This window comes from Tinamus guttatus, unplaced genomic scaffold (genome assembly GCF_059628265.1).
Source record: "Tinamus guttatus ecotype Peru unplaced genomic scaffold, ASM5962826v1 Tinamus_guttatus_pri_ptg000600l, whole genome shotgun sequence".
Lineage (NCBI taxonomy): Eukaryota > Metazoa > Chordata > Aves > Tinamiformes > Tinamidae > Tinamus > Tinamus guttatus.
Window position 1 is genome coordinate 174,095 of NW_028289134.1, and position 132,390 is coordinate 306,484.

General features: G+C 40.2%; 1 protein-coding gene across 3 annotated transcripts; it reads left to right on the plus strand.

Annotated features, from left to right (window-relative positions):
• Positions 1–70,217: 70,217 nt before the first annotated feature.
• On the plus strand, positions 70,218–121,179 carry LOC104575770 (phosphatidylinositol 3-kinase regulatory subunit alpha). 3 transcript variants are annotated; one of them, XM_088534815.1, is made up of 16 exons: positions 70,218–70,296; positions 73,989–74,731; positions 99,056–99,148; positions 100,520–100,594; positions 103,333–103,464; positions 104,372–104,573; positions 104,779–104,858; positions 113,908–114,010; positions 114,691–114,789; positions 114,915–115,095; positions 115,568–115,693; positions 116,716–116,858; positions 117,129–117,305; positions 117,405–117,473; positions 119,218–119,388; positions 119,825–121,179. In XM_088534815.1, exons 2-16 carry the CDS (start codon positions 74,398–74,400, stop codon positions 120,012–120,014), a joined length of 2,175 nt encoding a protein of 724 aa, XP_088390941.1. In that variant the 5' UTR covers positions 70,218–70,296; positions 73,989–74,397; the 3' UTR covers positions 120,015–121,179. The 3 variants fall into 3 exon arrangements, with proteins under 3 accessions (XP_088390941.1, XP_010221417.1, XP_010221416.1); XM_010223115.2 differs by lacking the exons at positions 70,218–70,296; positions 73,989–74,731; positions 99,056–99,148; ... (2 more) ...; positions 104,372–104,573; positions 104,779–104,858 and adding an exon at positions 110,323–110,504; XM_010223114.2 differs by lacking the exons at positions 70,218–70,296; positions 73,989–74,731; positions 99,056–99,148; ... (2 more) ...; positions 104,372–104,573; positions 104,779–104,858 and adding an exon at positions 112,429–112,601.
• The last annotated feature ends 11,211 nt before the right edge of the window (positions 121,180–132,390 follow it).

Below are 132,390 nucleotides of genomic sequence, written 5' to 3' on the forward strand. Positions count from 1 at the left end.
TGAATTGCAGGCTTTTTTTTCCTTTTCATTTTTTTTTTAGGAAGAAACATGATCCTGATGCAAGCAAATGCTTAGAGACTTTTTTTATGTTAATCTTTTTATTATCAGATACCCAGGAGGATCTTTAAGAATATTTTTTCTCTTCCAAAATCTCTCCTGCCAGCACATTTTGTGAGAAGAAAAATTTCCTTACCAAAAGACCAATGCTTAGACCTCCCCTCCTAATCCAGAGGACCTCTAACATAAGGACATTTCCTTGTTTAATACATAACTGGTGTGTGCTGTTGACAGATACTCTGCCAGTACTGATTTCCCCTGGGAAAATGAAGTAGTATAGACTTCCTTCCTCATTTTAGAAAAAAAAAAAAAAACACTGAAATGTGTTTTTCCAGGCAGCTGGTCAGGGAAGCAGGTGTCAGGCTTACAAGAAAGTCTGCAAGTCTTGCATCACAGCCCCCTTCTTCCACTTGCTCAGCTGATGTCAATACCCCAGGCTTGTACTGAGACCATTCCTTGTGTGAGTAAGAAAATACTTCCTTGTTACTCTAAGGCACAGTTAGACTATGCTATATATAATTTGACAGTCATTTCTTCTGCAAGTTATAAAAACAACTCTTTCCTGCCACAGCTATCTCTCATATAAGCTAATGCCTCTCTGCAAATCGCCTGGCTGCTCATTTTGGATAGATTTCAGGCTTGGCTTTTTTTTTTTTTTTTTTTTCCCCTCCCTCCTGATTTTGCAGCTCTCCTTCCCTGCTTTCCCCTTCTCCTTTCCCCAGCTGCAGCAGTGGCAATAGAGCATTTACACTTATCCCACTGATCACTGCACTGGTTTCCCCCTCTCGTTTCCAGACCAGAACCCACATGCCCGCCCGCCTGGTTGAAGCCTCCCTGGACCCACATCCCTCAGACACTGTGCCTCTGTGCTGGCCCTCGCTGCCCTGCCAGCCTCCGTGCTCCACCGTGGCACAATCTCCCCTTGTTGGAGTGAGAGCTGCCTGCTCCGCCGCTCCGACCATCTGGAGCAGCCTCCCCATGGCCCCGTGCTCCGCTGGCTCCTGCAGTGCTGCTGCCTATAAACCACCCCCCGCTCTGCAACACAACTGATCTCCTTTCTCCTGCTGCTCTTTTTGGGGTGGAAATGCGATGTTATTAGCATGCCCCGTACAGTGCTTTAGCAAGCAGCCCGAACTGGGCGCTGGGCAGGCTGAAATGAGATCACGTTGCTTTTTGTTGTCCTAGGGACTGCTTGGCAGGCAGGTACGGATGGCGCTGTACAGCACAGAAACAGCCCGTGGGGAAGAAGATGTTATATATACATGCGCTACACAGAAGTCACTTAAGAACATCATCGTTTGCAAGGGTTACTTCATGGTATTATCATTTACTTCCTTTTATTATTTCCTTCTTTCATATACTTCGCATTTCCAAAGAGGAATTAAAAATGTTAGCTTCTCAAATTCGGGGTAATACTTGACAAAAGTCAGATTTATAATGATGATTATTGTATGCGGGTGGTTTCCTTCAGCAAGGGCTCTAAGCACCTTTTGTTTTTCACTGTGAAATAAATCCCTAAGAATACAACAAAAGGAAATAAAAATGAAGGAAGGGGATAAAAGTAAGTGACAAACTCAAAGAAACAGATTTACCATCACAAAGAAAACAAAATCCCACTAGGGTTCATGGGATGCAACAACAGTAAAACTTGTCATTTTGCCTTATTTGATAGTTTTTTTTAAAAATGTAGTTGCTTAGAGATCTAATTCGGACTGGACTCTGAAGTCTGCAGGCCTGTGTTTGTCCCCCAGACCTCTACCTGCTTTCAAACTAAAGCAGCTCCCTTGTACCCATAGGCATCACCACAGCTAAAAGGGAGCACGTTCAGTGCTTGGCCGCACATGGAGCCAACACATATGCCAGCCAGAGCGGCAGGACAGGCCTGCTGATCAGTTAACGGGCCATTGCCAAATGCTTAAGGCCAATTTCTTATATTTTCAGTCTGAGTTGGATCATTAATTTTGATTTCTCTTCTGCCTGACTACTCACTTGCACAACACTCAGAATCATTTATTCATCTTTAAAACTTCTACCCCTCTTTCAAATATGGCTGCTACTGGCCAATGGGCTTAAAACTTAGCAGAGGTAAAGCAGCAGAAAAATGGACAAAGATAGTTAACAAGATCCCCTAAGCCTTGTTCTGTGAGGAAGCCGTGCTGAAAACATAACTACTGCACAGATGGCACTACCATTTTACATTTATTTCAGAGTTCCTCACTGAGCAATTTTGACACCTCAGCATGTGGGCCCCAGCAGTTATATCTTCAAGGTATAATAAGAATATGTGTGAAGAAAGGAAGGCAGGATATCGTCTGTTCATGCAGTGAAGTGAGATACTGGAAACTGGGTCTGGATCTTGGGGTTAGGGCTAAAAATGAAAAATGAATTGTATTTTTAAAAAGATAGAGGTGGGCTTTGAGTGGACTGCAGCCCAAAACCTACCTGGCCAGTTTAATCTTGCAATCTCTTAGCTGGACAGCAATTTGCACTGATGCCCACAGATCTACATACAGGGTATGTCTCAATCTGACTCATCTGAATACTGATCGCTACTTTGATATTAGGAGAACTTCCCAAATCCCAGGTGCTGATGGATGATTGAGACTTGGCCCTTTGCCACAACAGGGTGAGACATGGGCAGAGAGCAGCCACCGGGGTAAACTCAGATGTGCATCGTACCCTGATGTTGTTTGGGACTTTTGCATGCTACTTTTGTACGTAAAAAGCACAGTAGTATTACACATTGCTAGTGACAGAGAGGCATCCATATATATGGTAGTTCCAGCTTTGAAATCAAAAGCCATCTGTATAGCTGTGCCGTATACAATTTCTAATCAACAACACTTACATGATGAGTGGTAAGAAGAAAAGAAGGGTGCTTGCCAAAGTCAGATGGCAAAGTGGGATAAACTCTCACTAATATTTCTGAGAGCCTGGGTAGACTCCCTGCTGCTCTCTTTCAATTACAGTCAAGACAACTCTGCTGAGCTAAGTAAATTACAAACAAGAACATTTGTTCTTCCTTGAGAACCAGTGCATACATGTGACAAAACACCAGCAAGCAGACAACGATATTCTTCTACTGAATGGCTGTCAGTACAACATATGTCCAGCCTGCTTGTCACTCATTTGCAGCTTGGGTACACATAGCAATCATAGGTTATGTGCGCTTGATCTTCATCCATGAACCTCTAGAGGATAAGAGAATTAGGACTGCAGCAAACTAAAAACACCAGCTTCAGCCAATGTTTTGTAGAATTGTTGGCCTGCTGCCATTTATGTGCAAATCAAATCCTGTACCTAACCCTGACCTAAGTTTAACGTCACATAAGTGGCTTGCATCATGTTTGCACAAAGCCAGGTATGGGTTTCTCATGTATTTGGAGGGAAAGCTCATGATATGCTCCATTTCCTATCAGTGCTGTATTTTACAAGTGATTTTCAATGACTGTCTCAATCTCCCTGTTACGCTGATGACTAGTGAGTAAGTAACAAGCTCTTTAAAAGATTAGAGAATTCATTTGAAGCATAGCAGTAAGTGTAAGTGAGCTAGCAGTCTGATAGAGAGAAGATCTCTCACAGCTCCTTATGCTATTTTCCCTGTAATTATAATAGAGAGTCATCCTTGTTAATAAGCTTTGACTCAGACTTCCCCTCAGCCATGATGAAAGAACCCTCCCATTAATTAGCTACACATGTAAGTGCCAGTGGAGCCCTCGAAACTGAAGCTGAAATAAAGAGTGGCCCAATTTAGTGCTACTGTCTTTTGCTCTCCTGCAATGCAGATGAATTTTTATAAATATGTTCCTGCCTAATGTAAGTTTTACTTATTACTTTTGAGGTAATCAAACTTATACTCAAAGCATATTCAAAACATTCCCAGTACACAAGCTGACAAAATAGGAGAAAGATTAAATCAGAAGAGCATATGCATAATCTAAAATGATCTAAAGAAACAAAATGCTATAAGAGAAAACTAAGGAGCAGAACCAAGAAAGACTGGTTTTCCTAAGAATTTGTATGTGCCACCCGGTGACAGTCCCATCAAGTACTTTCTTGGCCCTTGAAATAACCCCAGCTCCCTTGGCCACCCATCCCCTTGTCCCCACCCCATGAAGGGGCAGGTGAAGCAGCCAAGTTGGAGGTACTTGTGAGCTAACCAGGGAGCTGGTGTGTATCTGCCAACTGGCCAGCACCTGCTGCCAAAGGCATTACGTGACAGCTGGGTCCTGCCTACCTTTCCCTCCATCTGGTACTCTTTTGGCTCCTTCTCTTCTACCCAGGCACTGAGTTTCAAAAAGACCTGTAGGACTGTCCTAGCTCACCTTTCAGATGTCTTTGTGTATTGCATTTGCTTGAAAGCTGCAAAGACTTATTGGGAGAAAGTGGGGGAAAAGCACCAGCCAAAATAGACAGAAAGGCATATGGTCAGTGAGACTAAAGAACTCTTCTTCCATGGAAGATGTTAGCTCAAATGAGCAAAAGTCATTTTTGAGTTAACACTGTGGCTTCCATCATAAAGCCTCAGAGACATTCTTGAGCTAAGTAGAGCACAAGATTGGTATTGCTGCTTAGCTCATTACCCTAAATGTCTTTTACTTCACTATAAGCTGACTCCTCTTGCTTTCCTTTCCCTGACTTGTTGCTTGGACCTTGAGCCGCAAACTTAGGATGTCAATTATTTTAACACTGGCACAAGGATCATTTAAGAATTTTCAACGTAATGAAGCTTTTGAGGTTAGGGAAAGAAGAGCTATTTCCACATCTATCACAGATACAACAGTCTAATAACTTGCTGCTTATAATAAACCTTAGTTTGTAAGCTTAAAATACTGTTTCTGATCTGTATTTACACTCCTTATGTCATACTACAGCTGCTGCAGCCTGAAGTTAAAGGTAGGCCAGAAATATTGCCTTCCTGAGAAATAAGCCCTGTGATATTTTGCAGTGAGGGGATCTCTGCTGTGAGGCATGCTTCACAGAGAAGTGATATGCGTATAACAAGCTGGTTGTCTAGCTGCTACATACCACAGATTAGTTGTCATGCCTTGGTCAAAACAACCAAGTGTGAAATACTTTTCCCTTCCCTGATAAATACAACATGTCATAATAAAAACATAGGCTCCTTTCTGGCATTCTGAAGGTGGCTTCGATTATACATTTTTTTCTTAGTAGCTAGTCAGATAAAAATGAAGAATATTTGCGGTATCCTGTGACTAAAATTTGTACCAAGTTACATGAATTAAGAATACTACTCTCATTTCATCTGTCATAAGATAAAAAATGACCACAGATGAATACAAACCATTCATTTTTTATGGACTTTGTTCCATAGAGTTTCGTCTGTGTCGCCACATGCTGTAATTTGCATCTGGATATTTTTCAGCTGAAATAAAGTTAACATCACAAGTAACTAGGCAACTCCCCCTCATATTATGGGGGTTTGTGCTATTCTAGTACATATATAGAAAGTGCTGGGCTTGTGAATGATGATCGTAGGAGTACAATGGTAGCAGAAAGAGAGCTACCAGTTCTTTGGATTTCGCGAACGCGGCATTTCCTAATCCACCTTCAGAAACACTTGAAACTCTGCACATTTTACCCGGATTTTTAGAAATGTTAATAAAGCGCGTAACGGATCTGGGGGAGAACTCTCAAAGGTCACTTAAAGGACAAGCTTTGATGGGAACAAAAAATGTATAGTGCTAAAGAGACTGTTCACATGAGCTTAAAGAAAAAGTCCAAAACTTTATCTCATAGAAACACTGACATTTTGCCTCTCTTGGTACACTCTATGTGAAGCTGTAAGATTAGAACAAAACTCTGCCAGATATGAATCTGCAACAAGGAAGAAGTTAAACAAATTTTTCATAAGCAAGCAAAAAGAAAGGAAGAATCCAGAGGCTTATTTACAGTTCACTAATCAATTCTATATGTAACTTCTGACCCATTTTTATACTGAGTCTGGTATAACAGTCTCTAAAATGCCAAATATAGCTCAGGGTTTTTTTTCTTCTTTTTTCCTTTTTTTTTTGATCATTTTTTTGCTACAGTTCCCACACATACTCTGCTGTTCAATTACTGTCTAAATGTACATAAACTCCATAGCATCTACACAACGCAATAGGATAATGGTAACTTGGTTTGGGCAGCTTAAGAGTAATTGTCATTTCTTATCTACACAGTCATTTTCCAGGTTATTAAAAGGTGACAGTCACCAAGGAGTGCCCTGTAAAAACCTGCTTTGTCTATCACTGGTTGGAAGCCCTTTCAAATTAATGTCTGAGTGGTAATTGCAGTGGAGGACATAGATGAAGAAAGGTCTGTGGGAAGAGAGAGATATCTTTTAACAGACCAACCAGTATAGCTGGAAAAAGGAGATCAAGCTTTCAGGACACATGCCTTTTTCCTCAGGTCAGAAATAGTAGCAGAAAAATTAACTGCTAAATAAAAATCAAAGGAAGTTGATACTTATGGAGTAGCAAGAAATAAGATTCTCATTATTTCCTTCCCGCCCCGCTATACTTAATGGAGGTAAAAATAAGCAGCTCCAACACTAGCAACATCTTCCTGACTTCCCATCCTCTTTCTCCTATGTCTGTCATTAAACTCCAACTTAATTTTATGCAGCTTTTTTTTTTTTGGGGGGGGGGGCGAGGGGGACGGGGCTTCTTGCTATCTTGCAAGTAACTTCTGATACCTGTGGAGCAGAAGTATGCACCACAAGGGATCGCTTGAAAATCAACAGCAATGCTGAATTACCCATTTTAAGGGTAATGCATGCACGGAGATTGTATCAGCTGACTTCAAAAGGGAACAGAAAGGACAAAAGGACACTAAGTATGAAACAGCAAAGAGTTCTCAATGTGAAGGAAGGCTGACAGTATGGGTCAGGAGAAAGACTTCTCTACTTCCCTTTCATTCTGCTTCTCCATAGGCTTTGCTGCTTTGCCTTTTATACATACGTCAGTGTCTGTTGCTTGTTTCAATAGGCTGGTGAGGAACCATAGGCTGGGGAAGCTGAGGAGTTACCCACGTGCCAGGGTGGGGGCAGCCCGGGGGCAGAGCCGTCACAGTTGTTGGGCCTCATGAAACTGACTTTTGCATAAAGGATGATGAATGTGGAACTAACTATTTTCAGAACAAACTACAAAGCTCATCTTCAGCTTTTCACAAGCTCAAAGCTAAGCAACATGGTTGCTCTCTAACAGACTGTATTGCAACTCAAATTGTATTAACAGCTCTTCAAACAGCTAATCAAACTATTTCTCAAGAAGTTACGAAGGTGACCAGGAGGAAAGACAAGGAGTCAATATTAACTGATTAGTTCAGATGCAGCACTTGACCAACTAGCTAGACAGAATAGGCCCTACACACACTTATGAAGCAATCCCATGTGTACACTGCCTATAGAAATGCTCAGGATAAGTATCTCCATGCTCCATGGCAGAGTAGTAGGTTCAATTGCTTTTTGGGTGGTCCTGGCATTCTCTTTCCCCTCAGTTTTCTGTGCCAGCTCCCCTACTGGTTGGGGCCTCTACCAATGGGGACAAAGTGGCTCACTTGGCACCATTTGCTCATCATGTTTGTTATTTTCAGGAATACAGAAAAAGCCAAAGATCCTTTCTGAAAACCCTCACAACTTTCCTCAGAGTCATTTCAGTCAATTATGAGAATTCCTCAACCCAAGGACAAGAGTGTTTGCTCAGACACATGAGATGTACCAGTGGCCCTGAATGAAGGTGGCCAGTGCTGGAGTATTCTTTAGAAAATGAAGATCTAATAAAAAGATGTGTTTACTCCCAGCATATGTCTACCAAGTCCTTCGTTACTATTTCTGCTGGTGATATGAAGATGGTTAGCACATAAAAAGCAAGTCCCATTGCCTTTTCAAATTCTCATGTTGTGAGGGCATAAAATCCTTCCTGGACTGTAAAACTAATCTGGAAACCACTGTTGATGGTAAGAGAAAAGGTGGCATGAGAACCAATTAACATATGGAGGAGTCCATGAAATATGTAGCTTTAAAATAAAGACTTTTGGATTCAAAGAGAGACTTGTTAATGGAATGACATAGTTTAGTTGTTAAAAGAAATGAAACCTGACCTCTCACGAATGATGCTCAAGCCTGTCATTAGCCCCCAGATGTAATATATATGCTATAAGGTTGCAGCAAAAGCCTTGGAACAATATTTACTGCAAGTGAAATCTCATTGAGATGACAGGCATACCTGCCAGTGAGTCCTGTGAACAGAGCTACAGACTTGTTTCATTTCAAGGGATTTGTGGAGACTCCCAATGCTTTGCTGAGACATTCTGAAGGACTTCAGGCCAGGTTTTGAACAAATGCAGAGTGCTGTAACTTTCTGCCAGTATGAAAGGTACTTGCAGCACAACTGGAAACAGCATCTCCAAAATAAATGCTTTCCATTTCACTAAAAACAGCAGAGAGAGAAAAAATGTGCTACTTTGTATTAGTAGCAAGCACTGGGAAGTTGAGCATTTTAGGAGCATAATTTGACTATGTGAAATCATACAATTTGCAGAGATCTAATTTAAAGGAGATCATCCACTGAAATGAAACAATATCAATTTGACGTTTACCAGTTGCACACTAAAATTGACTATTACTTGGGAAAGTTCATTTTAACAAAATTAACCATCAACAGATTCCTATATTTAAAAGTTGTAGTGTGCAGATAACAATGTACACCTGTGAATTAAAGAGATGCAAGAACCATGTGTTTTGAATGAAAGTTACAGCAGCAGGCCAAAACAGATGACTTTTTTAAATAAAAAATATTCTATAGCTAAATATGTTTGTTAATTGAATTACGTTACTTTCTCCTTTTAAAATACATCTGGCTAAAATTAAACATGAAGTTATGATAATCTGTATGAAAGCTGAAATACATTGTGACTTGGTAAAATGCTTTATGCTCTGAAAAAGAGATAGGATTTAAGCATATTTGCTGCCAGTACTTTGAAGAAAGTTAGAGATTTAAAATAAAAGTCATTAGACTTTGAGCAGAGTTTGGTAAAGTGATAATCCAACTTTGGACAGCCTCAGCCTGCTCAGCAAGTAGAGAAACACCATTTTCTTCACTTCATCTTATTCAATTCAGGTCAATGAGATATTCTCAAAGTTGAGAAACTTGGGAATTCACAAGGAAACTCTGCTTTCCCTGACACCAAACAGGGGAGCTGGGAATCTAATAGTTTTGCCACCTGAACAAACATAGGCCTTTAAGTCAACAAATATTTACATCAAGACATTGGCTGCACATCTGTGCAGAATACCACCACCTCACCAGCTACTCGGCTAACCTTAGAGACAACCTTTCTGGTTCAGAATGCAGAATGCAGCTGAGGGATAACAAGTTTCTCTTTGCTTTCTCCCTAGACCAGGTTTCATATTACATTGCAGTAAAAAGCTTTGTGATAGTGCACTGTAATTTTCATGAAGAAATATAAATGAAGCAAAGAATACCCATAAGATATGTTACTAATCAAAATCTTTGAGGCTGTCAGTGATGATCTAGACTGTCCTCCATCATTTTCTCTTAGCCTTGGACTTCAGTCTTCCATCTCTCAGATGATACCAGAATGATTTGCCTCATGTATTTTGTTTATGGCTTTACTTATCTTTCAGGGTTATCAGAAATCTCCAGTTTGAGTGAAGAGCTGATGCCTAAAATCAGAGCCAAGTAGATTGCCACACATGTGCTTAGAACTAGTTAACACTTCTTCTGGATGCCATGAGGTCTTTGTAAGGCACCAAGACAAGGTGCCTTTTCCCTTGCACTCATTTGCTTGTGGTACTGGATTTCACTTGTGTGTTTTTATGCGGAGCTGCCACAGCTTGAATGAAAGCGCAAAGTCCATTAGTCCAAGCAGGTCTTCCAGTCTGAGGTTCATTCCACTCATGAGTACATATACATGATGTTTTACAACAGATATCAAATTGCATCTTCCATGACCCAGGCTGTGAGCCTGAGTATATTAAGCCCATCATCCTTAACTAGCTAATTAATAAATCACCTGCCCCATCAGAGAAGAAAAGATGGATGGAATGAACTTAAGTGCCCATTGCCAGTATTTATTTTTAATGGCTAAAATATTCAGATAACATGATGATGAATATAGATAAATGGCTAATGAATATTCCATATTTTATGACTTTAAAGAATACATACAGTGTAATACTACTTCTAGATATAAAAATAACCATTAACACTATTACTAGGACTACGTGTTACTGAAAGCATGTAATTTCATGAAGGCATGAAGCTTTCATTTGAATCTCGATATTTTTAAAGGTGTGCTTGGATTTTGTGGATTATTTAAAACACAGGTTTGTTTAGTATTGTAAGGAGATAGCAACATCTGAATTTCAAAGCTGAAAATCTAAAATGTATGAATGCTTCCCAAGCCTGCCATAAAAAAGCAAAGCTGAGAGCAAATGCAAGTATAGCTTGTACAAGGAAATTCCAGATTTGCTTTCTATTAATTATAAAGCAAATAAAATCTAATCAAACAGATTTTTAAAGACTGAAACAGATCACAGATATGTACAATTTATGTTCCTTGTGAAGCTGAATATATTTTCGTAGCTACATTCAAATGACAAGTAGCTTTGATTTTTCACCGAGAAGCAAATGACCATCTCTTGGAGAAAAAAAAACTCATATAATAATGAATAAGGAATAATAATATATATTGATATATATATATATATATATATATATATATATATATATTTTCCCCTGAGGTGAATAGCTCATGTGCATATCCTATCTGTTTGAATTGAATTGATTCAGTGTGGTTTCCTCAGAGCAGATTTAAAGCTGAGGAAATGTTAAGCTGACCCAGTTGTACAAGCCAGAAGTAATTAATTTTGATCAGCATAGCTTCAGCAAAGGAAGAGCTGTTAAATGAAATACTTTCAGCTCCTTCAGCTTATTCTGAGAAACCAAACGGAGTCACCCTGATAGAAGCAGCGTATTTTCAGCACTATTGAAACAGCATTGGTTGGGCATTCTGTTATGAATGTGAGTGAAACTGTCCTCAATATATATCAGACTTTAATGCATTAAGATCATCTCTCATTCATAATCATCAGCAAAAACAACATAGCTATCAATCAGAAATCCCCAGCAGAAGAGGGAGAAAGCTAAATAAAACCTCTTATTTATTCCCTTACAACTAGGAAAGGAACAATGGTTCTCAGACACTCAGAATGTCTCTGGAAAGATGACGCAGACAACAAAAATTCAAATTTTATTCCAAATAAACAATATGCCTTGTGAATGCTAAATTATATTAAGCAGTGACTTAATACAAATAAGAGTGCTCTGTGGAGAGTTATGTAAGCATCATACTACAGTTAGCCAACATTATTTTCCATTGAAAGTGTTCATAGGAATGAACACAATGGCTTACCACAATGGCTAGAGGCCAGGTACCAAAGTTATACTAATGTATCCAAGACAAGGAAATCCTAAATTTTCACTTCTCAGTACTGCCCATCACCACGTAACTTACTGACACCAGGTCTTTGGTTCCACAGCAGTGAGGTCACATCCACAATGATCGCTACCACACTTCACTTCCTTAGAAAAGGCTGTGATGGCCAGCAGAGATGTACGAAGCACAGGGCAAGCATACCAGGGCACTTTGGATTTTGCAAACTTTCTATAATCCAAAATAGCCTCTGTCTGTGGAGGCACATTAGCTAGACACTGATCAGAAACGAACTTGTGCTTCCCAGACAACTTCCTCACACATCCTCCATCCCTTCTCTGCTTCATCAGGCTGCAGAAAAGCATTTGGTGTTCTTTCTGAGATAGGGCATGCATAACATGCAGCCCTCTGACCAGCCCTTGTCTACAAGGATGTCCAGACACCATCAGCTCTGCAATCTGGTCTATATCTAAGTCCAGGAAGTGATTTCCTGTGGCAGTGCTGGATCTGAACCAGACCCAGGCAGCATATACTTGCCCATCACTGACAGGCTCTCCTCAGTGCTGGCAACTACTGCTGCTGCTGATTCCTTCCCAAATTATGAGCTACCCTGCATTTTCCTCTCCTTTTCTATATCTGCTGCCAAGATAAAACTCCTTTGTTTCTAGTCTGCCCTCTCTTGCTCTTCACTCCTTCAGCTTGTCTCAGTGTTGCTGCCTTTCAATTTCCCACGCCACTGAATACTTCCTTCGCTTTCTGCCATGGCTCTCCACTTTTCCTTTTCTGTATGTCTGAAGCATCCTCTCCACCTGCAAAGTTTTCTCTGTCTTCATGTCCTATTTCCTTTCACGGCTAATAGAATGTTTTATCTGTGGCAAAGCAGCACAAACACTCAAGCTGCCATATAAATTACATGGCCTGCCAACAAAAATAAAAGAAAAGAAAATACTGTGGCCCAAATAGTCACTGCTGAGGCTGCCAGAGCTTTCCTTCTTCTTTTATAGCTGCCTCAGATGCTGATTCTCATTTATACCCACTTGATTGACCTGTTGGCACTGCCAAAATGGTGTAATGTGTGTTTAGACATAAATCTGAGCCAGGCCGTAATTCTGCAGCACAATGCTGTACTCTAAACAGAGCTCTATTCACTTGAGGGCATTTGGGATAAGGAAGAGGGATACGCACAGGGAGGGATATGGCTGTGTGGCACCAGGCCCTTGCTATCACAGCTGCCCTTACACTCATCAAATGGTTGGGCCTGTTCTGGGCCAGCAGTCTCGCTCCGCACCCAGGACAGCCATAATCTCCCCTCCCCTTTTTGTTAATGGCACATTTGTATTTCAGCTACAGCAAAGGGCAGTAACAAGCAGCCGCTCTGTGGACATGTGCGTCTTGTTTTCTCCCTTTGAGCTTGCTACCACAGTCACTGCTGTCCCTGCCTCTCTATCTCTACCCTGAACATTTCCTCAGGCAAAAGCAGACATGCTTCCCGCATCCTGCAGCACCACGTTCTGGCACCATAGCAACACCGGTAACTTACATAACCAAATGAAATACTCCAGGCGACAGGCTTAATAAAACCCCCACACCCAGCAAACAGACCCCGAGCAAACAGCCCAGGCTTCTGATCAATACAAATGTGCTTGTAATTTATATTTCCATTGAAATGCAACACAGGAGAACGCGCAAAAGCAAAAATGCTATGCAAAAATGCTAAAATAAACTTTTAGTTTATTGCTATTAAAAATCATTCTAGACCCATCAACAACCCATCTCACAGGGTACAGGGCAAAGATCTTTGCCCCCGGATTGCCTCTGAGGCCAGTTCTGTAAGTTGCAGGAAAGAATCATATATTTGCATGAGGCCCTTGTATGAGGACCTCCACAGCTGAGATACCAAGGAATTCAGATTAATATTTCCCTAGATCTAAAAATCCCACAGGGTCTAGGAATGAAAGATTTCTCTAAGATCCAGTTTGGCATACCCTTTTGATGTGGATTACAATGCCATTCCTTATCTTTTCCGAATTCAAACTCCTCTTCCAGACCTCTTTCCTATGCAGCCGCTTATTTACCTGACATGGAGAGTCATTTAATTGGTTCCATAATAGAACAAATTAACCGTTACCTAAATGGTGTGTCACATTGTGTGTTGCATTTTAACACACAGGGAGAACTGCCACAGTTTCGCTACCGCGTGTAAAATTCTTATTTTACAAGTACTGCTTTTTGCCTCCCTCTCTCCCTCCCCCCACCCCTTGTACTCTCCACAGGTACCTTGCTATTCCTTTCCATGGCCATTTGGATATCTAGGTTTACAGGACATGCATCATGTATTTTTATCTTTGAGAGACATCTAGAAAGCTTCTGTATCCCCATGATTACTAATAACTAAAGGTCAAATAGCCCATCTTCCTGCAAATGAATCTTTCACACCTACTGTTGTCTTGTCCATTTCAGAACACAGTGTGAATCCTAAAAATAACCAGAAGTAAATGTCACCAGAGCAGAGACTTTTCCTACATAGGAAATCTATCAATGCAATAAACCTTGCTGTTAGTTTTTTACTGCAACTTTACCCTGCATTTTATCATCTTGTTCCCTCCATTTCTTTTCTAAATTGCTAAAAAAGCTTTCCTTCCATTTTTTTTTTTTTCTAAATTGCTAAATAATTCTTATGGCAGTTCTTCATATGGGCACATACTGAAGATGGGCCATTTGTATGAAGCTGTAATTACTGAGATTTTTCTCTGCAGAGGTTGCTCCTTCTGTGCTGGGGCAAAGACCGTGGTTGCAGCTCTACCAGAATGGGTTGGATCTGGGCTATGCCTTGAACTCCCAGCTGGCAATTACCACCTCCCAGCTGACACCCTTATCACAAGGGCTCCATTCCAGTCCAAAGTCAAAGAGATTAGTTTACCCATAGCTGGGAGGCAGTGTGAGTTAACCTGGCTGCCTCTGCACCAGAGGGATTAGGCTCTCCCACAAGATCAGAGGTAGAGGCGAGGCCGCTTTAGAGGATGGTCTCTCCCCTCCTGCTCCCTGCCTCTGAGCTGTTCCCTGCCACGTCTCGGCTCCAGTCTTGGTGCGATTTGCATAGGCTCCATCTGCTGTCTAGACAGCACCCAGGAGCTCACACTTGCCCAGCAGGGTGGTCTCTCTCCTAGGCCGTGGCTCCAAGAAATGCCCAGCACTCTGAAAGGGTGAGCAGCAGAGGAGCTTCGAAGCTGCACACGGCTGGTAAGTCAGAAATCCAGGGTGGATGCAAGTTGTGCTTAACTAACAAGGTTAATAAATGTGATGGGGAATAGTGTCACCTGTGCATATTGTGCCCTTTTTGTGTTGCTAAAGCTCTGCAAAATGGGAGGTTACTATAATAGTCACTGAAGTCTGTAATTTCAGCACTTAGCAAACAGCAAGCTAAGACTGCCAGAGGGCTTGTGATGGCTCACCAGTACCTGAGTAGGAATATCTCAGTGCTGAAGCTAAAGAGCACCTCAGCACTTCGTTGCATGCAAACAGCACTGCTGTGAGAGTACCATCACATCTACCTATCGCTTAGTCCAGGGTCAAACCTGGCCTCTGCAGGCCTGTCTGCATTTCACGGTGCTTCATGAGGCAGAAATTCCACAGAATCACAGAATGGTTAACGTTGGAAGGGACCTCTAGAGATCATCTAGTCCAACCCCCCTGCTCCAGCAGGGACACCTAGAGCACATGGCACAGGGTGGCATCCAGGTGGGTTTTGAAGAGAGACTCCACAACCCAACTGCCTAGAGAAAGAGACTCCACAGCCTCTCTGGGCAGCCTGTTCCAGGCCTCTGTCACCCTCACAGGAAAGAAGTTCTTCCTCATATGAAGATGGAACTTCCTATGTTTCAACTTACATCCGCTACCCCTCGTCCTGTTACGGGCCACCATGGAGAAGAGCCTAGCCCCATCCTCCCTACAATCACTCCTCAGATACTTGAACATGTTAATCAAATCTCCTCTCAACCTTCTCTTCTCCAGACTAAGCAGACCCAGCTTGCTTAGTCTTTCCTCATAAGATAGATGCTCCAGTCCCTTAATCATCTTCATGGCTCTCTGCTGGACCCTCTCCAGAAGCTCCATGTCCTTCTTCTACCGAGGAGCCCAGACCTGCATTCAATACTGCAGGTGCAGCCTCACCAGAGCTGAGTAGAGGAGGAGAATCACCTCCCTTGACCTGCTGGCAACGCTCCTGCTGATGCAGGCCAGGATCCCATTGGCCTGGTTGGCCACGAGGGCACACTGCTGACTCAATGTAACTTGTTGTCAACCAGGACTCCCAAATCGCTCTCTGCAGAGCTGCTTTCCAGGAAGTCAACCCCTAATCTGTCCTGGTGCCTGGGCTTATTCCTCCCCAGGTGCAGGACCCTGAACTTGTCCTTGTTGAACCTCATGAGGGTCCTCTCTGCCCAACTCTCCATCCTGTCTAGGTCTCTCTGAATGGCAGCACAGCCCTTGGGAGTGTCGGCTACTCCTCCCAGTTTGGTGTCATCTGCAAACCTGCTGAGGGTGCACGCTGTGCCCTCATCCAAGTCATTGATGAACAAGTGGAAGAGCACCAGGCCCAGTACTCACCCACTGGCCACAGGCCTCCAACTAAACTCGGCCCCATTTATCACCACCCTCTGGGCTCTGCCATTCTGCCAGTCCTCAATCCGCTTCACTGTCTACTCGTCCAGTCCACACTTCCTGAGCTTCTCAATGAGGATGTTATGGGAGACTGCTCCGAAAACCTTGCTGAAGTCAAGGTAGACAACATCCACAGCTCTCCCCATGTCCATCCAACCAGTCACCTCCTCGTAGAAGGCTATCAGGTTCGTCAGACACCACTTCCCCTAGTGAATCCATGCTGACTACTCCCGATCACCTTCTTTTCCTTGACATACCTAGGATGAGCTGCTCCATCACCTTTACAGGGAGATTCCCAAACTAACATCAAACAAAACAACAAGAAGTGAGAGCAGTAGAATCATTTCATCATTTTAAGCCAGGTACAAAAAGTAGTGCTATTTCCAGTCTTCCTTTTGGAAACTTAACCAAGTTAACTTAACCAAGATCTTATCCCTGGCCTGAACTGCCACGTACATGGAGCAGCTCAGTGAGGGCTCACTGCATAATTGCTTGAGCAGCTTCCACCGCACCGAGCAGACCTGCCTCAAATACTGTTGGTAGTAACAGCCAGTAAACGTTGCCACCTTAGTGAAGGCCCATGTACCTCTTGCATCCGAGGGAAGGAGAGGTTACCTCAGTAGTAGATGCATGAAGAAGAACAACATCAAACAGCACATCAGATCCTATGAGACTGTTGATGCAGTGATACCAATCACTGTCATAACTCTGTTACCTGTAACATCACACATTTAACTTAATGCTGTTCCTACTGGCTAAATGGCAAAACCTTCCTTTCAATCAATGGGAATAAATAAATAAATAAATGCTAAAAACAAACCCAAACCCACAAGCCCCTAAATTCTACTCGCAACTGGGATAAATATGGAGGACCCTGGTGAGTGGAGCAGGAGAAAGGACCTCGCACATAATTGCTTAAGAGAGTTCAGCTGTGCTGCAGGGAGGTTAATTCTGCCTGTGAGATAACAGGTTTAACTAAGTCCTGAAAGATCCTCCACTGATGCCAGTGCTACTAAGTCCAGTCTAGTGAGAAAGCAGCAATCATTGTGGTAGTCGGCTAAACGTGAATAATACACGGTTTTAGTTTTAGTTGCAACAACCATATCCTTAACTTCCTGAGCTAAAGTATAACTATTTTTTTTTTAAGCAATGCTTTATTCTCTGTTTTCTGTAGTGACATTAGTTCATGCTAAGGGTTTCTGGACCTTACTAGAGAGACTCAGGGCTGGGTGCCCACTGCTGACAGAATGAGTCATGTATGAAGGACAAACCTTTATGCTTGCTTCTGTTTTGGTGCTTCAGGAAGCAGACTGCACCATCAGCTTATCACTGCGGGGCATTTAGCAGGATGGTAGGTTTAAGGCCCTTCAGATGGAATAGCCTAGCAACATCAGGTACTAAGGAAAGGATTATTTCTCCTTCACCTCAAAGAAAAATCCATGCCTGATTCCTTGAGCAATGTGCCCTTTCCCCCTGCAATGCCAGCTGCATGCTGTGTCAAGTACGGTAACATGCAACGTTCCCTTCTGACAGTAAGAGCACCAACATCCCTAAAAAGTTTGCAATGGACTTTTAAACTCCACACCAGACTGATAAACTATACCACAGATTAAAAACATGCTCAGCCTTCACCGTGTGTCAACAGGTGGAAGATTTTATTGTTTCCAGACCTTCCTCACGATGGTGAGCAGTGATAATGATTCCATGGCAGAGATACAGCCGCACAGAGAGACGCTACATTTGTGAGTCATTCACAGCAGCGGAGTTAGCTGAGGCACAGCCTGGATAAAGGGATTAGCAAGCCAAGACAGACACATACATGCCTTAGGAGTACACACACGTGTGTGAGCTCATTAGGTGTCAAAATAGATAATTAGGATTACACTGTATTAAGAAGATCAAGCAGGACTCCGGGCACATTCACATGGCAGCTGCATTGGTAAACTCACCGCAGCACCTACAGAAGACTTTTGTCTCTATCCTTGTCTCCACCTCGTACTCCATTTAGCACTGAAAAGTCACAACAAGAGAAATAGAAAAAAACAGAAACTTGATCAAAATAATTTGCTTAAATACATTTCTAAATATTATAGAAATATTTCGAGACTATTACAGTATATTAATGCAGAACTAGATAAGATAATTTTATGCATTTCCCCTTCTCCACTTTCGAAAAGCCAGCATGATAAAACTTTCTTTCCTTCTTTTCTTCCATCCCAGAACAGATTTTTCTAAAAATAATTTTATGTTTGAAGGGGGTGGGAACAAATGTGACCGAGGGGTCACATATCCCTTATAACAACTGCAGACTGGAATCACTAACCATGCAAAGCAAATTCTCAAGCAGGGAAAAGCAATATGCATCAGAACACTCTCTTTTTTGACACAAACACCAAATGGCATCCACTGGGGGACATCACTCAAAAATCTGTGTTTCGTTTTCACTATTCTTTGTGTATGCCTGCCCATTGCTTTAATTGCACTTTGGACTGGAATAAGACTTTCCCTCCATTTTTTCTACAGTTCTCTTGTATAAAAATCCCCTTTATGATAAACTACGCTGTTGTATCACCCTTGGTGTATTTTCATCTGATAATTAGGAGTAGGGCAATGGAGCTGAGGCTCTATATCTCTGTAAGGATATTAACATCATACAACAAAATAATTGTTGTAAATTGGTCAATCAAAAATGTTTGAAAAGTAACACTGATCTCAGCTGAGTTGAAATATAACCTTTCCAGAGTGTTTTGGCTAAACGGAAGATAAAGAAAATTTAATCCTGTACATTTTTATTTGGTCAACCCAAAATATTCTACCCAGCTTGAAGACAAAAAAATCTGTTTTATTTGGGGTAATTTTTTTAACTTGTTTTTGATAATCGATACAACTTTGTGAACAGAAATGGCATTCTGAAGAGTTGAAAGCTTTGTCAAAAATGTTATGGAAAAACACTAGCATCTAAAAATAAATATTTTACTTAAAAGCCCTTAATCTATTACTTTTTTAAATGATTTGTAAATAGTTTGTCTCTAAAATTTCAGGGGATTTCTCATTACTGTGTTCAGCTGTATTTCAGTGATGCTGTGATAGAAGCAGCAACCGCCATAGATGCTGCCTGTGTGGAGGAAGAACTGAGAATCTGAATAAAATCAAACGAGATCTGAATTCAGTAATGCTCTGTAGTGAATCGCAGAACATGAGAATACGTGCTTTCTTCTACCAATTTTAAGAAGGCATGATGGTGTTATTTCATGTATATATTGTGTGCTCTTAAATAAATACTCATAAAGCTTTCACAATCCCCCTATCATGCATTCCTTCTGCGTGCTGCCTGTGCCGGAGAGGCGTGCAATGTCAGTACCAGTTGGGAGTGTATGGCTGTTGGTGCCTCTAGCACAAAACAATCTCATTAACTTTTCATGCTCGTAGAAAGCTGCTCTGCACCCGCATATTTTCCTTAACATGAACAAATCTAGCATTTCTGATTCTAATCAGAAACAACAAGAAGAGACAAGTTTTCTTCCTTCTGAAGCAGGAGGCATGCAAATACAGCCTCTCGAGACACTCTGGGGATGTGCAACAAAGCTCCTATCCTTCCATCATTCCATCTGATGCCTGATATAGGTTGTAGCCCACAGACTTGAGCCTGTGAGATTGTTTGTATTTTCTTCCATTTATATGGATAAAAACTGGGAAGGACTCCACTGAGCAAATGTAGTTACAATGGTGTAACTGAGAGAACTATGCCCTTGACCCTCATGCTGACCCATATCCCCAGTGGGGAGAAAAATGGTGGACTGTACTATTGTGACACACTTTTTATCACCATTTCTAATTTACTCCTATTATTCTCCACCAAATAACTGAAAAAAAAGGCAAAGTTGGTCAACTGAAAGCTTTCCCAATAGCAGCGCAAGACTGCATCCACATATACAAATGTTACGTACTCCCCTTTCCTTGCAGAAAATGTAGAGGTATATCCCAGCAAAGGCAAAACTGAATGCAAACCTGCCCAACAACAGGAAGCTTCAGTGTTTGCCCATGATAGAGATTGCATGGTGATGGTCTGCAGTATGGGAGAGGAACACATCCCATCACAACAGCTTAATGTGGTCGTGGCAGGTGAGGGAGGGAGGCAGGGCCCGTGAAAGCAGCCTTTTTAAAATGTCACTGAGTAGGTTTCAGCTGAAGTGCATAAAAATAATTTAATTCCACTCCTACTCTAAGAGGATGGCATATATTGTTCTTTCTCTTCATCTATTTCCCCTGAAAGCTTTCTGCACCCAATTGTATTAATGACTGTAGAACTGATGATGACGCATATTAGATCAATATGGATGCATGCAGAATTAGGTCATGCTAATGGAGAGCAGCCCCAGCCATTCAAAAAGCACTCTGCCAAATGAGAGGCACTGAGCCCAGCACTTGTCCCCTGCTTTCATTTTTCTTATACGATATGCATGAGGATGGAATACGACAGGCTAACAATGCATTTCGTAAAGCCAGAAATTTGCTGGGAGTGTGAGTTTAAAACATGGGTACCAAGCTACAAATACTTGGTGCCTCTAATGGCTACATAGGAGCTATTCTTCCCAGGTAAGAGGGAGGCAATTTGGGAAGATGAACCAAATGATATGGTCAGACCTTTTCAGTGAGAAAAAAAGAAGGCAGAAGGGAAAGACTGAAGCCAAAGGAGTCTGTCCAGCCAAAGGATTTACTGTCACATCCAGTCCACTGCTCACCGGAGAGCTGGATAGGACAAACAGAGTAGTTCCATGGCATCCCCTAGACCCTCAGAGAAAACTCTTCCGGGTCTTTCTGCCATAAGATTGTTCCCAGGTGCTGCCAGCTGTCCAGGGATTTACTGCATCATGAATCCAGGACAGGATACCAGCAGGGGACTTGCGTAAGTGTCAACATATCCTTTCGGGATAATCAGTTTTGTAAGCAGTATGCATGGGAGAGCAATAGGGAACAAGTACAAAAAATGGATCTCAAAGCTGAATATTCTTGCACACTTACACAGCCCATGCTTTTCTCTAGATGAAGTACAGAGGATTAGACATTGAAGAAAGAGATACTCCAGACAGCCATCTCAGAGCAGAGCAATGAGGAACAGACATGGGTTGGACACTAGGTCTGAGGTGAACCTAATTACCTCACGATACTTCTATGCCAGTAAACCAGCATGCCAGGCAGCGGGCCAACTATTTCTGAGTGAGCTGGAAAAGGCATGTTCCTGGACTTTGCTTCCAAGAGTGACACCATAAACCCCAGGAGGAGAGGAAGAAATCTTGTGCTGAAGTTATGGTAAAACCAACACCACCACAAATACAGCCAGTATTACGGCATGCCAAGCCACTTCGCATTGCCACGGCCACCTCCTTGTATCCCACAGTAACGTTACTGGAGAAGAGTAGGTAAATTAGAGCATTGCTGATACCCATGAGCGAAAGGATCTTAATGGGGCAGCAGAAATTATGCATTTCTAGTGCCCTGACTATGATGTCATAAGAAACTGCATAGATGATGAGTGAAGAATGTCCGAGTGTTTGGGACCTCCACTGTGTCTAAGCTGTCAGCAACACAGAACAAATCTGAAGTTGATAAGAACCACAAGGCCACCAGGAGTTCATCACCTGTTCAGGCCCTGAAGTATGGTCTTGTGGAACTAAATAACCAAATTTCAAAGTCTTTATTACTCTGCTAAAATACTAATTGCTAGGATAATATTTAGACTACTGTATTATCTATTATTTAAAGCGAGACAGTTTTCCTGATGCTAAGAATTAGAACATAAACTGGATTTTGGTGTATGATGAGTAGATGGTTTCAGCAGAGGCATGCAAGCCATCAGGACAAACAACAAAACATTCCTGCCTGTCTGGACTGAGAAACAGAGCCCATGGCCATATTAAGTGGTTAGTAACTGCAATTTGGTTCTAAAAAAGCGTGTACTAAGAAAGAATGAGGGGGCTGGGATTTTTCATTTAAAAATAGATCTTTTCCCCATTTGCAGGTCGGTCTCATTTTGCAGTAGCTATATTCTGCACCAACATGTGGTCGACCAAAGATTAAATCTCAAATTCCCAGACACTGGGTTAGAAGAGGCCAAGAATGTCACAGGAGTGACAAGCTTAGTGTCAGGGGATGAGGATTTGGTTGCCATACTTTTCAGCACCTCTTGTTACTTGAGCCTTCCAACAACCTTGACACTCATAACTGAAGTGGCCAATTCCCACCTCTCTCTTTCCTAGTAATCAACTCCTGGTAGGCAGCATAGCTAAAAAGAGCCAAGGAGTTTTTACAAATGGCTGTGGCTCACACCCTCCCACTGGCAATGTTAATGTCACCCTTTGCTTTTTATAAAGTGGTCAGGACTTCATCAGAGTGGATGCAGACACAGACTTGGACACAGCAAAGTATCAGAATAAACACTACAATTATCAGCCAGAATTCAAATATGTGCCAGGTAGTCATTCAACTGCTTCATGAAATGAACACTTTGTTTTAAATTCCTTCCCAGCATATTTGTCTGAACTCCTTTTGACTGCAGAGAAAATGATATGTATGTTTTTGAGGCCAGGATTTTGCCTGAGGCTAGCAAATACAACCTAGGTGCATAGAAATGTAAGAAAGATGAAAGAGGTACAGCTACACAGTGGTGTGAAGGGCATTTCTATGACATCCTGTAGTCCATGTACGCTCTCTAGACATCTGATTTGAACCCCAGCCCAGAGTATGACAACAGGCTGCTCTCAAAAGGATGTGGCACAGGTGAGACCTGAGCTCTCCTAGAGACCCTGAACACTGTAATTACATTGGTGGGAGCTTACGCAAAGTTCCTGATGCTTCCATGATGTCAAAGTGTACTGAATACATGTGGACATAGGAATTCTGTTGTTCTCCTAGATGTTTCCAGTAGAACTCCACACCAACAGGGAAGACACAACCCTCTAAATTGTTTCAGGCATCTGCTCCACTTTTTGAAATACCATTAAAGAATCTATTTCTTGAGTCGTGTTATATCCACATGCTTCATCCTTGCATAGAATTTAAACTTAATGTTTTTCGTTGTTCCTTATGGAGCCAGAAAATTCCAAACTCACCTATTTTTATCTGCCACTCCAGCAAAATGGAATGTTATCTGGGTTCAGTTCTGGGGTTTCTGATTTGTTCTTTATGTTCAGAAGCAAAGGGCTGAGATATGCACTGGCTAAGAGCCTACTTCAAACCACTTCAGCTGAAAACCAATTTCAATTCTGGAAAAGGAATGCAGGATATTTTTCAAGTATTTTTTTTTACTGGATTGACATACTCTAGAACGTCTGGAGAAAAGAAAGCCAGCTTCAAATCTCATGGAAATTGGTAAAGGCATGTGCCCAGGGCATTTCAGCTTTGCCAGACTTTCATACCTTTTACTTTTACCATCCAAATGCAAGAGCAGAAAATAATAGTTAATTTCACTAACATCTCTGAGTGGGAATGCCATTTTTTTTAAAAAAAAAAAAAAAAAAACTTGTCTATCACCTCAGTAAGTGATCAACAATGTCTTGGAAAGTCACACCTCCAGAGGCTGCAGTAATATTCTCCTCTCCTCATCCTCAGAGGCTGAACCTCACCTTTGAGACCAGTGGTTTTTCCCAGACCCTTGTACAGACATAAGCACTAGTGCATCAAGGTTTTTCTGTTGATACTCTCCTGTCTTCTACCACCACTCCAACATGCACTGCTCATGCTAGTGCTGAGCTCCGGATCTCACCTCTGTGCTCAGCAGTGCCCAGGGCTGTTGGTTTCCAACAAGGCTCTGTGTATTGTAGCTAAGAATTCAGATTATTGCCAGCATTGGGTTTGCACGGGTATCATATGCCAGCACTTGGGATGCTCTGACTTCTACTGAAGACTGCAAAGTGCATTAAAACACCTCTGATACTTCCCTGTAGCAAGTCATAGCATTGCACTGGCTAGATTTGAACCTCCATTTGCAAGCAGCATTGCCAACAGAAGTTAAATTTCCCAGGTGTTACAGTTGCTACCATAAGGCCTGAACTAAAGATGGTAGTAGAAAACTTCTCATTAAATTTGGCATTAATTACCTCAAAATTTAAGGAATCACTTTCTTTAACTGCCACATAGTCTGTCACTGTTCTTGTATTGACAATGCACTGATTGCTACAGAAGTGACCAGTACACCTCCACGCATCTCCACTCTGTGCTTTTATTCATCCATGAATTGTCTGTAAACAAACCTCGATTTCTGCACACTCATGCTTTGGTTCGGAATTCTTCACTGTTTGTTCCCATGGCTGTTGTCTTTTATGTATTGACATTTATTTGTTGTGTACACCTTTGTGTGATAGATAGCTGCCATTAAAATCACAGGCTGCTTTGGTTTCACAGGTAGGTCATGTTCATTGATAATAATGAATAATAATAACAATAATGCATCATAATTTCAATACAAATTCTCTTGATTAGGAACCTGAATAAATTTCCCTGATAGAACATTAATGGAAAGTGAGTAGAAAAGGTATATAAACTAAGTTGAACTATCCATTAACAATTTTAAATACTATCTATGAGCATATTTTTATCTATTTTTGACCTATGAGCATATTCAAATGTGTATTTGGTCTGAACTTCCATCTAAAATATTCAGGAAATAATAAAGTAGTCTTTTACATTTTTAATGAATATAATAATAACTAGTATAAGTCTCTAGTTCTGAATATCAAGGAAATATAAAAATGACAATCCATTTATGTCACCTGTGACTTTCTGTTCTAATGGCATTTATTTTTTTCTATTCCTAGGTCATGGCTGACTTCTGATCATATGGAGAAGAAGACGTGTCAGGAGTATTTCAGGGTATACTAAAAGTAAGGGGAAAAAATATGCAGTCCTGCATAGTTTAATAAGGTTGATGTGCACGTGAATATCCACTGGCTTAATAGCTTTAACTAAAAGCTGAGCATCATAGTTCCTTTTGTCTCGTGTGCTGACTTGCCCTTTTGCATAGTTTTACTGAAGTTGCATTAAGTTTTGTATTTCAGCACATTCCCACTGAGTATTAAAAAAATGGAGAGGTGCCATGTGAAGATATCCAATATACAGATAGAGCTGGGCAAAACTTTTTTCTGGACAAAATGTTTCAGGTAAATAACACTGATTAAATGACACCCATTCTTCTGAGCTGTTTAAGAAAAAAAAAAGAAAGAAAAAAGAAAAAAAAAACAGTTCTGGTATATTTTGATTTTTAAATCAAAGCAATATTTCATTTGGACTCATTTTCAAAATTATGAAAGAATTAACTGGTAAACAAGCAATCCCTCCCCAAACCTCAAACTTGTTTCAAAAATTATTATTTTTCCAAATTTTTATTTGGGTGAACATTTCACTTCAGGTTGATAAAAATGAACTCTTCTTTTTTTCTCCTATAGATCCCCCAGTAAAGCCTCCAAATCAATTATTTGCCCTGCTCTAGGTACAACAGTCTAGTGAGGTGCATTTCTCTGGCAAAAACACCACCACTTGTGTTTGTGTGCAAGTGTCAAACTCCTGGGTTATTTTCAGAGGGGTGAATAGCACGCTTTCAAGTGACTGGTCTTCCAAGAACTCTCTGCTTTCTTGTACTTATCAAGCATCAGTAGTTTTGCTTTCACATTGAAAATTTGCAAAGATAAAACTCATGGAATTGTGCAAGAGTGATGCTCATATGAGGCCAGAAAGAATTTGGATAGCAGGTTTTGTACCTACAGCAATGAAAATATGAAGGCCTTGGTGGCTTTATGGGGATAAGGAATCTTTCTCTTTTATTCTACTGTTTTTAGTTCTGGATGCAGCTTTGCACAACATAAAAGGTAAATGCAAGAATTTGCAAATAAAATTTGTGGGAATTATAATAGCAGTTGAAATAAATATCATGGACATTTGAGTGCCTGAAGCAAGAGATGTACCAACATTTCACTTACACAAAATCCTTGTTCCCTGTCAGATGGTAAGGAGAGATATGAATGCTTTCCTCCTCTAAGAACCAAGACAAATCCCTGCACAATTATACCTATCCGTCATGTCATGGGCCTACACAAGGCCCTTCCATTTCGCTGGGGCATTGCAGGGAGTTCACGAAGAGTCAAGGGGGAAATACTACCTATATGTGCCAGCCACAAAGTCAGCATTTGTAAGAGGTGAGTCACTTCTTTGTGAGAGGTGAGAAGAGGTGAACATTCATAAGATGTGAGAAAGGTCTGGACATTTTCCAAAGTCATCTTTTCTTGAAAGAGCATTGCTTATAATGCTTTGAGTATTACCCTCTTCGTGGCAGAGCAATCCTGAATGTACTGTACTTTGTCTAACGAGAGAACATTGCAGAACTGAGTGGGATATTAAAGGCAGAAGGAAAAAGAGAAGTCCGGATGGATGTTCTGCTATTCAGTGCAAATGATGGCAAAAGTCCAGTCCTGCTGGATTCAAAGCCAAATGATTTTCCCAGTGCAATAGAAAAGAAAGGGCTGCACACAACTACGGACTGTAACACAATATTCTGGACAAAACTGTCTTCATGTTCCCAAAGTACAGTTCTCTTTTGCCAAGCACAGGACAATCACTTAATCATTGCTAATGAAAGCTGTAGAAAATCATTCTCACTGCATACTAAGTGTTTTGCACCCGTACTGAGTAAATAATATGCAGCCAACAAAATAAAACGTCTGTCACGTCTCCCTAGGACCTCCCTGAATCCTCTCTCAAATGTCTAACAAAGTTAGAGCTGCTTAAAGAATAATTCTTTTCTATCTTAAGCTCCAGAGAAGAAAGATTAGATTTATTGTTTCTGGCAATGACTTCATCTACAAAGCTATAAAAAGATGGTAGTTTTACCCATGGATTGTGTTTGACCTATCGCTTGAAGCTACTTTACAACATGGTCTTGATTCCCGTAAGCCCAGGCAACATCTGCAAGGCACTGCCAAAGAAATAACAGTGCCCCCTCCTCCTGACCTTTCTTTTTTTTTTTTTTTTTCCTTCTTCAAAGATAGGTGAATTCAAGCCGTTTTTTTTTTTTTTTTTTTTTTTTTTTTAAGTATTCATGAGAGTTAATGGAAAAAGGTGTACAAGCAACCTAAATCCCGCTTTTTGGGGTTCTGTAGTTACGGAACCTGAGAAAGGTAGGTCAAAGTTACACCTGGCTCCTGCTCGTTGGGGAAGCAATACTCTCTTCAGCACAGTGGATAATCCACTACAGGGTCTGAGCTCTGCCACCTTGTATCCAACTGACACACGTGGTGGCATGGCTCTACCACCAGGATATTTCACCTAAAGGGCACCTTCGTGTTTGCATCTTTCTGTGCGCTCAGGGCGACACGCAATGTTTCACACAAGAATCTTACAATTCTCGTGGTTCATTAAAAAAAATTCTCATGGTTCTCATTAAAAAAAGCAAAAAATAATAAAGCAGCTCTATAGCTTCAGCTTCATAATTCCATATATTTGGTGTGCATAAAACAAAATGAAGAGGACACCAAGTCCCACATGAAATGTTAACAACCTAGGCCTGAAATGGCAAACACCATTTAAGTGGTGGACATGTTTGGTCGGCTCTCTCACACTGGGAAAGATTCACTGCTCTGTGCTAGCAAAGCAGCACCATAATGGAAATAATTCAAAGAGAAGTAGTTAGAGTAATTGTTAGCGGGTTAAAAATGATGATGTTTGAGGTGAACTGCGAATAACTGGATGTGGGTATGCCAGACAAATGATAGTTAAGTGCCTCAGGGACCGTAGGCCGCAGCAGCCCTTGCTTCACTGTGGGAAAGGGTGAAGCATGTGCTTCCCCAAGCCAGCCCAGCTCTGCTGCACAGCCACTTGGGCTCTTGCCCACGTTCTTCTCCCAGGAGCTTAAACTGGGAACTGCCCTGAAAAAACACCATGGAAGTAGGATGATACCAACAGTGTCTGCAAAGAATGACCGAGGAAAGGACCCTCGCTCTTCTGGCTCTCATGCCCAGGCTTGTGCAGAGGAGTCAGTGTCCAACACTAGTCTTCACTACTGGCCACAGAGACCTCACACAGAAATATATAATTACTGTCCTTTTTTTGATCAAGGGCCTTCAGTAGTTGAATGATGTTTCTTCTTTTCCCCCTCTTCCTACTTTTTTTGTTTGCTTTTCTTTTTGTGAATTAATGCTAGATTTATTGCCTTAGGTGAGACTTTCAAAGCACTCATGGCTGGCCTATTCCTGCTCCTGTTGAACCACTGGGAGTTTTGCCAGTGCTTTTAATGAGAAGAGAATTAGACCAGTGCTGTGAGCTTTGAAGCCCCCGCTTTGTGTGTGCGCATGTGAAGGTGGAGAACAGGGTGCAGATAAAATGAGAACCAGTCTAAACTTGGATGCAGCAAGGGAAAATAATGCAAACAAAACCTTTCTTGTGGTTCCAAGGAATCTCTTCAGCCATTTTTGTTCCATTCCCCAAAAGCACCAGCCTGCTCCTATAATCAGCACCCTGTTTTGTGGGCTTCGTTCTGTGGGGCTACTTTGTGCTTTAATGCTGATTTCATTTACCTTTTGAGGATAGCTGCTTTTCATTTAGAAAAAAGGCACAAAGACTTTTTTTTTTCCCAAGTGCACTAATGAATATTTTGCTAGTAATCCACCGCCGCTCAAGAATTTTAAGACCAGAAGGGACCCTCATAGTTAGCTAGTTGTATGACTTCAGCACAATGTACTTTGTAGCCTGCAAGACAGTATTTTATATATTCACCCACAACTTCATTTTGAGTTGTAACAACATACAGAATATCAGTTTGTATTGTGCGTGCCTGTTCAAGGCTATGCCTATGTATTAGGGGAATGCACATATAATCTACATGGGCTGAGCGTGCCATGCCACAGCAGGAAAGCATTGCCCAGAATAAAGCAGGCAGGCAGTTCAGAGGATGAGATAAACTGAAACAGTTTTTGTGGTTGTCATTATTCTGAGTTTCAGTAATATTTTCTTTTTGCCCTTAGATGTACAAAATGTATTGATTTCAACTGACATTACCTATCAAAATTGCTAGATTAAACAAAAATTATCATCATTGGCAAAAAAAATCTTTCTTAAAATCATTTTCCTCATCTATATCCAAGAGCAATACTAAGAACAGCATTTATTCAGAATAGGTTGCTACATTGCTCTGATTTAGGCATTGGCAAGAAAGATGATAAACAGGTTTCAACTTGCTTAAAACACTTTTGCCAGTGTTAGCAATTCATGCAAGAAAGCAATGACAGATTTTACAGATCGTGGAGTTTTTCATAAGATATCAAAGGGAGATGATTCTAAGATCTTAGTGTTTTAAAAGCCCTAGAGAATCTTTGCTAAAAAAACAGCAAAAGACCTAAATGTTGGGATAAGAAACCTCTGAACTCTGATCCTGGTTCTATTGTCAGATGGTCTGTGGCCTTCTTAGAATGGCCAAGTCTTATGATATCTCAGTTAATTTCCTAAAGCCTTTGCTGTTAGAGTCAAGTGATCTGGTAAGAAATACAGCTTTTAGGCTACCAGAATAAAAAGCATGGCCTTACAGTTGTGGAGAATATCTTCCAAACAAACTCTCTAGGCTCAATATTATATAAGGAGTTAAAAAACTTTCTATTTTTTTCAACTCACAGTGAGGGTGTGCAGTAGAGCTGGAGTATCATTTGCACATATTTAGGCAAATCACAGCTCATACTCAGTTTCCTGTACTTACAGACAAGTATTCACCTTTTAAAAGACATTAAACAATGAAAACCAATCGCTGCCTCAGAAAATATTTGAGGGTAAAGCATTACCGTGTTAGTAGGTATGTATCACTCTGTTTGATGAGTTTGTATATTCTTATACTCCTACTCATTTTTTTTCTGGGTCAAAGGAGTCGTGAAGAATATGTTATGCTGGAGTGGCTTTTTCTAGACTGAAATTCTAAGTAAGCATATCATGCCCTGGAATGTAAAAATGCAGTGTGAAGAGACATCAGAGGGTGCAAAGTCTGAAGGGACAGCACTGGAGGATGGTGTACTGTAGGGCAATGTCTCTATTGCCTCTTTTGGGAATGGTCCCAAAGTGACTTGTTGCAAGAAGCAAGAGTAGCTTTGCCTTGGAGCCTGTCTCAAACAGAGCAAAGTAGCCAATTAATAATCAATCTGTGTGAGCAACCAAAAGTCTTGTTTGCTCTTGTTTGCTTCCTGAACCCCTTTAGCAGTGTCCATATAGTCAATGTGGCTATTGTTACAAGTTTTGGGAAAAATATTTAATTAAAAATTACATCGTGCTCTGGTACTGTATAGAATTATGCTAGTGTTATATAAAATAAGAAAAATAATAGTTTCTAAAAATTGTTCTTAGAATTATTCTTAAAGATATTTGATTATCAGGACCATTCTCAGCTCTAATTTGAAGATAACTTCTCTGGCTTCTAACTTCATTCAAGAGGCTGAAGGCTATTTCTTCTCATTTGAAAGTGTTTCCTACTCTATTTTAAAATCATGTTTTCATTTCTGCTTTAAATGTAATATTTGGCTGTATTCCTTTAAAGATTTTTTTTAATGTGCTGTTACTGCAAGGGCTTTGAATGAGCCTCTGAAAACCACTGAACAACAAAGTTGTTGTTGCTATTGCTGCTTGATCTTTCTGGGAGGCCAGTCCCACACAAACCTCCTTCTCTCTCCAGAATACTGCATATTGTAAATACAACAACAACTTTCAGTTTAGTCAGAGGAGAAAAATGCAGTAGCTTTCTCTTCTTTCGGATTGTGAATCCATTTTTTGTTTCATGAATACCAATTTCAATAGCTGCACAGCCATTTACATTAACCAAAAGGCTTCAGATATAACAAAAAGCATGAGTGACAGGGATTATATTTCAAATTTGCCATTCTGGGATTGAACAGAGCATGATATTTGTACATGTTCCTAGATTTTCATTTCTTTGTATGCTTTTAGAGCTCTTCGTGTGCTCTAATCACAGGTATTTACTTGATAAATTATGTGCTAAGGTGATTCTTATCACGTAGCAAGAAGATGCATGCTTTCAATCCGAGTCAGTGAACTCTGACATTGATCTGATATTGTGATAGCCCTAAACCTATTCATCTGACTGAACAGAAAGAAAGAGAAAGGAAAATTAAAAGAAAAGGAAAGAACAATATTATTCATGTTTTATCTGCTAACCAGATCTATACAGAAAATTATTCTCCCATTCCATATGAGTTTTTGAGACTTCACAACTTTCTCCCATGCAGAACTGGGAGGAGGAGTTGAAAGGTAGAAAAAGTTCATAAACTCATATATTGAAGGAAAAACAAAATCGGAGCAGATGAACTGAAACTTTTATTTAATCATGTAAGAAACCCTTCATCTTGATCGTGGCTTTTTTAATTTGATTTTTTATTATTATAAATTAGTTAAATTTTAACTACAAAGGGGTACAAGTACAAGTTTTACTACAAGTAAAATCAAGACACAAGTCAAAACTTGTATGTCTTAGAAATGGCCAAGACTGCTGTTAGTAACTTGCAAATTTTTTTTTCATCAGGATAGTTTTTGAATGACAAGACTTGCTGAAACAGCTGCTTTCTCAATGACAGTTTCAGTTGGACTGGCTGACATGAAAAATATTCATTAGAAAGTTCTTAGGCATCTCTACCAATATCATCTCCGTTCCACTTTTTTTGACATTTGCCAATTCTGGTCATCTTGGCTGAAGAAAAGGTGTTTAATTTTGGAATTGTTCTAAGCCTTAGAGTTGTGCTGCTCCTTTGCATATTATTCTGAGTGGCACTGTTGCATGGCTATTCCTCTGCCTTATGCACAGGCAACACTTTAGGGGCAGAAACCATGCGGGAGCACATACTGAAACAAGGCTTGCAGGAGGGACCCAGCAAGGAGAGGCAGCAAGGAACAGCTCTTTGATTGCACTGCTGGTCATTTTGACATTGCAGCCATGCTGTAGCTGAGGAATGGAAAACATGGGATCAGGGAAGGTTGGCAAGGAGTCTGAGGGAATGAAGATGCAGGAAGCTAGATCAGAGGTTTCAAACAGTTTGCAGAAGAGAGTCAGGACTATGCCCAGATCTGATATCAGAGAAAGGCAAAAAATATGAATTTTATCTCCTCTGCCAATCTATTCTTACCACACAATTCTGCTCAGCTAACTGCCGCTGTCTTTCCTAAGATGTTTCAGGACAGACGATGGCAACAGAGATATTGGTGCTATTATTTCAGTTTGTCTTGCTCCAGCTCAATCAGACAATCAACAATGTTTTCGATACATTTAACTTATCTGTACAAACCAGAAGGGCTGCAAACCTCAGACCAGAACCAGCCCATCACTGTCACTGAGGTACATCAGTGAAAGTATGTTATTCTTGCATCAACATAAAAGCTTGGATTCTGAAGAAGGCAGAAAAATGTCTATCCAGGTCCTATGTCCAGCAGGGGGAATAATGGAAGAAGGAAGAAAGGAAAAAAGGCAATTGGAAAGAGGTAAAGAAAACTACAGAATTCTCTTCTTCACATAATGTATTCTTGCTTCAAGATATAAGGGCTTCCTGATGCCCTTCCATTCATCAGTTCTTCAGGAGATCCACCTGATGAAAAATGCTGTCATCAGGACTAAATAAATAAATAAATAAATGAGATTCACAGAAAAAAAAAAAAGAAAAAAGTTTTTTAAAGAATTTCCTTCCAGCTTAATCAGTTGGCTTCTGAAGACGCAGGCCTGTGTGGACAGCAGCATCGTGCCCATTCTGCCAGGTGTGAGCCAGGTGCCGTGCCCATTGCCCAGCACGTGCCCAGGAGCTGAAGCTCCGGAGCCCTCGGGCAGCCCTGGCACAGAGCTACTGGGATCAGAAAATGCAGGATCTGAGTCACAGCTCAGAATTTGGAAACGGAGGCTTCCCAACTGTTTGGACTATGCCCATGTCTAGCACCTCTCAAGGCTGGATAATACCCATCATGAAGGGTATCCCATTCACCACTATTGGAAAATTTCTTTGATCTTTCCAAAGAAATTGGATTCAAATGTATCTTAAAACAAGCAAGAAAAAGGAATCAGAACACTTGATTTAAAATGCATTTTTCACCTTCCCCAAAAAGACCATTAGATATAACATTATAAGAGTATTATTTCCTTCTAATATAATAACAGTATTATTTCCTTCTTGAATGCCTGACAGACTTTCCTAATGTATGAAAGCTTCTACTCTGAGGCTGCTGCCTTTCTTACACTGGAATTTTCAGGTGGATTTTTAAACTGGTTAAGTCTCTCTATAACTGTGGTTCTAGGTTTAGTTATTTTTTGAAGGCTGAGTATTGAATATCACCACAGATCAAATCCCTGTGACATAAAGATGCTGGTGTCATCTGATTTTTCCACATGTTTTGATCTAGTGTCAGAGGTATACTTACCATTACAGAGGATATGCAAAACTTTGTTCTACTTCCTGGGAAGAAGAATGAAGATCTTGTTGAACAAAAAGAACCACGGTTTTAGTTAGTACATCTCCATATAGTTAGGCAAAGTATAAGCAAGGATGCTAACAAACCCTAGCAGGAAACAGTTCTCCTTTCTCACAAGAAAATATCTATCCCAACTGGGGAAAGAATGAAAACTTGCTGCGCAATGAAATGAATGGAAGATTTCAAGGCACAAAGAAACTTCAATCCAGACAGGGAATTTTGTTGGTGTTGTTGTTTACTAAATTGGAATTTCCCAAAAGAAATTGATATCACTGGAAAGGGAAGAAAAAATATCTATACTGACTGATTTACAGTTTCTTTAGTCCTACTCTGGCTTTGCCATGCACAGAAAATGCCTAACACTTCTGCCCATAAAATCTCTATTATATATCACATTATTGGTATTAGTAGTTACATATCATTCATTCGTATTTTTTTTTTCACATCTGAGTCAGCACCAAAAATAGGGATGAAGTTCTGAAAAACATCCATTTTATAGTAACAATGAATTTAAGGAAATTAAGAAGATCATTTGAAAGTTCAGCTCAGTAAAACTTTTTAAAAATACTAAAAATAATATTAATTGCCATTTTTTCCCTTATTCTAGATCTTTCATCCTGTCCCATCATTTCTGCTGATTGACATGAGACAAGATAAAAACTGCCTGGAACTGCCTTTGCCATAAGAGTTTTGCAATCCCTTACTCCAGTGCATATAAAATATGGTGCATTACTTCTTCAACTTCAAGGAGCATCCTCTTAGAAAAATCTACATTTGTATTTTTCATACACAGAGACGTTTCATGCACTGAGAGGTCTCTTGGTCAAAGGAGAGTGATTAAAAGATTTGCCTAGTTTTCACAATTGCCCATAGAAAAAGTCTTACTCTAAATTAATAACCCCATGTCAGTGAAAATGGTAGTATCTCAAGCTATGTATATAGGAACATTTAAACAGATCTATTTTTGTAAATATAAATAGAAGTTTTTATACTGAACTTTTGCACTCAGCTTGAAAATGAAAATTGTTCTTATTTTAAGTATATATTTGATATCTTCTGTTGCAGGAATATGTATCGCTGTATATTTGCTTCCCAAAATCTAGCCATACTCATCAGCATCTGTCTCTCCATCAATTATAAACCAAAGACGATAAATGATTCTTAAGTAGTAAAATGCTACCAGTTCTAAAAAGATGCTTGCATGCAAGTTATGTGGGCATCTAAATCTTACTACTGGATGACATTTTTTCAGTGATAAAGCTAGAGAGTTGGAATGTTTTCAGAATTGCTGTCCAAGGGATGGCATGCTGTTTTTGCCAGCCTTAAGTGTTCAAAAAAAAATCCAGTTCACAAAAAACTCACAAGATTGGTTTAAAAGTAATGAGATTACAAATAAAAATACATGCTGAGGCTTGCTTATTTATCTAAAGATGTCTGAACCTGCAGTGTTCTTTTTTCATGTGTTGCTCAAGAGGAAAATTTTGTGGAGCGTTATTTCCCTTAAGTATTTTTTTTTATGAAAGCCAAGATTCTGATGTATTCCTTAACTCCTTAACAGAGACTTTAAACTGTGACAGCTGTCAGAATGGTGTGTAATTCTCACTGGCTTAAGAATACTTACCAGTTTTGATGGAATTTTGAATTTTGAAAATACAGTAACAACTCTCTTTGATTTCTTAGGTGCCAGAATTGGGACAAGTACACAAAAGTACCTATTAAGTAGTACACTGACACTTTTGTGGGAGGTAAGGCTGCTATATACTTACACATATATACATATGTGTACATATATACATATATATATTTATATATGTGTATATATGTGTATATATATGTGTGTGTGTGTATGTGTATGTAGTGACTTATGCTGCTGGTCTTTACTTCTTAATAACAGTAGAGTTATTGTGTATATGGGTAACTAGCTCGGCAGTAATACAGATTACCTCAGCTGCTGACAGAGAGGAATTACTCAGGAAGATGAAAAAGCAAACACTACAAGGAAGGGGAGCAATTAAGTCTCAGACAAATGGAGTGCTCCAACGTTATCCAAAGTTATAAGTCTTGCTGATAGACAAGCTAATCAACACAACCATTACCAAGAAAAGTATAAGAAGGCAAAAGAAGTATATTGGTTTGGGTGTTCCAACGGAAAAGAAATATATTGGTTTGGGTGTTCCAACACATTCAGGAGTAAGGTCGCTGTTTGTAAAGAAAATAACCTTTTTATTTGTAGCAGGCCATCAGTTTTGCTGGGAAGCAGCCTTCTTCATACCTGGATGTGTCTTTGTCATGGGGAGAAGGATTCTCAGTTCTGGAACACAGGCTTGTGAGAGGCTTCCATGCAGCAGGACAAAGTGAAGGGATGTGCCAGGACATCACACTTGGCCTTGGAAGCTTATGCCAGCCTGTTTGCAACAGTAAAGTATGAGCCATAGCTCATGAAATTTAAGCTGTTATTTGAAGTATTAATTGGTGTTTGGTCTTTAAATGGTTTGTGTCCTTGCTATCCGAGAAACTCCTCCTAGCTCAGCTGAATCTGTGTTGATTAGTGTCTGCTTGTCTGAAGCCAGACAAGCAGACACTTCTGTTTCGTTTCAGTCTTCCTTCTCTCCCTCTCTTTGCATTTTAATTTTAAACAATTTTGAAATGAAAAGCAATTTAAAACCAAAACCCATTTTCTTTAACTTCCTTCTGACAACCTTGAATGTTTTGACCAATTTTTGAATTGTGAGATTTCTTTAAAAAACAGTTCCTCTACAGTGACTTTTGGTTTGAATGAATGGGTGTTTTGACCTTAGGGAATCAGAAATTTCCCAAGCAGCAACTTTCTGTGAAATTGACATTTTTATATCTAAAGCTACTGGACTGCAACATTACTGTAAACATAGATAAACTGTAATAAGTAATTAGAACCATTTATGACTAACCAGTACTAACCACGCCCCTTGTTAGACTCAAAAAAGAGAATGTTTTGTGCTTTGTTATACAGGACAGTGATGCCACAAGATGCACACAATTTCTGGGCCTTTTTTATCAGTACAGGACAATAAAGAGAGTGCATGGTTTGGTAATTCCAAGATGTGTTTCAAGTAATTCAGAGGCACACAGAGAAATGAAAGCAACTGTCATCCTGATATTTATCACTCATTCTGAAAACATTATATAAACTTCATTGAACTAGATCTACTCTGCAGCTTAGAACAGAGGCATATAATTTAAAAACTTAATATTGTGAAAAGAACTACTTTGGGATATCTAGAAAAGCTGGTCTGCTACAAGACAAGCTCCTGCATATTACTGATAGTCTGGGATATTCATATCACACTGGGCAGTGGCACTGTGCCACGGTAATAATCGTGCCAGTTGCATACACAAGCACACGTATATTTTGAGTGTCTACATAGCCACTTGGGTGGCTGGTTATATTAGTCTCTTATGCAAAAAAATTTAAACCAGAAAAGATCCACTGCGCATGTTTCTCTGCCTAAGGGGCAAAGCAAGGAGTGGCGCATAGGCAAGCCATTTTCAACCCTTTCCCACAAGTTCATGACACTAATTGAGGAAGGGCACCAAGTAAAGAGATGATGAAAGCTGTTCCCAGGCTCTTCCAAGCTGATTCTGTTCAGAAACCGCTTCAAAGCTTGTGGTCTGGTGCACACCTCTTGCTTTTAAATGTATGGAGCGCTATCTGTGAGGACTCTCGTCCTCACCTTCTCAAAACCATATCTGTGGCTGGGACAGGCTGGCATCCCCTAACCTGGCTGCATGGCTTTTCACGTACGAATCTTTCATAGAAAGAATTCAATTATACCTTAACTTCTTCTGAGTACCAACTTTAGAATATTATAAGCGTCATTATGAGTCATCTAAAACTCTAAGTACTCCTCTTCCAAAAGGGAATTCCCACCAGACCTATTGAAAGGTAAACTGTGTTCTATTCCATACATTTCCTGTTGTCTAAAAGCTTCTCCCTATTCATATCAATCTTCTCCATCTAGAACAAAAAACAAGTATCAATCTGAACATGTTAGACAGGCTTCAGTATATGGGACAGTCTAAATCACCTGTTGCAGCCTCCTCTGTATTCTACACACTATGGATTTCCATAGTGTCTGAAAGTCCTAGAGGCTGGAGGGTGACTGCTCTTTCAAATTTAGCTGGGGCCTGATATAGCTCTGCAGTTAAAATTTAATCCTTTTTTTCAGGCTATGAGAGAGATGAAAAGGATAAATTGTGGTTCATTTACAGACTTCTGTACAAATGAAAAGAATCCCATATTTCACCTGTTCATATTAATTCTTTGCTAGAGCATGGAGAGTAAAAAGTAAAGCTTGGGCCAGAGAACATGGGATCAAACTCCGCTTTCAGTCATTGGGAGTTTTGCCTGAGCCAGAACAGCAATCCGCGAGGCTTGATCAGATTTCTGCACATATAGACTTTAAATAGGAGGTACACACACATACACACAATGTTAACCGTGGCTTTGCTGCATGGTGACAGTTGATACAGCTCAGCTTTTCACCTCTGTAGCACTCTTTTCTTGGATTTTTTTTTCTTTCAGTGTTTGGTATCCATTGCAATTGCCAAATATGGTTTAACTGTATTTAACTCTGGTGTTTGTGGGTGACAATAATATTTGGGATATAAATAACCTAATTCTGGCTTAACCTTATGCCACCAGACAGCATGACAAATATGTAGAGCACAAAATATGTGCTTGGGGATCTAAATTTTATGGCTGAACAGTTGACGGGCATTCCTGTTCAGATGCTCCTCTAGGTTCCCACATAGTTAATCACTTGACCCCTGTAATCTGGCTCGCAGGGACCAGGCAATTTTAGGACGACTGATTTTTCTCAGGACAGTTTTGCCTCCATTTTTCTCATCAGTAATTGCCCTTTTTGTTGTGCAGTACTTACAAGTGTCACTATTAATAACCCTTTAAAATTCAATTATGATTTGTAACAGAACAGAGGAGCTTTGCACAGGGTTAATGAATTGATAATTGATAATCAAACTCATTAATAATGATCTCAAAAGAAACCCATTTGTCAAAGTTTGCTTTCAGAAAAAAAGAGAAATGATAGCTTGCTTCTTAGTTAGGAAGAAATAGTTAGAACAGTTCGCTAGCTAGTTAGGAAACAACTCAATAAATATGCAGATTATCATCTCGGCAGTAATATCAAAAGCACCTAATTATCTATGAAGGAATCTAAAGTATCAGAACAGGATTTCAGAAAATCTTCTTCCACTTCACGCATTTCAGGCCTGCTAATAACTAACTAAACTCTCACTACATCTGCAGCTCATAAAATGTATCAAGGAGGAATACCCTGTGATTTCTGGAGAGCACTAATTTTTAGCAGTAGGAAAAGCACCAGCTGAAACGCACTGAAGCAGTATGCCTAACATATGCAAACCAAACATTATAAATCAGACTAAATATAAATGGTGCTTGAGAAATGACACACACAGAGACTCCTCTCAAGTACTCTTCCATCACTGGAACCCCCTCACAGACTTGCACAAAACACACACACTAAATGATTAATAAGAAAAACTCATCTGTCAATGGATTTATTTGCAAACATCATGCTTCATTGTCTCTGTCTTACAAATATACACATTACTTAATCCCACTAATGTCATTACAAGTTTGCATGGTGATGACCAAGGTTTTTTTTCTTTTATATCAATCTGTAAACTGAAGCCAATCAACAAGCCTTGATATCACTACTCAAAATTCTCCGTAGGATTGAATAATAGAGAAGAGGTAAATCAAAGCTAACTACTTTAGCTCCAGCCAGACTGTCTCCACTCAAAGTATCCATTCAGCTGGGAAGCACATCGAAATTTATAGCATAGGCATTTACTGTGAAAGGCTTTAACACTATGAGGAATCCTACACTTGTGCTATGAAAGCCAATAATATGACTCAGGGTCTATATTTGCAATGTCCTACAGGAGCGCTCAGTGGCTGAGAGCAACAGCAAACAAAAGCATTTATAAGTCTGTGAATCTTATTTCATCTGTAGACACCAACACTAGATTTGTTGACCTTGAAACTAAAAGCAACAAAATATTAGAAGTGATTACAACTTCTTAACTACTGAGAGCCCAGAACCTGGAAGAATGGTGTGATTCCCTGTCAAAAGACTGAGAAACATCTGTTTCGCCTATAATCTTCTTGACAAAACCTGACTATTAGTAAGATTCCTTTTTCCTTCATGAATATGTCAAGGTACCGCTTAGCAAAGAAGACCTGTGACCTTCAGTCACAGTACTGCTTAGCAAAGAAGACCTGTGACCTTCAGTCTGTGGTTCTAATGTTCTTTACAGACAGAGAAGATGAAAAGTCATCACAGCTGGGATCTACGTTTTATATCACAGCAAAACGGATGGCTTTCTGCAAAACATTAATTGCTTAATATTGCAACCTGTTACCCAAGAAAGATCTGGGATGTACACCCTCATACCCATTGAGTAAAGCTTATATCAGATGTTTCAAGTCAGAAGTGTGATTTACCAGAGGGATATTCAAATGATAGTTATTTTCCTAGATCCCCAGTGGACAAACAAACAGGAAAACAATCTTGTGATAATGTAGCAGGAACCTTCATTCATTCAAGACTAATCACTTCACTGTGTTCATCACAGCATGTTTTGATATGCATTGAATGGCTTTAACACAGAGAAGTAAGATAGTTCTCAAAGGTTTCCACTGTCCTAGAAATAATAGGCTAGTGTGATTGACTGACTTGCTATTTAAGGAGGGGCTACCAGTTACAGCAATATTTACTTAATATTTCACTTGCTTTGTTTTCTCATTTAAAGATTTGCTATTGACATTTGTAAAATATTCTGGGTTTTTTACTGATTTGACAATGGTATTTTCCAACTTGCCACTTCCACACTTCCCTTTTCCTCCAGAAAAGTTCTGGGATTCAACAGCTCTAGTAGCATAAAGCCAGACATTATTGAGATTTATTTTTGTTACTCCACATACCTGGCTTTTCTTTTCGGTGATTACATTTTCCTTTTATACAACCTATTAGATGCTATTACCTTTAGCTAGCAGCTTCTATTGATCTTGAGTTCTGAATCAGGTCCTTCAAGTATCTTCCCTCTGCTTGGGCTTTATTGGCCAATGCTTTTTGCGTCTCCAATCTTTCAAACTAATTCAGCTCTTTCTTAAAAATAGATTCCCTTAATGCTGTCAAGTTTTTGACATTCTCTGGGAAAGAAGCATGTACCTCACAGTGGTATTTTAGAGCAATTAGTTTTGTAATCATCTTGTTCAAGCAATGCTAAAAATATTCAGAAACTGAACTGGGAAAAATGTAGCTAGCTACTGTGCACTGTGTTATAATGGGACCAGGCTCTGAAATGACTGTATTACTAAGGCTAAGATCTCCTTGGAGTCCTTTTAAGCCATTTCTAGTTATCAACAGGCTGTCAGTGACTGATGATGGTGCATATGGGCTTTCTACGCTAATACTGCTTTTCTCACCTTACATTAGAAATCTCACCACAGTTGTGTCAAATTTTCTGTCATGCCTTCCAAAGCACCTCAGACTGAATGTATGTGAAACACCAGCCACATTTTGCTGTCAGATAGGCAGTTTTTCATATGATGAATATTGTGAGCTGAAATTTTTACTTCAAGTTTGTTGAAACTCTTTCCTACTCTGAAATGTATTTAATTCCAGATGTGTGTACCTCCCATCATTTGTCACTGGTGACCTCTGAGAGGCTATAGGATTTGGTCAAACACATGCTTCCACAGAAGGTGCATCTCTTATCCGATTTCTGATTTCAAAAACACATTAATTGGAAATACTTACACAATTAGATACTTTTTGCAGGTAGTTCTTTCATTCAAGGAATATGTCAACCTTCACTGTCTATGTAGGAACTTGACTGGCTATATGTATTCATAGTATATATGCATCACAGATCAAACATTTGCAACTCAGATACTTGTGGATTTTGTATAATCTCTTAATGAATTTGATTCCATAGAGTAAATCTGAGCTACATGTAGTCTAACTTCCACATGTCTGTCTGACAATATCACTCTTCTCACATGTCTCAAATCAACATTTGAGAAGCAGCTCCACGGGAAATCAGATCAGAAGAATAATTTGGTGTCATCTTCAGAGCTGTCAAGCAGAAAGGATAACCAAAATAGATATAGCTCTCTTCCAGCACATTATGGTTACCATATGTGTTATACGAAGCATGTTATAATATTCTAAGACAATGCCTAGCGCAGCCCAAACAACAGGAACCTTTCCCACCCATATATTATTACAACTCATGAACTAATTTCTCCGCTCTGTTTGCAACCCTTCACGTTCTCACTCTATCAGTAATCAAACTCTTGAATTTTAGGGGCACAGATACTAATTAAAAGTGAATCTATGGATCATCTGCTGAAAGTATTTGGTGGTGTCAAATATGGTGTAGAATCCATGAGTTAACTGCATGTGACAAGGTCTATTGCCAGGGCATGACTAGGGTAAAAGGTCTTAGGGTCACTGGCCAAAGAGCCAAAGGTTGATTGGGAAGGGTCACAGTCAGCTGGGGTTCATTAGCCTCCTAGGAAGCAGCCTAGAGCAGCAATATAGCAGGGAAAGCTGCTTCTGATAAGAAAAGATCCAGTAATCCATTTTTTTGGAATATAATGTAATTCAAAGAATAGAGTTTGATCTTATGCTATAATAAGCACTTCTATATTTTTTGTTGTTGTTCTTTTTCTAGAACCAAAGTATCCTTAAGATTATTTTCATCTTAACGGGACTTCCCAAGAACTTGGTGGTGAGGAATACAGATAACAGATTTTCTGTATAGATGGGAAAATACAAATGCTGTTAAAGTTTTTGGATTGTCACTCTGGAATGTTATTGCTTTTTCAAAACCTGACGGAAGAGAATATGATGATATTCACAATTAGAGAGATAGAAGAGGTACCATATAGTATTCATATGGTCAAGTATATTTTGTTATAGGCAGGATTCTAAGGGTCATGCAAGAAAGAGGTAGTTTTTATTTTCTCCAGAGACTGACGTCTGCTAGTGGACTGTAACTGGATTTGGTGCATAGGATGACTTCTAGGGGTGATTACCTAAGGGGACTGTGGAAAGAGACATTTCCTAAAATTAGGAGAAAAATGAATCTGCATTCTGTCTGAGCCATGGATAAAACAAGCAAAGATCGGAGATCCTAACTTCCTGGAGGAATTTGACTAATTAGCTGTAACTTGCTCTTAGCTAGCATGTAGCACTGGTCTGTGGCAAGTCGTGTCACGTTGTCATTGCCAGCAGTAACCTGCTTGCATAACTCCCTAGCATGATGGTCCCGTTATATCCAGACGCTTGGCAGCCTGCTTGAGCTAGCTTTGTAGCAGCCTGGAGAAGGAGAGGCAGGCCATGCTTATCATCCAACTGCACCATGCCACAAAGGAAGCTACAAGGGAATGCTAGCTTGGATAAATGCCCCAGGCTGGCACCTACCTGCAGCATGCCATAGCTCCTGCTCGAGTGTATTGTATAAACTGGAGGAAGGAGTTATGCCTATGAAAGTCTGGCTCTTGCCTTGATATGGGGCTAAAACAGCACTGAGAGGTATGGCCTGAACAAGAAATTGTTCCAAGGTATGTGAGTATAGATGCAGTTATTCATAAATACCTATAACTATTCCTGTAAATTGTATTATAACATTGCCAGGGCTATGATTATTGCAGTTCTGTCCAGAATGATTACAGCAGAACTAGTGTGCAACCTCCTCGCAAAAGATAAAAAGCCTAATATCTAGGTGGCTTCTATCTACCTCCATAAACACACGTCCTTCTCGCTCACTCCCTGCCTAGGCTGAATTTCAGGCTTTAAGGTTACTGCTGCTAAGCAAAGACTCCAGCAAAACTTCAGCAGCCTCCTGGAGTTCTCAGCAACGCTTCTGCAGATACAGGAAACAAAATCAGAGCCTATTCCACGGAGTAAACTGGGGAAGGCAGGCAAAAGTTGAACAAAAAGAGCCAAAGCATTGGATTGTCTTGCTGAACGATTAGGAAGGAGCAGGAATTGTTTGATGCTGCCAGGCCTCAGTCAGTGGCTCAGACCAGACAGATGTGGGCCTGTGCACTGCAATCCTGCATAGAAGGGAGGCTCTGTTATTTATCTGAAACCACAGGTACAGAGAAAATCCAACCCAAGTGAGAAATCTCATCTCTGCATCTGACTTTAGAGACATTTGGTGTTCCGTATTTGAAGACTGGATTGTTTGGGGAACTACTTACTACCTTTACAGGAGACACTAAGAGAAATACTCGGTCCTAGAGAAAGCCTTCAAAGAGCAAGGACAGCTAAGGAAGAAGGGTCAGGAAATAACTCTTACGCATGTGGAATAAGAACAACTATAGGCAGAGGAAGAAGGATGATTTGGAGAGCAGATGCCAGGCTCCAGTGTGAATGCAAGGAACAAGGAAAGATGGATGGAATCATGGGCTGGGGCTTGCTGCATTCACTTGCCCTTTGAACAGTGGCAGCACCTGCAGTGTCTGTCAGCCATTAACTGCCATATATGTGATTATATGACCTGATCAACGACCCATTTGATTGCAGCTGGATTGGGAAACCAGCTGCCGTTGCTGCTGCTGGAGATAAGCAGCAGTGTTGGACTGGAGACGTGTGGCTGGCTGCTAGTGAGGTGTGTGCTGAGGTCAGTGGCAACTGCTGGCAGTTGATTAGGAAAGCCACAAAAGGAGAAATGCCACCGCTCAGATACCATCTCGCCTGGCACTCGAGGAGAACCCTGCAGTGCCAGGCTGCCAAGCAGAGTAATCCCTGAGTACAGCAAAGTCAGCGGCCAGGGAGGGGAGCACTGCTTCAGACCCTGTGTCATGGGCTGTCCAACAGCACATGGAAGCTTAGCAGAAGTGGCTAAATCCAGAGCTACATTGACTTGGGGGATATCTTGAGGCCCTGTACTAGTTGGGAGATCTCTGTTGAATTTTTTGTCCTATGTGTCAAAGCATCTGATGAAGGACCTTTAGTGTAAATCATACGTAGGGAGTAACTGCCTGGAATCATTTAGTGAAGGCTGGCTCCTAGCTCCATAGGTCCCAGTTCAAATTGTTTAGTGAACTACACTGTCTCCCTGAGAAGCGGCACAGTTTAACCCCTTGCAGTTCACTGTGATGAGCGTTAATGGCTCAATAGCACGGACAGAACTTCCCAAGAAAGGGAAGTACCGAACTGAACATAATCACTGACCTGAGCATAGCAGAGTTACTGATCAACATGTTCAGGACAAGAGCCCTCACTCTGTCAATGTCAAAAGAGTTTTGACTCTAGATGAGCCTTGCAGGGGAGGTTCTGCCACTCTGCTTTGTAAGTACTGCTGGACACGCAGCCAGATTTAAATGTACGAGCAGGCTTCTGATCAACCGCATGGATTTGTCACTCAGGTTACTGTCATAACTAATGGCCATACGGGGTTGCCACGTATGGGATGGGAAGGAGTAACAATGTGCCAGTGTTTTTCACAAGTGCTACTGACAGTAAAGAAACAGCAGTAAACCTTTTCCCTCAGGGTTTTTGCTTAGGAAGGGAAGGTTAGTTTATAACTTACTTGGAAATTCAGGATTAGAGTATGTTTTTTACTTTCCATATACTGAGTTGTGTACCAGACTCAACATTATGCAGTACGAAATAGATTTGGAAACTTGAATCATTCTCTAAAGCAAGAAACTTTCTTGTACTTGCAATTAACTGCTGGCATGATCCCTTCCTTTTGACAGCTAAGATCATTACTGGGGACTGCATAAAAGGAAGGCATTGGAAAAAAAACAGTCTTCTTGCATTAACACAGGATGATTGAGGGAGAGAGAAATGTTTAGGAATGTTAATAATTTATGTATGACACGAGGTGAGGAAGAACACTTTATATTCTATCCATTTCTGTGTCAACAATTCTCACGTTGTCATCCTGTTCCCTACTAAAACAAATGCTAAGCATTTCTAATGACCAACGAACCTCATCTAGTTGTTCACAGCATTTCCAAAATCCAGTTTTCACTTACATCAAGTAGTCTGATATTGTATTTCTTTCCCGAGAAAAATCCCAATGAGGTTTACTGAAAGAACACCCAAATCCTGCTTAGCTATTGCTATTACAATTAAGACAAAAGCAAGGAATATGTGTTGAGTCGGAATTACATTAATACATCACCCAGGCATCATATGGATGTGACTGGCTGATTGGATACATCATTCATGCTTCCTTTGCAATTCTGCATTAAGAACTATATTGAGCAGACAATGAATGGTGAGAAGCTGGCAGTACTGGGTTACTAAAGATCTAATAACTCTTTCAACATAAATAAAAATGACTGAAAGCCTTGGAAGTATGACTAGAAAGTGCTATATATTGGCTTAGAAACATAACCAACATTTTATTTTGATGCTGGTCTGATTTTATAACAGAAGATCAGTTTGAAATGTCATAGATAGTGAAAAACAGCATTTTATATAATGGTTTTAAGTATATTTCAGTTAACAGCTTTGGGAAATTACTTGAGTGAATGGGTTATCTGGCAAAAACTGTCATTGAAGTGGGAGATGGCAAGCCGTGCATGTGAAAGCCACATGAAAAAGAAACTTCAAATTAGGTCTTCTTGTGGTCATTCTCTTTGGAAATTGAAAATTTAAGACCCTCATATAGGCAATGTGCAGCTTGAGCTGTCAGTTCAAATGGAAGATTTGAAAGCGTTTCAAAGTACTTTAGAGCAACACTAATACGTATGTATTTCCCATTGATACAAATGGCAGGAATTTCTGTGGAAATCTGCAGTTCAGGGTTTCTGTCATGATGGATAGCTAGAATCATTCACTTAGCTAGGTAAGTCATGCAGATTCAATCTCCAAACGGTTGTTCATTGAAACTGAATTTCATGTAGCTGTTATTTAATTCTCTACAGACAGGCATGAGGAACAGGCTGATTTTGCACATTACCTCAGAACTGACTAACCCAGGGACTTGAGCCATTCATTGTTACTCATTCGATTGGGCAAGTTAAATAAGATACAAAGTGTGCTGGATGGTGTCTCTCTGCACTCTCTCCAACATCAGGGGGACTTTTGCCAATGACATCAGCGGGTGGGGACTGGACCCTCAATCTCCACTCTCCAGTGCTGGTTGGGTTATTTGCATTTGTAAACTCTGCCTACAACCAAACAGATTATGTTCTTCAGGACTACATATTTTTTCCAAGCAACAGTGCTTACCTATACTTTCTCTGTACCTTTCCAGTAATTTCAGTAAGCTAAAGCTAGCTAAACAGGCTATAAGCATCATGCCTTGCAAATAATGGGTGTTCTCTCACCTTTATAACAAGACTTTCACCCATTTATACCTTTATAAACAGGTTTTACTGGGATGACCCAGAACTGGAGAGGGATAGACACATATTAGTTATAGAACAGCTACACCATTCTAGAAGCAATTGCTTTGAATAGCTAGTGCTACACAGGACAATTGAGTATTAGAAAAATTATGATATGGAGAAAGCCCAGTGCCTCATATTGTTGTGGCAACTCCTCTTCCTCTGTATTAGTTTGCTACTGTGTTAGTTATGAGTAGTGGTTTTGTGATGGATGACCTTGTAAAAACTTGGACAGGTTGACTTACAATAGTTACTCCAGGAAGTAGAAATCAATTGATAAGATGACGTGAAAGAAGAACAAGCATTTGGAGCTTGCTTATAATTTACTGATGCAAAGATCAGGCCACTCCCAGGGTTTTTGGTTTTCTTTTTTTTTTCAGAAAAAAAATAAAAAAGGAGATGTTAATTAGGAAGCTATATTGTGCCTTCTGACTTTTACAGTATGGAAGAGAAAATGATTACTGGTACGGTGAATATTAGAGAAGATGGGGAATTTTTTAACTGAACATTTCTTTGTAAAAACATGGTAAATCAATGAAAGCAGAATGTGTCAATGTTTCTGCAGTTCTTTGCTGTAACGACTGTATTTCTCATTAAACATCTTATTTTCTCCTAAAAAAACAAAGAAATCAATTTGTAATGAGGCATTTTGATAACATTGAAATTCACACACTGATAGAAAAACAAAACCCTTTGGGGACTAAGAATTCACTCTACAAGAAATTTCACATCACATCTTTTTTTGTCCTACTTCGTTCCACAGTCTGATTCCCACCCTCTTGATTAGCTGGGCTTCTGGCCTCTGGCCATCATATTTGCATCGGGAATTTTTCCAAACTCAATTGAAGAGTCAAGTTGTAAAAAGCCATCTTCTAGTTGGTTGGCTAGTGTATCTTGTTTTGTCATCTGTTTCTTTAGTGGAGAAAACTCCACAAACTTACAGTTACTCTGAGGTAAAAAAAAAAAATGGGCATTTGTCCACTTTGCATTGAAATTCTAACTCTAGATTAATTCTGCTTTTAAGTGCCAGAAAAACATAGGCATTTTTCAAATCAACTTTTAAAATATGAACAGGCTTTTTGTAAGTAGTATTTATAGCATCTATTTAAACCTATTGAATCCCTATTCTCCCACCTGACAAGCTTGATGGATTCACACATGCTACGTGTCCTGAAAGCTGAACATCTTTTGTGGCAGTCTTCTGCTACAGACAGAAAATGGTACTCCTGGTGATGGGATCAAAGCCAAAGAAAAAAAAATGAACAGAGAAGTATCTACTTAAGAAACAGTAGCAACTCTGGAAGAAATATTGGCAGCAATAGATTATGTTGTCCAATACCCCTATGGTGGGAGCAGAGATCCAGCTAAACTCCATCTCCACTGGAACAATGCAGGCCCTACCTGTACTTTGAACAACCCAGACTATACCAAATGCCTGTTTCTAACAAAAATATCTCTGTGTGCACAAAGCCTGGGTAAGGAGGCATGGAATTTACATCTCCCTGTACCCTATAACCCGTCTGCCACTGTAACCTATACACAGCTGTCCAGATTGCCACACTCAGATACGCAGTGGTTTCATTCTGCCTTTCCCATGCCCTGCAGTGGTATCATCAAGACCTAACATAGCAGGATCTATAACCATCATTAGGAAAACCAAACAGATTGAAGAGATAGGTCATTCAGTGTTTCTGACTTAAAACAATGTATTTTAAAAAATATATATCTTTTGTCATAAACTTAGGATAAATATCTATCATGAAGAAAGAGCCTTTCTATTTATTCCACCTATAATACATGGAAAATCAGCTTAGCATTCAGCTGATTACCGTATCTTCAGTTTGAACTTTTTTTTTCAAAGTACATGTGGGCTATATCCAGAAAATAAGCAATAGTTGTCCTGTTCCACAAAGACAAGATGTGCACAGAGCTAACTCTATGCTTGATATGCGTGAGGATGTTTGATAGGAATAGGATTAGTTCCTTTTTATTAAAATACTTTAAAAGGACATAAGACCAGTTTTAGCCACATTTCTTCTCCACCAGAAAAGCATGTAAAACTTGGGAAAAGCTGAGGTCTGTTGTATGCATTTTCTCACCCGTGTGGCTTTACTAAGCATCTGAAAATGGGATTCAAGATTGTGTTTACTAAAAGGTAGAACAACGCACACCGTGAATAGAGAAAGCTTCATCCTAGTGGTTTTTGCATGTATTCTAGGAAATGATAGACTATTTAAAGAAGTCACAATGCCATAAAGAGATGATGAGTGGTATATGTGCATGCCTCTGGTTTGTGTAGGCAAATATCAAATCCTTGTATGTACTTTGGATGAGAGTATTTTAATTTATTTATAAACTTCACATACTCCAGAATTTTATGAGTCTGCATTCCACTCCCAAGAACAAGTTCCAAATTGCTGCAGGAGTACAGAAAAACATGAAGGGGATTGCTGTTTTGGGACTACATGCAAGACCTATAAAGTCAGGCCACCGAATGTGGGGTGATAGTGTCTTCCAGACGGCCCAGCACCAGGTACTGGAGAGCGCTACTTGCTCTGTAGCTAGAGGCACGATGCAGTTACAGCCATACGGCTGAGAGAAAGGCGAAGGACTAGACAATCTGCAGTTGCTCTAAGTAGAAGGTAAGGCCAATATTAGAAACCTGAAGATTTTGGCGCTGTTTCCTCTCTCATCTCAGACAGGAAATCCCTCTAACACTTCAAGAACAAAACGTGATGTTTTTGTACTTTCAAGTCAAAGTGGAAATATAACAAAAGAAAATGATGTACAGTCTAAATTTCAGCTCCACATTTCCAAGTCTCGATTTCTGTCATAGTCAACTGAAAATTCATATATCTGCATCTGCCTCTCAGTTTATAGTCCAAAGATTAGAATGGTAGAAATCCTAATCCAGCAAAATAGAAATATCCAGAAATATCCAGAAATAACCTTTTTAAAACTGCTCATTTAGCTCAGCTCAAGCTTTCAGGTGAGAGTATTACTTTCCTTCTCTTATCTTCCTATGGTTCATTCACATATATTCTGTGATTCTGTGATATGTGAAGAATTGTGACAGGAATAATATATCTGCTGTTTGAAAGAATAGTCCTATAGATCCATATATTCTGTAGATTCTGTGTAGGCTTTTCTTTTTTTCCCTCAGCGGGTATGTCATGTTTATCTCAGAATGTCATTCTTCTGTACCTTGCTACAAGTGCTTCACTATGAAACTGTCCTGAAGCCATTTATAGCCGCCTGTGAGTCAAAGACCTTGAATTCAAGCAGTCTGGATGGTAACAATTTCTGTAGGACACCTGTCATTTCAAGATCTGTCCATAAGCAACCAGACACCCAGCAGGACACGGGACGGCCGCGCGCGCTGAAATGCTGCCGCAACCCCAGGATTCCTGTGGTGGCCGGACTGGAGCGCCATGGGAGAGAAGAGCGGTAACCTTTGCTCTCTAAGAACCCGTCTGTCTGCACAAATCTGCCTGACTTGTGCCCTCCTTGTATCTTAAGCATCCAGGAAATCTGATCTGAGTTCAGTGTTTGACATTTTGGCACCTGATTCTGGCATTTGGTGACTTCACAATCAATTCATGTTAGTCTGTTGTCCCTTCTACATAGCTGTCAGTTCTTGGATACAGTTACACCTTTTGTAAATACTTTGCAAAAAGATGCTCATATTATTCTTATTTTATCTGAAGTGAGTTTTATCTTGGAAACTATATGGTCATCATAGAATTCAGACCTGCTGCATTACATACATTACAATATGAACAGGTCTTGAACTTATTTATCTCAATGCCATATCACTTTACTAGCAGAAAACTTGCTGTTTTTTTTTCAGAAACACAGTACTTTCCATGAAGTTTATTTCACTTCATGGTATCATTCTTGGTATCAAACTGCCAGCAAATGAACTGCTACAACAAATACGCATAAAGACTAAAAATGAGATGTTTTGTGCCTTTCTCGAGAAACCGAATCAAATCCAGGAAGGAGGTGTGGAAAGCAATGTGGTTGGGCAAAGGAAAGGTTTGTGACTTTTTACACTGAAACATAAATACTAAGTAAAATTAGGCAAAAGCATCAGCGACGCTATTTGAAGAACTGCTGTTACGCCTAATGAGAGTGAAACCTCACTATTTTTCTCCTGTCCAGTGAAGCAGTAATAAAACTTTCAACTGTGATATCTGATGCATGTCCAGTTTACACATTTGTAGTTGCATGACTATATATAGTAGCCTGTTAGCAGTTTAACACTAAACCAAATCACTAGGAGTCTTAATGAAGCTGTTTATTTTCAGTCTGACTGAATGCTCCGTATAGAAGTCAATGAAGCCAGTTTAGACTTGCTGAGAATCTGGCCTGAAATTCTCAGTCTTTGCTATTCTGGTGTGAAATCTATTTTCAGCAATATGTAGACTGAAAAAAAAGCCTTGCGTCACATAAGAACTATATTTAACCAGAAACACAAATAAGGTAACTTCCCAGCCAAACAAAGATGCATCATTAATGACAGATACAAAGATAAAGATACCACAGAATGTTTCTAAATAAACTAGTCTAATACAGGCTCAGCACATTTTCCCCGCAAAGCCTTTTGCAGAGGTAAGTCACTGCTTATTGACAGCCAATTCTGATTGATACTAATTTAAAAAGCTTGGTTTCCGCAATGCAAAGGTTTTGCAAAGAGCACCAAATCTTTGGAAAAGAGGGTAAGAACAAATCCTGAGGATGAAAAAACTCTTTACAGAAAAGAGTAGCAGTAACTTTGTTTACCTCCGCAGCTCTGTGTAGCTGCAGGTGGGTACTCAAACACAGAGACCACCCTTTTAAAGGGGTCTATAGCTGTAGTTCCCTTAAACATAAGACATTTGCACCACACTTGTCCATCTGTAGGATAATGCCCAAAGTTAACCTGCTGCTGATGCTAGGTTTAGCATTTTTATGCACAAGTCATAAGCAGGGACCCATTTGCACTTACATATGTAGAAGATGACATTTTGAAAAACTGGCTCCTAGATTCATTCCTTCTGTGAATGTTATGCAGCCATCTGTACAAAAGTAGCAACCAAATACTTTGCCATCGGCAGTGTGCTAGCCTTTCAGATGTGACTGGTAGGAAGTTCCACCCCCCACACTTTGTCCAAGCTTCATCTTAATAGAAAGTTGGGTTTTTGACTAATGTATATATTTTTAACATAGAAATGCTAGTTCTAAGTAAAACCCTTCTTTTTCTCACCTCTGCCAAATATGATTGATCTGATAGCTGCTATGCATGTTCATGCCCTGTGACTTAGTTTTCTCTGCAGTGCTGTGATCAGAGATTCTTGTGACACATCCTAGCAGCTCAGCAAGACAAGTGTGATCTCATGAGGGACTGTGGCTTGCAAAAAGAAGCATTACCTCGGATAGCACAACAGAATTTGGAAAAGAAAGAAAGAAAGAAAGAAAGTCATCATTCTCTTTCCCGTTTTCAAAAAAGGACAGAATTTTCTTTCAAATTCATTTTCAGTGAATCTGAAAATCCAAACTTGCCACATGAAGGTGTATCACTCTTCCAGGTGGGAACTGCTCCAGAATAAAGAAGGTCTTTTTCAGAGAAAATTATTGTGACAGATTCAGGCATTCCTCTGCACTCAGATCTCTGTAAAGTCAGCTCCTAAACCAGGTACAAACTGGTCAGTGCTCCACACTCAATAAAATATGCTGTGACTCGATCCATGGTGCGGATGGACAAAGTATGCAATGAGAGAGGCATGAAGGGCAGGACCTTGGATGATGAGAACCGCATGTGGAATCCACAGGTCACGCTCTGTGCAAAATGCACAATATGTTAAACCTCTCAGGGGCTACGCAGTAAGTTCAAGCCCTGCAGAAATCCTAGCTACAAATGTATTAAACATGCATGGTGCATGTTAGATGACATCTGACTCAAAGAACACAAACCTGGGTAATGGCCAATGAGAGAAGCCATCACAGAGGCCTGGAAACAAGAGGCTGGCATTTTTTTTCAAAATATGCTGAAACAGCACACATGCCAGGACAGGCGTTCTCTACCTCCACAAACTGTGGCAGAGAAGGTAATTAGAAAAATGGAACAGTGACTTCGACTTCTCATATTAATCTTCATAAATTTTCATGCCATGTTATCCTTCCTCAGTATTTTACAAGAGCGAGGTCATGTGTTTGCACATGCACACATACCAGAGCAAAAGATGGGATTTTTCAATGAAGCAGAATCACTTTTACATTCTTTTAATCTTCTGCTGGCTATATTCTAGGACTGTGCACCAAAACAATGAAAATGTTATATAAAGAGAGTTTGAGATACTGAGAACAATAACAGGAATGAAAAGGCCCTCCATACCTAGGTATGTATTTGGGATAGATTTTGCTCTCAGTTGTGTAGTTACTTGTAGCTGTTGATTGAAAGGTTTTGCCCTAGAAACTGGGAAAAAATAAAAAAATTAAAATTCTCCAAAAGACCAAAGAAAACGTGGCTGCAAACACCTTTATAGGGGAGAAATATTTGCTAGACATGCCAAGATGCCTGACAAAGTTCCCTTTAAAAGGAGATTCATAACATTTCACATTTTCTCCTCCCCCTTTCCTTCACATCTTGCCTTTACAAGAATACTGAAGGCGAGAGAAAAGCAATCATATCCCACAACGGTAATACTTCCTTCTCCCATCCCACTTCTAATGCTCACTTTTTGATGGGCTGAATTGTTGCATATCATAGAAAACATGAGCTGGAAGACAGTGGAGTTGGAATTTTTTTTGTATATGTTTGAAAAGTGCATTTTAGCTCCCAGTCCTCAACTAACAGCTGAAACCCATTAATTGTGCTTTGTTGTTGCTATCAGAAACCTTTTTGAGTCATTTTTGAGGGAAAGATGACATCAGGCAGGTGACGGCTTTTATGAAGTATGTATTTAAAATCATTTCCCCTGCTTTAGGCTGACATCCATTTCCATAGAAACAGAGAGGGAAACGAACCATTAGCATCCACAAGTCAATTTAAGCTACAGTCAGTCAATTTCTATCACTGAAAAAAAAAAGACTTCAAATTAGTTAAAAGGCCAGGTTTAAAATGACCCTTAAAAATCTTTTAATGTATTTTTCTGTTCTAGCTAGTCTTGGTAGAAGAGAGGCACTAAGGCAACTTAGAGCCACCAGGGAAGCAGAAGGTGAGGGTATGAATCCAAGGCCATACGCAACAGCTGGAAGCAAAATACAAAACAAAAGGCAGAGAAAATTCAGGGATCTAAGGCCCCAACATTTAAATGTCAGTTTAAAATTGCATCGGGTGGCTTTAATACAGTGACGTTTTAGTATCTTAATTGGAAAACCAAATTCTGAAATACCTTTAACAACAGCAAACACACTCTTCAAGAACTAGCTTTCCTTGGACAGGGACACTTGCAGGAGAGCATCAGGGACCAAGCTCACTGCAATATGTGAAAAATAATCATATATGTTGTGATATGTTGTTGCATCAAGGCAGTGCCCCCACCAAGGCATAAAAGATGCAATTCCAAGGCACCCTTTGCTATTTTGTAATTGCAGAATGACGAGTTACCAGAATGCTAGACTCAGAGTCTCCTGAGATTATGGCTTAGCAGTATGGTACAGATATGAACCTCACACTCCTTTTATTGTGGTGTAGCTCCGCTGCCATTAATGATATTAGCCCTGCTTTCTAAGCATGAGAAGCTTCCTTTGTGGGAAATCAAGGCAATCAAAACCAGTTTTGCAGTGGCTTCTCTCAAGCCTAAGTGTGCATGTGTGGTGCCCTATTTGCACATTACATCAACCACAATCTTCTATTGCCGTTTTTGCCCTGTCTTTTGTACACCATTTATAGTTTACATATTCGTTGTGCACCCTCTGTGCTAGGCTTTAAAATCACCAACTAGAAATCTGTACTGCAAAATCGTACTTTTACTCGGAGATAGAACCATAACATTTCTGCATAGCATTTTGGATGCCTAGGGCTCAGTAGCTTCTCCGTTCTTCGGATGAGTTTGACTCTCTCCACAGATGGTTAAAGGATGAAAATTACATACTTGGTGGCTTTATTTTTTAGGAATTCTGCCTGATTTCTACAGTGCATTGATATAAAGGTCAAATTCCATCAGCTTCTGCCAGAGAATTCTCTGAATTTTGTTCTTTTTTTTTTCCCAAGACACACAGCAAAGCAGAACACTTGTCTTAAAAATGTTTCAGCTTTGCAGAAATTTCCTGATTTATTTTCACCCAAATCAAGCATTACCTTTGTATAATATTTGTTGATTTCTGTATTTAGCTCCTTTATTTCACATTTAGTCTTCAGCATTGGGTTGAGTCCTTTTTTTTTCCATCCTCCAAAGCGCTCCAAAGTGAGAAAGAACATCATGTTCCTGCACACTGCCCAGGACACATGCTCCACAGCTGTGCCAAGTTTGCAGCTGACCAATTGGCCTACATCGCAAGAAGACTCATTTTCAAAATTTACAATCTTTTTTTTAATGTGTGCCAGATAGGCCAATTCACTGTGAGACTTCTTTGATTTTATTGGCGTTTAGAGCCTCATCTAGTTCCCTGTGAAGTCAATGGGTGCCTTTCCAATCCATGTAGCAGCACTTGGATGAATCCGTAAGGGGAGCAAACCTTTTCCTGTCACCTATTTTACTCACTGAGACATCCAAAATATCACCGGTCCCTCATTTTGCAATGTTGGATTAACCGTGGAACTTACTGGATGTGCATTTACCAAACTAGAAGATGCAACCGACTTACTTAAACTAACAAATTCCACATATTATGCCTCTCCTAGAAATGGCAATGCTGATGTTAATGGCATTATTTTGTTTGATTTGATCCAGAAATAACGTGTTCCTTTTAAGATCCTTAAGTGCTGCTCCCTGAATGTGGTTGGCTTATCCAGATGAAAGGAATACATGAATGAGCAAACTTTTGGGATCTAGTCTAAAATACAGAGATGTGATTTCATTAGTAGAATTTTTATAACAGTGGAAGCAGACATAATTCAACCATAAAATGTTTTGATTAGAGTTTAATGCCTGAAACTATTTCAAACTGAACATTTCAGTTTACAGAGCATATAAACAGACTTCTGAAACTCAGCATTTGCAAAGATGAAATCATAAGCTGGAAGACTGCAAACCCAGATGACATTTGAATCTGCAGCCAACAACAGCATCAACAACAGGGGAGCAGCATAGTTAGTTCACGTACTTTAAGCACAAGAAGCCTGTATAGCGTAGGTGCCCTCCTGAAGTCCCTGTCGGGTAAATGCAAAAAAAAAAAAAAAAATGCAGAAGAAAAGAACTGAGAAGTACGAGACTTTATATTCCAATCAATCACCCAAATAAAAGTGGAAGATGAAAAGAAAGGAAATGCAATAATGGCTCTCCCCAGTTGCTATGGAAATTGTTTTAGCAGGCTGAAAACACTCTATTGGTATAGCATACATAAATGGGAAGGATGTGGCAAGACATTCACAGAAAGAACTGGACTTTTTGGTGCCATATATTCCTCTTCCCATCTGGGTCTCATCTTCCTTGATCTCTGTCCCTTGCAAGGAAACATGGAGAAGAGACGGAAATTACAAAGATCAATTCTTAGCAGAAAAGGGAGTCTCCAAGCCATAGAAGTCGGCACACACCACTCCTGTGCTTCTGGTGAAAGATCACAAACTTCTAATGATTTAATGGAATCAGGAATATCTGATGTCTGAATTCAGGGTTGCATAGGACCCTAGGTTCCTTAGGTCGGTAGATCCTCATGTAATTTTTCATAGGACTGTTCACTCCAGAAAGTTAGACCAGGACTCCTGCCAACAAAAATGTCCAAAAAGGGACAACAAAAGTTGTCTACTGTGTATCACAAAGGGATGTGACTTGTCTGAAAAGAAGATAAATGACATATCATGAAAAGATTTTAGTAGTGATGTCTATTGGAACATGAAATGCTACCCTAAATATTTCAGTGAGAAAACCACTTACATTGCCACTGTTGAGGACACTTGACAACAGGCTAGATAGGCTTTATTTTGGAATGAAGGGCAAGAACTAGAAGTATAGCAAAACCTTTCCAACTCTACTTTTTTTCCACAATTTAATATAATTGGAGCTATATCATTAAAAAATTGCCAAAAGATACAGACATGTTTTTCAATATTTCTGTAAAGAGTAGGAAAATCCTATGAAAACCTAACATTATAGTTAAGAGGAGGAATGGGTCTAAAATCAAGCAAGTATGGAAGAAGTGATGTTAGACTGCAGAAAGAAAAGTAGAACAGATCTCCTCCCCCTTCCAAAAAAAAGCAAGGTGAGGATAAAAATCTAAGACATTGCTAATACTTACATTTGACAGTTTTCTTTCTAAAAATGTGTTTCATTTTCAGCTGTTAGTATTGTTTTGCAAAGGGGGAAAGAAAAGAAGACAAGATTTTCCTTTCTCAAATAAAATAAGAAAAATTTAGAAAAGTAATAGACCAAAATGTCTGGGTACATTTTTCCCACGAGAGATTACACTGTTTCATCTACCAGCTACATCTCTGAGAAGGGAGGCTACATAAAACACCATCAGAACAGAGCACTGGCAAGGCCATCACGCTGATTTGCCCGTACAGTCACCAGGACTGCAGTTACTGCCACGCTGCTGATCTTCCAATGGAAGCATGAACTGAACTGCAGAGCAAATGGAAATCACCCTAGAACATGACAGCACAGCTGGCTCCTCTGAAATCCTAACTGAGGTCACAGCCACTTTTGTTTTGATCATAAAACCTCTTCTTTGGGAATATTTATGAAAAAAAATGAGCCAAATTCTCCTTTTAGCCTACTTGTAGCAATGGAGTTTTAAATCTTGCAGATAAATGCTCAATTGATAACTTAATGATTATGTTTTCTGAAATAAGATCAGGGGCTAATATGGGCTAATAATCTTTTGGGAAAGTTTTTGATAAAAGTCCTAGATGCAAAAGAGGAACTTGTAACTTGTTGAGGAACTTGAGTTCTTTGTTCAATTATTTTTGTTTTCAACACTGCCTCTGATAATATTCCTATATTGCCCACTGAAAAATTCCAGCTCTCTCTGAAGAGATAAGCATACCCACTGCCAAGATGTTCTCATAAAAGATTAAAGTTCCTTTCCATATCAACAACAAATTACTCATTCATTTTCAACTGTTGCACTCTGGAATCAGAAAAATATAAATTATTAAATATTCTTACAAAATTGCTTTGCTTACAAAAGCAACTATTTTAGTTAATTGCTAATTTGAGTGTAGCTTAAAAACAAATGAGGAAATGTACTGCAAATGTTAGCACTCAAATACATAAAGTGGATTCTACCAGGAACAATATTAGTATTTAGTATTTGAGGAATAATTCATGATAGGAGTAAGTCTTAATACAAAAAGAGCTTGCTGCTAGCTTCATTTTCTTACATAGTAGTATAAAAATGGATCAAGGATCAAGATATTTAAGATACTGTATCTGCATTACAGATGGCTTATAACTAAGACTGTATTTTCTTTCCTCTGTAGTGGAAGGTATTTTTACTGGCAGACACAAGACTATGGATATGTGCACTTGTGACTATTAAGAAACTGTGTGGTAACCCAATGACAAAATTCAGTGAAATCTTATCTATTGACAAGATGAATAATTATGACATAAATACTTAACACTTTAACTTCGTAACATTCCAGAAAGGGAATCCTTTAAACAGATCTGTCTGCATGACACCCTTTTACCAGTATTGAATTGATGCACGTAAATAACCCAGTAGCATAAATAAATGCATGCTGGTTCACTTCAGGTGAGGACTGAGGAGCTGGCTTCAGCAGGGATCCGCATAAGCACATGGGACCATGTGATTTGGTTCTTTTGTGGGATGGGATATTACAATAGCTTTCTATGGAATAAAATGTCCTTTCGTACAGGAAAGGTAGGCTCAGAGATTAAAAGGAATGTTTAATGGAATGTATTCTACCTGAAGCTATGATCCAAAGCATCAGACACACTTAAAAAAACATCAGTCAGCAACTTTGTAGCATGACGCAGAGGACTGTGCCTGCCTCTTAAAGCAGTCAGTTTTCTGAATTAAAAATTACATTCAAACATTAAAACCATTAAAGAGAATGTAGATTTCTTTTTTTTCTTCTTATTCATGAATAAAATTCTGGCTGGACTGAGTCAGTCATCCATCAAAGTGCCACATCAGGATCTTGCCCTGTCTTCTATAGATGAGAAGGCTCCAGCACACAGGCCATGGCCAGACAAGGTGGGAAGCCCAATCCTTTACACTTTCCACTCAGACCAACAACATAAACAAAGGCTGGTGCGAAGCCAGGATTGTTGAAATGGCAAAGATGTAGACTCATCACACCAGACCTAGGTTCCATGGGAAGAAAGAAGTTGAAAGTTATTTCTGCTCTTATCATGGATCCGGTGCAGGATGGAGTTCACATGCAAAGTACCTGCCCCAGACTGGCCATGCAGGCTCCTAGCGAGTCTGAGCTTTGCTCCGCTCTCCCTTAGCAGACCTGTGTGTGCTGCTTGATGCATCCTGAAAGAGAAGTCACTGCTACTAGCCACAGACTAACTGCAGGGCACGCACCAAGACTCATGCTTCTCATTCTGGAAGCCATCAGTTTGATCTTAAGCCTAACTCTTGGTAACCACCCTTTACTGACAACCCTGCAGATGATAGCTGGCACTTGCCTACTCTACCAAAATGCCCCAGTGAGTCAAAGTGAAGTTGAGAGAATTCCCAGTAACGCCTACCGGAGAGCACCAGGCGTTCAGCAGAAATAGCCCCGTGATGGTTTCCAGGACTGCATGTGAGCAGAGCAGAACCTGTAACAGGGCACAGAAGGAGAGGAAGCATGCACTGCGATTCAAGCATGAAAACCAACCGAGTCACTCCAGCAAAGCAGGATCTTGTCCAGGCCCTCACACCGTCCACCACATGGCTCCGCAGAGCTGGCCTATGTTCGCAGTGCTGCTCCCTGCTCCCAGGGCTGCTGCTTGGATCCCGGCGTCGCCTCTCTCCACAAGGCAGATGCCAAGGAAAAATGAGAGCAGTGGATCATGTCTATTGCTCCAGCATTGAGAGGAAGCTGCAACCAAATTCCTGAAGGGAATGGTTTTTCTCCTGGAAATGGTTAGAGATTTTCTTTCCTCCCTTCTCTACAACCACGCTGGCCTCGTCACCCAGCACAGGCATGCTGCCATACATCGGCAGGCTCAAGGAGGTCTCATTTCACTGCGATAGCCAGGGAAACAGACTTAAATCCCTGCTGTCCTCATAGAGGGAGGGAGCAAGGGGAGGAGGACTGAAGGAAGGCTCTTTTAAGAAACACTGAGGCTTCAGGATGAATGGGAAATAAAATCTTTATTTCAGAATACTTCCAAAAACTAAATCCCTACTGCTTTTACTTGCCAAGGCTGAGTAAGATTCCTTAAAGTGCTGATATTATATGAAATATAGCACTGTGCAAGACACAAACTCAACAGGCATGTTGGAATTATTTAATTCCCATTTTAGCTGTTACATTGCTATATGAGGCCCAGATACACAGATCAGGCATCTATCCAGCTTGTTCCTGTTCCCACTATAAGTGCTGGAAGAAAACCAAGTTTTAACAGCCTGTGTTATATGACCACAATCCTGACAGAGAAATGTCAAGCTTTATTAAAAGACTCAGAATATATTATAGTCTCCAACAGACAATAAGGTAAGATTTTCAGCCCACAATCTATAGATCATAGGCTCCTTGACTTTTCTTTTCAAGCAGTGCTTTTTTTTTTAATTCATTATTCCATAACCCAAGAACTGAAATGATGTTCTAAATATCCTCTGCATTATTTTGTAGATGAAAAGCAATCAAAAAACCCCATAGTTAAAGACAGAGGGGAAACTCCCCGTGACGCAAAGATTATCTGGGTTAAAGACTGAACAGGCCCTGTGTTCTCCCAGTTCTCCTGAGCGCAGCACCATGATGCAGCATGTGCAGCCCAACACGTGCTGCTCACCCAGACCTCCCTCCGCCTGCTTCCTCTGAAAGCAGAACCACTCAAGACAGCTGCTTACAGCTTCTTTCAAAGGCAAATGTACCAAACATACTCCTAGAACTTAACTTCCATGTGGTTTTTATTAGCCACGTTTTTATTCTCCAGCTTCTTCAATTTTGCTGTTATTACAAGTGACTGAGAGCCATCTGTAACTAGACTGTCACACAACACAGTTAAGGCGTATCACAGGCTCCTCCAAATCAGAGCTTCTCTGCGTGACCCCGAAGTCCTGTATACCTAAATTACTGTGGCACCTAAATGCCTCTGCACTGAGCAACGTACAAACACTGAAGAGAAGAGCCACTCTGCAAGGATCACCTCTCCCTAAACCACCATTTTCTGCTTTCTGGCCTTCCAGAGAAAAATGCTGCATGGCACTCTGAGGATGGGGGATTTGCTTCTCATGGTCCAGCCCTTTGGCAGCTGTGAGATCAGGAGCATACAAGAGCAGAAGCAGTTTCAGAACATGTCAAAACTGCATTATATCTCTTCCTCTCATGAGCTCCTAAGAAAAGTTTGCTGTACCAGCAATATCCATACTGCTTTTAACTGTGAAGGCCATTACGGAGCACTTTGCCATATTGGTCTGTTCTCATGCTCCCTATATATTTTTAAAAGAGTTGCTGCAGAAGGGGTTCACTTTTCCAATGGTCTTCTCAGACCATTTTTCCTGTGTCACACTTAAGACTTTTTCTTTTAATATGTCCACTGTTGTCTCAGTCCATTTCTGTAGCGAGTTCAGCCCATTTCTTATGTCTTCAAAGCTCTCATGTGACACTTGGCGTGATCTGACTTACAATATTACACAGCTGATGAACTGTAACTTCCCCAAACTCCTTTGGCAAGTGATGCTTTAGGAAGCAAGCCTGAGGGCAATGCTGTCTCTTAAGGAACTGGTGAGCCTACCATAAACCACAGTTGCGTCACATCAAGGGATCTCTTTTCAGCATCCATTTGCACCTCCAACACAGCTTGTCACGCCTGCACCATCTAACATGGGCAATGACGAAGCAAACCCTGTTCTGGACAACATAACTCACTTGGATCGGGACCTAAGGGAATCACGGTTTCTTTGCACCAGCCCCTGGTTTTTGCTTGTCATCCAAACCCATGTTGATCCAGAAAAAAAAAAAAAAAATCCCACCCCACTAAACAAGTACCAAATACTACCTCAGACTATGCGGCTCCGTACTAGGATCCTTTCTCTCTCTCGTAAAAGTTGTTAGGAAAATACTCATTCCAAAGTGCATTTCACAGCAGAAGCTATATAGAAGTGAAGTATTTATTCTCATATTAAAATGTGCAACAGCAATGTACAAATTGGTGGATACAGGGCAGAGACTATCAGCCTTATCTTTGAATTTCCATGCTTTTCCTCAGACCTCAAAACCTTACTTTAAAACAGTGGTTTTCTTTTTTCCCACCCTTTCTTTGTGGTTTAACAGATAAAGTCATAATGGGAGGAGGTTTTACCGCTTCTGCTGCATGTAAAAACATTAAATTATTCTGTTACTCTGAGGCTCACTGATAGGATGAAGGCAGCAACTGAACGCTATGGATAGCATTTTCTTGTTCTGCTAGTAACAGAGGACTTCTTTGTTTTGAATTTTCAGTTTAGCAAATTCCTGATGCAATTGTCTTGATATGAGTTCTTCACATTTTCAACCCATTTCCCCCCCCAAATAACACTTCTCTCTCCTATTCTTTTATTTCTGCAAATTAAGTAATTTTTAAACCACTATTCACTTTATTCTAAAATATGCTAACTGAAGCACATTTCTCCAACTCTAATCTTGTTACAAAAAAAGGTGTGCTAATATCATCTATCAAATAAATAATCTTATGGAAATATCACATATAGAATATTGAATTGGCATAACCCCTGCTGGATTCAATTTGCTGTTCCTGCCAGAGGTGCAATTAGGAACAGTAAAGACAATTTGCTGCCCTGCACTGGCACTTGAAAAAGAGGCAAGCATTTTCAGCCTTCATCTTGCATTCTCTCAACTAATTCAAGTTCTAGGGAGCCAGTCTTTGCCAGACGCACCTTACAGCATCCACATGATCATTTTAGGCTCGCTAGAATTACACTTTCAGATCATGTGGCAATATTTACGAATGAAACAGTTGGAAGTTTTGTTGCTCTGGGGTTGGATTTCAGCAGAATACCATGATCAAGCTAATTAATCATACTGCAAATTTGTTTCAAAATAAATGAAAAAAAGAAAAGAAAGCTCTGGCCCATCAGATTCAATAGCAACAATTCATTCTTTTTTATTGCTTTGATAATATTAAAAAAATCTCTAAGCAGCAAAAGGAAACTAAATATGTTTTTCTTTTGGCCATAAACTCCAACTGGCTTCACAGGATGGCCCTTAATTTTATATTCGCTTCTTAGTTCTGTAATTGTTAGAGGTGTCACTCAAGATGCATTTTATGTAACAGTTACATGTTCCTGCCTGATAGAGTCTGGATTATTCATGTCCATATTGTAGTGTATTTCTGAGGCTTGACAAAAAACACATCTAAATTGGCAGGCTTTCCAAAGCTTGGTCTTGCATCTTATGCACTTTGCCCAAGAAAGGAAGGTGCTGACTATCTGGTATCATATTGAGACTTACTGCAGTTGGTAACTCTTATGAATAATTGATTCAAAGGTCACAGTAGCTCAGACAATCAGTAATAAAGTTTGAGCTTTCCCATCTTGATGTTATTGGAAGAAACTAGGCAACTTCTATTCTATATAAACTGGTACCAAATGGTCTCAACCTAATTTAAATCTGTCTGCTCCTCAGACTGAGCTCATTACAGCCGGATGCAAATTTCCATGTGATCAGCTGTCAATACTGAAACCTACAAACGGCATCTTGAGGGAAACAGCCTTAACAGCAAACACATCTACAGATGGCCATGGCAATTTAGATACATTATTACTCCTCTGGGTCTTATTACTCCCGGGGGGCTTATTCAGACAGTGCTGATGGACATCAGGTGTGCAAAAGACACAATGCACGTGAAAACTTGCAAAATTATTATTCACACTGCACCCTGTCTGCATGGAAAACATGTGAGCCTTGAATGGCTGTCAAGCCTAGTCTTTTCTATCAGTGAGTGCACAAGTCCTGAAAGTGCAGAGGAGGAATTACTCATAGATTTCACAAAAAGCAGAATCTATGTTTATGTAATTTTGCTTAGTTGAAAGAAAAACACAGATGTTGCACTTGCAGATATTTTTATAACATTATTTTATCAATTATGCTGTGTTTCAGATATAGAAAATATTGTCTATTTATCTATCTTAATAATCTATAGATCTGAAAAATATAAATTTTCTTTTAGATTTAAGATTTTTTTCTGACAAAATGTAAATTTTCATAAAAATGTTTAGCTTGTTAAGAATTATGAGACTGGAGAAAAAGACTGCATAAAAATCAATTTTTGGATGACTAAGGACTTTTTTATTGCAAAGAAAACTTTTTGAAGGCTTTTCATAAATGCAGAATAATTTCTGGTTGTGATTTGTGCACAGGAAACTTGATTTCCACTAGTGCTAGTGTTTTAGAAATTTGCTCAAGAGCAAATGAAGAAACTCTTTTCTAATAGACAGTATTACAGGAGTAAGGACCTCTACCTCTGTGACTACAGGAGTCTAATTTTTGGATACAGTATTGGAGGGGCAGGGAAAGTGATTTTGGACGTCTTTGATTCTGATCGGCAAGTTTTAACTTTGAGAAAGTGATGATAAGTCAGAGTTGGAATGTTCTTCAACTAATTAATCTACACATGCTTTTAGGGAGCCACAAAAGGACTCCAGTGACCACCCACTGCATCTCTCTGTCCACAGCAGGACAATCTCTGTCTGATTAGCCTAATCCTAAAACCCTCCAGTGATGGCGATTCTATCACCTCCTCCTGGAAGATAAGAAAAAGTCATCATGACCCCATAGCACAAAATGAGTCATGCGCTAGAAATGTCTATAAAGGGAAACTTGGCTGATTAGCTCAAATAAGCGCATTTATTGCTGATGTCAGCTTTTTGGCCAGATAGACACTCCCCCCTTCATTCCACCCCTCTGACAGACCTGAAATAAAATACAAATCCAATTGCTCTGTTATGCCCAGGATGACTGGTACTCTGCTAATCAGCCTCCTTGCAGTTTAAATATGAAAGTTGTCAGGGTTACTTTCCTGATTCTTAATATGATAGGAAGCTTTGCTAATTTCTTTCCTGCATTCCTCTATCTTATTTTTAGCTCACTCTTTTCCTTTATATGCTAGAATCCTTCTAAGCAATAGAGGGGCTTATTTTTCATGCTACTGTTTTGTCTTCAGAAATACATTTAAACCGTCTTTTTGAGCAATAATAATCTCTTCGTCCTAGCTATGACAGAAAATACTACCATTCACAGGTTTTGACGCTTTTCCTCCTTGCGATCCACTTTATTTATTTTCTATTTAATTCATGTTTACAACAATTATGAACAGCTTTTCCTGTTGTTTTCCTGACTCCTCACTATGGTCATTCCTTTAGGAATTTTACATGAGTCATTTAGCAACATGTACTAGAACAGCTAAGTTATATGTACAAATTCATTTTCAGCTTTGGGAGTAAGTAAAAAAGAATATGAGCAGTGATTCTCTTTCAACTTCATCCCTTAAATCAACTGGTTGAAACCCTCCTGCTGCAAGATAGTACAAAGCTATATCAGGAGTCCCAGGACTTTGTTCTGAACTTATGAAGTGACACTTGCCATCAACATTCATCACACCTAAAGTATATTCCAATAAAATTCCTTTATGCCACCTCCTCTACCCTTGCCCACGTTAGCCCAGGAAATCATACTCAGTGCTGATAAAATCTATTAAGCCAGATAACTTACCTTAGGAATATTTTTGCCTTGATATCTCAAAAGAAAAAACCTCCCTGCTTAAAATGTGTCAGTAATGAACACAAATGTAGTTTGCCAGTTGCAGTAACAAGGATCTGATGCTCTGGGAACTCTGCTTTACCCACAGATCCTCTTTGATGACGTTTTGTTTTCTTTCCTCTATTCTCAACCTCTATACTTTAAAACTTCCTCTCTGAGATTAAGCGGCCTTTTTTTTTTTTTCTTTTTTTTTTTTGCTAAAGGAAAGGGAACTTCCAGACTTCCAGGGTAAATTCTCTCCAGTACTGCATGACCTTTACGAAAGAAAGTCTGCCTAGAGGTAAGATGCGAAGGCTAAAATCGCCTGACAGCTACTAGCATGGAACACAATACCTGCTCATTTTTCATTGTACTCCCTTAAGCAGCCTCTGGCAGGAATGCTCAAGAGATCTCCCAATGGATGGAGATTAAAGTTGTCTTCCTTAGCAAACACTTCAAGTGCGTATGGCTTGTACTGGATAATCTGGCTGTTGTAAACTGAGCCATCTGCCTTCATTTCACTCTTCTGTCTTTTCTTATTTCCAGTGATTGCTGGGCATGACAATCACTCCTCTTTATATGATGATTCAATGACTTAACCTTTCCCTACTTTTGACTTAAAAAGGGTCAAAATTACTCTCCTCAAGAACTTTTGACCTAATCAAGCATGCCTATGGGCATTACTGTTGGACTCGATGATCTTGAAGGTCTTTTCCAACCATAATGATTCTGTGATAGTATGATTACTCACATTGTAAACTTTATATGTAAAAGCTTTATATGATCCATAAGGACTCCTTCCAAGTAGCCAATTGAAGAAAGAGACAGGCTTACAACTCCCACATCTTCCTCTGTTTTGTATCAAGACATACACCAGAGTGCTTCCTAATTTCCTCAGAGCAAAGCTCAGGGCCTTGTCCTGCTGAAATTGGAATGGGCAACAATCCTTGGAGACACTTGGCTAATGCCTGGGAAGGAGACAAGTCAGGGCAATGAGCATGCCAGGGCATGAGGGAGCGGGGACCTTGGGAGAGGAGTTACAACAGGCCTGACAAAAGGGCAACAAGGGCTGCTGCAGGACAACTTGCTGCCATTGCCTACCTTCCCCTCCTAGGTGCTTCTCTTTTTTTGCAGTGGGTGAGTTCAGAGAGAAAAACTAATAAAGAAAAGCAGACTCAGACCTGGCTGATACAGAGGGGATGCAGGAAGCAGGTCCATTCATCCCTGCCTTGGAGGTTTTCTTGCCCCGTGAGGGGAGCCGTGCCAGCAGGGAGGAAGCAGAACCATCAGCTCTAGCCCTGCCTTTCACCTGTGGGACAAGCCTAGTCTCGTCAGTTTGGAACTATTACTCCAGAGGTTTTGAGTTCCCTTAAAGCCTCCATTGTCAGGCCAGTGCCCAGGACTGGCATTCCAACCAGCCAGTCTGTCTAATCCCCTTCAAAATCCATGCTGTTTTTGCCCTCAGCAACAGCGAATGCCAGAGACAGCAGTCTGGACAGAAGAAATGGAACATTCTTTCTTAACTCTGCTTTTGCCTGCATTTTCAATCCCAGAAAAAAAAAAAAAAAAAAGAGAGAGACGAGGACTGGCTTTTCTCTCAACAACCTTCAATGTTACTATCATTTAGTATTTAAATTATAACAAAGCGTTTGCTTGCATACACACACTGGTCTCTGTTCTGAAAAAGTCATAAATTTGAAAGTCATTCTGTGTGTTCAGATTGCCAGTTATTCTAGTAAGAACATTTCTACCTTTCTCTGAGCACTGGATCTTGGGATTTTGTTGCTGCAGTCCTGTGACATTGTCACACCTTACATTGTCAGATCCATCCTGCCATCCTAGAGGTCTCTGGAGCTGCCGCTTAATCCCATCTGTAGCCCTGGAGTAAGTTAAGTCCTAATGAATCAAAGGAGAAATGATTAACAGATGTCAGAAAATATCCTTCTCTTGGAAGCTTGCAAAGAAAGTCAGGAACTCAGTGGGGGAAAAAATATGCCTTTCAAAGCATAAGAAAGATATCACAGAGAAATATCTTTAAATACATATATATATATATGATAAAAATTTCTCCTTTTGTTTTTCTCCATGCTCAATAAAATGAAATTCCTCATCTTAGCACATACTTGAATCTATCTCCAAAGTCCAAGGATTCTAAAAGCATGTACTTTCTTTCAGGCACACTAACCTATAGCTCTTTGCAAAAACTATGCCCTGTTTTCATAAAACCATTTCGCTTTTCTCTTAGTAGTCTGTGATCAGACCATAAGCTAATTAGCTTTTTTAGAATGCCCAACTGCCAAATTATAGCAATGTAGACTCTTCCCTTCCCCTTAGCCAACATGTACTTCTGTTCTGCTCATAAGACTTCAGGCCATATGTATTTCTAGATATCTATTTTATTTCACCAGACTTACAGTTTCTTACACATTATTTTAAGCCCTGATCCTTGCAGTCTGTCTGGATAGGTAAGTCTCTAGTCTTTGTCCTTAGGTCCTCTTGTCATAATCAGAACCGTCTGTGTTCAGACTTCTCTAACACGTAAATAGTCTTCCTAAAGCCCACAGAGAGCACAGCTGCAAAACTTTTCTTTGGCTAGTCGACCTGATCCTGCCCCATTCTCTTTTTGTGCGCGCCTCTGCGTGCCACCACGCAGGCACAGACTCCTTCCTTGTCCTGGCAGTTCTATGTGCTGCTTGCCCTCATTTTACAGCTTTACAGGCAGCCCTTGTGCTGGTATTCACCAAGCCGTGGCACCATCTTCATGGGCTCCTCACGCTGCTGCCCCTGCCTTCCGTCCCTCCTACCCGGTTATACCTATGCTTAAACCACTTTCTCCTCTTCCGCAGCGACACCTACGAGAACTGCATCACGGTAACATATGTATGCATATACTTAGTATCTACAAGATAAGCAGCGACCTGTTCAAACAAAGCACACATAGCTCAGCAGCACAATCCTGCTGCTGCAACCTCGTGGTGTCCTGTCACACCCTCATGCTGCCAGATCCGCTCTAGATTGTGGACTCCTCGGGGCAGGGAATATGTCATGTCGCCCTGTGCCGCACAGAGCCTCGCAGACTTTGGCACCATAAGATGGTAATTAATGATATCGACTGAAGATCTTGGCTGCTTCAGACAGCTGCCACCTCCACCCGTTTTCCTGCTCTAAACCTCTCACCAGTCAGGGTTGACACACGTTTGGAGTGACGCTGGGTTTCCCGTGACTCAGGGCAAGGACACGGCACAGGGGTTTGTCACCTCACCTGGCCGGGCTCCGCTCTGCAGGACGGAGCTGCAGTGTGAGGAGCTGTGGGGACCCGCAACGCTGTGCAGTGCCCTGGCACGGTGATAACACACTGCTGCCCCGGGACCTCGTGTGCTGTCCTGGTACAGTGACAACACACTGCAGCTCTTGGGCCCTGGGGGTGCTCTGGCATGGAGATGACACATCGCCACCCTGGGACCTCATGTGGTGTCCTGGCAGCGTGATGTCGACAGGCGGTGGCTCTCGGGCCCCGTGCAGTGCCTGGCACAGCAAAGACGCTGCCATGCCGGGACTCTGTGTGGTGCCCTGGCACGGCAGTGACACCTTTGCTGCCCTGGGGCCGCATGTGCTACCCTGACACGCTGAGCACGACACAGCGAGCACAGCAGGCTGCAGCTCTCGCTCGGGCTTCGCGCAGCCCCACGACGACTGCGCCACTCTGCCCGGGGCCAGAGGCACTGGCCTGTGCGTGGGGACACGCGAGGGTGCTGCGGGGGCTGCCCACGCGGCCGCCCCCGCCATGGCAGAATATGGCGCCGAGCGAGGAAAAGCCCCGCAGCGGGGCCGGCGAGGCTCGTCCCGCCGCCGCTGCCGCTCCCGCTCCGGCCGGGGCCGCGGCCCCGCGCGGCGCCCTTCGCTGGCTCCGCCGCGGCCGGCGCTGCCGAGCCGCGGGGCGGCACGAGCGGGCGGGGCGGTGCGAGCGGCCCCGTCCGTCAGTCAGGGCGCGGCGGCGCCGGTTGGCGGCGGCGGCGGCGGGAGGCGGGGCGCGGGCGGCGGCGGCGGCGGCACCGCGCTGCCGGGGCACTGGGGCGGCGAGCGCGGCCGCGGAAGCCGGGCAGGGGCGCGCAGTGACGGCGGCGGCCGCCAGCGAGCGGGGACGCGGCGGCGCGGGAGGCAGAGGCGGCGCTGCCGCCGCGCAGAGGTAAAGGGGCGCCGCGGCCGCCGCTCGCCCGGCGCTGCCGGCGACGAGGCCGGGGCCGGGCGGGCGGGCAGCGGGGAGGCCGGGCGGGCGGCAGCGGGACCGGCGCCTCTGGCCGCGGGCGGCCGGGCCCGACCCGAGGGCGCTTCCTGGTGGCGCGCGCGGGGCGGGCTGCTCCGCGGGGCGCTCCCTGCGCGCCCCGCCTCCGCGGGCGCCGCTGCGGGGAGAGCCGCGGCTCCCGGCTGTGCGGGCAGCCGCGGGGCAGCGTCCCGCGTGGGTGCGCGGTCAGCGCGGGGCGGCCGCCCGTGCCCGTGCCGCGGGACGGGGGGCGGCGGCGGCGGCGCCCCTTCCCCGCGGGAGTGGAAGGGACGAGGAGGTGCGCGCGTGCGGTGCCGGTTCGGAGGCGACGCGCCGCCTCGGCGGCTGCCCGAGCGCGGCTGCAGCGCGCGAGCCGCTCCGCGTGGCTGCGCTGACGCGCGTGGACACGGGTGGGACGGCTGGACACGGCTGCGCAGGGAGCGGGGCATCCGTTCGGATGGGTCAGAAAAGGGGCAGTGGAGAAGCCTTCCTGTAGCCCTAAGTGTGAGGGTATGTGTAAACCTCATGCAACTTTCTTTAGTGCTTTCCTCCTTCCAGCTGTGGGTAACGTTCGGCATAAGCTGTTCCACTGGGAGAGACGAGTCCTGCCGAAACTCGGGAATCTCTTGTCAGGGCTGAGCTTTTGGGGCAGTAAATAAGAAACAAATGAGCGTTCGACTCTGTCACAATACTGCTGCTTCCTTTTCCATTCCGCCCGCCAAATGGAGATCCAGCAATATATCATCTGCGCTATAACAATGTTTCTTGCCTAAAGTGTTTGGTTTGGGTTTTTTTTTTTTTCCCCCCTCTCTACTTAAGATGGTCTCCAAGCTATTTATATTAAGAGTAATCAGCTTAAATCAGTTTGACTCAAAATGTCTGAGGGTGGAGCACTGCAGCTCCCCTTGCAAGAAAATTCTATTTATATGAAATCCTAGCGGGGCAGAGAATGAAGAAGTGTCAAGGAGCGGTTATGTGGAGACACCCTGGTGTTTCCAGGCTGAAGTAGTACCTGCCGTGGGGTGTCACCTGTTGGTGTGCCCTGCGGCTCTGTGCGGGGCTCTGGGAGGCTGCTCTCCTGCATCCCGAGCGCAGCAGGTACGGGGGACACGTGCAGGACGGCTCTCAAGAGCTTCCCCGCGGGTGACCCACGCAGCGTCTCCAGGTCCACGCGGCGGCCGCACACCTGGGGACAGGGCGCCCTGCGCCCAGGCCTGCAGCGCAGCGCCAGCAAAGCCCCCTTGGGACAGGGCTGTCGCCGTAACCCTGTTCTAACGCCCAATCAGTGAGCCCTTTTGTCCTCTCTGATACCACTTGCTGAGTTTTTAAGATAGGCTTAAAAACTGTCATAAGCAGTTTTTGCCTTATTACAGCATTTCGAATTTTGTGTTGTCAGAGGAGGTATAAGACACGCAAAAAATCACTTCAAGTATCTAGCCATAAAGATGCTATGATGGATTCAATAAAAGCTCAGGGGAGTAGGTCAACTCAGTTAAATTATGCAGTTTTTAGGAGACTTATTTGGTTAACTGCCAAAATGCCTGCAGGCAGTAGGAGTGAAATGAATAGTAGCAGAGCACTTGTTGAACCTTTCTTAACGAGAAAATAAAATTTTTAGAATATTTAATGTAGTTGAAGTGGTAATTTTCTTGCAGGTTTTGCTGTGCATAGTTGGATTTGGTTGGAAACATCTAGATTAGCTCCAACATTTACAGCTAAGGTGTGTTGAGTGCATTTTGTACCCTTGCTCTATGAAATGGGAGGAACCCATACTTTTAAAAAGACTTCTGTACAGTTTAATTGATACTCGTGCTGCAGATTTTTTTTCTTTCAATTCTTGCCGCATTCGGTGCATTTCCTTCTGGTAGAAAGTATGAAAATAAATATCAAAAAAGTATCTTCCTGTTAATTTTGAAGTCTGTAATGTTTGCTAGTGTGTACTCAGCAACATAGTTTGTTCAGAAGTGGCTCCAGAAATTTCTCATTAGAATTTCCGTGGGAACTGGAAGCCTAATCCACATGGATATATTTGAAAATAAATACTTGAGTTTAGGCTATTTTCTTAACAAGAAGTCTAATTCAGGCTAAAATGATTCCTTCCTATGGCAAAAATGGTTGCAGTGGATGATAAGGAAGTTCTTTAAGAACTTGCAAGATTTTCTTCTCTGTTCTGTTACAAGAGACGTTGCACAATAAACTGCAGGGAATTATATTTAGAGCCGAAGGACTGCAAAGGAGCCACACAGGACATAGTGGTCAGGGCTATCCCTTGTAAAGCAGAGTCCAGTCTATATACATTCCTGAAGATACATTTTAGCTTTTCAGCTAGCCAGGTTCTGAAGACTTGAGACAGTAAGGAAATGAATGAGGTGAAAAAAGTGCTGTCAGGTTACCTAATACAACCCTGTTTGCTCTTCTCCTTTTGCAATGTAAAAGGGAGTGTTAATTGAGGGGAAAAAAAAAAAAAAGCTTTCTGTTGCTCTAAGAAGAAGCCGTGCAGTCAGTGCTTTATCTCCTGGCATTGCACAGCCCTCTTGCCTTTTATGCAGCTGTAGTTCAGGTGCCTGTGTGCAAGGTTGAGTAGTTAGCACTTTCTGGTTTCCAACATAGTACTTAAAAGTCAGGTCCAATTGTAATTTTTAAGTAGATGAAAATGAGTAACAGTTGAAATAATAATGTTTAGAAAACTTTCACTTTTCTATATGTCTTTAAGCTACTGTTGGCTAAATTTAAAATACTGTTTTTTAAATCATACTTTTCCTTTTTACTTTATGGTCAGGCAAACTTGATTCAAATGCTCAGGCCTGTAGTCTCTTGTTTTTAGTGTAATTTAAGCATACACCCTGGTACTCTCCTGCCGCTGGTGCTGCTTAGGTGGTCTGGGTGTGCCTGGTTCAGTTGCTGATTGTTTTTCTAACATTGTACTATAAACACATTAAAAACCATCTGGAAGGCAGGGGAGTGGCGAAGCCCCTCTGCTGAAGAAAAAATGAAAAAATGCACCTGTCAAGTAAGAGCATTTCTGACTTTTTGGTTCTCACTGCAGATTATGAAAAGACGGCACCTCCAATAGGCCTGGGGAGCATAGGTTTGAGGCTAGGTGTTGTTACCCACCTCCATCCTCTGTACAGAGGTCAGAACACTGAGTGCCCCACCAATGACTTCCGAGCATGTTGGTTCTGATTGCGCTGAGTTTTGGTCGGCCTTGTGGAGACCAGCTGTGGCCCTGTGTCTTTGGGGAGGTAGCGTGTAGGACCGTGCTGCCAGGTGAGAGGTAGCACTCGCACGGATACCTTGAGGGCTGGTTCTCTGATTCTCAGAGGCTTGGATAGCCATAATCCTCAGGGATGAGAGAATGAAGCAGGGAATAGTGTGTCTCATACTGCTGCAATTCAAATTCAGTTCAAGTAATCAGGCATGTGTTTTATAAAAATGCAAGCATTAGCTGGCAGATTTTTTATGAGATTGCTTTTTTTTTTTTTTCTCTCTCTCTCTCCTCTTTTCTCCATTCCTGACCTATGCCTGAGTAGCCGAAAGCTTAAATCCCATGTGTAAGCCTAGGTTCACAAGTATCAGGAGAATTTGAAGCGACTACCAATTTTCTTTTCTCTTTCTAGGAAGAGCATGTATGAAGAGTTACGTGACAGAGTTTTTAAGGTACATGGGCATTCTGTGCCAAGCACATCAAAAGAAGGTGTGACCAGCTATAAGAATCAGCTAAACTCAATTATGGACACTCAGAATTACCAGAAAAATCGGACAAGGAACTAATTGGAAGAATATTGCTAGACATAGAAGAAGTGGAACACGTTCTTCTGCAACAATCATTGACTCAAAATAAATAGACGAATAAAACATCAGCAGTAAAATGACAAATCCTGGTGCTTTTTGATTCTCTGGTGGATCTTATTACTTGGACATTGCTATTGACATTTCTATTATTCTGTTTAATTTACATAAAAATATAACTGGACAGTTGCGTTTTGGTACTGTTTAACACCTTTGAATGTTAAGTCATTTGCCAAGATGAGTGCTGAAGGATATCAATACAGAGCTTTGTATGACTACAAGAAAGAGCGAGAAGAAGACATTGACTTGCACTTAGGAGATATACTAACTGTGAATAAAGGTACCTTACTAGCACTTGGATTCAGTGAAGGGGAAGAAGCAAAGCCTGAGGAAATTGGTTGGTTAAATGGCTTTAATGAAACTACAGGGGAGAGGGGGGATTTTCCGGGAACTTATGTAGAGTACATCGGAAGAAAGAAAATATCTCCGCCAACTCCGAAGCCTCGTCCTCCTCGACCTCTCCCGGTAGCACCAAGTCCTGCGAAAGTTGAAGCAGAGAGTGAGCAACAAGGTCAGTGCTGTTCCCCAAAGGGGGGTGTGGGCATGCGTGCACCTGCCTGCATGGGTGTGTGTTCCATGTTTTATCAGATATTTCTGTTTCATGGACTTACATGTCTACACATTTATGTGCTTAACACCTGCTTGTCAACCTTCCTAGTGCGCGCCTCACTGCAGTCAATTAAGAATTATTTGAACTTCACCATAAAATTTAGATTACGTATTTTGTGATTTCACTTGTCTGTTAGTGGTCTCTGTGGTGCCTTATCATGAGGAACATCTTGCAGGTTGAAAAGTTCTGCTCATAAAGACTTAAATGGAGAGTGAGGAGGCTAACAGTTATTTTAGGCTTTCAAGAAGCTGATGGAAGTGTTTTCCTCTGTGATTCATTAGACTTACTATTGAAAAATATCTTGGTAAATCTAAACAAACAGTATGTTCCTGGAATAAATATCTTGGTAACAGTGAAAATCATGTACTTTGTCATACAGGTTTATATGTGGAATTAAAAGTAAGAGTAGATAGTTAGAAATAGGCCATGGAATGTTGATTAAAAAAAAAAGCAGATGTAATTTTATGTTTTGTTTGGTTTTGGGCAGGGCATGCGGTAGAAAAAAATAGTACTTAAGTAAACAAAGAGAGATATTTCCTTTGTTTAACCATAAATCACTTTCTAACCTACATATGCAACAGTACCCGGGACAGAACTTGAACAGAATTTGATCAGGGCTGTGCTGCTAATAGAAGGAAGCCTTAACTGTATGAGCTATAGGTTTTAAAAAAACAAACTTGAAGTGATTTCCATCTTCTCTGTCTACTGGCATTGAGATATTGGGGTTTTACATTAAATCAGTATAAAACCAGATCCATCTTAGAATAGATTTTACATTGGTCTTTCTGAAAGTCTAGAATGGCTTATATTACTTTAATATCTAGTAATTCTTAAATGCTTAAGAGTAGTGTCTGTGGAAAATAAGTAATGGTGTGTGATCCTGATTCTCATAGTGATTCTGCAGTCATGAACAGTATCATCATCCTCTGCCTCCATAGAAGTGTTTGCAGCATCGCTGACAAAGTTGTGGTATCCATATATCAGCTTCCATCCCACTCTGCCTGTTACAAGTTTATGTTAATTGTGCTGATACTCATCAAAGACAAAGGAAATGCAGAAAAGAATTGTGTGTGACGGCTAAGTGAAAGCCTGGAAGATGCATTTCCAGGTCAGGAGAGGCATAGTAAAGGGTAGACTTGAACTTTATTTCCTTTAGCACTGAAGAATTGCTTGTATCTGCACAGTGTCTTGTTGTATGTCACGAATTCAGAGAAGGGGTGAGATGGAGGCATACTGGCATTTTAGGCTGGACTGTCCCCTATGTCTTACGCACTTAAAACCCTAGCCTTTAGCCATCTGAAGTGTCATTGCATTTTTTCTAAAAATGGTATTTTTCCTTATGAAATAAAATCTTTTTACTCCTTTGATAAATCCTGGTCAGGTAAATTTTTCCTTTTTGCTTTAAATCTACCTTTTGAGATGAATGTGTCTATCTCCATCATATTTAAACTGCAGAGTAAGCAGTGGTGTTTGGATAGACACCTCAGCAGTGGCAGGTCATTTTGAGAGGCAGCAGGTGGAACGAAAATCTGATTTTTTTTTTTTTTTTTTCACAAGTGCAGGTCCCGGGCAAGTACCAGTCACCTTAGGCTCTGAAGCATCAGTGCAATGTGGTTGCTCCCTCTAGCCCTGCTTGCTTGATGATCTTATTTCCAACTCCACACTGTGAACTGGCTACAGCATGGCATGGAGCGCTACAGCATGGCATGGAGCAGTCCTGGTGCTGATCTCATGGTTTCCAAGCCTGCTGAGGGCTTGGGTTCACAGCAGGCATTTGTGGAGCTATAGCTGCTGGGAGTTGTACTGTGAAATTCTGTGGTGGTTTGGGGGCAGCTCTGCTAAAACAGTGGTGTGTTTTTGGTTTCTTTTTTTCTATTTTTCTTCTACTCCTTTGGCAAGAGGCAGTGCCTTAGCCGTTACTGACTAATCTCTCCTAACCTGAAGTTTATTGCCTCTAGGCAGAGGACTATTTATGTGATACACTTATCTAATATAGCTCGCAACGGTAGGGCTTGGAAGCAAGAAATTTAATTGCTAATTTAACTGGGAATCTGACAACCTCAAATGAAACTTGCACACACAATATTGCTATGGGCCAAAATGTTTAGGAACCATCTTGGTATCAAACCAAGTATTTTTGTGCTTAAAAGGAATATTCTTTGAGTTCACTGCAACTCCTTTTGACTTAGTGCTTAAATTTGATGTAGGAGGCTAGAGAGCTTCAGTAATGACCTAGGTCCATGGATGAGACCTACCCTAGCAGTATTAGGAGAAACACTGAACTTTGGACGCCGTGTGGTAAAAGGGATAGGGTTAATTATGTTTAAAATCATGTATGTTTATTTAAGATAAATTGGGGGAAATTAAAGATAAGAGGGTATCTTCTGACTTTTAAAATATTATACAGATCATTTTGCTATAAAAGAAAAGACTAGAAATACTGTTTTTAGGAACAAAATATGGGAAAAGTTGCATTGAAAAATAGATGTGAAACAAGGGTGTGTTTGTTTAAGCAAGCAGACGAAAATGATACAGTGAAATCAGAGTTGTTAGGAGGAAATACATTTCAGATAAAGATTAAAGTAGCAGTTTATATCTGACTTTAAGTTTGGGCTTTGCAATTTCTATTTATGTGTATAAAATTTGGTGCAGAGAATAGTACAGTTAATATTGTCCAGCAGCCAACAGTAAGTTGGCAGTGGGCCAAAAGATTCTTCCTAGGATGATACTTCTCTCTACATCCCTAGAGTGTATTTTAAATAAATTAATGCATAGTATGAAACTCGCTTGACCAAATACAGTCAAGTTTACATTTTCAGTGCTTGATGATTTGAAACTGCTGTGTATCAAAATGACAAATTAATGGGGAACTGGAAACAAGGACTTCTTGAATGTAACTAAGTTTTTTGTAATCCATATGCTACTTGTGTTCCATGAAGAGTCAATTCTTTGTATATTCATATGAATGTATTGAATATCAGAAAACTAATTGGAGTTTTTTTGTAAGTACATAATCATATGAGTTCTTTAATTTTTACTTTGTATAAAGCTATACAAATTCATCACCTTTTAATAATTTCTACAGTATTTAAGATGTCATTGTTTGTTATGAATGTTTCCTCCCCTAGCCTTGCTAAGCATGATTACTGGCTAGTCAGTTTTCAGATTTGCACCAGATTTGCAATGTTTAGCCACAGGGTTGCTGGTATTCGGTGCTGCAGGTACATCTGTTCAATGCCTACAATTATCTTTGTGTATCACAGTCAATGGGGCTATTAATATGGGCAGTTATTCATAAGGGCAGTGTCTTATGCCACCACAACCCTATTTATAAACAAATAGGGAGCTCTTTAAATTGGAAAACAAATAAAACTACTGTTAGTCTTATATTAAAAACATTTCATCACTGAAGTCTTTTTTCCCCCAGACTTCTATCAATGATCTATGTAAATTTCTAGAACCAGTGTGGGTATTTAAATGGAATTTCAGTACCGTTGCATTTTTGCCTGTCTTCTCTTTATTTTTATCCATATAGAGCAGGTTTAAACTGATCTTCTATTATTTTTTAACCGCATCTGTAAAGATAAGAAAATGAAGGGGATAAAAGATTCCTATGAAGCTTCTAGCACCTTTTCACGAAGGAAAGGTGAATGGAGACCCTTCCAACAGTGAAGGGTCTTCATGTGCACCACGAAATGTCCGAGGTTTGTATGAAGCAGTAAATTATTGAGGAGAAAAAAACAAATCTCTTGTCTTGAAAGACTTTGTTTTCTAAATTGTAGCAACTTAGTCCCCACTCCCTCATTTTTTTTTTAAGTGGAAAAAGCTGCTCTGAGTTGAGCTGAGTTTTCTTTGATTCAGCTCTCTTGTGACATGACCGTGTATGTCTAGAGCAGTATCTTGTCTCTACCTCATTCCTGAAAGCTGATCTTAAGCAGAGGTTGGAGTATAAAGTTTTTATTGATTAATAGAAATTTTTTCTGGTACAACTTGGAATGCTTATTTCCCACTTTATAATGAAGGTCCAGTTGACTGGGATTTTATATGAATGTTTTTTCTGTTTTAATGTTTTGGGGTTTTCTGTAGCTTCCTCTGTGACTTTAAATGGTTGCATATGTTAACATTTCATATCCTTTGAGCCTCTCTAGAGCCTAAAGTCATTGGAAGCTGTCTTTTTTTTTTTTTTTTGGGGGGGGGGGGGCATGACAAAAATATAGCATAGATTTCTTTAATGAAGCTAATGAGTCGGAGCATTTGGAAATCCTTTCCTTCCAGGTTATACCACAGCGGACAAAGATCCAAACTGACAGAAAGCAGAAAACTGTTTGTGCGTGCTTGAACTGAACATGCTGTAGGATTTGTTTCTTACTCTACTTTCTTTTATACAGTTTATTTAATCTTGCAGTACAGTGATTGTGTTTCGGAAAACTATTTACATTTGTAAAGTGGAGTCCATAATAGTGAATGGAGTGGAGAGAGCCTGGAGCCTCACTTGGGAAGAAAACAGTCACCGTCTGTCCTGATTTAGGCGAATGGAAAAAGGAAATAACGGGGTGAAGGGATGAGTCACTATCTCATTTGGTAAATGTACTTGCCCCTCCAGCCAGAGCCCTGGGATTTGTTGTGAGCAGTGCGGTGCGAGCACGAGCCGTAGCTCCGCCGGGGCTGCCCCGCAGTCGTGCGCTTTGACAGTAATTGCTTTTCGCTCTCGGTGAGAAATGCGACAGGTCTGGGCCAGAGAGCCTGCCTGGCTGGGCTGGGCGAGCGGCCCCTCGCTGCCAGGTTAGCGCGTGTGTCGGAGAGGAGAGGCCTCGCCACCTGCCGCGCGGCCAACGCGAGCCAGGTTTGCGCAGCGCGCGCTGCGTGTGGCGAGGCAGGCGCCTGCTCTGCAGCTGGGGGCCGCAGGGGTGGCCACCCCAACCACCTGGGGAGAGCTCGGGAGGCGCCTGGCGATGCTCCCACCGAGCAAGCACAGCTCCGCCGGCCTGTGAGCCGAGAGTGCTGGGCAAGTCCATGGTTGATGCCTGGCCCCATCTGCTGGTAACGGGTGGAAGGAAGCAAGAGGGATGGAAGAGCTCCAGAAACGGCGTCTTCAGGGTTGCTTTTTAATTAGGATGGCCTAAGAAGTCTTTTTCTTGGACCATTTCTCTTTTAGTGAGAGATGCCTTTTGAGAGGAGTATTTTATTTTACATACCATCCTACTTTATTTTACTTGACCAACTAATATTTCTAGAAAAAAAATATCATTTTAGGGGCACACAGACCTCCTTTGGGTCCTCAGGGAAGACTTCACACTTGAAAGAGTTTTGTGTGACTGATCTAAGTCTTTTTTCTTTAAAAAACTGCCTTTCTTTATACATTTTGCTTTAAAAAACTGAAATAGGACACTATTCATTGATTATGCAAAAAATATTTGCCTGTATTGATATTACAATACTCTTAATATGCCTTTTGGTAGTCAGAGTAGTGGCATTATGTTGCATGAGTTTTCTTTCCTTCACCTTCTGTAATACTTATTCAGTCTTTTAATAACTGCACCTGAGGTGAATGTGTCCAGGACAAATTTAAAATGTGGTAAATATGGAATAATCTGCTCCTCTAAATCTTCTTAATCTGTGCCTGTAGCTGGGATGCAGGAACATCTGAACAAAAGCACTAGTTGGTAAACAGCTCTTGCTTGGGTTCTCATATGAGAAAATAAACTTACAAATTTCAGCAACACATGGTACTAAGTATTTGCCAAGAATGGATCATTTTGCACCCAAGCAAATAACCATGCCCACTTAAATAGTTGTGTGATGCCATACACACATCTACATTTTCTTGTGTGAAAGAACGCAGGTGTTGTAATTACAGCTGTCTGCCCACACTCACATCTGCTTCTTGCTCCAGAGTTGGTTTCCATGATGAACAGCCATGAAATCAATCTGAAGTCTACAATACAAAGAGCTGTTTTATTTTAATGGCTAGAACTGACAAGGGGATTATAAGATTATTAAAACAGTATTTCGATGGGGGAAGGACTTTAAGGTCTGTGAATACTTTGGTGAGAAAATAGGTACTTATAATAATTTAAAGAGGATAACTTTGGCTTTTTTTAAAAAGTAACTGTAGTTAATACTTCACTAATTCGTATTCGCTGTCTTTCAGGAAATATAAAAAATACAATCCTATTTTGTGTTTTTATTAGCAGAAAAAAATGCTTCTTTTGTTTTTGTTATCTATATCTTTTTTCACTTTGCCTAGAAATTCCTGTACCCTTGAAAACTGCCTGAAGTCCTTTGGTGAAATCTCAGCAAGTGTAACTTCTTGTACCAACTTGACTGCTCTTTTTGTACAAGTTTATATGAAAGTTGTATGCAACCGTTCAGAAAGCACCTGAAAACTATTTTTCACATTTTGATCCATATTATAAAATAGTTTTCATGTGAGATAGCATTTAAAAATAGTATTTAGGCTGTGGCTTAGTTAATAAAGATCTATAACCAAAAATCCTCAGGACCGAGCATCAAAAACATGCTAGTGGCCTGAGTAACAGAAAGAAGTGATTGCATACTTTTTAAAACTCTATCTTCTTCAAAACTACTGTGTAGGTTATGGTATGAATGATTAAAATGGTCTTTAACAGTTCAGCTGGCTGTAAGACAATTTGCATGTAAAAGCCACTGTATTGGTTCATATTCACATATTCATTTGGCATCAGTGGCTGTGCTAGAGCATTTTCCAGAGGTTACAGTCTGAGAAAAAAAATCCTTGGTAGAAACTGTGAACATAGAGGACAAGAAATGAACTCTGCCTTTGGGAGGTGCCTGTTTCCATCCGTACTAGCAGGTTACTTGGTTGTGTCCGTGATGGGAAGATGCTCCTGTAGAAGGCAGTTCTGCAGAAGGCAGGCCTGGAAGATGCTCTTGTAGAAGGCAGCTCTGCAGAAGGCAGGCCTGGAAGTCCCTGTTTCTCATCCTGGCTCCACCCAAGGCTCCAGAAGTTCTTGAGCAGCTGCTGTATTTTTCAGTAAGCAAGGCCTAAACTGGTCTTCATGGTTGCATGATCTTTTTTTTTTCTTTTTTTTCTTTTTTTTTTCTTTTTATAATGGAAAAGCAGACTTTAAACACAGATTTTAAAATGGAAAATTAGTGGCTAAAAATCAAACTATTTCAGTTAAACACATTGGATTGATGCAGGGATATATTGCTCGCCATTATTCTCCCTTGGCTCAGATTCATTTGATGCCCTTTATCCGTGCACTTCTGCACCGTAGCCTGAATTTGCTGGGGAAGGAGAGAAGTTTTAGTGCTGTCACTGATGTCTTCTCAGATGTCTGCCTCCCACTTGGATAAGTTTTGTAGGTAATTGGTAAGCATGGACGGTGTTATTCTTGGGGAAACAACACTCAGGGACTTTTAAATGGGCTAAAGCACTATCACGTTTCAAAGTACGTTATGGCTTCTAAAATATTCATGTCACAGGGAGGGCTCTTACTTTGTATGTGTACCCATTCCTAAACCCTAAAATGCTTTCAGCTGGAGGTAGACCAGATCTCTTAAATTAGAGTATTAATGAAAGAAGCCACTAATTATGTGCAGTGATAGATAAGGCTGCACAGCTGTGTCTGGCTTCACTATCTTTCCTTCCAGAAATATCCCAGGAATAAGCAGTTAGGAGCGAAGGCTCGCAATCTTTTTTGTGCTTTCACATGATGTTTAACACTGTGACCACACATTCCAGTCCTCTGTCGCTAATTCTTAATTTTTATTGTGCTAGGCTTGGACGGAGAAGTAAAAATGTCTGTAATGTTTATAAGCTGAGCCATGAATTGTCTCCTGTGGGAGCCGCAGCTGCTTGGCACAGGTGAGGCACGAGGAGCCGTCCCGGCCTCGCCGCGCTCCTCGCGGAGGCTGGCGCGCGCCCGCGCTGTCCGCCATGCGGCCCGGAGCAGCGGGCGGGCGGGCGCGTTGTCCGCTGCCTCCGCGTGCCGAGGGCGCGCCCCAGGGCCGCCTGCGTGTGGTGGCGCGCAGCTCGTCTTCTCCGGCGCATCGCGGCCGTGCCAGAGCTCCTCTGAAGTCAGAAACTCTTGGCTGAGCAGATTCGGTTGCTTTGTGCCTCTTGCTGCAATACAGGCTTCCATTCTTTGTTTTATGTTCGCAGCGTTGTTTGCAGTATGCCTTTCCCTTGAGAGAAACGTCCGAAAATGCCATCCGCTGACATTCTGAAGCAAGCTATTTTGGGTACTTTGTAGTCAAATCTGGACAGATGTTTGAATATAATTTAGAGTATATTCTCGCCAGTCTAAATCTGTTCAATTGTCCTGCAGCCAGAACAGCATGGTTACTCGTTAGCCTACATAAGCAATTTTGTGACGGAGAGAAGGATTTAGGGAGGCCTTCTGTTCCAGTGTAAGCTGGTTCTGAGACTAAAGATTTTTTTTAATGGCTCACACAATCTTGGCTATTGAACAGCAAAAGTGTTAAGGAACTTGTATTCAAAATAGTACGTAGCAAAAGCTTCATATCAAATGTCTGCAAATAAAGGATCTCTGTTCACTTACTTCAGGGGTCCTCAAGGGCACAGAGGGATGAATGTGGGAATTCTTCTTGCTCTGCTGTATTTATAATTTATTACTGTTGGTGGGGAGAGTAGTGTGCATTCCCTACTGCTTTATGTTTTTCTAACTTCCTCCTGGGTTCAAACTTAGTGATGAGAACTCCAAAACTCTTTTGTTAGTTCATGTAATTTCCAGCCTCATATTTAAAATAAGGGGTTTTCACCACCCCGTTATTATCACAACGCTTTCATTTTCTTACAGTAAGTCATTGGGTTAACAGCATTCACTGCAGAACACCTGACAAGAAGTCCTGCTTCTTTTGAACAGCCTTTCGGCTGTTGAGAGGAGTGTACTAAGAGGACATTTGGCACTCGTCTGTTCTATGTGATATTAATCATCCCTTTGGGTTAGGCTAGTCTCAAAGTGATAGTTACGTTTCTTATATTTACAATAGTAAAACTTGTACTGAAAAGGAGAGTGAATTGGGGGTGCTTTCCCCAATGAATTAAGATACAGGGCTTTAACCTGCCTGTACCGTTTAACAGAAAGGGGAAGACGGTTACCAACTGGCATGCTTTTGCTCCAGATGTTTCCTCTAAAACAAATATCTAGGGTTTTATTATGACACAGTAAGAACAGCCTGTAAGAAGAGAATGGGACTTTTTTTTGCTTTTTATTGTCTGTCTGATCTAAATAGCCAGTCAATCAAATACTGTGGTAAGTTGTCTAGTAGTTTACATTTACATGCCTGTGCGTGTTAATGGAAGCTGCTTTCTTCTGAATACAGAATTTAAAATGTTTTATTCAAAATCCTTTTGGATGCAAAAGAAAAAAGAACTTATTTTGCAGTGCTGATGTTGTTACAAATGTTAGACATGACTTTGTTTACCAAGAGGACATGTTCATGCAGGAAGCAGCAGACTTCTATTTTACTTTCCCTTAAATTGGTGGCAAAACACATTTTGATTTCAAAAGGAAGAGGATCAGACCTATAGTAAAGGATTAGCAGCTTTGGGACAAATCCCAAAAGCTTATTCCCATTTCTCTCAGGCAAAGTTCCCATTGCCTGTAGGGTTTGGAGCACAAATGCTGTAATTATGCTAGCTGTTTTAAAGAGATTCTGCCTTTTCCATATACAAATTTAATCTGCTATGGATGTGTGTAAAAATATTACATGATATACAGTGTATAGAAGAGTAGTATCTAATTGTCCTTTTGTGGACTTCAAAGATAGAAGGGAAAAAGCATTACGATCATCTAGTCTGACCTGTGTTAACAGGGCATGGAGTGTCACTCCATAATTCCCATATCAAGCTCTTAACTTCTAGATGCTATAAAGCATGTTTCTGATCAGTCCCAACTCCTCCTTTTACTTAATGGACATGGCTTAACTTTCAGTTTCATCCATTACATAGTAAGACTTACAAATTTAATAGCAGAAATGTCTTCTAAATTTTTGAGCTACACTTAACTGGTGATGGAAAATGCGAAGATTATTTTCAGTCAGGTTATTTCCCTTGGTCGCATTCGGTTATCTTCACTAATGCAAATAAAAATGCTCCATGCTGCTAAACACTTTGCCAAAGATAATTGTCTTTCAAGGCTGCTTGTTATCTGGATAGTTAGTGTGATGATCAGTGGGGTGTCTTACAAGTGAGGAATTGATACAGTGGCAGTTTTAATTGGGTATTCTGTTATGGTGATGAATTATTATATTAAAATAAGCATCGGTTTTGCTATTTTGATGTATTTGCATATGTATAGTGAATTCCCCATGACAGTAACAGAACGTTGTTAAGGCTGCAAAACTGAGCATTTTAAAGTTGTGTTTGTATGTGTAACTATACACCTTGTAGCGCATGCAGTATGATGCAGTGATTAATTATATAGTCACCTGACCCCTTTTTGCTTCTCATCCTCGTTTTGTGCATTGTGGGCATCTTCACCGAATGGGAATTGCTTCATTTTGGTTGTTTAGTTTGTGGTCTGAAGCCACCGCTACTTCACAGAATTCAGACTCCTTTCTGGAGGCAGATTTCTTCGTTGCCCCTTGTGCTCTTTCCAGTGACATTCCTGGTAATAGTGTCATGGAGCTTTTTGAATATTAAAACATCTTCAGTGTACTGGTGTGAGTAAAGGCAGCATTAGGATTCCTGTGACATAGCCCGCAAATATGATTTAAAAGTATCTACAGTTTTAAGTCATTAATCTCTGTGTCATGGGGGTAAAACGTGTTAAAGTTTTTTGAATTCTTGGGCTTGTAAAAGTGAATTTCACACTACAAGAATGCCTATCAGGGATACATGTTTAAATTACGTTTTGCTTAACACTCCTGTTATTAATATCCAATACTTTTGCTTTTTTTCAGTTTCACAGTTGCAATGCACGGGAGGAGTACAGGAGTCTTCCGAGGGTAGCAAGTTATCTCATTAATTTTAGTCCTTGAAATCAGATGCTTTTAATGCCACCTTTGTTCTGCCATGCTGCAAACTGCAGCCTTACTTAATCAAGCAATGTGGCAATGCAAAAACATACCAGTGTGACAAAGTTTTTTGCTGGGTTACTCTGTTGCTAGTCATACGTTAAATTTCTCCTTTGGAAAATACTAGTTTAGGAAGTGGACATCCAGAATGCTTCAGTGCAAATGACAGATGAATAATGAGGGACGCAGAAAAAAATAGTCTTGATATTTGGAATGTTGTTCATTAATTCTAGCACTTTCTGGATACACTTGAAACATGAAGGGAGTGTTCTGTGGTGGAGGAATCTGTGCGGTCTTGCACCAGAGCTCTTCACAACATTGGAGAAATTGAAGGATATGCTTATTCTATATGAAGCTGTCTGCACAAGCTTTGTATTTTTTGCATTTTTTTCACAACTCATGTCTCTTCTAGATACTGGTATGTAAACCACAGAGGCTTTAGATTTATCTGTTCAACAAGGACAGAGGACTCTGAAAAAGCAAGAATGTGGAATGCATGCGCCTATAAAATCCCTGAATTGCAAAAATTGTAGTGGGCCATAGAGGCATTTGGCAGATTACGTGCAAGTACATACATGTGTGTTTCATTATTTGATTGCCTTAGGAGACTGCTGTTTAAGTTGGCAGATATACTTATTAAAAGCAAATCTTGCTGGCTGGCAGCGTTACAGAGTGCCAGAAGGAAAAGGAGACCAAATGTTGAGAGAAGAGACAGAACATGTAATGTGCCGAAAGCATGGAGAAGCTATAAAGAGAAGGGAAAAGTAGAGTTAAATGTGGTTCCAGTTTGTTCTTTGGGCTCAAGTTGATTGCCATTCAGAAGTAAAAGCACAAATGTCTCTCATTTCAAGATGAATTTAAAATATTAAGGAATCTAGACTTTTCTGTCTTGTTAGGTGTGATCTGGTCACCTGTTTATAGCTTGTCAGAAATCTCTAATCCACCTGTATTTTCCTGTCACAAATAAAAAGCAGCTTGCTTTGGAGTTTTACAAAACACTGTCAGACCATGTGTGTAAATGAACACTGTAATAATGCCTGTAGCTTTGTTCTTATTCTCAAGACCTTGATTAGAGACTACAGTAACTATAATATTAATTCTTAGTATGTAGTAAGTTTCTGCATATAATTTGAGGATGGGTAATTTGTAGCCCTTTTGAGGGTCAAGGGGGAATGCAGTTTCCATACATAGTGGTTTAGAACAAGACCATTCTTCCTCACGAAAGCAGAAGCCAAGCAAGTTGAGTATACGTGTATCCAGGTAGGCTACACCTGCGGCCTCAAATTTTTTTTTTAGTCTGGTTCCTTCACAACATCAGGCGGTCTAATTACACTATTCACTAACTCCTGTAGCTGCATATCATTAGAATAACCGGTAGCCTTGCTTTGACTCTTAAGGACTTCTCAGTTTAAGAAGAAAGATTAAAATATGGAAAACTGACATATAGTAAAATATAAGAAAAAAGAATGGCTCATATTTTCAGAGAAGTCAAGGAATATCTTGTTTTTTTAAAAAAAATCCTTTAAATGAAGACATAGATTTATGTATGTTTTTCATACAGGTCTCCCTAAAAGGGCAGTAAGTGGCACAGTTACTAGTTTGGTGGCAAGCTTCTGTATAGCAATCCTGAGCCCTAAAAGAATTACATAGCTGGTGTGTAGTGTGGCAGTAGTTACTCCAACAATCTGCTGGCTCTACCATTTTTGAGGAGCTCTAAGTTTTGAAGTCTTAGTTCTTTGAAGATGCCAAGGATTAACTAATTAAGATACAAGTTTTTCTAGCTGAATGCACAAAATGGGAAATTGAAAGGAGGCACAGATAGAAGAATTCTTGTTCTGATGAAGCAGGCAAGTCAATTGAACTACCTTGTAAGTAGGCAGTCATAAGCCTGTTAGAAAAACAGGTCAGTTTAAAACAAATGCATTCCTCTTGCTTCTGTTCTCAGCAGGGAATTAGTTTTTTGGAATGATTCTCCATCTGTGAATCAAGTAAGCCATCCTTCCTCTTCCTGGCATGCTCCACATTTAAACAAACAAAAGAGGAAAAAGTTCTTTAAGAAGACAGAAGAAAAAGAAAGAGGTGTTCCTATTTGGTAGGGTCAAATAAAGGTAACCAGTTCTTTCTTTTGGCAAGATGATGACCAAGGGATTCCTCTGGAGCACAGTAACAAAAACAGACATGCAAGAGTTTCTTTCTTTTTTTCTTTGTCTTTTTTTCCTTCAGTAGTAAAGCAGAAAAACAACCAGGATATATCTGGCCTTTTGACAGAATGCCAACCAGTCCAAGCCCTTGCTGGCCAGTGTGGAAGAAGGCAAACTCCTTCCAGCCAGAAGCCCTTCAGGCTTACAAGCCTCCGCCTGTTTCCAGTCATAGCTGGAAGACCTTTTCACATGTTTTATCACATCTTGTGCAAGTAGGGGATATTTTTTCACCTTTATTATGTGCTATAATCAACATTCTAAGACAAGTAAGTGGTTGTAGCTCCAAGCTCTCTCTTTCAGTGTGTGTACATGTGTGGAAATACAGGTAGATGGACAAATAGATAATGCTATTATATTTTAAGATGTAAATGGGTAGGTTAGAACACTGACTTAGCTTTCCCAGCAAGAACAGGATGGCGGTGGAAAAACGATTTTTGTGTGTTTTGCACGGATGTTGCAAAAATCTATATGCAGAACTTATAACTAAGCTTCTCAACAGGAAGCCTTTTTCTATTGCTTTTGGTCTCCTTGAAAATATATGAGTCCTACCAAAGCAAAATGAAATCCTGTTCCATACTTTTTACCCAAACTTCAGTCACGGTTTGGCTTGTAGATGCTGATGTTAAAACATGGCCAGTTTTTGATGCTATCTTTTTGTTGTATCAACTTTGTTCTTTTCGTTTCTCATAACAGATTTTTGTGCTGTACAAGTTTCTACAGTGCAGGATGCCAGATGAAGATACAGAAAGAGGGTTCTTTATCCAGATCAAGTTAGGTGCCCACTTGAGACGATTATATGCTCAAAGCAGTTAAGTTTCATTTAATGCATTAACTGCTAAGATCTAAATTAGCTCATTCAACAGCACAGTGTGAACAAATGTAACACTGGTTTATAGAATAGATAACTTTTAATTTCATATATTAAGTGCTGCTTCATTTTCCATAAGGCCTTTTTGGTATTGTATCTGGATAGTGATAAAAGTTGGAATGAGAATTCGACTCTGATACTACTGTAGAGGGGAATCTAGACAGCTGTGTGAACAGGGTCAGAGAATTTATTATATACAAACTGAGAGTTTTCTTCTTTATCTGAAATTAAAGAAGGCAGTGGGATTAACTCTCTGTAGATCCAGTTCAGGAATTTCTCAATAAGAGTGTTTCAGTATCTATGTCAGATCAGCCCATGGTTTAGTGTCTATAAGGATTAACCCATTTTTGCTTTCTTATAAGACTGTCTTTCAACATTGCCCTGTTTCTGCATTTTTGTTGCTACATCTAGAGTCCCAAGATGCTTTTGTTTTTTTTTTCTCTTTTCTTAAAGACAAGAAAGACTTGATATGAAATATGTCAGCTTACAGAATAAAGCAAGCCCATTGTTGGCATTTTTTTTCTAGATGACTTCTCTACACTCATTATTTTTAACTTTCTTTGTGCTTAATAAATGTATCCCATAATTCCCAAAAGATGAAGGAGCTGTTTTGGCTTTTATCTGTCAGCAGCTTCTGCCAATATTTTAATGTAAATCTTCCAGATCTAAACAACTTGTCTTCTTAAACATAATAATGCACACTATCTTTTTCTTGCACCAGTGAGAAGCTTATTCTTCTCTAGATTGCTTGCCGGTGGATACTCTGATAATGGTGTGATTTTTATTTTTCCCCCACTCCTGAAGTTGTATGCATTAAGATTACTGAATAAAAAAGAGAGTGGTTTAAAAGCTACTTTTCAAGCAGAGTCAGTATCAAAAACTCCTGATGACTTTGCATAGGAATTTCATGGTAGTAAGACAAGTAAAGAGCGGTAAGGAATGAAGTTCCTTTTCAGTTGGGCAGATCATAAGAAGAGAGTTCCATAGTGCCAGTCTCTTCCAGCAAATGTCCATCCAGCAGTCTTGTTTCTGTTATAAAGAACAGATGCGGCTGGAGGGCTACTACTAACCTTCATTGTGGTTATGTGGAATGGGGAATGAGATTAGTCATCTTGGTAGGCTAGTGCCAGACCGTACAGAAGAGGATATCTGCCAGCATCTTTTTTTGATGAAGTAGCACCCTCTCCCATTGAAACATAGCAAGTGATAATCGAGCTTTTGCATGTTGGTAGCCTGTTTATTGCTCATTTTGTAGAGGAAACTGCACTGTTCTCATCTTGAGGTGACAAAACAACAACCCTCAGTTGCAAGGTCCATATGAGGAGGCAAGGCATTGAACTTCTACTGGAAGTCAAAAGTTGACTGAGTGGGTGTCTTAATAGAAAGCTGCTTGACTAACAGCAAGTACTAAGTGGTTACCTAGTAGCGGGGCTATTTATTTAGTAAAAGGACTATAGTTTTTTAACATATGTAGCCTGTCTACTGCACTAAGCCAACAAAGCTTGGGTCAGAGGTCTGAACACGCCAGCAAGGGAACTTGCTGCAGTTGAGACCTGATGTCACTGAAGCTATCTCAGCACGGCATTCTCTGCAGCTTTGTCCAGAAAAGGCAGAATATACTAATGGCTGGACAGACCAAAATTTTCAAGTGTTTTTTTTTTTGAGGTGGACCTTAGCATTGCTTCCTTTAAAAGCTAGGCAGCTGTCTCTTAAGCGTGATGGAGGTTTTCAGAAACAAAAGACAGAAACAAATTTTCCTATTTGCTAGGAAGAACTAGAGACCAAGCTATGGGACAAAGTGCTCTTGCATGAGAAAGCTAGGTTGGAGATATTACAGGGCCAGGCCAGAGGAATTTAGGCATCCAGGTTTGAAGCAGAAAATGAGTAGGAGAACAGGAGTTTACCGGAAGATCATATGTCCTTTCACAAACAGAGTAAAGCTGAAAGTAATAAATACTTCAACTACTGAACTGTTCCTCGAGAACATTGGACTTTTTGTGCACTGATTGAAGCAGAGTAATTTGGTGGGAACAGTGCTATATGATAACATGAAAAGAGGCAAGAGAACTGATATTATATGTGCAACCTTAGTTCTTAGTTGTCTTAAACTTTGGGAACTTGACATTGTGATTTTTATGCTCTATTATTTGTCTATATAGTATTCCATGTGTCAAACAGAGGAAGCTTTACTGCTTATTTCTTGAAGGGGGACTGTGGTAAAATACTATTTAAATGTATTAACAGTTTACATAATCTGTTTAAAATAAAGTACATTTTTACTAAAGTTTACTATCCGTTTTTTAAAAAGGAATTTATAGAGCAGACCCAGTATTAGAGTATCATGGCTTTAATATTTTAGGGAAAGTTGAGGTGAAGTTTGTGGAAAGGTTAACGTAACAGAGCAACTGGTGTGAATTCTAAGAGATTGCTTAGTTAATCCTAAAGCCAATAAGAGTGATGTTGTTTGTACAGAACAGTTTGAGCCTGATAAGGATTTCTAGGTACTACTACTGCAATCTGGATGCTTAATGAGAACACTAACCCTGAACGTTGCACAGGGAGCCTGTTAAGTCGATCACAAGACGCAGTTGTCAGTAGAACGTGCCATTTGTCCTCACACCTACACTAGCCACACGACACTCAGATATTCGATGTAGTATTTTTTCCTTTACATCATTATGGTTTCATGCAAGACCACTGGCAGAAGCTGGACTGTGAAGTCAGAGCCGTTGCTCTGCAGCAACCTTTTTCATTGCTGCTCGTTAGCATCTGTGAAGGGAGCTGGGCAGAACTGCTCAAACTTTTTTGGAGCTCAGCTGATTTCTAACTATGGAGCTGCCATCCAGGAGGAGGAGGGAACGATATGTGCAAGCAGCCTTTGGCAAAAAGGCAATGCTTTTCAATTTACTGGATCCAACCATTTTATCCTGCCTTATGAGGGATGCTGCAAGTGGATTCTTTAACATTTGTTACTGTAATCTTCTAATATCTCTCTGACTGAAAGGTATTATCCTGGAACGTGCAGGCCTCTTCAGGAATTTAGCAGTAGATTTGAGTTTTTGAAATATTTTCTTTCTCTGCCTCAGAATCACCCTCTGAGGGCCATACCTGCTTGTTCAGTTTGGGGATGCTAACCTGATTTTCTATTTAAACAAATGATAATTAGGAGTTGTGAGAATCTTGCTGTCTGCTGTGCGCCTGCAGAGTTGCTCAGGGCTTAGGATGAGTTGTGAGAATCGAAGGACAGGACTGAAGCTTGTATCAGCCTCCAAGCCCTTGAGATGTTGGGATTTTTTTTTTTTTCCATAACTGTTTAACTTAAACATTGTGCATGGCATTAGAATGCAGTGTACTGAATGCAGGAATGTATTTACTTTAGTTAATACCTTTTTTTCCATGAGCCTTACTGTTTTTCCCCAGAAGAGGGCTGCTTCTTTCTCTGATCATGTTGATTGCATACATTCTGTGAGAAATGCTGACTGGAAATAGTTGCAGCCATTTCAAATCTTAAATTCAGCTATAGTTTAAAAAAGGAGTATTACAAAAGCTCACCCATAGAGGGAAGCAGAACACTGTCGTTGCGACAGACTTTTTAACTGCAGATTCCTTTTTAAAAATTATCTGTGCTTCAACGGAAGCCAACAAAAAACATCTGTTGTCTTATTTATAGCTCCTGTTTCTAAGAAGTATATTCTGTAGCAGATGAGAAAAGTGCCTGACAACTCATAATTCATAAAGTTACTGAGGTTTAATCTGTTAGAATATTATGTACAGAATTCTACCACAGTACAGGCTGTACCACTTCCCTTCCACAGATGATAGAAGTGGGGCTTTGTGAAACATTAATAAGTGTGAAATGTGATTAGCAGATACTATTTGAAGTATTAAACTGTAATGAAGGACTGTAATATTCTACAGTACTCTGCTGATTGGTAGTTTCATACCATGCAAATCTGTCTTATTTTGCTGTGCATTTGTGCAGCTAAGCTTTTCTCAAGTCAGATACATTTTTTTTTTTCTCCTTTCATTTGGGTTTGTTTTGTTTTAGTTTTTTTTTTTTGGATGATGATTAATGCTTCAGGTCTGTGACAAGCATTCATTTTTGTGTCAGAGAAAAGTAAAAAATAAAAGATTTTCTTTTTCTGAAGAATCAATACATTAAAAACTACAACTTTCAATACTGGATTAGAGTTTTCTGTTATCTATTGTTTATAGATTTTCTCATATTAATCTATATTTGCTTTGGGTTGTTTTCCTTTCACTCACAGTTTCTCCCCTTACTCTCCTTAGCCTGTACGTGCAGCTGGTGCAAGGTTATATGTGGGGAAAAGAGAGCAGATCTTTCTCACACCACCATCTTCCATCTCCCCGTGTAATCGCTGTGCACGTATTTTATCAGGCAGATCATTCCTTGCATATTTGTGCTGATAACCATGGAAAGTATCTAAGCAAAGTATTTGACTTGTCTCACAGCAGTGATTTATACAGGTGACTGTCTTTTTCCATGTATTATATGTAGCCAAGATAAGATGAAGTAATATTCAGATTTTATTCCAACCTTCATAGGTTCTGTGGGTTGGACTATAAATGGCCCAATCATAACAAACATATATTTGTCCTGTGGGAAAAATGACTGCATAAACTTATTCTGTTAAGTATCACAAGCACTATAACAACTTGCATATACTTTTTGATTTTTCTACAAAAACAAAGAAATAGTAGCTGCATATTATTGAAGAATTTTCTGATGGGAATTTAGTTAGCTGAATTTCCACCACACTTCCCAATTATACTCTAGTCAAGTCACCAGCAGACGTTATTTCTCCATTCCTTTTCAAAGCTTTGGGATCTTTGCGAAATTCTCAATAAATCTTGACTCACAGGCATTTTCCGGCCTAAATAGAAAGCTGGCTTCTTGCAAGCCCAAAGGCTAAATGCCTTGCTGGGCCAAACCATTTCTTTATCTAGCACTGAGATAGTCGTCTTTTCTCTTTGTTTCTCCTTGATCTAGCCTCCTTTTCCTGCCAAGGCCTCCGTGGTATTCTGAGTCCACAGTCTGTCTGATTGACGACATCTGATAAAAATAAAACACAAGTAATAGTTGAGAGGCCTATTTAGCCATTCATAATGGATGTATCAAATCCATCAAATGGATGTATCACCTGCCCTTCTTTCCAATATGCATCTCCCCTCAAACTTAACATTATGTTCTGAGAAGTGCTTAAATTCAGCCGTTATGAATTCCCATTTAAATTCAATATCTGCTTCAGGGAAGATAGATGATAGTGAAACAATTTTTGAATTGCTTTTCCCTGAGCCAGTACAATGTGTTAACTTCTTGATTCCTGGAATAGCAGCATCTGAAGCAAGAAAGGTCCTCCATTTCCCAGGATTTTCAGTGGTAAGCACAGAGGTTGAATTCCATGGAGAATCTGCCACTGGCCACACCTTTCATTATGCTCCTGATGATGAAAAGTACCAAACACTTCATGGTTTTGTTAGCTGACCTTGTTGGAGGTATTATCACAACTGGCCCGACAGTGACAATTACTGTTGCCTTGTTCTTCTGTGTTAATTAATGTTTGTGTTTGTTACACAGTTTATTTTACTGTTGGTGAAACCCTTCAAGCCCGAGCGCATTTCATGACTTTGACACAAGGATACGTGCAAATCTGTGAAGACATAAGTTGCTATGTTAGCGGACACAGTTGCATAAATAAAGAGCATGTCTGCAGGCACATAAGCCACTTATAAACATCCTAAGATCCGTCCTCTCAGATATTAGATTTCTATACACAACTGTATTATCATTGATTGCAATATGTATGCATAGCCTTAAATGTGCATTTCTTGAAAAAGGTTAAGACTATGCATGGAGATCTTGATTCAGAACTGCATTTGAGTACTGTTAGTATACAGTTGCTGTAAAAATATTTAGAAATCGAACTTTTTTCCGTGGTATGTGCTGTTACATTTTAAGTTATATCCTTTTATATATATATATATATATATATATATATATATATATATGCACACACACACATATTTCATTTTCATTCTTCTTCCAGCAGTAATGAAAGATTTGGCTCAGAAACTTAGGAAGCCAAATTCCAGCTTTAAGTTTCCACTTGCTGTTGCCAGGTACTAACTCCAAAATATCTCTTTTTACTGAGAACCCTTCCAAAAGGTGCAGCTGTGTGCTGGTTTCATCTTGCACTTTGTAGCTGTGCTGGCAACCCCTAAGCGTAAGGTATGCTCCGCTCTCCCGCACGCCCCGTTGCCTCAGCGCTGTTGAGGCTTGTCGCGCGCGGAGCTCGCAGGCACCCCGCGTCCTGCTTCATCCCATTGGTTCTCACTGCGGCGAGGTAAAAATAGAGCTAGTGGGAAATGCAGCTTTTGCAGTGTGTCATCAGAAGCTCCCTTACTGTCTGGAGACCTGCTCCCAGACTTGTGGCTAGGAAGAAGACGCAGACACTGTCTGACAGCTCTGTAGAGCCTTAATCTTCTGGAGACGGTGGGGTTTCCAGAAAATTGCAGGATTTCTTTTGGAGGGGGGAAATGATTACTTTAAGTGAAAAACTGATACTGGATTGCAGCAAAGGGATCTCCAAAGTTGCTCAGATTCTTAAAGGTGGATTTGGTTCTCCAAGCCTCAGTGCTGTGCTGCAGCATGCTTCAAAGCAAAAGATACTTTTGAAATCAGGTACTAAGTGCAGGTTGCATGTGGGGTTTTATTCTCTTTCCTTTTACTAAAGGTTTTCCCCTCCTTCTGTAAATCTCCTAATATGCATGCTGTGTTTTCCTACAGAACATCTAATCTAGAATAATTACTTTCTTTTATGGTATCTTGTGTTCTGGCTCCAGAAGTCAATTTTTCTTTTTCTTTTTTTTTTCCACAGACTTAGCTCTAGTTACTTCCTCTGCCATTTCCTGTCAGCATTTTGAAAAAGGAAAGGCAATATGCCCAAATTTCCCTGACTTCTGTGTAAATGTTATAAAGTGGCTTCAGTTCTACGAGTGCTATTAAGTCTTTTTTTCTGGCAGATGGATGTTTCCTGAGGCTTTTCGCTGTTAGATGACCGTTATTTTCCATCTTGTGCAAAAGGCGGAAAGTTTGAAGTACAAATGGCACTGTGATACTGTGGATATTTTATATAGGAGACAACAGTAATGAATAGGCAATCCCAAAATTGGTGGGAAGCTGAGTAGTTTTAATTTGTCAAGGCATCTCCGGAGTGCTTTTAAAGTCAACATTTTTTCATCAGCATTATGGAGCACTGTAGTTGTTTTTATTGGTTGTGTTATTGTTTGATTACTGTGTTGAAAGTAAGTGTAGGTTTTGTTATTGCCACTGAGTGTGTGTCTGTATTGATTTGCTGTAGAACTGCTACTCACTAGTATGTTTAGTATTAAAAGGCAGGTGAGTATCCTGAGGTTTTAGGCAAATTCGTACTTACGAATTTTATGGTTTAGGTATTTACAAAATAGATTGTCATTGTTTTCAAAGGCTTTGTTCATATGTAAAAGTTCCCTAGTTTTCCTGGTAGCTGGAAATACATGCTCTGGAGAAGAGGATTTGGATATAGAGAAGAAGAAAAGACACCGAAACTCCTCTGTACTGCCAGAATTTTAGTATTAAAGCAGTTACATATTTTAGTGTAGGAGAGGAATGAAGGAAATCCTTTATTTTAATCAATCTGAGGTTTGCTCTACACTGCAAGGTCTCTGTTTCCTCTGTTTCTCTTTCTTCACTCCCTTCTTTCCCCAGCGTCAGTTCAGACTCCTCCTCTGCAATCGAGATGAGCGCCAGTCTTCAGAGATGATGCAATTTCATCACCGCTACTTACGGGGAGAAGGGCACTTTGTATAATTAGCTACCTAAGGAACAGAGAGTTATTTTCAGAAGTAAAATATGTCAACTCTGTTCTTAAAACCTCATCTTTCTTTACTGCCATGTAAGGGATACATTCTATGCCTTTATGCCTAGTATTATAATAGGAGCTTTTTCATAGCATACCCTTTATAATGACTCTGATTTCATCATCTGATTCTTTCAGGAGATTTTGCATTATCATAAAGGAGATTTGTAGTTTGGGGTCAGAAGAAACTATTTGACCAGAGTCTTACAAATCAGATAGGCTGTGCTTCAGCGTGTCTCAGCTGGGGCTGGAATAGAGAGTCTTGTATTTGAGCTCAACTTGTGTATAGTAAAGCAGAAATGGGTATAAAGAGGTGAAAAAGATCTGTTTCCTCCATAGGTAATTTGTTCTGCACTAATAAATATATTTGGAGTTTGGCAGGTTTACCAGATCTTCATCAATTCAACACATGCTTTTAAGCATGTATTTAAGTTTCAATCAAAATGTTTTACTGAGTCAAATATCTGTCAAAACTTCAGAGTTTATTATGATTACTCATTTGCATTTTTCAGCTAATTCTGATCCCATCAAGGAAGGAAGTAGTGTGGTTTTTAGCAGGACTGATCCTCTGTGAAGCTCTGCAGGCAATCCCTAGTAACAGTGCTGCCTTTTACTGCTTTATCATATGGGTCTTGTATCAGGTTTTCCATTATTTTGTCCAGCTCTGGTATTATATCTAGCTTGTAGTCATCAGGGTCATCTTACTTGTCCTTTCAGAGTGCAGATAGAGCATTAAACCTCTTTTGATCCCCTGGAGTTGCTCTGATTTTTCCATGATTCATTAAAAAGTAACAACAGTAGGCCAGAAATCTCTGTAGGCAACTCTTTTGGGACTCCTGAATGTTCATTTTCTGAGCCTCCTAAGTTAAGCTTTTATGACTAACAGATGTTTTTCTAATGTCCTTTTTAGTTATGAATGGACTGGAAAGTATTTCATCATTATCATACCATCATTCTGCTCTTTTTTTTCTTTTTTTGCAAGTCACATGTCTCAATGTGCAGTATGTTCCACTTCCATTATTAGTTTATAAATAATCATTTTTTATTTATTTTTAACTTCTCAGTTTTCTTCCCTTTCAAACATTTCTGTACTTTCCTAGCTACCTTTCCTACGTTTAAATTGTTGGAATTTTTAAAGAGATATCTAATTGCTGTCTTCAAAATAGTGTGACTTCACAGCCATTTTTTTTTCTCATTTGTGGGAAGTTCCCCTTTTGCTTTTTTTGTTTTCTCTCCCAGAGAGTAATGCTCATGATTTTGTTCAGTTTCAGTCTTCTAGGAATGCAGGTTGTACATACTTATGCATGCACATTTATGCATGGTGAACTTAATCAGGTCAAGATCACCACCTCTTGGCAGCTGGCAACTTTAACTTCAATGATTAAGCTATGTTTATCAATCACAACCCATCAAAGTATGCCAGATGTTTCTGGCAGCTGTTTAATAAGAATATGTATATCACAGAGCGGGACATTCCTCTACACAGCATGTTCCTTTGGTGAGGAACTGCGTCATGTGAAAAACAACTTTGTATAAAATCACTGTGCAGGATTGCTTGAAGCTGCCGGATGCTCCTTTCAGATCATCCCACCATTTGTTTTTCACTTATCATTAAGTAAAACAAACATTTTGCTTCAAGAAAAGTGTATTGTTAATACTATTAGAAATGAAAAAAATGAAAACAAATGGAAATTATCACTGAGCTTTCCTGTGAGTATTAGGACTTGTTTTGACTGCTCTTCCAGGCCTTTCTACATTTGTTTTACCCAGGGGACTGGCAGCTCCCACATGGTGATATGTTTAGCTCCCTCATCTGGTTGCCCACTGAATGTTATGTTTCAGGACAAAAAAGCTAATTTTCTCTAACTTAAATTGTGTTTCCCTGTGTTTTTAAAATAGATTCCAAACATTTATTTTATTTTCTTTTTTCTGGTAGTGTTAAGGGTGATTCTAGCAGTGATTTAGATCTCTAGAAGAAGATGCCATAAAATGCAATTGTCGTCATTTTTATTCAACTCTTGATTAGTTGTGTAGTGTTCTCGTTTAGGCTCAGCGAGTGGGATGTTTGCACTGTCTTCTACAGCTGATAAAATTAATCTGTTCAGTGTTTAAAAATTAACTGGTTGCATTATGTGTCATAGCTTTCATAAACAGAAATCACTTTCCACTGTTGCTTAGTGCTTTTTTTAATTATTATTTTTTTCATTTACAGGTTTTTCACTTCCAGATCTTACCGAGCAGTTTTCACCTCCTGATGTTGCTCCTCCAATCCTTATCAAGATAGTGGAGACAATTGAAAAGAAAGGTAAGCAGAAGGCCTAAAAAGGTTTGTTACTTGTGTTAGCCAAGACAGCAGTCAGATTTAGATCTGTTAATGTATCACATTACTCAACTGATATGAAAATAATCAAATTTAAGGATTATTGTGTTGGTTTCTGCTCAACAGAGGCTGCTTGTATTATAGGAACAATAGCAAAGCTTGCCCCAAGTGACATTTAGTAATCTAACTAATGTATTATTGAAACTGATGGGGGTGATTGATTTTTGCTTTGTATTTTCAATAGATGAACACCTCAAGTTGCTCATGAAAACAGCATCATAACTTTGATACAAGGCTAAGCAAGTAATGTGTTGGCCCAAAGCACAAAAAAAAAAAAGAAAAACTTGCAAGCGCTGTTTTTTTTCTTTCCATTTCAGAAACAAGTTCTATATTTCTGTTGTTTGCTGACCCAGCCAGTGTTCCTTGCATGTTTTTTTGACTCTCCTCCTTTCCTCTGATCATGTCTCTCCATCCTCTTGAGGCTCTCCCTTTTTCTTCTTCTGTGCCCTCTCTCTTTTACCCTTCATTTCTTACCTTGGCCTCTCCTCTGACAGGCAGCTCTCGTGCACTAAGGAGCTGCCCACAGGGTCCTGCTCACTGAGAGGCCTTGGAGCCTGGGCGTGAGAGGGAGAGTGCTAGTTCATCTGATTCAGACAGCTGTCCTTGGGACACGGCACCTCACCTAGTGCTGTGAGGCTTTAGGAGAGTACAAACTCCCATAAAAATGAGCGGGTGCTTGCTATCCTCAAGGAGAGGGGACAGGGTTTAGTGACAGCTTGCATAAACAGGTACGGCTTCCAGGAAAACCCCATAATACTGTTAAGTCATTGCTGCTCTGCATCCCTGGCTATGTTCTCTTTCCATGTCTCTGCTGTTATGCAGGAGAGTTCAAACATCTGCTTTTCTACATTTCTCTATCACTTTTTTTAATCTCGTTTGAACACAATTATGAGACTAACACTGTGGAATCCAAAGACCTGATGTTTCTACCTAGCATGTGTAAAGAAAGATCTGGGTGCTCCCATATCTTTTACAAGCTGTTTTCATCCTGGGATATGTGTCTGCTTCCTCGTTTTGGCCCTCTAAAGTCAGCCCATGGAGAGCTGTAAAGAACGCCTGAGTCTTCCAGGATCTCTGATCCTTCTTGGCCAGTAGTTTCTTCAGACTCAGCAGTTTGCATGCACAAAGAGGTATATTCCTATCCTAAAAAGCAATCACATCCAGTAGTTTAAGCAAGAGAATGGTGGTGGGAGAATGTTGGTAAAATATACTGGTTTCGAAAAAAAAAACCAATGTTGTTTCATGACAGCTGTTACAGAAATATTAATGTCTTCACCCATTTATTTTGTTTTGAAGGTCTGGATTGTCCAACTTTGTATGGAACACAAGGCTCAAGCAGTTCAGCAGAATTGAGACAAATTCTTGAAAGTGGTAGGTACAGCTCCTTAAAACATTAGATTTTTGTGATCAGATTGATCATGTTTGCTCTGCTTCTCAGCTTATATATGATCTGCTTCTGAATCATACAGCATAAGGCCCAGTTTAAAGTAAAAGTTTTGTAATTTTTAAGCTTAATATGGAAGGTATTTTTCACTAATGTAGGTTGTGTAATTTTTTTCATGGCTCTGTTGCTCTTTCTCCTTTCAGAAATAATTATTTTAATCATTCTTCTGTAATTTACTTATTGAAAGACTAAAAATTTAGCTGTACCAAAAAGAAAAAAAAAAGTTGTTTTGTGAGAAGCCAGATAAACTATTCCTGCAAGTCTGCAGGTTAAAACGCAGTTCTGTACATGCATTTGTTTATGCAGCCTTTCTGATTCCTTTGGTCCAGCGACTGGAGAGGCAATAACTGAACACCCCCTCCCTGGCACAGGTGGAAGGTGGAAGGTGGAAGGAAAAGGAAAATTAAGTTGAGGGAGAATTAAATCGACAGGGGAATTCATGTTGCTGCAGTAGGCAGGGTTCTAGTACACTTTTGTTTTCTCTTTTGTGCTGGAGTGAAGTGACATGGCAGCACTTGAGGGCACTGTGAGAGATCGTGAGCTCTGCTGTTGTAGTGAGAGTGCTCGGCCGCACATTTGCAAGCAAGTTGGGGTGCAGGTGTGAGCTTCCTCTTGCATAAAAGAGCCCAAAAATACAAGGGCTAAGAGATGAAACTGGTTACATGCAGTCTCGCCAGAGGGGAAAGCAAGCAAACTCAAACCGTGAATTCAGCACTTTTCATTTTTAGTAATTGCAAGTGTTAACAAAATGAACTGGAGATGATATTTTGAGCTGACTGTTCCTTCAAACCAAAAGAGCATCCTGTCTTTCACTTTGGTGGGAGGGAAGAAGTACATGTGTGCATGCAGGGAGGGGAGATATGCATGTGGTGCTAGCAGCCAGAGCATTATTTTTAGTATTGCAATTGTATTTTTCAGTACAGATAAATCCAGATTTTCCAAGGCACCAATACTAAAATATTTCATAACTTACCTGAATCCCTCATTGAGTGTCTAAACTGATGTACACTTTTATGTCTATCTCCCAAGACTGAAAATTTGTGGCAAATTTGTTCTTATTTAAAATACAATTATGTTTAAGGAAATGAAAATAGGACTTTACCCTTTAGTAACAGAGTGTCTTTCCCTCTCATTTTTGAGACAGGATCCAAATCTTCCAGGACAAAGCCAGTATAAGAGGCTTTCAGACAGATGGGTATAGACAGCTCTGATCTCTGCCTACTCTCTGAGTTAGCAGAATGCCAGTCAGTTTTGTTCTCAAGGTTGAGCTACGTTAGTGTGCTGTTGTGCTTATGGTTAAAATACTCTTCATATTAATTGGATAGCTGCCCATTAGCTTTAACACAGTGCTATCTGCTCCAAAATCAAATCTGACTTGCATCTGGCCAGCTCAGCAGACATGAGAGTTCAAATCTGGTTATGATGTTACACTGAAAGAGCTGTGGAATACCAGAAATTTATTCTCACTAAAGCATTGATTATAATTTGTGATATACTTCAGAGAATGGTTCAGAGCGAGAGAACTAATGAAAACTGATTTCCTGTAAATTTGTGGTTGGATTCTCTGTTTTCTACTTACCCTTGTGGCATCCTATGCTGCAGTTTTTTACTTTCTGAGCCATTCATAATGTCCATGTTCCTATGTGGATTCTTTGGTATCTCGTAAGGATTGAGTTCATGCAGCAAGCTTTTTGATGGGGAAAACAGGAAGGAGGAGGAGGAGCAGCAGTACTAAGTGCCTCACTGTCCTCACTTGACTGCCTTTTCACAGTACTTGTAGACATACCATATCGGAGGCCTCAGATATCTGAGGCCTCTGTTGAGCTTGGTTCAGAATGGCCAAATAGGTTCAAGAGTTATTTTACAGAGAACTTGACAAACCTGAAAAGTCTGTCAGTGTTAATGACTCTAAATTCTTGTGCCAAACATGGATTTTTCTGTAATCATTTGGGTCTTTCTGGACCAGTTTCATGTTTAAGAAGAAACTAAATATTACTTGAATTAGACAAGCATTTCTGAATTTGCCTGATATTCAGCTAGTCTTTCATGTGACACCCTTAAATCTTATTCCAAGTTGTAACCATGCTGGAAGAACCCCAATCTTTACAAGAAAAATCCAAACTTCTGCATAAAACACCGAACACCCAATTCTGCAAGTGCGTATTTGTTTCCACTTACTGACATAAGTATTTACAGACTTGGGGCTTCAAGTTGTTAATGTAGCTTCTAGTCATAATAGCAGTAGCTACTAGTAGAAAAGCTGCGTTTGACCAACCCCCTGATTAATACTTCTTACACAAAATATTTACAGAGAAAACACGGACTTGTTAAAAATATTCTGATGTTCGATGACATTGCCAACATACAGCATGTCACTACCATTATTTTGAGTCTTAGTTCAGTCTTGCAAAGCATGTGACTGGAGGCCACATGTGGCTCTGGAAGCCATTTGATCCATCAGATACCAAGAAGGCATGTTTGTTGTATTAAGTACTGTATATTCTTCATCTCAAGTATGTGTCTTAGAATGTTTCTTCCAAGCTGTTTGCTATTAAAACAGATACAGGTTAGAAGATTTGACCTGATATAAAATTCTAATATAACAATCCCTTACATTTCTCTGATTTCTCTATCTGAAAAACATGTTGTTCTTTTTTTCCTTTAGATATTTCTTCTTTGGATTTAGAGACATTTGATGTGCCTAATTTATCAGATGCTCTCAAGAGGTATCTCCTGGACCTGCCAAATCCCATCATTCCAGCAGCTGTTTACAGTGACATGATTTCTGCAGCTCAAGGTATGAATATAGAATATTTCAAACATCGAACAAAAAACAAAATTTGTTAGAATTCTGAGTATCCAGTGATTCAGCTGCTTCATTGTCTCCCACAAAGTAGGTGGAAGATTCTGCACAACCTGGCAAAGTCTCAGAATAAAATGTATGCATTCACTGATCTTAATGAAAGCTGCTTCAATTCATATCCAGAGATGGATTATTTACTTCTCTATTTATGCAAACATAATGGAAAATATAAGGGTTAACACAGTTCTCTGTCTTTTAAAAAAAGTAGAATAGCTATAGAAGAAATGGGGGGAAAAATCAAGGACTTATCTGTATGCAGAAAGCTAATTTTTAACTTTTTATCAGTGCAGACAAAGTACATGAATTAGAGGTCATGATGTTCTGCAGTATGTTGGGAGTTATAGATTACAAAGTGACAAATACGTGCTTATAAGATTCATCACCTACACAGTGGTCATTTTGGACAAGTGCAGTTTACAGGCTCTCAGCACGTGGGCCAAGTATTCTGTTGTATATCTCGGGACAGGATATTGTTACTGGTAACCTTCAAAGTTAGAACAGCACCTGTGAGACTTATCTAGTGCATCTCAGAATTACCCAATCATGTGTGACGCTAAACACAAGACAGACTTCTACCAGTACGCTCTGAACACATTGTGGTTTTTACCAAAATGCATATCTGTTTCCATTTGACTTTGAAATACTTGTTCTTTACTGTTCCCTCAGCATTTCACTTTTTTTTTTTAGAAGAAGAAACAAGTCTTAACAGCACTAAGGACAGAATTTACAATTTTTTTTTTCTGAAAAATTGATGCGTCCAAAGGAATTACATTCCAGTTTGATTTTACTAGTTGAATGTTCTTGTGCTGATATCAAGAACCTTTTATCTGTTTGCTTGCAGAAGTGCAGAGCTCAGAGGAATATGCTCAGTTGCTGAAGAAACTCATCAGATCTCCAAATATACCTCCCCAGTATTGGCTCACACTCCAATATTTGCTCAAACATTTCCTCAGACTTTGTCAAGCCTCCAGCAAAAATCTCTTGAATGCAAGGTCTCTAGCTGAAATTTTCAGCCCTCTGCTTTTCAAATTCCAGATAGCAAGGTATGTGGGACACCTTTATTATCTTCTATATTGTAAACATGGGTTAGCTACATACAAGAGCAGGTTAAATAAATTGCTTTCTGACCTTACTTTTGCTGTGCTTTTTGGAAGACATTATTACAAATTTTTGCAATGCTTTTTGAGTAATGCAAGTAAAATCTTTTGCACTTTCGCTGGTTCTTATTGTCTAATTCATCTCTTGCAGCTCTGATAATACTGAACACCACATAAAAATCTTGGAGGTTTTAATCACAAGTGAATGGAATGAGAGACAGCCTGTACCAGGTAAAAAAATGTACTTTAAAAAGTTAATGTACTCCTCTTTTCTTAAATATTAAAATTCAACATAAGGACACCAAATGCTCCTATTTTAAATTTGCTTATTGCAGAACTGCATAATTACTGAACTGTATAGAAGTGGTCTATATGTATGCAGCATTTGTTTTATAAATTTTGTAGTAAAATTGTTTCAGAATCCATAGTTTGTATGTTCTTAGGATTTCTGTTGCATTTTCATTAAGCATTGAATGGGTATTTGTGCACTTTTATTACCTGCAAACCAAGAGTCCATATCATTAAATGCACCGGAGGGGGCAAATTCTGAAGATGCTACTATCTCTCGCTGTAGGCCTAGCAAAATTTTCTTGAAAATACTATACCCCACAGATCATCTGAATAAACTAGAATTTGACCCTTTGTTTACTTTACTTTGTTTACACATATTTTTAAATCCAGAGTCTTGAGACCTTTATTTTTCAGTACTAATGCCCTGTTCAGGAAAATTAGATGACACTTTTTCTGATTCTATGAGAGTGCATGTAATTTAGTCAACAAACAGTAAGATCCACCTCTAAATTATGCAAAACCCACTGTTTTTAAATCAAATATTTGGTATGAGCAAAGCAGAGTTGCCAACTGTGTGCAAAGGAAATAGTTAATTCAGGGGACTTTAGGTAGTAGCTTAAAGTAATCCTTTTTACAGCTTATTGACAAAGAATATCCTAACAAAGGATAGGGGCTGGTGAACAGAGCTTTGGGCATATTGTAGCTCTATTACCTCTCTATTAAAAGTACAAGGTAAAGTTCATGTCAGTGGGATTTTCAGGACTGTTTAAGATTTGAAAAGTTAAAGCAGTCAAATCAACTGAAGCAGGCATTCCCAGCACCACTGTATGTTTTTTCTTCCTAACATTTCAGTAAAAAAAGAAAATCAGAGCCTAAACTTTTAGTGTCTTATTTTACTAACTTTTTGTTAAAGAGTGATTTTATCCTTGCCATATGTTATAAGCCTTAACAAAGCAAATACTCTAATATTCTGAAGACTTGATAATAGCACTCTCTGAAAATATTTGTTTAAAAACACTTTTGGATATGTAAATTTACATGGCTTGAGGCAGTGGGAGAATACAGAGGTAGGATCAAGAAGTGTGAAATTCTCAAATTGCACTTAAGAGATCAGTTATGTGCATTTAGTTATGAGTTGCTTTATACTAGTAAAATTTACAAGTGAAAGGTGTTTGTCAGACGTGCCAGTGAGGATAAGGAAGGAGTTTAGTCATCCTGAGAGTATCTTAATATATGTTTTACCAGAGCCCTTGAAATGCAGCTGTATCCATCAAAATTATGAATGAATTAATGTTTTGTAATGCAGTTGGTTATTCTGTGGGTCCTTCTGGGATTTTTCATGTGATCCATTACCAAAAAAAGACCTCCTTTCATGTGTGTTTCAGGGTCCATGCTGGACAAGAGAATGTATTTTAGTAGAGCATTTGCACATTTATTAACATGCTGAAAAAATTAGATGCAGATTTTCAAACTTTGTAGCCTGTAGTTAATTAACTTCTGCTCTAAGGCCTATAAACCACTTGAATAGTTTTCAGACATTGAGTATTTACAGAATCTTAAATGATTCTTTACCAGATTGGGAAACAAATCTATTTCTCTCCCCCAAAATCTGTCATGTGATTGTCTTTTAAGTGCTGAGTTTTTATAGTTCTTGTAGAAGCCTGTGAGACATACTTTTTAAAATTACCAGCTCCAAGATTATTATTTTACAGTGGCTTGACCTTCCATCAAAAGTGTTTTGAGACATTATAATAAAGGAATAATCCTAGAACAAACAATCTATTTCTTATGTAAGTGTTCTTAACAGAGAATACAGATCGGTAATAGCATTGTTCATAACTTAAGAGGTTTTTAGCAGAAAGAATCTTTTTTTCGTTGAAAATATTTTAATGACAACTAAGTGATAAAAGGTAAGCCAGTGCTGCCAAGTTTAGTTTCTGCTGACTGTTCGCTCATCACCCAGCAATTATCCTTCTTGCTTCCAAAAAATAGGAATTACACAAACAGAAACAACATCTTAACTTGGGCATTTTATGGCTACAGTGATGCTGGCTACGCGCTCCCTAGTGCAAAGCCAAGAGTTACTGTCAGACCCCTAGCTGATTTTTTTGTTGCATAACTCTGGACTGACATTTTCCTTGTCACAGTGTTCAATGGGAAACTGCATCAGAAAAGAATCTAGTCCTGCGTAAGTTAAAATACTGAAGTTATGTGAAGTGTGCTAGTAGTATGTGAAGTAGTATGTGAAGACCAAATAACGTTTCAAGCGAATATCCCATTTTAACCACCCAACTTGATGGACAGCCACAGAAATATTAAAAATACATTGAAAAAAATGAGCTGCGAGTTCTTTGTAGGCATATAGGGCTGGAAGCATTTTCATATCATTTTGCTGATTGTGAAGCAGCGGCAGGTCGCTGAGCTGTGCACGGGGGTGTTTGGGACATGGCCACTAGCCAGCGAGCGCCAGGCATCCTGCCAGGTGGCTGCCATGTGGGGACAGTGACAGCTCAGGGCCAGCAGACAGGTCACACAGAGAGGAGTGGGGAGTTGGGGTGATTTTGGGGAAGAACACAGGGAAATCGGGGTCCTCTTGGAGGAGTGCTGAGGAGAGCGGCCCATGGGCACACAAGGTGACAGTGAGTGCTATAGCAGGCAGGGGGAGAAGGTGGGGAGAATTGTAGGTCTGACAGGGCCACATCCCGCTCCACAGGGACACACTGAAGCCTCCATGGCCTGCACGCTAACTTGGGCTGAGCTGCTGCTTCTCGGCTGCTTCCTCTTCTCCGGCCTGTAAGTAGCGTCATAAGTAATGGCTCCGGCTGTAAAACAGCACAGGTTCTGAGCGCGAAGAGGTGGGGTTACTGCTCACAGGATCCCAGCTGGAGTAAGTGAAGTCATAAGCCTGCCTTGTACTTAACTGGTCACTTGGTAGTGGTTTGGGCGAGAGTCCTGGCAGGACAGCCAAAACGCAGACATTCTGCTTTCAGCCAAACATAATGTTCGATGGAACATTTGATGGAATAATAACCAGATCAGGAGAATGCAAAGGCCGGTGCTGTTCCTCCTGAAATCTGCTCCAGGGCTCCCATTTTCTGCATGGCTCTGGATCAACCACAGTCCTGGCTCGCAGCTGCTTGGGGCCACAAGATGCCGTCCCATATTGGGTCTTTTTTTTTTTTTTCTTGCAACGTTTCATCGCCAGCCGCTGTCAAGAGCATTGTGGTGTGTGCGAGGAAGAGGCTGTGAGGGCAGAGCTGAGCTTCACAGCGCGCTGCCTGCCCGCGCCTCGCCCAGCAGAGGGCCCCCTTTCTCAGCTAATGAAAATACTGCACTTTACACCAAAGCGCATTGCCAGCCATGCCGGGCCCTAGCAGTGCCGAGTCCTTGGGTTACATCTTGACAGTGCTGTATGTTCCTCAATACCTAACTATGAAAGTTTGTAGTGAACCTAGAGCAACATGCATGGCATTGCTAGAAGTTTTTGTGGATTAATATTATAAATGTGTATGAGTGTGTGTGTGTGTGTGTATATCTATACGTGCGCATGCGCATGCATCTCTAGCAGTTCCTTGTCCTGCTGCATGCATCATTTAAAAAAAACAAAAATCCTTTGTAGATCAGAAGGACACCTTAAGTGTCCTTCCTTAAGTGATGCAAAAATGTAGTTCTGCAAATGCAAATCTATAGATTTAATAAGCACCAGTCTCAAGTGGTGAATTCCTAAGTTTAAGTAAAAGTTAAGACAAGGTAATTGTGTGAAAATGTAGGTTTGTGCACATCAGTACTTTTTTTTTTTTAAAGAAACAAGTGATCCAACTTATATTTACACAGGCACTGAAATTAAAAAAAAACAATAATAGTAAAAAAATTGCCCTTGGAAACCAGATTTTTTTTGTCATCATTCTTTCAGAATACGCTTATATACTGTGGTCATATTAATGGAAAAGTGTATTACCCCCCTTTCTGCTATTTTTTACGGTAAATAGGAGACATATCAGTTACTGTCAGAAGTTGGATTTTTCTCTTCTCTTATATACTGTCATTAGTTCAGAAACAGAGATTATAATCTCTGTTTGAAGTCGGCTCTACTTTTATGACTCTGGTGCCTTAAATGATATACAGAACTAGCAGTTTTTTAGTAGACAAAGGCCAAAACTAGAAAAGCAAGAAATTGTTCTTAATGAAGCATTCAATTAGCTATTAAACACTGAAAATATACTGCAGATATTTGGGGTTTCAGTGTAAGGGACAGGTGGATCTTGGTAGGTTTGGCATTTTGTACACAGGACAATTTGGATAAGTGGACTGGTTGTGGGGGGAGGTGAAAACTTTGCAATGCCATTTCCGTAGCGCAAGGGAGCCGGCGGCTCTGCAGGCAGACAGCATGGGGTTCTCACTGCTTCCAGCGAGAAGCCAGAGGGAAATATTAATCCCTTTCCTGCCTTTCTCTTTGGTCCACTTCCCCTTTCACTTTTTTTTTTTTTTTTTCCATGTAAAAGTGCAGATTGGGGGAGGTTAGCTGGGGCGCACAGACTCTTTAGTTGCTGCCCCACTTCTTCAGCAAGGGTGACCCTCCACCAACCTAGCAGCAAGGGGGACGTGTGTGAGCGGGAGTGCTTCCTCTCTGTGCCTTTCCCCACCTGCCTGACCAAGAAACGAAAGGAACCAGCCTGAGGTGCTGCAAAACACCAGGGGCAAGGAGAAGCGTTTGGTGTGCGTGGAGTGGGTGAAACGCGCCCCCCTTGGTGTGAGGGCTTGAGGCAGCGCGCGAGCGTGTGGGAGGTGCCGCTGCGCTTGTGAGCGAGTGCCCTGCACGGGGCTCTGCTGCGAGGCACAGCTTTCTGCAAGGAAGATTTTATTCCTTTTATTTTTTTATTTTTCTGAACAAAGTGAGCCATTTCCTGCATTTGGCTGTGCCTAGTGCTTTTCTTGACTTCAGTCCTGCGCTCAGCAGCCAGTGGCAGAGTCTATTTTAAGACCTCTTACAATGGTCTTCTCATTTACTTGGCTAAAATGAGAAAGTTCGCCCTGCATTGGCCACTTGGATGCTGATTGACAACTTTTCCTTTGAATCTGGCCCCCCTCCCCCACTTGAAATCCCTGGCTCAGCAAATATTTGAACCTGCCCAAGTTAATCATGAAACTGAGATCATTATCTGAGAGAGACGTGCGAGCTACTGAGGGTGGTTTCTTTTTTTTTTTTTTTCTTTTTTTTTTTTAAACAGTACTAAAGTCAGGTTCACTTTTTAATGATGAACCAGAGTAAGCGGATACCTTCTGCACAGTGCAGGGCTCTCTGCAGTTCAGAACAGAGGGAAGGTTTGGATTTTCTGACTGCACCTTACTGCTTTTTTAGTGGTTTTTCCAAAGCCTTGATTGGAAAGCATAAACTTTATTTTTTATTTTTTTAATTATTCTTTGTTTAGTTGCTTCAGAGAAACTTCCTAAAAAAAAAGTTTTTTTTTTTGTTTTCTTCCTTTAGAAAGTTTTCTGTAGGAGGAAACCGCTTAATTTTTCAGGTTATTGGATTGTATTTTCAGGCTGTATTACAAGGGCGAGCAGTTGTGATGCATAATTTACAAAGTAAGTGATTTTAAATTTCTGTGTGCTTTTTTTATCACCTTGTGGAGGTACTTTGCTGTAGCTGATTGCCAGGTAGAGATTTCATGGTCTTAAGATATGCGAATGAAAGGCAAGTGCTCAGCACCTCTCCAGGTTGTGCAGAGGCAATGGAAAATCTATCTGTCTCCTGCCTTTTCCTGCCCGGCAGCTGGCTTGGTTTGGGCTGAGCAGCAACGTGATTATACAAGTGTGGGCAGTCCAGAATTCGGCCACCAGTGAAACCCTGGAGACTTATTTTTTTTTCCTGAAAGCCTATATTCAAAGGAACTGTAAAACTTAATATAGTCTTTTGTCAGAAAACTTTTATAACCTAATTTAAATAATTACCTTGGCAACTCAAGTGTTTGGGTAGCAGGTGGGCTAAACCTTCGAGCTCAGTGCTTGGACTTGTGTCTGGGATGATCTTAAGTATCTTATTACACTTTAGAAATGGAAAGCATCTTTGAACATGTCTACCTAAACAGGGAGGGGAAAGTGAATTTAAGCCTAACATATCAGCAAAGTGGCATGTATTTCTTTTTTGTTGCTGTTGGTACTCCAGCCGTGTTCTTGCATGTTAATGCTTGTCGAAAGCGAGTGAGCTAGCAAAGGGCACAGAGGGAGGGTAGATATGTGTGAAATATTTGGGAAGGGTATAAATTGCATTAATTTTTAATGAGTATTTATGAGATAGAGCATATTTAAGCCGCACGAGGATTTCTTATGATGTAGGCACTGATAGTTGCCACAGTGACTTTTTGTTGTGGTTATTTTTGGTATCTGTTTTTCTGCCCCTATACATTATAGTGAATATAAAGCACTCGGATCGCTCTGGATTAGTAGTATATTCTGCACATGTTTCTTCCAAGAGCTCTGAGAGTTAGTGATGGGGGAGTTAAGAAAGAATTTTCCTAAGTAGCAGGAGGATACTGATGACATGGAGTCAACTTAGGAGGAAGAAACTGACAATGACTCTTGCTTTTAAAAACAATTAATGTGATAAATAACTCAACGAGAGCAGGGTAGAGAAACAGTGTGAAAAGGCAGACTAAATCTTGTTATATCCTGACAGAGCCTCTTTTTATGTTCAGCAAAATTATTATTCAAGATCTTTCTCAATGCTGACTCTCTTCAGTGGTTTAAAAAAGTCTCAGTGACATCCTAAATGTGAGATTACAGTATTTGATTTTTAGATTTCAAAATTAGTTAGTCCAGATGATTACTCTTGTATTGCATTACAAACTGATACAGATTAAAAAAAAGACTTCTCCGTAGTGAGTACATTTTGTGTATTAATAGCAAATGTGTCAGTGCTTTGTGTTCCTAAAACTACAGGAATTTGTGAAGTTTAAAAATATAATATTTTAAGATGTTTATGTGTATACGTGTGTACAATAGATATCCACACACCTGGAGTCATGCTCTGATTCCCTTTCCTGTCTCATTGTGTGCACAGTCGGTGCACATGCTTATTAGAGCTTTTTGAATGCTCAACTCCGTGCACGGGGTAGGAGATTGAAACCGAGGAGTGACCTGTCTACACCTCTAAGCGGAGCTGCCCTGCGCGTGCCTGTGCTGCGCGCGTGTGTGCAAGCTACGTGCTGCAGCACACCAGCCTTTGTCACCCTGCCAGGCTCGGACTGTACCAAGCCGCAAGGAGCCGGGAGCAGGAACCGGAGACGGGCATGAGGGGAGAGCCGCTCCGGCTCCGCGCTCGCAGCAGCGGCTCTCTCGTGCCGGGCGGCTGGATGCAGATTCCTTCTGAAACTGAAATTGTTTTAAGATTAATGTAGGAGCGAATGATGAAGCAGGAGGGGTCTGGTGACATTATTTTGACATGATTGGCTGAGGATCATGATGTAATAGGTTACAGTGCAGCCCCTTATAGGTTTTAAAATGAATTCCAAGACACCATTACAAAGAGAGCCTGACTCTTTTCTTATATCTGTGCTTACTCTGTGAAACTCATACAAATGTACAATACTGTTTGGAATATGGAAGAGCTGGATATAGACTATCCTAAGACAGATATAAATTGTGGCACAGACTTGATGTTTTACATAGAAATGGATCCACCAGGTAAAGCTGCAGTCTTATTATGAAAGACAAATTCATTTTGGTCTTTACGATAGCTTCTGAAAAATCCTTAGTATATATTTAAGGTTTACTTTGTTGTTCATTCAGATAGTTTTTCTTTATATACATAAGAATTAAATTGTATTTTAGTGCATGGTTATAGTAATTACCTGTCTGCTTACTTAACTGTTTTTTTTTCTGAATTGACCTGTTTCTGTTTCATTTTTATTTTGTCATATGTAGCTCTAGCTCTGCTATTATGTTGTAAAAATGTTGCATATCTTTTATTATTACTATTTTTGCTATCTATGCTCTACATTGTGGCTAAAAGAGATGTTGTAGCAACACTTGTATTTCCTGAAACATTACTTTGGATTGTTTCATGAAAAACAATTTTTAAAATGTACCTGTTAATTGAATTTTTGATATCACATCATTTTTTTGTGTGGTATTAAAAATATTAAGCTGTCTTGTCATTCATCGCAATTATAAAAGTACTGTCTTTTGTAGCCAGTCTTATTATACATAAAGGGATGTTTGTAAGGAATGCTATACTTACTAGAGAACTGCAAGAGCTGGTTTGATTTTTAATCCTCTTTCCCATGTAGTCCCCCTTGCTAGTAAGTCAGGAGTGCTGCAGTATCTTCTCTGGCACTCACTGGTATACGTATGCAGCTTTGACATTGAGAAAAGAGGATGTGGTTTTTAATCAGTCCTGACATTTGGAGCACAGTTTATTCTGTAGAATACCAAGATTAACAGAAGGGATATATGGGTCACAGATGGGTTTCCTAAAGTAGTTTTCAGCAAATCATTGCGCAAATTCTGAGTATCAGAGAAATCAAATTCTTCTGCAAATGCACAGTCTTGCTGTGGGTTTACATTGTTTTATCATCTAGTACTTAGGTGAGAAAATAGCATCATTCCTCTAACATCATTGTATAGGAGGAAAAAAGAGATTTTACATGCTTTACCATTTATATTCATGTAAGGACAATGGAATGAGGCAAAAACAAACTTCAGATTATTTTTTCCAAATGCTTTCTTGACTTAAGGGAGAGGTATGGTGTTGTTTTGCATAAAATATGTTATTGCAAGAGTGACGTACTTTTTGAAATACATCTTTCTTGTTGAATTATTTTTTTCCAACAAAATTTCTTGATTCTTTTAGCACAGTTTAAAGACTGTCAGTCTTAGTTTTTTTTACCCGTTCATTTTTTCTCATTCATATTCTAAGGTAAAATTCCAAGGTATATATGATCAGGTTTTCAGTGAGTTGTAACCAACTTTTTCTCCTTTTCATTTGCAGCACTGCCTCCTAAGCCACCAAAACCTAGTACTGTGACTAACAACGGTATGAATAACAACATGTCATTACAAGATGCTGAATGGTACTGGGGAGATATCTCAAGGTAAATCAGCTCAAGATGTATATTTCCTGTATTTACTTTGTATTCCTGCTGTGTTGTTTTATATATGTGTATTCTGCTTAAGCATAGAAAAAATATAGTTCTAAGACCCAGTTTTAGGATATTTTCCAACACTTAACATATCGCAGCTGTTTTTGTGCCAAACATGACTAAAAAGTTACTGGCAGTCAGTTAGAATGTAATATGTAGAATTGTTTGGTGTTCGTTGTATTATTGCAAGACAGCTATGTGAAATGAGAGGACAACACTAAGAAATGAGTATTTTCTTTTCTTTCATTGAGACCCTCAAATCCAGGCACAATAGTTAATAATAAACCAGACTAGCAAGTGCCATATATTAGCAACATTTTTAACTGTACTATATATAGATACATTAGACCAGCACTGGCTTCTCCAATTGCCTGGGCTTGTGTGAACAAGCAGAAAGACCTTTACATTTATATTATTTTGTTCCAACAGTCAGAGGATATTGAAGATGCCATTTTTATATTTCATTTGTTCACTAGTAATATTATATAAACTATTAAGTAACTGCGGTCATATGGAGATCAGGAAGGCTCTTTAAAAATCGTTCTTTTAAAGCAGAAGAAATTAGAGCACAGTGGGAGAAGAAATGAGTGAGAAGTAGCTAAAATCGTTGGTTGCTTTTGCTTTCATTTTAGGGAAGAAGTAAATGAGAAGCTTCGAGATACTGCTGATGGTACCTTTCTGGTACGAGATGCTTCAACCAAAATGCATGGGGATTATACCCTTACACTAAGGTATGACAGCTACACTGGATTGGTAACCCCTGATAGTATACATGAAATACTAAATATGAAAATGCGCATTCTTTAGGCAATAGTATTTGAATTATGCCTGACTTTTCAACAAATTTCATTTGCAGGAAAGGAGGAAATAACAAATTGATCAAAATATTCCACCGAGATGGGAAATACGGTTTTTCTGACCCACTAACTTTCAACTCTGTGGTCGAGCTAATAAACCACTACCGGAATGAATCTCTAGCCCAATATAATCCTAAACTGGATGTAAAATTACTGTATCCAGTATCTAAGTACCAGCAGGTAATTTGGTTCATTTTCTTTGTGTTACACTTAAGTACAGAGAAGTTACTACCATCTGAGGTGTCACTGATTATGGAGAACCTCACGCCTGTTGATATTTGAAAAAAAGGAGAGGATAGAAAGCTAGATTGAAAAAAAAAAAAGTCACAAATTGCAAATAGGTAATTAAAACTTTACATATTGTATACACAAGAAATAAACTCATTGTGCTAATAAATATACCACTCATTAACAATGGAATATATAATTTTCAGTACAAAGCTGTGCATTTGCAATGCAGATTTTTTATCATTAATTTTATTCCTAATTTGCATATTATATGCATATAGTATGTGGTATCTGCATATTGATAAGAGAGATACCACCTCTTCAATGTAAAATATTTGGGCATTTTTAAGCGGCATTATCCTGCAAATCTGTGCAGCGTAATTGTTTCTTTACTGAATATATTTCCTTCTTTCCATCCTCCCAGGATCAAGTAGTAAAAGAGGATAGCATTGAAGCAGTGGGAAAGAAATTACATGAATATAATACCCAGTTCCAAGAAAAAAGTCGAGAATATGACAGACTCTATGAAGACTATACAAAAACATCTCAGGTGAGCTATGTTCGAAACCAGGCAGAAAGTGGAGATTGTCTTTTCTGGTTTTAGAAGAATATTACTACAAATCCATCCTGACATCTCTGACAGCCGCCTCCTCCTGCTCCCTTCTTCTACCACTACCATTGCCCAAAAGAGGAGACGTGCTTGATGTGCTTGCTCAGTATGATGGAATTGCTTACTCATGGTTGAACCATCACCACCTGCAACCTAACCCCATGGTTAAGCCCGACTCCTGCATCCAGAGCAAGCTCAGAACTCCCTTGGTTAGCAGCACTTCTGCACACTGACCTCATCACGTCAAGCACAGATTTTCAAGACATATTTGTAAGGGACCATTGTGTTTTATTATTAGTTTTTGAAGAGGCTGGTTTCATCTACACAGAATGGAGAGGTAACATGTAGTTATAGTGCAGGATTGAAAAGGTGGCTGTATGCTTCTTTCATTTTAACGGGGTCTTGAAATGCCAACGGAATTAGTGCTGTTGGTGCTCTTTTACAGCCTCAGGATCAAGACAGCTTCCTACAATATAGAGGAAATATGCCTGAAAATAACCAAAGCAAGGTCTAGGCATGCAGGCAACCTGAAAGTTGCCTTAAAGACTTGGATATAATCTAGCTGTGTAGGTGCAGGAGGATGGAATAGATGAAATCTGGAGATTTGTACAGTGCTACGTTTTAAAATGCAGCTATACTTCCAAGAACATTAGTTGCTAGTAAGGGCAAAGTACAGGCCCATAAACTTCCAAATCTCACAAATAAAACTTATTTATACAAAATAAATATTGAAGCTAGGCCTTTGTCTAGCAGTTTGCCTTTCTTGGAATACCTCGTAGTGTTAGCAGTTTGCACAGGCCCATTTTCTCTGTTTTGTAAGGCTTTGCAGACAGAATGCATTCTTAGAGAAGGGATTGAAGCCGTTTTGTTACAACATACTGAAGTCTCTTTGCAGTGATACAAGCCAATAAATCATCCCTTCTGTTTGATAAGAACTATAATAACAATTATTTTATTTTCAGGAAATTCAAATGAAGAGAACAGCTATTGAAGCATTTAATGAAACAATAAAAATATTTGAAGAGCAATGCCAGACACAAGAAAGATACAGTAAGGAATACATTGAAAAATTTAAACGTGAAGGAAATGAGAAGGAAATACAAAGGTCAGTATTTGTATTTGCACTTCAAATTGTGTGCTTTTTAGGAAAGAAACAGTATGAAGTATAGATCTACCCAAAATTATGGTACATTGGCAAGTATACAGTTGTTCTGTTGTAAGCTAAGCAAGCCTCAACTAGCATAGCAGTGAGTTTGCTCAATGTGCACGTAAATCTAGAGAAAGAATCTATTCTCTTAAATGTCTACCTGAAAATATAGTAGATTAAGTTGTGAATAAGACATGAGAATATAACCTACCAAATTATGCCATCCAGAATTATGCACAACTATGAAAAATTGAAGTCTCGAATAAGTGAAATTGTGGACAGCCGACGTAGATTAGAAGAGGATTTGAAGAAGCAAGCAGCAGAATATAGAGAGATAGACAAGCGTATGAACAGCATTAAGCCAGACCTGATACAGCTGAGGAAAACAAGAGACCAGTATTTAATGTAAGTACCATTATGAATTAATAAAAATATATTTTAAGTTTACTTCTAGTAACATCTGACTTCTCTGAATAACAACTGTTTTGTGTGATTTTTGTCTAGGTGGCTGACTCAAAAAGGTGTTCGGCAGAAGAAGCTTAATGAATGGCTGGGCAATGAAAATACAGAAGAGTGAGTACTAAAAGATTTAAATATTCCTGGCATTTCAATTCATCTTATACAATAACGAGATAACGCATATTTAATTCCATGACCACAAAGAGAAATTCAAGCCTAGTTATCCACTGGCAGTGTACACTTAACACATGGCAGCCTGCATAATGCAAGCATTAGAAAGGACTCTTACCTCAACCGCTACTGCCTTTGTTCAGAGAGGCACCTATACAGCAAAATAGCAAAGCACTGGAACTTAACCGGTGTCTTTATTCTTGCCAGTGAAGTAAATGTCATAAGGTGTTAGTATCTTGGAGGGATGTTACATGGAAGGGTAAATGTTCATGTCTCAGGCATAGGCAGGCTCTTTTCAGAGCTCAAATGTTAGTACCAGGGAGACATCCAGCATAGTGGTACCAAAGTACTATATCACCGTGGTATCAGGGTGATCAAATGTGTTTGTTGAAGAGTGATTCTTCCCTGGTTTATGGTCTGGTTAATTTTTTGATAAGTAGTAGTAGCAAGATAGTATTATGTCATTTGAGCAATTCAGTTTCATTTATGTTTTTGACTTGAGTTTGGCCACTGAATAGGTAACATTTAATTCCTGGATGAAAGGCATCCAGTTGGTGAGAATGTGAACCAAATAACAAAATGCAAGCCATTTTGTTAAGCCAAAAGTGACATAAAGTCACAGTTTAAAATACTATGCATAGAAGCAGTGAACAAATGTATATATGAATAAATTTAAAAAAAAAACAGAATGCTGTAAGTAAAAAATCCATAAAATCCATATCAACGCTGTCACCTATGTAATTTCCTGTGCAAGCTTTTTACACTGCCTTGCTGAGTGACATGTAGCAAGAACACCAGATTGACAGTGACTGTTTTGTGGGCTTACATCCTAGGCTTGTCCACATTAGTGGTCTGTTTTAGTTTGGTTTGGTTTACTGAGTTACCTACTGTTATCCTGGAAATTGTGCATCTCTGCTGTGACTGCCTTGGTAGAAATAAGGTTACAAAAATCGCACAGACATTTTGAAGCTGTGTTGTTCACGCACAGATCAAAGGTGATATAATGGAGAATATGTAGCCACCAGTTACCACTTGGAAAATGTGTTGTTCTCGCAACAAATTTGGAGACGTCTTCTTTCATGGTGGTCTTGAGCTTGGAGGGGCTCTATTCAACTTTGAATTATCTTTATAGTTGGTGACTGTTTTGGAAGAAATATCTGTATTATATGCTCTTCTTATAACCTAGATATAAGTAGGGAGACCACTGTATCATTTCACCCTTTTCATGCAGCTATCTCCCCTATGAGTAATTAGTCTGTCTACTTGTACGGCTGCTCATAGTTTTCCCAAGCAGCAGCTGTAGTCGATATACTGCATTATTTTTCACTGCTGACCAAGTATTCTGATTTGGAAATGAAGCTGACTCAGAAGGAATTGATTTCACTGGGCTTGCTATTTACCAAAACAGTGAGCAACAGTAGAAGCACTGAGGTGCTTGCAGCAGATACTGAAAGGTAAAACAGCATCCTTTTATTTCCTTCTTCAGATTTACATGAGTATTTTTGAAAGAAAAAAGGACCAGAACTTACATTTTATTTTCACTCAGCATTTGAAATGTTGCCTTGATTTACCAGGAAGGCTACTAGCCACTGACTTACTTTTTAAGTAATGTGAACAGGGAAATAGTTTGCTCTTGGGTTTTGCTTGGTAACACATTTCATAAATGTATTTTGTCATATGTCAACAGCCAATACTCCATGGTAGAAGATGATGAGGACTTGCCGCATCATGATGAGAGAACATGGAATGTGGGGAATATCAATAGAAGCCAAGCTGAAAATCTGCTGCGGGGCAAGCGAGATGGAACATTCCTCGTTCGAGAGAGCAGCAAACAAGGCTGTTATGCTTGCTCTGTCGTGTATGTACCCTGCTTTGAGAAGGATGGAATCTGAGGGGCAGATGCATACTGGCATATGCAGGGACCCCACTGTATCTCGGGCTGAGAAGCAGATACCAAACTGCCTGAGACCACCCATTCCTTATGCTCCTCCCTTCCTACATAGCTCCATCCTGTGGCACTGCTGCAGATGAGCCTCATGGAGACGGAGGGGAATTAGAGCATGGAATATCTTCTATATGTGCATCTGTAGTGTCCTGTCTGTCTACTGGCTTTCAAAGTTAACACATCATCTGGGAATTTTGGTTAAACCTAGACTTCTACCATTATCCCAGCATAAAAGACAGAAATTCCATACAGTGAACAGCATTGGAAGATGTTTTGCCAATACCTTATTTACCAGTTCAACTTGATTTGTACTGTCGAACTAAAATCTGCTTTTTGTTTTCCTTTTTAGGGTGGATGGAGAAGTAAAGCACTGTGTGATAAACAAAACACCTACTGGGTATGGATTTGCAGAGCCATATAACTTGTACAACTCGCTGAAAGAACTGGTGCTACATTATCAACACACGTCGCTTGTGCAGCACAATGACTCTCTCAATGTCACACTAGCCTACCCAGTATATGCACAGCAGAGGCGATGAAGATGTTAATACTCTGGGCTGTTTGTTTTTTTTCTAAAGAAAAGATTTGACAACATTGAGGCCTCTGGAGAGAGAAGGCTCCTTTCAGCCTTACTCAAGAATTTGAGCTGCAGTATCAAAGCTATCTGTCTTCAGATGGGACTAGAGCTTTTCTTCACAACTGCAGTGGGAGAGATCACAGCATTACGCTGTGAACGTATGTTTCTAATCTGAAGTGCTTTTTTTTTAATTAAGAAAAGAAAAACACAAGAGAGAGAAATCCTAACCTGATCTCCCTGCAGGGACATAGAGGCCTTTAACCATGGTGCTTGTTTACGACCACTTCTGAAGCTTTACCAGCCAGAATGTTGGATTCTGCAGACCACAGGTGTCAGAGGTCTTTGTGATCTGGTTATCGGAATTTCTTGGTCACGACCTGGTTTGGATTTGTTGTTGCTGCACTCGGTGGATCCAGACACACAGCATTGCGGATTTTTTGGATTCTGGTGAAAGATATGTAGCAGAACGGCACTTTCATTTCTAAGGGACACTTTAAAAGGACTTCAGTTACAGTATGTTGTTCAGAGGAATTGTAATAGCAAAGTGCCAGGAAGTGTTTTGTTCAGATGTTTAAAAATCCTGTTTTAAGAATATATTTAAGACTGAAGAAAACAGGACTTTCAATGGCATACAATATATAATAATGTAAATAGTATTGGATGACTAGCTATCATTGATGGAAACTATCAATACCAAACTGCTTCTCTCTCCCCTTTTTGGTTTGCTGAAAGCTGAATCCTTAGACCGTGCTATGCAATACTGAATTTTCTTTTGGCTTTGGTCTTGTCTCAAGCATATCTACAGGTTAAGCTTATTTTTCATTCTTCTTTCCTTGCCTTCTTTTTCTTTCTTTCTTTCTTTTGCCTGAGAATATATTTCCTGATGATAATTTTTGTTACTCATTTTGTTGTTTTTTTTTTTTTTAAACAAATGTACAGGAAGGCAGCAAGAGTTGGCTTCAGAATTAAAACTATGAAATATTTTACCATTTTCTTTGTATAGAATATTGAGCTACTAGCTCAAAGTTTAAAAAGTTCTTCTTTTTTGACTAAATATTTTGTTGGGCAGTGCCTGATAAGCTTCAAAGCTGCTTTATTCAATAAAAGTATATGAACATTACAAATTATCAATGAGTCCAACAATATTGTTTCAGAGATATCTTTAGAATACGGTACCATGCTATGTTTGCTTCATGAAGCATTTTGAATTTCTGTCTTGATTGTCTTTGTATTTGGAAGAAGAAAAGTTGTATATCCTTCTGTGATAAAGACTGCAGAAAAAAAAAAAAAGATTTGGCTGTGAGGAGAGGTTGAATTTGAGAATGAATCTGCTCTTCACAGTAAATAAATGACATCTTGACCTACTGTTGCAGAATTTTTGTTAGCATGTTGAGATATTTTCATTTCATATGAAGGAAGCTTCTCAAAGGTGTTGCCTAGGATTTTTTATTGTATTAGTGTTGTGGAAAAAATCTCACCTTTGCTCAGAACAACTGGATGCAACGTAGAGCTAATTAAGATTGGAAAACCTATGTTTTAAATCTCATCAGTCTGTCATAATTAACATTTTGGATTTATTTTCATAAGTTTATGGTCTAAGGCAATATCAAAGCGAATACTTTTACAATTCAGCACCAAAGACTTGTAGAATTGTAGTTTTGTTAAAGGAAACATCTATGTGAATCCTACTAACACAAACTTAATAAGAATTCTGGGGATATTGATTGTTCCTCTCTGCAAGGGCCAGGAGCAACACATTGACTGTGGGTGACTTGAAATGGTTAATAATTTCTGAAACTACACTGAGTAAATTCACATATTACGAAATGATAAAATGTTCAGAGGAGTCTTGAAAAAGTTCTGTCTGAGTGAAGATAAGAGTTTACTCTTCCCTTGAGATACAAAGGGAAAACCCATTACTATTAAAGGCAGTTGTACACATACAATCAAAAGAGTGTTCTCTAATAATAGCTCTGTTTTAGAAATATCTGTTTTAAGACAAAGTATGCAGCACTTATTAAGCTATTGGAAATAATAAGAAATTTGCCAGTCACCAGTATTTTTATATTATCTCTTAATTTTTACACTATCCCTTCATTTCTGTTGCTTTAAGGCATTTATTTTGATTTTGTGCTCTTTTTTGGTGGATTATTCTTTCTTTCCTGTTGATGTATTTTCTTACTGAAACTTGTATCAGGAAACAAGGTTCAATCAATGTTAATATATCAAGATCGTCATTGCCTAAAAAAATTTACTCAAATTCTTTTTTTTTTTATGAGTAGAATTTTATTCTTTATCTCTTCCTTCCTCATTCTCCCCCAGTCAGGTGTCTCAGAATGGGACCATGTGAATTTAGTTTTCTAGTAACTTTCTTCTACTATTGAAAGCCCCAACAGGTGGTTGCATGACAGTCATACTACTGGGCTTAAAGTTAGAAATCTGTTCAGTGTGCAACAATTTAACACTTAGAGCAGTCCAAAATACTCTTCTGATGTTACTTTTGGAAATTTAAAGTGTAAATTTGTACCTTTTTTTCCTCTAAGAAAATTATATGTAATTGATGCTTCACTTAAATACAGATTTTCTTGATAAATATTATTTTCTTTCTAATTTGGATCTTTTTTTTTCATATTAAGAAAACTTGTGCTATGTCAGTGGGCCGTATTCTTAGCATGCCTTGCCCATTTTGGGATGACATCTGTGGCTCTGTCGTGCCATGCTACTTTACGACATCTGTGGTTACAGCAGAGAAAAATAGTGTTTGTGCAAATTTGGCCCTGGCTTTTCTTCCATAAGCAACAGCAAGTCAAGCACTGTGTTGTGGGAACTAGTACATAGGGCTTCTCAGGGAGAAGTCCCGCCTATGCAGAGTCTGTACAATGTACAAGGATCACTTAAGCCCTCGAAAGAAGGTCTGTGGTATCCCAGCTTTGGGTGGTCTCTGCATTTCCCTTCCTCTACAACACACAGCACTGCATCCTGCCAAAGGCCCTGTGCACTGCAGGGTTGTTTTTCCTTAATATATCATATTGCTCACTCCACTTCTGATTTTATATAAGACAAACTCTCTGGAAAAAAAATGTGAATATTACAGAAGAAACATGGTGATTTTCTGTATTTCTATTGATATGTAGTGTTGCCATCTAATAGTGGTTTGGGGTGGGTTTTAGTTCAGGTGTTTTTTGTTCTTTTGGGGATAGAATTTTTTGTTTGTTTGTTTTTAAATCCCTGAATTATGCTGTACTGCAGCAGCACTTTCACAAGGCTTTTGAAAGCTATGACATAGCACAGAGAACCTAGTACTCTTAAGCAATATGATGAAAAACATGCGAGTTTTTGTTTAAATTTGGAATTGAGGGTTTGGGAGTCTGCATGGTTGTGCAAGTATGTGCACACATATGTGGTGTGGATGTATGAATAGATCCTACGATAGGTCCGTTTGCACCAAACATAATCTTTTTGCTGACTTCAGTAAGTGACATCATTAATTTTGTTTACACACACACACATTATCTAGGTCGGTGCAGCATGTTTCTGAATACAATTAAAAGACTAAGTTTCTGGGTTTTTTTAAATATATATTTTGTTTTAAAAGCTTGTCTGTATTGTTCACTTATCTAAGAAATCTTGTCAAACAATCTGCAAAAACAAATTTTCAAATTTACTATTTGGTGTCAACTGTCTGTATAGTAAAGAAATGGCTTTGTCTTTGTAATTGGCAATGAAATAATAATGCTTCTAATGGGGAAAACTTCTGCCAATTTTCACACAGTGCTTTTGCTATGCATGGTATTAAGTTGGGAAAGTGAATCCTGATGCTTTTTTTTTCAGGGTCACTTCAGAAATGGGCAGCTCAGCGCACAATGCCTCCCATGGGACAAGGTTCCAAAATGCAACATTTTATGTAGAATAATCCTGTATTTACTGCAGTAGAAGATTAAATGGGCTGTGTGAGTTGGTAATGTTATATTGCACTTGTCCTGATGAGACTGCATTAGCTGCCCAAGATGCTGCTATTTTTTTAATTATTATTCTTGTTTTAAAAATAAAGCTCTGTTCTGTTAAATGTGTTTAAAACATTAAGATTACTTTGTTTCAAAATGGTCTTTGAGGAGGTGGAGGATAAGATGGGTTGTAAATTGCCTTTGCAGGGCCATAATGAAAACTTGCCTCCTTGAAATTTTGTTCAAGCATAGAATTGATGGAGCTGTGTCTTGGTTTTAAGTTGCTTTAAAAATTGTACTAAGTCTTTAAGCAGAATAAAGGTTGTTTTGAAACAGCATTTCAATTGTTGAGGCTTCAGTAAGGACTGAAACATTTATTCAACAGACTCCTTTGCTGACTTTTCCTCTATATATGTGCCCTACTTTAAAAATGCCCATAATATAGGGAACTAGAAAGCAAATTATTTCAGCTAAGTCACAGCCCTCCTTTTTACTGAACTGAATGGAGTAGCTGAGTACCTCCAAAATAGACTCATACCAACTAGTGTCAAAATGAGAGTTCTCCTAATCTCATACTCCTCCTAAAGCAGTATAATAAAAGTAATGACCTATAAGTCTGCCCTTTTATGCTGCAGATAAGATTCTGGCTCTCCTGAAATCAGTGCAAATTTTGTCACTGATTTCCATGGAGCAAGCTTGACAAACTTTGTATCCAAACCTAATCTGATAGCTGCGTGAATGTACCAGACTGTGAAAACCAATACGAGAACGAAAGATAAAGTGAGCAGGAACAGGGCAAGATCGGTTTGAGTACTGTTTCCTTGCATTCATTACTAGAATAGAGTATCTTAATTTCTTCACACCCATCTGGATTCTGCCTCAGGAGGGGTTATCCAGAGATGCCAGGCAAGCAGTCCAGAAACACAATGAGATTCCTGTTCCCATTCCAAAATCTGCCCGTTTTGCTCATTGCAGTGACATAATACCCTTGGCCAGTATCCGGGCACCACAGAACTGTAGTAGTTACTAGTAATTGCAACACTCTGACTACACCTTAGAGGTTCCTATAAAAACAGAGATTAAAAGCTACTCTTGCAGTTTTTCTCCATTTATTATAAAGTGGCGTTGGATCTCAGATGACCAGACTTTTTGCAGCTTGCCTTGTTAGTAAACTGTTTGCTTTAAATAGGCACTATTCTTTTAAATAGTTGAGCTCTTTTCTGCTCCCAGAGTATATGTTTAGGCACACAATCTCCTCTGCAACCCCAGAGCTCAACATCTAAAAATAAGGTTAGTTAGGTCATGAATCACACATCTTCCATCATCAGCTATTGGGAGGAATTATGACTGGATGATAATAATCTGCAGACCAGCAGATTTCTGGCCAGTATCATACACTGCATAGAAATCATACTTGTCAGACAGTGGAAAAAATAGTTTGCAAAAATGTCATTCTATTTTTGTTGTCTACAGACAAACACACTCCCACTTCTCTGCTTTCTTGCTGAGATTTGATGGTCATTTTTCCCTGGCAATAGGAAAAGCTGCATTCAATTAAATTTATCTTTGTGCAGTTACAAGTGGATGTGATTTTTTTTAACGGCTGACAATGCTTTTTGTGTTGTTTTTGCCTTCCCCCCCCCCCCCCGCCCCTTCTTTTTTGACTTGCGCTATGTCACATGTACAGTCATTTCTCCACACAGGTCCCTTTGTCCAAGCAGGGAAGCCCAACAGGCAGAGCAAGTGCTGGGCAGCTCTTGGCTTCTTCAACCTTCACTGAACGACTGGGCAAAGGCCTCTCACCCCTGAGGGCAGCTGAGCTGCATGCTGAGCCTGCATGGCCGGGAGACGGGCACTTCTCACGAGCAGAGTTCTCTGTGGAGCGACAGGGCAGTGCGGGGGACGGTGAGCAGGGCAGTCCCTCAGGGAGCAGGGGCAGTGTGCACCTGCACTGGGACTGCTAGCAGTTGTGCACAGAAAGACACAACCTCCCAATGCCCTTCATGGCTGCTCAGTGCTATCTGAGAAGGGTGGCATGCAGGCCTGGTGAATGGCAGCCACCCTAACATGGCAGACTGAGCACAGCATGGCAGACAGTGAGGTAGGGCCTGGTGACAGCCCTCCTGCCAGGCCCTGTGCTGCCTCCTCACTGTTTGCCGGCATGACATGGCAGCAGGCAAGAGGCGGAGGAGAAGGAGAAGGAAGAAGATAGCTCGGTGACGCAGCCCTCCTGTGGGGCCTGTGCTGTCCCCTCACTGCCAGCCAGCACAACACAGTGTCAGGCAGGAGGAGGAGAAGGATGGTCTGGTGACACAGCCCTCTCATGGGCCTTGTGCCTCCCATGTGTCCCTCACTGCTGCAATAGCCCCACAGGAGGACCCCTAGCCCACTGCGTCATGAGGGCACTTTAGGACCCACGGCAGTGATACAGCACCTGCCAGATGCCTCAAGATGTCTGTCTTTATGGGACATCTGTGTATCTTAAGATTTCACACACACTGTACAGGCCGGGCAGACCATCTTTGCGGCAGTAAGGGGGCTGTCTTCCTCTTTGGGATGGCAAAGTGGATGCCTTCCTCTTTCTCTGATACCTGCACTGTAGGGGCACCTACTGCGGCCATAGGCTGGGAGACCAGACCCAGCAACAGCAGCAAGACTTGGCCCAGGGTGGATCTTCTGCCTCTCCATGGTGCTTGTGTCATGCAACTACCACAGGACCTGCATCCAAAACAGGCCCTTATCTAGAATTTGAAAACTGAGAGACTGTTAAACAATTTCAAAGCTTCCCCAGCTAAAAATAAGGGGATGAATAACCAGCTGTGCTTTTGCTGCAGGATGGGTACTCGGGAAGGCAGTGATTTCAGTCAGACTTCAGTTGCACAAAAGGCACTACACCTTTCACGATGGCCCTGACACAACGGAAAACAGTGACTGTGGGCGCTGTGTGTCGAGAAAAGTTCTGCTAAATCCTTTTTATTAATCTCTGTAAGGACCTGTGTCCTCAAATATGGAGACTGTCAGAAATAGAAACTCTGTGGGGACGTTCTGGATTCTGGGTAAACAGGCATGAATCAATCAACCACTATTCAAACTTTGGCTAATCTATGTAGAGACCAGAACTTTAACCTCCAAACAAAAATCAGATAACCAGAAAAGTCCTGACAATTCTTTGAAAAATCAGAGTTATTTTACCCTCTGCTGTGCCCAGACGATATTTACTGCCAGGACTGGATTGCATGGACACTTCCTGCCTTCTTTCTCCATGTTTTCTACCATGAAGAAAATACCTTTGCATAATAAAAAGGAGGCATTTAGGCTACCGATTTAAATAGGCAAATACTTCCAAAATAAAGATTTAACACAGAGCACACAAAATCATTTAAACTTATCATCTTCAGGTCTTTGAACAAATAATACTGACAAAACCAGACATGAATACAGTTTATTCAGACAGTGGTTTCACTATCATATGTCTCATATTGCTGAATCCTAAGAAAACCAAAGCTTCAAAAGAAAAATAATGAATCCATACCTAGGAACACTTCTTCCTTCACAAATATTTTCTTCCTATATATGTTTTATTTTCTTCACAAACCTTGTGCTTTGTGTAAAACAAGTGTTATGTGAAGATTTCTGTATGATTTCCTCCTCATGTTTTACTTCATATTAGAAATCTGAAGTATTTCTGCAGAACTGTCTACATGGAATTAATTGAAACAGCCAGACTGAGTCAACGTTTTTGTGACATGCCTGAAGGGAAATGAGCTGTTGCTTGGTGTGACAGAGTGGTACATCACGTTTGCCTTTCCAGTACCCAGGCAGTTCTTCATGCTGATACCACCTTTCGCTCTGTCCCCCAAAACTGTAACTGTACCCAAGGCTACAGACTTAAACTCTTCCCACCTTAAAGCTTGCTATAGCAACTCTCAGTGGCTTGTATGTTGTGAGGCTAAGTGGGAGTAAAGACCTGAGAGAGCCTAAAATGAAAATAGTAGAGGAATGTAAATCTAACAGCTGTCAGAGCTGGAATCAGCCACAACATACCAGGGGGGACAGCGGTGAAGGGGACAGCCTCGCCTCTCATTGCAGCCTCTGGGCAGGTCACACACTGCAACATACTGAAGCCAGGGTCACAGGCACCTTTCTCCTTCCCTGTGAAATCCATGTTGGAAAAATATTCCATTGGATAACAGCTGCCACATAAAAACACCAGCAACTTGCATGCAGATAACCTGCAACTCTCTCTCAAGCCTCCTTTTGGCTCTTCCCCATTTCAGGAAGGCTGAAATTGGACATTTTGAGGTATGATTCATCTCACCTAATTTTAAGCACCTAGAAGGAAGGCTTATCATCTAAGACAGCTGGCAAAGCTCTCTTCACAGAGAGAGACAGGCAATTCCTCAGAGTGATTCACCCCACCTACCTTAGGCACTATTCTTAGGGAAGAGTGACTCATGCTCTGGAATCACTCCATTGACTGTAGCGGGAGCCCAGACAAGGGGCTCACACCAGACAAGTAACTTCAAGGTGGCTAAACTCAATTTTTCCCTTGCTGATAGACAATTCAGTTTCAATTGTTCTGATACTAGCTGTGATATCCCCTACTCTTAGCCCTAATGAGAAGGAAGAACTAATTTTTCACAGAAAGCTCATCTGGTTTCTAGAATTTAGATCTTTAATAATAACTCTAAAGATGTCAGGAAGGCTAGAAAACATCCCAGGCCTTTATTCTTCTTGGAGCTGTAGTGCTGTGACTCCATGCAGAAGATGGAGAATGAGTCATAATGCAAGGGATACTGACAGCTTCTATGCCTTCTGTTCTCTTCCATGGGCCTTGCAAGGGCCTAACAAACTCCCTGTGTGGAAACTGTCTTCTGGGGAATAGTCTTCCTCTTGACAGTCACTTGATCAGCTGAAGAGACACGGATAAAGATGTTGCTGGTCTTCCAAGCAAAATCATTTTGTTAATCACCCCATCTGAATTTCCCTTCTTACCGAGGGGATACCTATGGAATTTGATTTTCTTTCTGTCCATCCATAGCCAAGAATACAGGCTGGGAGAGTAATGAGAACAAAACCAAGACAGGAATGCCTTTTTCATACTACTTTCCAGCCAGCCTGGGTTCTATCTCAGAATGGGAGCACTGTGTGAGATTTCCCATGCATCTTGAACTGGACAATTCAAAGTGGTGGCAGGTGCTGCAGTATTTTCTGGGTGCTACACTGTATGCATAGTGCAGTTAAAACAAGCATTTTAGTGGAGAATGCTCTGCCACAAAAGGCCTGCAGACTGCCCGCTGCGCAGGGAATCAGACTGCGTGGCCTCGCAGAGCCTCAGGGACTTCAGCAGGTACAGGCACTTGTAGGGTCAGACTGCAAGGCAGTAACAAAATTCTGGGGAGATGCTTCCAAAGACTTGGGATGAAAGAGAAGAAGATATTATGCAAGTTTCTGTTACTCTACTGAGAGCAGGCAATGTAAACAAGAAAAACATAGACTATCTCACAACCAATGAACACCAGGAGTCTTTGAGATATGTGAACAAGAGCCTCGGGAAGGGTTCACAATATTCCTACTTTTTTTTTTTTTTAATGGACTTCGTAAGCATTTGGACAACAAGTCTCCAAGATCAACTGTTTTTTCTCTGAACTTTGAAAATGTGACTGTCTATCATAAAATATATGAAAATGGGATATGTCCTTCTGGGTGGATGATAAAAGCTCATTTTTACGAACAGCGTAACAAGAAGCCTGCCATTATCTCCAAAAGTTCATCCTCTAGACAGCAGGTGAATAAATGTACACCCACTTGCTTGGCTGAGCATGAGGAGGAAAAGAGAATAAACCAAGAAAAAAAGTACCATTGGTGAAAAATCTTGCACAACTAAATGATGCTGACATTTCAAAATATTTTGATCTTTATCACTGCTAACAGCATTATTAAAACTGAAATCTTTCCATGGCCTGTTTTCCACAGTAATCTTCGCATTGACAGTAGAGCAAGGCCAGTCCCCTATTAACCAGTAGAGAAAACGTCTCTCATCTCGCTGGGCCACACGGGCTTCCAGCAGGGTGCGGCCACAGGCCGGACGCGGCTTGTCTCTCATTACCACAAGTCACTTGGGGTGCACGTACCCTCTCTTGGCCTGCTCTGTGTGCCAGATCCTGGGTAATGCTGTTCTAAAACAGCCATTTTCAGAGCAAGGCAAAGAAAAGGAAAGGAAGAATTGCTATTAATTTCATGTCGTTTTAATATACAGAAGAAAACATCCTCTAACTGCCATCCTCCTTCTACTTTTTAAACTAATTTGTCTCATGAAAATTGTGAAAAATAACAATTGCCACAGGCTTCTTGAGAAATGCTGAGAAATCCATGTCAATGCCTTAAGAAAGATGTAACCATTTTTCATGAGTGAAACAGACTGCTGCTGTCTTCCAGAGAAGTTATTCCGGAACTTGAGAAGCAAGTCTACCAAAACTCCATCACTGTGTCCCATCCTAATTGAATGTACCCACGATCTCTAGATCAGATTTGCTTGGTTCATCTTCATTCAGAAGCAAAGACTGTGGTCTTTTTGATTGCACCCTAATACTCCTGTGTCTCACAGAAGGACCAGCTGAAGTGGGCAAAAGCTGGGTTTTTCCTGCGGCAGCTTTGTTGTGGGGAAAAGTGGCACCTAAGCTATGCCTGATAGGAACTCAAGATGTAGCTGAGGGACACGACTGAACAGAAATGCAAAGAAGATGTGCTCATAGTTTTTGGTAAATATGCAGCCTTCTCTACATATGCATCTCTAGGCCAAATTCAGTACATATGCTGTCTTTGTTGAACTGCCATCTTTTTAGCTCACTTGAAGCTGAACTACAGGACTGTGGGCTCCCTAGTATAACAATAATGGGTACCTATGGCTACTAATCCCACCAGATATAGTTTGCATCTGAAGTCTCTCAATAACCTTTAGCCCTTTAGCTTCTGAAATGAACCTGGCTCTAGAGCTTTGAGACCTGGCTCCTACTGAGATAAGGGGACCAAGAAACATGGAAAAATAACTTTGCTTCCAATGTTTTCCTGAGGCCTCTGTTGTCAGTGGGTCAAATTCACGGGAGATCTACTTGAATGAAAGTGGATGGGGAAAAGGCATTGATTTATGACAAAAATTGTTAATGAGTAGCTTTTCTATCCACCAAGCCTTCTAAAACCATGGATTTATTTATCTCTTGGCTCAGCACACAAATAGTGCAGTACTTGTTCAGCAAAGACAAATCTCACTAAAAATACTCACTATTTGATATGAAACTCCCACATGGGAAAATCTTTTTCGCTGTTGAGAATGAAAAGCAGGACTCTACCTTCCATCTAAAATAGCTCATTGGTTAACAGTGTCAGTGCTTATTTAGCCTATGTAAGGTCTAGGAGAGCCAAAGTCTCTGGTAAGCAGGGGTTGGAATCAGGGATCTGGCATCCTAGGTGAGTACTTCTCCCACCAGAGTGAAGAATTAGCTTTAATTGACTGCTGCTGTTTTATACTGTATAAATAACAATAAATAAAAATATTCATTGAGATAAAGAAAACTGATTACGGTACCCAGTTACTATGTTCCTTACCAGAGACAAGAGAGGCCTAAATTCACATCCCTCCTTAAATGATTATTCAATCTATATAGCACCAGGTCTCAAGCTTCCAGAAAGCTAAGCACACTGTGTAGCTATAGAGATGCTCTTGTTTTCCTCTAGTCAGGTTTATTTCTTGGTTCTTTACTGAATATTACAGTTCAAGAAGTGGTATCTAGATCATAATTATTTTTAGGTCAATACTCAGATTTCAAGGCTTAATTGGGTGGTGATGTGAGTCTGGCTTTGGATTCTCAAGGACCAAAATCTGGGAGTTGTTTTGCCATGCAAAACTGTGTCATATAACTGAAAAAATCACAAAGCTTCTGCTCTGAACAGAGATAACTCAAAAACAGAACAGGAAACCAAGCCCAACCAGATCTGACCGAGACCCAGAAATCAGACTGGTGTTTTCATAACTGTGCTTTATCCACCCAAAAATCAAAGGTGTTTTAGATCCTCATTTTGGTTTTGCTCATTTTTACTAAAAAGCTCAATACTATCTAGCCTCGTGGATCAGAAACATGAGAATGTGAACTCAGCAATAACAAAAAGGCCAGTAAATGCATTAGAAGCTTATGTGTCTCTAAAATTGCGTTAACTAAGTTAACTGTTTGCAAATGACAAATCAAAAAAGAAAGACCTTTGCATCTTCAGTTTCAAAAGAAACCCCTCCCTCCAGATTGCTCCAACCCCAGCACAAATTTATGCCAACTAGAAATAAACTAATTTTGTGGTAGGGCAGTGTCTGCAAAAATCTCTTTTTGATTCCATCTAATCCTA

Excerpts from the sequence above, each read along its gene's own strand:
- LOC104575770 (XM_088534815.1), top strand. The coding sequence starts at position 74,398 with ATGAGTGCTGAAGGATATCAATACAGAGCTTTGTATGACTACAAGAAA. Across the intron at positions 74,732-99,055 it reads AGCAGAGAGTGAGCAACAAG|GTTTTTCACTTCCAGATCTT; the intron begins GTCAGTGCTGTT and ends TTTCATTTACAG. Across the intron at positions 104,859-113,907 it reads TGAGAGACAGCCTGTACCAG|CACTGCCTCCTAAGCCACCA; the intron begins GTAAAAAAATGT and ends TTTCATTTGCAG.